The sequence below is a fragment of the Homo sapiens genome, chromosome 2 (assembly GCF_000001405.40).
Source record: "Homo sapiens chromosome 2, GRCh38.p14 Primary Assembly".
In the NCBI taxonomy this organism is placed as follows: Eukaryota; Metazoa; Chordata; class Mammalia; order Primates; family Hominidae; genus Homo; species Homo sapiens.
Genome location: NC_000002.12, coordinates 30,279,847 through 30,401,376, shown reverse-complemented (window position 1 = coordinate 30,401,376; position 121,530 = coordinate 30,279,847). Strand labels below are relative to the sequence as shown.

General features: G+C 45.7%; 2 long non-coding RNA genes across 2 annotated transcripts, besides 15 other annotated features; one reads left to right on the top strand and one right to left on the bottom strand.

The window, feature by feature from the left end:
* Nucleotides 1-51,218: 51,218 nt before the first annotated feature.
* On the bottom strand, nt 51,219-54,731 carry LINC01936 (long intergenic non-protein coding RNA 1936). Its single transcript, NR_122048.1, has 2 exons — nt 54,262-54,731; nt 51,219-51,440 (listed from the first exon to the last, which is right to left on the bottom strand). It is a non-coding gene; the product is annotated as a long intergenic non-protein coding RNA 1936 (long non-coding RNA).
* Nucleotides 63,318-63,557: an enhancer, noted in NCBI's record as "active region_15543". NCBI's record gives its function as "activates an Ori minimal core promoter by ATAC-STARR-seq in GM12878 lymphoblastoid cells {active_cell/tissue: GM12878}" and the evidence as "EXISTENCE:reporter gene assay evidence [ECO:0000049][PMID:35858748]".
* Nucleotides 63,938-64,127: an enhancer, noted in NCBI's record as "active region_15542". NCBI's record gives its function as "activates an Ori minimal core promoter by ATAC-STARR-seq in GM12878 lymphoblastoid cells {active_cell/tissue: GM12878}" and the evidence as "EXISTENCE:reporter gene assay evidence [ECO:0000049][PMID:35858748]".
* Nucleotides 64,988-65,057: an enhancer, noted in NCBI's record as "active region_15541". NCBI's record gives its function as "activates an Ori minimal core promoter by ATAC-STARR-seq in GM12878 lymphoblastoid cells {active_cell/tissue: GM12878}" and the evidence as "EXISTENCE:reporter gene assay evidence [ECO:0000049][PMID:35858748]".
* Nucleotides 65,068-65,127: an enhancer, noted in NCBI's record as "active region_15540". NCBI's record gives its function as "activates an Ori minimal core promoter by ATAC-STARR-seq in GM12878 lymphoblastoid cells {active_cell/tissue: GM12878}" and the evidence as "EXISTENCE:reporter gene assay evidence [ECO:0000049][PMID:35858748]".
* Nucleotides 65,218-65,317: an enhancer, noted in NCBI's record as "active region_15539". NCBI's record gives its function as "activates an Ori minimal core promoter by ATAC-STARR-seq in GM12878 lymphoblastoid cells {active_cell/tissue: GM12878}" and the evidence as "EXISTENCE:reporter gene assay evidence [ECO:0000049][PMID:35858748]".
* Nucleotides 65,338-65,387: an enhancer, noted in NCBI's record as "active region_15538". NCBI's record gives its function as "activates an Ori minimal core promoter by ATAC-STARR-seq in GM12878 lymphoblastoid cells {active_cell/tissue: GM12878}" and the evidence as "EXISTENCE:reporter gene assay evidence [ECO:0000049][PMID:35858748]".
* Nucleotides 97,770-98,450: an enhancer, noted in NCBI's record as "H3K4me1 hESC enhancer chr2:30525793-30526473 (GRCh37/hg19 assembly coordinates)". NCBI's record gives its function as "activates a minimal SCP1, AML or CMV promoter by ChIP-STARR-seq in naive and primed H9 embryonic stem cells {active_cell/tissue: H9 hESC(naive and primed)}" and the evidence as "EXISTENCE:reporter gene assay evidence [ECO:0000049][PMID:30033119]".
* Nucleotides 98,451-99,133: an enhancer, noted in NCBI's record as "H3K27ac-H3K4me1 hESC enhancer chr2:30525110-30525792 (GRCh37/hg19 assembly coordinates)". NCBI's record gives its function as "activates a minimal SCP1, AML or CMV promoter by ChIP-STARR-seq in primed H9 embryonic stem cells {active_cell/tissue: H9 hESC(primed)}" and the evidence as "EXISTENCE:reporter gene assay evidence [ECO:0000049][PMID:30033119]".
* Nucleotides 99,134-99,815: an enhancer, noted in NCBI's record as "OCT4-NANOG-H3K27ac-H3K4me1 hESC enhancer chr2:30524428-30525109 (GRCh37/hg19 assembly coordinates)". NCBI's record gives its function as "activates a minimal SCP1, AML or CMV promoter by ChIP-STARR-seq in primed H9 embryonic stem cells {active_cell/tissue: H9 hESC(primed)}" and the evidence as "EXISTENCE:reporter gene assay evidence [ECO:0000049][PMID:30033119]".
* Nucleotides 99,816-100,498: an enhancer, noted in NCBI's record as "OCT4-NANOG-H3K27ac-H3K4me1 hESC enhancer chr2:30523745-30524427 (GRCh37/hg19 assembly coordinates)". NCBI's record gives its function as "activates a minimal SCP1, AML or CMV promoter by ChIP-STARR-seq in primed H9 embryonic stem cells {active_cell/tissue: H9 hESC(primed)}" and the evidence as "EXISTENCE:reporter gene assay evidence [ECO:0000049][PMID:30033119]".
* LOC102723594 (uncharacterized) lies at nt 100,681-108,342 on the top strand. Its single transcript, XR_427017.4, has 3 exons — nt 100,681-101,100; nt 104,916-105,084; nt 107,547-108,342. It is a non-coding gene; the product is annotated as an uncharacterized LOC102723594 (long non-coding RNA).
* Nucleotides 106,888-107,058: a silencer, noted in NCBI's record as "fragment chr2:30517185-30517355 (GRCh37/hg19 assembly coordinates)". NCBI's record gives its function as "represses an EF-1alpha promoter that drives an FKBP-Casp9 reporter gene in an ReSE screen in phorbol 12-myristate 13-acetate-treated (for megakaryocytic differentiation) K562 erythroleukemia cells {active_cell/tissue: K562(+PMA)}" and the evidence as "EXISTENCE:reporter gene assay evidence [ECO:0000049][PMID:32094911]".
* Nucleotides 107,552-107,601: an enhancer, noted in NCBI's record as "active region_15537". NCBI's record gives its function as "activates an Ori minimal core promoter by ATAC-STARR-seq in GM12878 lymphoblastoid cells {active_cell/tissue: GM12878}" and the evidence as "EXISTENCE:reporter gene assay evidence [ECO:0000049][PMID:35858748]".
* Nucleotides 107,772-107,831: an enhancer, noted in NCBI's record as "active region_15536". NCBI's record gives its function as "activates an Ori minimal core promoter by ATAC-STARR-seq in GM12878 lymphoblastoid cells {active_cell/tissue: GM12878}" and the evidence as "EXISTENCE:reporter gene assay evidence [ECO:0000049][PMID:35858748]".
* Nucleotides 111,815-112,323: an enhancer, noted in NCBI's record as "NANOG hESC enhancer chr2:30511920-30512428 (GRCh37/hg19 assembly coordinates)". NCBI's record gives its function as "activates a minimal SCP1, AML or CMV promoter by ChIP-STARR-seq in naive H9 embryonic stem cells {active_cell/tissue: H9 hESC(naive)}" and the evidence as "EXISTENCE:reporter gene assay evidence [ECO:0000049][PMID:30033119]".
* Nucleotides 113,215-113,264: an enhancer, noted in NCBI's record as "active region_15535". NCBI's record gives its function as "activates an Ori minimal core promoter by ATAC-STARR-seq in GM12878 lymphoblastoid cells {active_cell/tissue: GM12878}" and the evidence as "EXISTENCE:reporter gene assay evidence [ECO:0000049][PMID:35858748]".

Genomic DNA, 121,530 nt, shown 5'->3' with positions numbered 1-121,530 from the left:
GATGTCTACGCGATGCCTCAGTCCAGATTAGCTCTGGAGCTGGGGTACTTGGCTTCAGGCTGGGGCAGTGGAAAGAGCTGGCAGTTGCAATGAGCTGAGGGTGTCTGCCAGCTGGAAGGCCTCTTTTTTGGTCAACATTTAGCTTAGCACTTCAGACATGGTCCAAGCAGCAAGGGGCACAAAGGGACCGCATCTCCACATTGCAGGCCCTGGGCTTTAAGGAAAACCCAAGCGTGGATTGTAGATGTCCCTCTGCATTCTCAATGCTCCTCCCGGGGGTATGCTACACTCAGGAACTTGCTTTAGCTCTGTCCCTTTTCAATATCAGGTACATTTTGCAGGGTGAAAAAAGAACATTTAAAGCAGTCTTGCTTCTCCTCTTCTTGATCTTCCTCTGGAAGTAATCATAACAAAGCCTCATCATAGTTCTAAAATTCAAGGTTTGGCTCAGCTTGGTAAGCCTGGGTTTGACTCGGCCACAAATGTCATCCCCAAACTCAGCTCAGCTGTGGATCCCCACTGAGTTGTTCTTCCCCTCATCTTAATCTCAGCACTCTCTTGTGAAGGCTTTGTGGGAGAGGGGCACTTCTCTGAGTAGGCGCTTCTTGGAAAGCTGGAGCGACTCCATTTTTTCCTGGGGCGTTCTTGTTTCTTCTGTTTGGACAAGAAGAATCTGTCCTTCACTGTCCTCCCTTTCAACGCACCTCCTGACAAAGTAAAGATGGAGGTGACAAATCGTATTTGGGTCACGTTCCTAGGTCTCCTCCTCTTGGCTACCCCTAGGCTAAGGAGTCTGGAAACCGTCAAATGATTCAGAATGAGCTGAATGGGTTCTTCATTCTTCACATTTGATGCCAGGGAGCAGAGCAGTGGCTGATGCAAGAATTGAACACAGCAGGAGTTGAGCTTGAAGAAAAAAAAAAAAAAGATAGGAAGAAACCGGCCATAGCTAAGGACTCCTACAAAAAGTATTTACAAAAAGCACTCAGTGGGAACCCATGCATGGCTGTAGATATTTGGTTGCTGCTGGAGGCCAGGTAGAGCCGGACTCTGCCCACAGCATGTGCTCATTTGATACTTACAGGATTCCCTCTCTGTTCCTAGGACCTATTCCTGTCCAGGGCCGTTGAAAAGGAGTAATGAGGTTGGGCAATTGGGGAAGTTAGGATAGGCTCAGCAACATCTTGGGAGGATGAATAAATGTCACTTAATCACATCCACAGGTGACAAGCAGGCAGCCATGGGGAAAAGGCACTCATAGAACAGTGACTTGTACCATGCTGTTCTTCAGCATCTTCTGCTGGCTGTGCGTGCAGGGTGATGATGGCAGCCTACAGGTATGCCTTCGGGAGCAGGCAGCCTCCTGTCAATGGAGAAGGCTCACTGGGTCACTGTTGACTCCATTTTTCTTCATGAATCCTCCAGGCCTTGCCCCGCTACCCCCCACCTAACATCCCTTCAGTCCACTGATCTTCTCCAGGATCCTGCCTTATTCCACTCCCACCCAGTTTTAAACCTGGGGGACCATTATCTGGTTTCTCTGGGTGTGGGTGCTAAAGTCGGGTGGTCTAGTCTTCCCCCACGCTCCTCCCAGTCAATCTTGAGCATAAACTCTCTGTCTTGTTTTCTTCAGGGTGGCTCCTTTGGATTGTCAAGAGCCTTTTCTTCTGTCAACAAAACGCTCCTTGCATAAATTAAAAAAAAAAAAATTGGTCTTCAAAATTTTTGAATTTGGAATTTGGAAATGAACAAAAAAAATTGACTTTTTTCTCTTTGAAGTACCCTTTGAACAATTTTTAAATTTTGTATAAGTAAAATAACTTGTGGGGGTACAGTGCAGTTTTGAGACCTGGAGATGTTGTGTAGTGGTGAAGCCTCAGCTTTTAGGATAGCCATCACTCAAATTACCTGTAAGTAATTTCTCATCTCTCACCCTGCTCTCATCCTTCCACCCGCCTGAGTGTCCAATGTCTATTGTTTGAACAATCTTAATTCCCCCCACCCCTGCAAATGGCACAGATGTTTTGAAGGCAATAATTAAGACTGAGGAATTGTAAAAAAGAAAAGCACAAACGTTGATATCTCAATATGTGATTATATTTCATTCTCATTGGTTCTTTGTGTGGCCAAATAATTTGGGAGCAGAAAACTGATATCTACAAATAATCTTTCTGTTTTATATATACTTTTATACATATTATATTATTTATAATATATATTATATATAATTTATGGGTTATATTATATATAAATGTATATTATATAATATAATGTATTATAATATATAATTTATATATTATATTATATATATTTTTATATATTATATAATAATGCGATTGAGATTTTTTTATATACCACTCAATTCGCTTGTTTAAAGTGTATGAAACAGTGGTTTTTATCCTCTTCATAGAATTGCCACAGTCTGTCCATACAAGTGGTTCTTTTGGAAAGTAGACACTGGAGCAATGGTGATGGATTTTGTTTTTGTTTTTGTTTTGAATTCTACAAAAAGTCCAATTCACACATGCTAAACTGCCCAGTGTAAAATGGAAAATGGAAGCACCAGGGTGTTTCCAGGGCACCAGCACCACCTTTCCACCTTGTTTAGGGAAGAGAGAGCTTCCGTTCATCAATGAGCCCAGCCCTTGACATAGATTGCATTATGTAATCTTTCTAAGATGATTCACCCTACAGGGAGAATATGATCCTCATTTTTCAGATGAGGTAACTGGGGTGATTCAAAGTCACCCAGCTAGTAAGTGGCAGAGTTGGAGATTTTAATGCAAGGCTGTGTGAATCTGAGGCCATTCCATCCAAAGCTCTTTCTCCTGCCTTAGACTGCCTCTGAGGACAAAATATAGCATGGGAGTGTTTTAGAAAAGTTTCTCTGCTTTCGCTGGCTTGAACTTCTCTGCTATTCTGAGAGCCCCGCAGTGGAAATCTATGCCAGCTGGGTGTTTTCAAAATGTTGTTTGAAATGAATTGTTTGTCTGAGACGGCCATCAGTTGAGACTCCAGGGATATGGAGAAGGCTTTTGTCATGGGCCTCCTCCAAAAGGAGCAGATGACATGGCCTAGTGTCTTGAGCCCAGATCATGAGACTCTGGAGAATGAATTCCTCTAGAGTCATCCTGGTACTGCCTCAGTCCTGGTGACCCAGTAACCTGAGCAGAGGGGCAGTCTCCCAGGATTTGACCCTGGGACATCCTCATCCTGCATGGACCAGAGCCAGGTGGAGACAGGCCTTCCCCCCAGTTAGCCCTCTGCCCTTGACCTCTCTTCTTCTTTTGACTTCTTGAACCCTTTTATGTATTTTCTTATGTCTTCCTACCTCCTTCTTTGGACTTGCTCTTGTTTTTTTTTTTTTTTTTCTGTTCCAATAAAACCCTCACGGCAAAGATTGAAGTGACTGACAATACCTAGTGCTGGTAAGTGGATGGGAAAACAGTCTCATTTATCATTGGTGGGAATTTAAAATGGTGCACCCTACTTGGAAGGCAATTAGTAATATCTGTGAAAAGCTTTTGGACTCAGCCGTTTCAGTTCATGAAATTAATACTATGGAAATACTTGCACAAAGATATATGTACAAAGACCTCTTTTTGAGACAGGGTCTCATCTATTGCCCAGGCTGGAGCTCAGTGGTGCAACCACAACTCACTGCAGCCTCAACCTCCTGGGCTCAAGCAGTCCTCCCACATCAGCCTCCCGAGAGGCTGAGAATACAGGTGTGTGCCATCATTCCTGGCTAATTTTTTATTTTTTGTAGAGATGAGGCTCACTATATTGCCCAGACTGGTCTCAAATAATCCTGTCCTCAAGTGATTCTACTGCCTCAGCCTCAAGCAATCCTCCCACTTCTGCCTCCCAGAGTGCTGAGATTACAGGCAGGAGCCATCGCACCCAGCCTGTGAGAGCTTTCTTTGTAAATCGGAAACCATCTAAACATCCACAGTAAGGAACTAGTTATGTAAACTGGTACATTGATATAAAGATACTTTGCAGCCACGAAAACGGCAGTGCTCTGTATATTTTCATAGAGACAACCAAAGTTATTTATACATAAGCGGTTGAGAATACCATGCACATTATAATAGTTAATATTTATTAGCAACTTACCATGCATCAGGCATTTGTACTTTCATTTGTTGTCTTATTTAATTATCAAAGCAACCATATGAATATTATTATTGTTCCCATTTTCAGACAACTCTTTACAAAAAATTTACAGATCTTGTCCCAATGCTACACAGTTAATTAGTAGCCAAGCCAATATGAGAACATGGATCTGTCTCACTTCTAAGCTTTCCAGTGTAATCACATTTTTGTAGACAATATGATGATAATATGCATGGATGTTAGCACAAGTGTTAAGAAAACAAAAATTTCCTTGGCAAACTGCCGTTTATCCTCCTAGATTCCTTGGGTGTTTACTTTCTCTCCTTCCATTTCAGGCAGAGTCAGTCACCCCCTCTGAGGTGCTTCCAGAGCCTCTTGTGAATATCCCAAATACCCCTCACCAACCTCCATCTTAAACATTAGCTTACGTGTTTGTCACCACTATTATTACGCTCTGTCCTCACCAGCTAGGTCTGGCTTATTTGGTTTTATAACCCCAGTGCCTGGCACAAAATAGATGGCCTCAGAACACTCATTGAAATCCTTAAAGGAGTTTAATACTCATTGAGCCAAGGGTCAGAGGTCAGGTTCAAGGTCAATATATCAGGGCAGATGGCCACTGCTGCTATTCTGGGGAAAGGGCCTGCTGGGCAGACCAGGCAGCTAATCTCAGTTGCTTTTAGCATCACTGGAGCAGAGTTCTGAGCCCCAAAAGAAGCCTTCCGCAGGGCCAGAGCAGACAGACTGGGAAGCTAGTGAACCTAAAGCTTTAGGACCCATGAAGGTCCTGTATTAATCTTGCATTTGTAATTTTGCAAACTTTATGTGAGAGAGGGCTTCCCCAGGCCTGATATGGTGGCTTATTCCTGTAATCTCAGCACTTTGGGAGGCCGAGGCAGGCGGGTCACTTGAGCCCAGGAGTTTGAGACCAGACTGGGCAACATGGCAAAACTCTGTTTCTACAAAACATTCAAAAATAGCCGGTGTGGTGCTGTGCACCTGTAGTCCCAACTACCTGGGAGGCTGATCACCTAAGTCTGGGAGTTCAAGGCTCCAGTGAGCTGTGATCGCACCACTGCACTCCAGCCTGGGTGACAGAGTGAGACCCTATCTCAAAAAATAAAAAAATAAAAAAAAGAGAGGGCTCTCCCATAGGAGGTAAGTTTCAAACTCCACAAAACCTGTGTCACTGCCCCGTCCAGAACTTCTCTATCCCAGTCACAACTTCTCCCTCCTTGTTTCCTAAGGTGATCTTTTCTTAAACGTCCCCTTAAATGTCACGTGTCAGGGTTCTGAGTGTCCCTGTGATCAATCACCTTGTCATCACTTGCACTTCAATGCAAATCAATTGCAAATCAATTGCATTGAACATTGCAAATCAGTGTTCCCCAGGAAGGTAGCTTGAGTGTCTTGGGCCTCTAGGGTGTTGAAATATTTTGGGAAGCCCAGGAGAAGCAGCATATATATCTGTTATCAGACCTCAAGGGTCAACTGAAATGTCAACTGGTGTTGCACCAGGCTGCAATTGAACCTTCTCATGTGGGAACACTAGGCGCTTCGAGCTCATCAGAAGCCTGACTGGCAAATGCATTCATCTGTGATTAATTAGAACACGGAGAAACAATGCCATCTTAATAGGGTCATTAAAAATAAGTCATTTAATTGCTTGGAGACCAAATCTTTCAAAAGCAAATATAGGGGCCCTTGGAAATAAAAATATTGGGGATTCCTCCTATAAACCTTTGCTCTGTAGATTGATTACCCTCTCCAAAAGCAGAGCCGATCCTAAGGCCACAAGGGAGTGGCTCTGAGCACATGAGGTGAGATTCAGTAGAAAACACATCCACTCATAGCAGCTCTGTCCCTCTGGGTTCAGGGCTCCTGGAAGCCTCTCTTGGAGGGAGACAAATGTTTTTCATTTAAGAAGTGATCATTGGCTGGGCGTGGTGGCTCACACCTGTAATCCCAGCACTTTGGGAGGCCGAGGTTGCTGGATCACCTGAGTTCAGGAGTTCAAGACCAGCCTGACCAACATGGCGAAACCCCGTCTCTACTAAAAATACAAAATTAGCCAGGCGTAGTGGCAGGCGCCTGTAATCCCAGCTACTCGGGAGGCTGAGGCAGGAGAATCGCTTGAACCTGGGAGGTGGAGGTTGCAGTCAGCCAAGATTGTGCCATTGCACTCCAGCCTGGGCAACAAGAGCAAAACTCCGTCTCAAAAAAACAAAACAAAACAAAAAAGAAGTGATTATTTAGTGACTCCTGCACAACCTCTTTCTGCAGCCCCTGGACTCTGATTACACAGCCTGCCCCACGAGGTGGGAGGAGAAGCTGGCATGTGGCATGTGGTTTAAACGTAGTTGATCTTTTTGAAAAATCCCACATTTTAGCCAGTCTCTCAGCTCCACATGATCTATTCTCAGAAAATGCTAACCGGCCAGAAGGAAAGAGCAAGAGAAGAAAAGGAAGGAGGCAAAGAGTAAAAGAGGAGAAAGAAAAGAGTGACAATGAAAAGCAAGTAAGAAAAGTGAAGAGAGGAAAGAGAAAGATGGAAGAAGAGCGAGCTGGATGGCAAAAGGGAGAGAGTGTGAGTAGCGACCCTGAAAAACAACAGTCTGTGATGAGATATGGCCATAGTACGAATGGTGTATTTTAGAAACCTTCAGGAAAGAAAAACAGGTACTTTTCCCACAAATGTAATAAAGACTCCTCCTTAGCCCGGGTGTCCTACGCTCCTCCCTGAGTCCCAGCGCAGCATCCCTTCCTTCCCAGAACCCACTTCACCAACATATGCTGTTAGTTTCTGCCACCTAATATGGGGAGTCCTATGAGGTAATGGGTCTTTCAGGATCGTGATGGGATCTTGCAAACCCAAAACAACACATAGTGGGAGAATTGCTCAAGTAATTCCTGACATAGCACCACCTGGGGTAATCACAGGCCAGCTGCTGAACGGCTGTGCCCAAGCACTCAGGGCCAGAGGTAGAGTGGAGCTGCGATTCAAAATAAGGAGGAGCCTCCCAGGCAACGAGAGCGGCAGCAAAGCCCAGCACAGCTTCAGTCCAGGCTCTTGCACTGGCTTTCCTTTGTCTTTCTGGTTTTATTATAAATATACTCATATAAAAATAAGTACCACTCCACTTTTGTATAACACTTTATAATTTAAGCATTTCCCGTGCATTCTATCGTTTGATCCCTTTGCACTTAAAATTGTTTAAAAATTAGCTACATGTTCAATGTTTTTATAATTTTCCTCACTCAACCCACATATTTTCCACAAACATTACTGGTCTATCACTTCCCTATACCTGCAACACATGCAACAACAACAAAGAATCTTTTCACCTTTTTTCTCTGTCTTTTCTAAAGCAGGCTTTCCTCCTCTGGCCAGTTCTCATGACACTGTAATTGCAGGTTTCTGCAATTTTGCTTTCCTGTCTACATCTCCAGGATTGTAATCTTTTGTTCCCTTTTCCACTTACCTCTGACAAAAGGTTTGATCTTTGCACCTGTGGCTTGACTCTTTACCTCCTCTTTCCACATTAGGTTAGCCAACTGTCACCAGGTTCTTTCAGGACCAGAGGACAATTAGAGGCACAAAGATAAAGTGTTGGCTAATCACCTCTGCCTCATGTTCCACTCACTGCAGCTGCTTTTCTGCTCCTCGATATTATCATTATTCTTACTTTGGAGAAAGAGTCTTGCTCTATTGCCCAGGCTGGAGTGTGATGCATGACTTCAGCTCACTGCAACCCCACCTCCTGGGTTCAAGTGATTCTCCTGCCTCAGCCTCCCCAGTAGCTGGGATTACAGGCGTGCACCACCACACTTGGCTAATTTTTGTATTGTTAGTAGAGACAGGGTTTCACCATGTTTAGATTGGTCTTGAACTCCTGACCTCAGGTGATCCATCTTCCTAAGCCTCCCAAAGTGCTGGGATTATAGGCGTGAGCAACCGCGCCCAGCCTATTATTATTATTATTATTTGAGATGGAGTCTCGCTCGGTTACCTAGGCTGGAGTGCGGTGGCATGGTCTTGGCTCACTGCGACCTCTGCCTCCTGGGTTCAAGTGATTCTCTCACCTCAGCCTCCTGAGTAGCTGGGATTGCAGGCATGCACCACCACGCCCGCCCAACTAACTATTTTGTATTTTTAGTAGAGATGGAGTTTCACCATGTTGGCCAGGATGGTCTGAAACTTCTGACCTCAAGTCATCCACCTGCCTCGGCCTCCCAAAGTGCTAGGATTACAGGTGTGAGCTACCATGCCCGGCTCAATATTATGTTGTCTTGAATTCAGCTCTTTAATTATTAGCTGGGAAATCTTAGGGAAGTTATTTAATCTCTTTGAGCTTCAGTTCCCTGATTCCCAGTAAAATCAGGATACTAGTAGATCCGAAAGTAGGCTTGTGGTAAGACTTAAAGAGATAGTGATGCATAGAGACTTGTGCCTGGTATGGGGTGGGTGCCTATCAATGTCAGTTCCTAATCTCTTCAATGCACTTTCACATCTTTCTAACTAACTAGGAACACAGCATTATTGGAAAACCACTTGGCTGTGAAATCACTAGACCTATATAATTCCAGCTTTTGCCTCTTTGGACTAGACCTTCATTCCAGTCTCAAGTAGCACATGCATAAAATGGGGATAATAAACATCTGTATTCACCCACCAAGATGGTTGTAAGGATCAAATGGAAGATGTGTAAAAATGCCTCTGAAATTCAAAGGTGACATTCTGACACAATTCTTAGTGATAAGACATTCTCTGGGACAGTACTGGGTTGACCCTCTTCCTTTTTATTTTCCTTTTGCTTTGTAAGGAGCCTTTTAAGATTTTTGGTAACATTAAAATAAACATATTATAAAATGTATTATCTTAACCTTGTAAGTGTACAGTTCAGTAGTATTAAGTATATCCACATTGTTGTGCAATCTTTGGAACTTTTTCCATCTTGAAAAACTTAAGAGGATTTAAAAACCTCCTTCTCTCTAGAACACCAGCATCTACTGTGTAAGGCTTCACAATATTCCCTTTTGAGATTTCCTTCTTAAGCCCTCTGAGGCAAAGGTGGGTCATTGAGCCTCTATTGAGGCAGCCAGCCCAGGAATATTTTAAAGTTAAATCCTGGAGATGGGCCCATGGGTTTCCCCTGTGCCATCTGGAACCTGTTTTCTCCTCAGTGAAACTCTCCCTTCCTGATACCTTTGCAATGGTAGAGTCAGAATTTGGCTTCCAGCGGTACCTACTTTTCTTTCCACTATACAAGCAAGTCATCACAACCCTAAGATGGCTTAAATGGCTCATGCTGGCCCTCTTTCTGTTCCTTCTTTAGCAGGAAAAAGGGCATCCTCCTGGGGAACAGCCTCTCTCTCAGGCCGAACTCATCCTCCTTTTTGGGGCCATAGCACCACTAGAAGGACCTTGACTATATTCTATAAAAGAAAACCTCTGCCAGCAAATGTTGCTTCAAATGTCTTGTTTTCTCGGATTAATTCTAAATGACCCTTTAAAAATATTTCCTTTCTTTTTAGCTTTTTACTTCTTTCTACCTCTTTTTCGAAGTGAACTCCTGGGCTCTTAGAATACAACTCCTGTTTTGTTAGAGAAACTTTATCACGGGATAGTAACGGCAGATGCTCAGCAATCGAATGATCTGAGCTTGGATTCTGTATGACTTTGGGTAAAGTTACTCTCTGGGCCTCAATTTTCTAATCTTTAGAATAGGTATAAGAATATCAACCATTTTTGCCACGGAGAATTTTTGTGAGGATATAGCAACAAAGAATAAAGGGCAAGGAATTTCCTCCCAGAAAGCAGACCTAGAGCCTGCCTGCCAGATTGGTTGGCTAGGAATTTTACTTTACTGCCAGGGCAGAAACTTCTCTTTTTTTGTGACCAGTAGGATTTGTTAGGTCTGTGGTCCAATGTGCATTTCCCATTTTTTCTTTTTTTTGAGTTGAGTTGGAGTTTTTATGTGGTTTTCTGGTTTCTCTCTCACCTTTGTGTATCAGAGGCATTAGGGCAGGTAAGCTGTCTTTTCAACTTATGGACCATGGTCATGAGAAGCGCATGCAGACCTGAGAGGGAGTTCGCACAGTAGCCAGTGATCCTGGACTTCGGATGGGACAAGACTTTGGTTTTCTTCATCGGTGATGACAGCATGAGAATACACACAGGAATAGGAATGCCCATGGATGCCTAGGAGTCAGAAGAACAACTGTGGGGCAGATAACATTCAATAGCCCATCAATATCCATTCTCCTCTTGTGCCTTTCCAATGCAGATGTGAAAGTACAGTTTTGTTTTGTTTTGAGATGGAGTTTTACTCTTGTTGCCCAAGCTGTAGTGCAATGGCACGATCTTGGCTCACTGCAACTTCTGTCTCCTGGGTTCAAGAGATTCTCCAGCCTCAGCCTCTTGAGTAGCTGGGATTACAGGCGGGCACCACCACACCTGGCTAATTTTTTGTATTTTTAGTAGAGACGGGGTTTCACCATGTGAACCAGGCTGGTCTCGTACTCCTGACCTCAGGTGATCCACCAGCCTTGGCCTTCCAAAGTGCTGGGATTACAGGCGGGAGCCACCGTGCCTGGCCTGTGAAAGTACAGTTCTAGATCTCCCAGCTTCCTGGCTGCTGGGTGTGACTGTGTCATGCAGTTCTGACCAATGAAATGCAGGTGCAAATACCCTGGGGAGTCTTAGCTTCCTGAGTAAAAGCCCAAAGACTTGTAAGGAGACAGTCCTTCACCTCTTCACCTTTTCCCTTCTTCCTGCGTTGAACATGGATGAAAGCTAGAAGTAGAGCAGCCACCTTGCAACCACGAGGCAAAAAGCAAGAAGATGAAAGCCAGCAGGCCACCCCTCCAGGGAGGGAGAGGAAGTCCTGAGTCCACAGTGGGAAGATTTAGCCATGGCTCCCACTGACTGGCTATTTCTCTTCCTGAAATGTGAACCCTCTGTTAGTTTAAGCCATGGTTGGGCTTTCTTTTATTTTGTGGTTGATTGCAATCCTAGCTTGTACAAGAGCAGGCATATTAAAATTTTAAAAATTAGTAAATTCTATCCCCTGAGAATGGGGTCCCCCAAAAGCACTTAGGTGGGTGTGCAAGAGGCGTTGGCTACTTGAGGAGTGAAACTTAGGTGATTCTGGGACTGAAATAGAAAGCAATCTTTTCAACCTGGGGCTGTGAGGTTTAGAAGAGGCTGAGAAGTTTGTCTCTTGTGCAAGAGTTCATTTGAAGACAAGCCACTCCTTGGAAGATGGTTGATGGGACTCTTTGGAGACTCAGCCCAAGACCTGAGTGTAGAACAATGGATCCGCAGAGCAGCACTGAGACTGAACCAACTCCTGAATGTACTTCAGGCAAATTTAACAAGGTGGGGTTGAAATGTATGTAATAGCAGCATACTGACTTCTCACTAGGCTCTGACAGCCACACCCGTTTAAGCCTTAGTTACCCGTTTAAACTTGAAGAGTTTCACAAGCTCTCTCTCTGTCTTTATTTTAGGTTCCATTTGAAAAGGGTCAACTGTCTTTCTCTGCACAAATAGGAAAATTATACTCATATTTTGGTAATTACTGCATTTTGAGTGTTTGAGAATGGGGTTGGATTTATTTTTCCAAAGTTGTTGCTAGTCTTTGTTTTAGGTACCATTTGAAAAGGGTCTATTGTTTTTCTCTGCATAAATAGGAAAATTCATGCTCTGAGGAGAGGCATGGTGCTGCTAATGGCCCTCTCAGGTGAGGAAGTACAGAGAGTTTCACTGAGCTGGAGCAGAGAAGTGAAAACTCAAAAGATGGGAAAGCTGCAGAGATTCTGTGTCCACCTAAGTTTTCACAAGCTCTCCCTCCTCAAGTGATTGATTTCCTTCCCAGCATCCCTGCATTGTTTTAAATTAACACCACTTCACCGTACCAGTTGATCATTGAACCATTTTTTTTTCGTACTTTGCTACATTTGTAGGAAATCATGTGGTCCAGTGGGGTCTAGAGGTCCACTGTGAGGTCTCAGCAGTAAAGTTACAGGACTGAAGAGCGTCGCCCCTTTCATCAGCCTTGTGGCACTGCTCTCTTGAGCAGCGATGTCTGCTGTGACCACCTGCGGTGGCTCTCTGGGAGGAAGACTACCTTTTGGACCTCTCTCCGCTATGTCCCATACTCGTCTTTCTTTTTGTCTTCTGTTATTAATAGCTATTATTGTTTTTCTTGATTAACCTTTGCTTTCTTTACTCATTCCATGAGTAAGGTTTGTGGAGACTTTCCTCTTTGTTCTTTGATTTTTACTATTTCTGCTCCATTTTCTTCACCTTTATAGGGGAAAAGATGCTCTGCATTGATCACTCCTGCAAAAGGGGAGAGCTATTTTTGTTATTTAAAGTCCTTGGCTTGGTGCCTCCTTTTGAGTATTTTTAATGTAGTTTTAACATGTCCTACTTCTTTGTGGCATTTTGAAAGGGGAGAGTCTCCTTTCCCCTTAATGATTCCTATTATGGTTTTAATTTCTTCCTATTTCAGTAGGAATTTGCATATTCCCTATTTGATCTTGCCAAGTTTCCAAGATTTTGAGAATTCCATTTCGATCAGGAAAGAGAATCTTGGTCATCACCCCACTCCCATGAACCATGTGTCTTTGGGTCACTTAGCTCTGTATACCTCAGTTTTTCCACTTACAGCATAAACATACTTTCCCTAAAGGCAAAGTGCTGGATAAGATAATTTCTCAAGCATCTCTACTGCTTTAACACCAGGACTCAATGATCAGAAAAGGGATGGCTTTTGTTTTGTAACAAACCTCTAGTTCATACATATCCTGTGCCTCTTAGTAGCCCATTTCTCTCTCTTCTTTTGGTAAGTTTATGTCACATTATTGGGACTAAAAAAAAGAAAAACAACCTGTGCAGCACTTCACAGTTTCAAATACTTTTCATATGCATTATCTAGATTGGTTCCTTTGCTCACACATGTAACTAGCAAGCCCTGACTCCTGCATCCTTTAAATTTGCCACATAAAATAAGATCATGCTATGCTTCCTGTCTATCACTCCAGTCCATCCCATAACATTGTATCAGGAACTCATTACAAAGTTAACATATGTAGCTTTATCTTTTTCTTTTTAATGGCTATATAATATTCAACTGTATGAATATGTATGTATATATACATATATGTATATTCAACTTTATGGATATGTGTGTATATATACATATATGTATATTCAACTCTATGGATGTGTGTATATATACATATAAGTATATTCAACTTTATAAATATGTATGTATAAATAATATATGTATATGTATGTATATATGTATATACACACATAGAATACATACGTGTATATATATACATATATGTATATTCAGCTTTATGGATATGTGTGTATGTATACATATATGTATATTCAACTTTACATATATACATATTCATAAAGGAGAATATTATATAGCCATTAAAAAGAAAAAGGTAAAACTACATGTGTTAACTTTGCAGTGGGTTCCTGATACAATGTTACAGGAGAAAGTGGAGTGACAGACAGGAAGCATAGCATGATTCATTTATTGATGATTTGTTCTCCTATGTACATATCTATATAAACATTCTCCTATGTAGATATAATCGCTCTCCTATCAATGAGATAATTAGGTTGCTTTCAGTTTTTTCTTATAAATGGTACTGCAATGAACATTCTTGCACATATATATATATATTCATGCAATTATTTCTGTAGCATATTCCCAGAGGTGGTACTGCTGGCTTCTAGGATTTGCTCACTCATAGTTTAATAGCAATGAATCCTAAATCCTTTCATCCATATGTTACTTTTCATTTTTAACACCTGTCCCTCTTCCCTATGACTACTGAATTCCTCTCTCTACCTTTAAAATATGACATTGCTCTAAAATATTTACATTCTTACTTTGATGCAGAAATTCTATTTCTGGAAATTTATCTTATAGATATAATTAAGGATAAGTACAAAGATTAGCTATCTTTATTATTAATATTAAAATAATATAAGCAGTAGTAACATTACTATCATTAAATATTATAGTATTGTGATGACACCATGTAAATCTATAAGTATATATTACTTGATAATATTATTATTCCTTAACAATGTTGTCATTATTACTATGTACCTATTATATTCCAGGCATTGTATAAAGTATTTTAAATATATTATTTTACTTAATTCTAACAATAGGTTTTAGTGTAGGTACTATTATTAAAACCCATTGCCATGGATTAGGAAACAGAGGCTTAAAGAGATTAACTTTCCCGGAGATATACAGTCAATATTTAGGAAACCTGGGGACTGAACTGAGAGACTTTGGCAGCAGAACACACAGGTTTAGCCACTGCACTAACTCCATATATATATGTAAGTATATGTAAGTGAACCCAGTTCCTTCTATGTGCATGGAAGAGTTAGGAGAGCATTTGGAAGATTGTCTTTGGGTTCACAGGTTTTTGAGAATATTTTTAATTATCTTTTGGTCTTATTTCTTCTGATTTTTTTCTATAATGATAACATGTTACTTTTTAATAATAAATTAAAGCAAAGGCTTTTAAAATAATAAGAAGGAGGTCCAATTTGACCAGTGAGTTTTTTTACATATTGCAGAAAGACTTTTTTTTTTTTTTTTTTTTTGAGACGGAGTCTCGCTCTTTCACCCAGGCTGGAGTGCAGTGGCTCGATCTCAGCTCACTGCAAGCTCCACCTCCCGGGTTCACGCCACTCTCCTGCCTCAGCCTACCGAGTAGCTGGGACTACAGGTGCCCACCACCATGCCGGGCTAATTTTTTTGTATTTTTTTAGTAGAGACGGGGTTTCACCATGTTAGCCAGGATGGTCTCGATCTCCTGACCTCATGACCCACCCACCTCGGCCTCCCAAAGTGCTGGGATTACAGGCGTGAGCCACCGAGCCTGGCCTGCAGAAAGACATTTGATTATTGAAATTGTTTTGGATTCTTCCGAAATTTATTTTACATATTTGATATTTTAGCTTGTTTCAGATTTTATCCATAAATTTACATAAAATAATCAGCTTTTGGGGAGAAAGTCATGAATATTTGCAAATTCATTCTTTTACTTTTTCCTGTTTCTCTTTCACCTTTGTTCATCTTCCCACCAACCTCCCACTGCTTTTGAAAATTCACATTCCTTTCTGGACTTTATTGCTATTTATGAGATGTTGGGCTCTGACATACCTTTGGACTATCAGCCCTGTCTCCTGACCCTGCAGAGTTCTATGGAACCCTTTTATTCCCTTGTTAGGAAGTTAATTTTAACAACTTTACATATTTAGCTAGGGCTTTACAGTTTAGAAGTGCTTTCACGTGCATAATCTTATTTGATTTCCCCAAATTTTCCTTTATAGGAAGCAGGGAGAACCCTATTAACCCCATTTTACAGAGGAGAAAACAGAGCTTTACTAAGTTTCCCTTCACCAAGGCTACACAGCTAGCAAGTGCAATGCTGAGTGCAAAACCCAGACCTCTGCATTCCAAGTCCAGTAGTCCTTCCTTCCATTCTCTCATACCACCTCTGAACAGTTATCAAAGGCCACCAGATAGAGAACAACTATTCCCCAGATCCAAAGACTTCTATCTTAAATGGGTGAGCAGGTCCTTTTAATATCCAAAATGGGACCCAGGCAGTGAAACCAGTCAAGGTAGCATTAGGTTAGAAGGCCAGCCTTTTCCCAGACATGGAGCAGGCACAGAGCTATCCGTGGTCCTGAGATCGCCTGCCCTGAGCCCGTGCTGACCACTGCAGCCAGCGCCCATCTGACTTGTTCTTTACTTGTCCACTACTGCATGACTTACTCTTTTGAATCTCACTGACTGTTCTGTCTCATGTGACTTCTCTTTTTTCCTTGGTTATTATTTCAGCGGGTTTCAGGATCAGTGGTGTCTCTTGGTCCAAAGTTAGACGTATGCTCCTAAAAACTTCTCCCTGCATGACTGCCATCCTTAAAGCAAACAGTAAACTCAGCTCCTTGAGAAATAATGACTTTCTCTATTCATCCTCAGCCTTGAAAAATGAAAACCAACCCACGTCCAGTTTTTCTTTCTAGACTTCTGCATAATTATGCACTTGTTCCCTGTGTATCTGGCTTAAGTCCTGCTTTACCAGTACTTTGTTAACATCTTTTTTCCTTCAAGTCTTTTTTTCGCCCTCTTACCTTTGCTTTCTTTGTCTCTTTCCTATTTCTTGGGCTATATTAATACATTATTTCTATTGCCACTTACCTATTTCTGAGGTTTTTTTATTCCAGCAATAGTTAACACATATGTTTCTTAGCTTTGATTTGTCTTAGTTTCTGTGGCTCAGGGTTTCTCAAAGAATGTCTCAGAGTATATACGAATCAAAATCCCTCATGGCATTTAAATTTCTGGATTCCATCTCTGAGCAGTTCTTCTGGCTTTGACTGGGGCCCTTTTCCATCTGATTTCCCTTCTTATGGACTTGGAGACTCCTGTTCCAATGAAGCATTGGCCAGCACATGAGAAAGTGGATCTGAGCTGTGCCTCTCCAAACCCTCACATTATCATTCCTATCAGCATCTATTCCTGCTCCATAGCCCTCTGCTTCCCATGTGGTTTGGGACTGTAGTATGGTTTCCTATCTAGGCCCTCCAGCTCCTCCTACCCTCCTCTTCATCTTCCACCTCAACCCTACTTTTTCTTTATTTCTCTTTTTGGATAGCCTGCTTGAATTTCTCCAGTATTTCCTATAGCTCTAGTATCTAGCTTGAATAGCCCTGGTAGTCCTATAGTATTTTCTTACTTTTCTCTTTTTTCTCATTTCTTGGGGGAAACATGTGCTTTCATCTCAGGAGGTGCCATTTATAAGGTAAAGCTGGTCTAGCTCTTATGATAAAATTGTGGGGAAAGCAAAATATGTATCATAATTTCTTTTTACAGATAAGGAAACTGAGATCTGGAAAACTTAAAGTTCAAGATCACTGACAGAGGTGGCACTACAATCCCGGTCTGAAGACTTTTATATAGCAATTTAGTTCCACAAATACTTCTTGAGTTTCTACTCTATGCAAGGCACTGAATCAGGCACTAGAGAAGCAATATGGAGAAAAACTTCCCTCTGTAGTTTTATGAAGCTTCCAGGAGTCATCAGGAAGTTAAGAGATGCCCAAATAACACAGCACCAGGAGCTGTGTTCAATGCTTCAAGCTCTAATACATTTATATATGAAATATAATGAGATCCAAGAGGAAGGAGGGAATGCCTGAATGCTTTTAACTAAGGGGTAGAGAGAGATGGCACAAAGATGAATTACTGGGCATGTGAAGTTTGAGATGGGCATCAGAAAATGTGTAAAATTTCCAGTGGAAATACACTGTATGTTTGGAGAAAACCCTAGGGATTTCAGGCTTCAGGGCTGAGATATTTGAAAAGTAAGTAGGTTTAGGAAGATAACTTGGGGCCACATCATACAAAGACTTTAATATCAAGCTAATTTGGAGGTGGGTGACATCTAAAACTCTTCTCATTACACACTATTGCCTTCACACATGCGTGGAATAAATGCAGAATCCTAAGTATCACTTTATAAATAATAGCACAAATTCAGGCACAATGGAGAATGCACCAAAATGACAAGACCAGCACAGGAACTCCAGAGCAAGGTGGTGGCAGCACTTCTGAATATCAAATGAGGAATCAACCCTCAGAGTTGCTCTGGAGAGGACAATCCTTTCTCTCATAAAGCTGACATCTTCTACTCAGGGCTTGTATTGGCTTCCCCTGAGTGTTCTACACCTGAAATATAGCATTTACAGCTGCATCTTGAGGTCTTTGTCGTGTCTTTCATGTTGTGGTAACAGTGAATAAAAATTCCCATAAATACTTTAAGCCACTTGGGCAACCAAATGGGGGAGTGTGGAGTAAGGCAACATTTAAATACAAAGCGAAGAACTGACTTTTCTAAAGGATATATTGAGCAGTGTGTGGCTAAAAATAGCCACCTGTTCCAGGTCAGATCCCAAATTGAAGAGCTCTTCAAATACCACATTCAAAAAGCATCTGTCACCAGTAGCCATGGCAACAGCCATCCCTGAACAAATGTGGAGAGATGTTTTTGGAATAGGCTGGGAAAGGAAGTGGCCATGACAGTCTCTGCAGAAGGGGTGAGCCCTTCTGCTCCCTTCCTGGTTGAAGCCTCATCTTTCTTTCCTTTGTCCCAGCCCTTCTAATTTTCTATAGTCATTGGTTCTTGTTTTCTTCAAAGGAGCAGTTTGTAGAGTTCGTTAGTGCCTATTTAACAGGCTGGACAGGGAGAAGAGATGGGAGGCAGGATCGGACATCCCACTGGCACTACAGAGATGGGATGGGAGGCCAGGCTGCTTGAGGGGGTAGGGGAAGGATGGGAACTTCTGAAGAAGGGGGTGGTGTGTGCTGTATTATTTTGCTGTTCTCATGTTTTCCTTGTCAATGATCCTCTTAAAATGTATTTGTCACTTCATGTTGGCAATATTAAATCCTGTACATCTGGGTTTTTTGTTTTGGTTTGTTTTAATTGTTATTTATTCTTTGTAAACTCCTTGAGGGCAGGGAGTCCTCTTCCTGGTTTTCCCCATAGCACTGAGAAACTCCTCCAATCTGTCGTAGTGTTGCTTGCATGACACAGCACCATGGAATCTTCTTAGGGCTCGGAATGCCTACCCAAAAGCTGTATTTAGCCTCCCACCTGTCAACTCCTGGAGTCCCCAATTTCGATAAGTGGTTGAAATGTGTTAAGTAGTTGTGTTGTCCTTGAAGACATTTGTAATCTATGAATGAGATGACTCCAAATTAATGTGCACAATAAGCTCTCTTCAGTGTATGAATAAATGTAAATGAATAAAGATGCTTGTGATGAATTTGGTGATGAGGGCGGTTATGTGAGGATTAAAGAAAAGCCAGAATCTTCTGAGTGTGTTCTCCATATGGTTTAATAAGGAAGACATCTGGCCACTGGAGAAAGAAGACTGAGAGCAGACTTCTTGTCCAGAGAGGGGTCATCTAGATTTTCTAAAGACAAAGTCAAGAATTCTTGGGCATTCTTGAGATCTTCACTAGATGAAATCTGAACACTATCTGGGTTTCTTTAGGAAGAGCTCTTCTTAAGCACATTGTTCTAGATCTTGGCTATTTCCATGGTATTCTCCTCATTTTTCTTGCTTACCTGATGAAGAAATAATCTATGTATTAAGCACCTACACCCATGTGTCCTTCACGGTGCATAAAGTCCTAGGCTTACCAGGGGCATGGGACCATTCGCTCATTCATTCATTCATTCATTCATTCAACAAATCTGTCCTGAAGGCTACTGTGTGCCAGGCATTGTGCTGCGTGCTACATAGTCTCTGTCCCATGGACCTTACATTTGGATAAGAACAGGAAATTTTTATCGTTATAATGGTCCTTGATGATGGTGATGATGATAACCATCCCAGCTACAGCGCAGGCAGTTCTGGTTAGTGCATAAGTGTATTAACTATGTTCTTTATTTTCTGTATTCTTGATGCTCTGGCATGTGGAGCCTTGCTGATCCTGGAGAGACTGTTCCTCCAGAACTAGCTAATTCCTAGATATAGCACACCTTTTATATGCAAACCAACCAATCCAGACCCCATACCTGCCAATGCCTCCTTTATGGAGCTCTCAGTTTGAGCTACTATCCCCGTGCTATAATCACCCCAGTCTTAGGAACCAGGCAACTGGGGGCAGTCCTTCCACCCTGGGACCCCATGGAAACTATTTCAACTAGCCAATCCTAAAGTTGCCTAGCTTGCTTACCCTGCCTCACCCATTCCTTCATGCAAAACTACAATAAAGCAGGCCAGGGGCAGTGGCTCACGCCTGTAATCCCAGCACTTTGGGAGGCCCAGGCGGGCGGATCACGAAGTCAGGAGTTTGAGACCAGCCTGACCAACATGGTGAAACCCAGTCTCTACTAAAAAAAAAAAAAAAAAAAAAAATTAGGCAAGCGTGGTGGTGTGCATCTTTAATCCCAGTTACTTAGGAGGCTGAGGCAAGAGAATCACTTGAACCCAGGAGGCGGAGGTTGCAGTAAGCCGAGATCGTGCCACTGCACTCCAACCTGGTCAACAAAGCAAGACTCTGTCTCAAAAAAAAAAAAAAAAAAGCTACAATAAAGCTCTTGTCCATGCTTTCCCCTCACTTCCTTTGCCTTCTGACCAATGCTGCTGCTTCCTCATGTGACTCTGCATGGCCTCTCATGCCCCTTCCTCTTGGGAACTGTGAGTAACAACATATCTTCTCAATGGCAGTCATCTTCTGATCTGTTGGCCTAGTAATAATAATAATACAGATGCTTCTCAACTTATGATGTGGTTATGTCCCAATAGACCCATTGTAAGTTGAAAATATCATAAATAGAAAATGCATTTAATGCACTTAACCTACTGAACCTCATAGCCTAGCCTAGCCTACCTGAAATGTGCTCAGAACACTTACATCAGCCTACAGTAGGGCAATAACACTGAACCTATTTTATAATAAAGTGGTGAATATCTCATGTAATTTATTGAATACTGTATTGAAAGGGAAAACGAGAATAGTTGGATGGGTACTCAAAGTAGAGTTTCTAATGAAAGTGAATCTCTTTTGTGCCATTGTAAAGTAAAAAAGTTAAGTCAAGTCATTGTAAGTTGGGGAGCATCGGTAATAATGATAACTACATTTTAAAACAATAGGAGCTCAAGCTCTAGAGCCAGATCTCCTGGATTCAAGCTTATCTCCACCATTTACTGGTTATGGAGCATAGCCTTAGTTTTTCATCTCTAAAATAGAAACCACAATATCTAACTCATTGGGCTGTTAGGAGGATTGAATAATATAATTCATATAAAGCACTTAAAGTAACTGCCATAGGTAAATGCTAAATAAATGTGAGATCTCTCTCTTTCTCTCTCTAGGAAACAGAATGTGAGGCCCATGCCTTTTAAAAATTATTTATTTATTTTTTGGAAACAGGGTCTTTCTCTGTCGCTCAGGCTGGAGTGCAGTGGTGTGATCACAGCCCATTGCAGCCTTGACCTCCTGGGCTCAAGAGATCCTCTCATTTCAGCCTCCTAAGTAGATATAACTACAGGTGCTCACCACCATGTCAAGCTAATTTTTAAAAATTTTAAATTTTTCATAGAGATAGGGTCCTGCTTTCTTGCCCAGGCTGGTCTCAAATGCATGGCCTCAAGTGATCCTCCTGAGTTGGCCCCACAAAGTGCTGGGATTATAGGCATAAGCCACCACATCTGGCTGGCCCATGCCTTTTTGAAGCCTATAATCAAATGGAATTTTCTAGAATTTTCTAAGAGTCCTCATATTCATGATCTTATTTTGTACTTATAGCTCTTTGTAGGGTGGTGGCGGGTGGTAACTGTGTTTTATAGACAAGGAAATTGGGACTAAAAGAGTACTAGTTAGAAAATGGAAAAGGCTGGATTGGGATGCAGCTCTCCTGACATTTCATTCTTTCTACCTGGCCTTTCTACTGAGAGGCCAGAAGTGGAGGGGATAAGGATTTGGCAATCAGATAGAACAGGCTTAAAAGCCAGCTCTGCCACTTATTAACCTTGCACACACTAAGAAAAGTTGGAGGTCTCTGAGCTTTCATTTTCTCAACTGCTGAAAAGGAAAATAATTTTTCATACATTACCTAATTGAGGTAAAAAAGGATTTTAATCAAAGCTGATTAGAGTATGGTAAAATAAGCACTCATATAGGGTGAACACTGTCATTTTCTTATGAGGAATATCTCAAATACAGAAAAAGCTTTATGCACAGGGTTGTTCATCACAATACTATCTAAAAAACACAGTTTGGAAAAAACAACATGTTCAATAGCAGGAAAATAGAAAAATAAATTGTAGTATAGTCACACAATCGGGTAATATATAGCCATTAAAAACGACATTTACAAAGTTAATAACACACTGCGTTTACTGTTAGATCAATAAATCATGCCTTGTCTTCCTCTTTGAGTTTGTTTCATTTTAATCAAAGTTACACATGGATTAAAAAGACAAATAGTTCAACAACGCTTGTTAAGAAAAACAACAGTTCCCCTGGTCACCTGTCTCCAGACGCAACAATAGTCTTTAACTCCTTCTGCTGAATATTTGTTTTTTTTTATCTACCTAAAATAATAAGATTTTATTGTTACTTCTTGATTTTTTTGACACCCAGATAAAGGGACCAGAAAGAGGAGGTCTCTGCCTCTGTCCTTTTCTCAATTTTCGTAATGGAGTGAATCGATCAGCAATGCTGGAAGAATCTCTCCCACAGTGTCTGTCCCTAGGAGTGGAACACATATTCTCTCTCCACCATATAAAATGTACAAGGAAGAGAGAAGCATTTTTCTCCTAAGCTTTGAAGCGTATGAAGTAGCATAGGAGAGATGTTTCTGGTCTAATATTGAGTAGGAAAGGTAGCCAATGTGATTTCAATTAGGTTCACGTGGATAAAGGGCCAGGAGGAAACCAGCAACTGCTGTATTAGCAGTGATTCCTAGGAGGTAGATTTATAGGTAATCTTTTACTCCCCACCACCACTTCATATTTCTATAATAATCATTCCGTTCTTTTATCATAGATAAAATATTTAGTTCTAAAAAGCTGATGAAAATCCTATTTACTTTCCACAGTTGTTGTAAGGCCACACCCACAAAGAGTCTACTACGTATCAATTAGGTACCTCAGAGGTGGCAGCTTCCTTTCCTCCTTCAGCCCTGACCATCCTTGTGGCCTCTGCTCCTTGTAGAATGATGATGAGGTGAACATGTGCAGTTGGATCCAGGAGTAAATCATCAGGGTGCTATTGAACTGACATTGGTATTTGATTCTTCAGCAGTGTCACATTAGAGAACCTGCAAGGACATTAGGATCCATGATGAGGGTGGCCAGACCAGAGCTGGGCGCAGCTAACAGGAAATCTCAGCCTCCTACACCCAGGGCCACTCCTATCTACTGATGAGCCAGTCCCACACCGACCCAGCTGGGAAGAAAAAAATGGGTCCTGGGCTGGCGCGGTGGCTCATGCCTATAATCCCAGCACTTTGGGAGGCTGAGGTGGGTGGATCACCTGAGGCCAGGAGTTCAAGACCATCCTGGCCAACATTGTGAAACTCCATCTAACAATACAAAAATTAGCTGGGCGTGGTGGTGCGTGCCTGTAGTCCCAGCTACTCGGGAGGCTGAGGCAGGAGAATTGCTTGAACCTGGGAGGTGGAAGCTGCAGTGAGCCGAGATCGCGCCACTGCACTCCAGCCTGGGCGACAGAGTAAGACTCCGTCTCAAACAAACAAACAAACAAACAAACAAAACAAACCAACGAACAAACAAAACTGGTCCTGGCAGGAGAACTGTGGAGGCAGGTGAAGGGCTGAGGCTTGTGGGGACAGGGATGGCTGAGAGGGGGTTGCACCAGAAGGGGTATGAAAGAAGGTAATACTAAGGAAGCTGAGTCTCCCAGTTTAGGCTCCCCCAGAAGCAAACTCTGAAGCAAGGATTCAAGAGCAAGTAGTTGATTTGGCAAGTGCAGGGGCATGGGGAAGTGGAACAGGGACGGGAAAACCAATAAAGAATTTATACCTGTTGGCCCGGTGTAACTTAGTAGCGCCCTAGGTTATCAAGCAGTTACTCCTGTGTGCAACCGGAGCATAATCGTATGGGGAAGTTCTGAGAAATGACATAAAAGACATACCTCACAGCCATCCCATCTTAGGGGTGCAGTTGCAAGGCTATTTGTATACATATCCCTCTCATCGGTGGGTGAAGGCTGCTCCCAGGAGATGTCAATTCCCTGCCATTAGAGCCTGGTGTGCACTTGGATAGAAAAGCTTTCTGTGGTTTCTCAAACACTCCTCAAGTGAATAGAGGCAGCTCCTGGCAGTTGGAAAACTGGAGGAACACACTGAATTGGTAAGGCCCGAGGGTGGGCCCTGCTACTTACCCACCCCTGGGTTGAGGGTATGGTATCATTTCCCAGCTGGTGGGTCAGTAAAAGTTAGTTATCTTTGTAGAGTGGCCATGTAATTTATTATCAGAACTATGACACTTTTAAAAGGGGTCACTATTAACAATTATGCTGGGACAACAGGTATGAATGGGGATGTTTCCAGGCACGCCATGTGGACGGTCACTCCACCTCTCTGGATACCCTTCCTATCTAGGCCTGTAAACTTCCTCCCTCTTGCTTTTTTGTGTTAACAAGTTCTGTAGTGATTAAAATAACTGAGGAAAAGGGCAGCCAGAGTCGTATCTGTGTGGTTGGATATATGACAAAGACTATGGAAGATATAAGGGATTCATTCATTCATTCATTTGCTCACCCGTCAAACACTAAATAACTACTCTGTTCCAGGCACTGTCCTAGACTTGCAGGCCACTGAGATGCCTAGGGCAGCATCCCTCAAAAGATTCTAGTCAAGCAGATGAGACAGATGTAGAATCCGATAAATTAGAATATAGAACTGAACTGCAATGCAAATGTTTTCCTAAATTATATATGGAACACAATGATAGCACTGAGAAAAGGGAGAGAAAGAAAATGTGTGGTGGGGGACTGTCAGGAAAGACTTTCTGGAGAAGGTGAAATGTGTACTTAGAAGGATTAAAAACAGTTTCTGTAAGAGCAAGAAGTGGAAGAGTTTCTAGGCAGAGGTAATGGTATATATATAGGCAAGGATGAACAAAATGAATATTTAATTGAACACCTACTATGCACCAGCATTGTTCCAGACCATGGGGAATTACTGATGACAAGACTCCTATTTTCAAATAATTGTACACCAATGATCATTGAATGGATAAACTAAATGTAGCATATACATGCTATAAAATATTACTTAATATAAAAAAGAATAAAATGTTGATACCCGCTACAACATGGATGAACCTTGAAAACATTATGCTAAATGAAATAAGCCAGTCACAAAAGAACAATATTGCAAGATTTTATTTGTATGAATTACTGAGAATAGGCAAATTCATAAAGACAGAAAGTAAAAGAGGGGTTACCAGGGGCTGAGGGGAGAAGGGACTGGGGAGTTATTATTTAATGGGTACACAGTTTCTGTTGGGATGATGAAAATGTTCTAGAAATGGATAGTGGTGATGATTGCACAACAATGTGAATGCACTTAATGCCACTGAATTGTACATTTAAAAATGGTTAAAATGGTCAATTTCCTGTCATGTATATTTTACCACAGTTTTTAAAAATTCCTATTTTCATAGAGCCTACATTTTGGAAGAGGAGATAGACAATAAATAAATGAACAGATAATAGACCAAGATAATTCTAGATTATGATAAGTAAAATGAAGGAAAAAGAGGGATAAGATGGAGGGACTAGAGGAGTTTATTTTGGGGTCCTCAACATGTGTTTACCAACAGCAGCTTGGTACCCCTAGAGAATTAAGACTAAGAGAAGAATCTTGGGAGACAGGGCTAGAAAAGTAGTTGGAGGCCAGGATCCACATTATGGAGAATCTTGTATATTAAGATGCTTTGGCTTTATCCTGAGAATCAACGAAGAAAGGCAGTCATGTGGTTAGCTTTGGCCACAGTGCATGGGAAGCATTGGTGGGTGAAGCCAGATGCAGAAACACATGTGTAGGAGGCTGTTTCTGCTATTCTGCTCTGTGGAGGGAGGCCTCAACTTGGATGGTGGCGGAGGAAAAGAGAGGTGGAGAAGTATTCCATGTGTAGAATCAACAAGGCCTGGGAACTGGTCAAATGTGGAAGTTGAGGGGCAGGAAGGAATCCAGGTTTCTGGCTTGGGAGACTGGGTGTGTAGCGATACATCAGCTAAGCTAAGGATCAGAGCTGAAGGAAAAGACGGCGAGTTAAGATTTAACATGTTGAGTTTGAAGGGTTTGGGGAAGCTGTTGCTAGAGGGCTCTGGAATGTGGGATTGACCGGCATCAGGAATATAGATTGTAAAGCCAGTGCAGTGGCTCACGCCTGCAATCCCAGTACTTTGGGAAGCCAAGGTGGGAGGATTGCTTGAGCTCAGGAGTTTAAGACCAGCCTGGGCAACATAGGAAGCCCCCATATCTACCAAAAAAAAAAAAAATTAGCCAAGCATGGTGGTGTGCACCTGCAGTCCCAGCTACTTGGGAGATTGAGGCAGGAGGATCGCTTGAGCCTGGGAGACAGAGGTTGCAATGAGCCAAGATTGTACCACTGCACTCCAGCCTGGGTGACAGAGTGAGACCCTGCTTCTTTCTTTATATATAATGGAATCACATACACTGAAGAAGGGTTAAAAACTACAAGGATAGCTGACAATTTCTCAGATGTGAGTACAGAGTGAGAAGAGGCCAGAATCAGGACCCTGGGATACACCTAGTAGAAAACAATGGAGATGCAGGGGAAAAGAGAAAAATGATCAGCAAGGCAGGTCATCAGGAGGCAGAAATAGTCAACAGGCAATCCCCATTCTATTGAGCAGTCAGGAGGTCCAGAAATTCTTTCCTGGCCCATAAAAGGATAGGCTGAGCCTACTAAGTGCTTCCATGTTGCCAGAACTCCTGGTCCTGGCAATGACCAATCTCCATTGTAATAATTGCCAGGCTAGGACTGTCTTCCCCACTAGGCTGGAGGCTCTGTGAGGACATCCCAGGCTAGTTGCTCTCACCATTGCTTCCCTGGTGCTCCACACAGTACCTGACATGCCATAGAGGCTCAGTGCTCTGGTAGATGAGTGCATACGTGAAAGAATGATTTAGTTAATTATTTTGGGGTGTGTTGGGGTGTGTGTGTGTGGTGTGTGTGGTGTGTATGTAAGGAGGATTTAGGGTATGAGTTACTGGAATTTGCACGGACAGGTAGCAGAGCTCTGTCAGCTGACAGTTCCCCTTGTCCCAGCTTTAACTTTTCTCCCTAGCTTGGGAAATGGCAAAGCTAGCAATACGTCTGTCCCTGTGCTGCTCCGAAGATACTGCGCGTCAACCTGTGGTGTCCCTTGTGGCAGCACGGGCAGCTTCATGCAGAACACGAAGGGGGCCGTTAGCCTGTTCTTTTTCCTGGCCCCACAGAAGTTTTGGACAGGCTGCCAGGGGCTGAGCCCGCGCAGCCCCAGTGCTGAGACAGAGAGAGGCTGTGACAGGAGGTTTTGGGGTGAGCTCACGCTGCCAAACCTGGAGTGGGGCCTCCAGCTCCCCTCTAGCACTATTTGTGTCTTCCTGCCTCCTCCCAAACCACTCATCCCAGCTGGGTCATAAAGAAGAGAACAATATAGCCACATATTTATAGTCTCTGTGAATCATTGGTGACTAATTTTTCCCATTTTGTCACCCCAAATAGTTTTCTCTTTAGGCTTCCAGTGAAGGCACAACACCAACCAATCATTTCCATGAAAATGTACATTTTTATTTTAAAAAATTCCTCTCTTAACACAAAACAGAATGTTCACAAATGCAAACATTTAACTGAACAATGACCAGCTTTCTTTCTTTAAAAGTGACATTTTTATCTGCACCCAGCTCAGGAGTGGCAGAGAACTTTCTCCACTGAATCTCTGGACTAGGAGGACATTCCGAGGCTCTGTGGTCTATCTTCTTCCACCCAGGGTAGATTTAAAAATGAAAAAATAAATAAAAAAATAAAAAAATTAAAAAATTTAAAAAAGGCCGTGTGCAGTAGCTCACACCTGTAATCCTAGCGCTTTGGGAGGCCAAGGTGGGTGGATCACCTGAGGTCAGGAGTTCAAGACCAACCTGGCCAATATGGTGAAACCCTGTCTCTACTAAAAATACAAAAATTAGCCAGGCTTGCTGGTGGGTGCCTGTAATCCTAGCTACTTGGAAGGCTAAGGCAAGAGAATCGCTTAAACCCGGGAGGCGGAGGCTGCAGTGAGCCGAGATCGCGCCACTGCACTCCAGCCTGGGCGACAGAGCAAGACTCTATCTAAAAAAAAAAAAAAAAAAAAAAAATTCCCAGGGTGAAAAGTATCACTGCTATTTTCCTATTTTCCACTGTGTTTGTTGGCTGGATCTCCTTAGCAAAGAAATGGTCTTTCAGCATTTTGGTTACATATCATTATGTTCCATTTAGTAAACTCAGCTTACAAAAAGGAGGCTGGGGCAGCCAGTTTCCAATGCCCCAGTGCCTGTGACATGTTCTCATTTAATACTAATTGCTCCCTGTAAAATTTGGCCTCTTGAATTTTGTTTTTCCATGATCAGCATTCTTTATGTCTCCAACCAAAAGGCTCCATCACTCATGCATAACTCAGATAATTTATTGCATTGCCTCTGAGGAATTTCTTTCTATGGCATGTTTCTAGAAAACTCATTCAACTCCCAAATAAAACAATGGAAGGATGGATGGGATGGGGTCAGGAGAAGGATCTGGAGAGATGTGGGGTAAAAGGAGAAAATATCTAAGGATGGTGTTTAATCAGAAAACAAGATTTTCAGTTAGCATTTCTAAATTGCTGAGAAGCTGGGTATGGTGGCTCACACCTGTAATCCCAGCACTTTGGGAGGCCAAGTCAGGCAGATCACGAGGTCAAGAGATTGAGACCATCCTGGCCAACATGGTGAAACCCTGTCTCTACTAAAAATACAAAAATTAGCTGGGCATGGTGGCGGGTGCCTGTAACCCCAGCTACAGCTGAGGCAGAAGAATCGCTTGATCCCAGGAGGTGGAGGTTGCACTGAGCTGAGATCTTACCACTCCACTCCAGTCTGGGCGACAGAGTGAGACTCCATCTCAAAAAAAAAAAAAAAGAAAAAATTGCTGAGAAATGAATTGACAAAGCTGTTTAGTACAGAAGAGAGTGTTCAGCTTAGAGATGGCCCATGTGTGTGTAAGGAGGTGACAGAAAGTGTGTTGAGAAGGTGCAGCCAGCTAAGTGGTGGGCACAGGCAGGGGGAAGTGGGAGAGAGAGTGGCTGGAAGGAAGGAGAGTCAGGAGGCCATTGGGCATCTGAAGAGCAGACAGGATGGGTTCTGGGAAGCCCTGGTTTCCCCTGACGTGGCTGTGGCCCAACCAAGCTCAAGCCTCACATCCTACACCTTTCCCCGAATTACTCCAGCTAGGACTGGCTGCCTCTCTCAACTCCCATTGCGTGAATGTGTTTGTGCAATAATTTAAGCTGGCAACCCACAGCCATTTGAGGCATGCAATGTCATTTTGCCCTTGAGAGCTCAAACTTGCTACTTTGGGTTTGATTCAGTTTCTTGTTCCCAGAAGCAAATGACTTTTCACCTCTGGATCTCCACCCAAAGCATGTTTGGACCATGGACCCAGGCAGGCTTCGAGGAGCCAGATTTTCCTGCCTGCCAGTTGAGGTTTGCCCGTGCTGATTTTACACATTCCTATTAGTTTTTAATGAGTATTTTGTTTTAGCTATAAAATAGCAACTGCAGAGCCATAAACTTAGAGATCACGTGGTTGGAAGTGCATGCTTTAATTTTCAAAGTATCTCTACATAGAACCAGGTTCCTAAACCTTTATTAACGCCTATCTTTGGTCAACTACTACACAAGAATTAATTGAGTGCTTACTTTATGCAAAGCCCCAAGCTAGATACTGTATTAGTCTGTTTTCACACTGCTGATAAAGACATACCCAAAACTGGGTAATTTATAAAGAAAAAGAGGTTTAGTGGACTCACAGTTTCACGTGGCTGGGGAAGCCTCACAATCACAGTGGAAGGCAAAAGGCACATCTTCCTTGGTGGCAGGGAAGAGAGAATGAGTACCAAATGAAAGGGGTTTCCCCTTATAAAACCATCAGATCTCATGAGACTTATTCACTATCAGGGAACAATATGGGGAAAACCACCCCCATGAGTCAATGATCTCCCACTAGGTCCCTCCCACAACATGTGGGAATTATGGGAGCTATAATTCCAGATGAGATTTGGGTGGGGACACAGGAAAACCATATCAGATGCTATAGAAGGCATGAAAAAAGTCCAACCCTCCTCTCAGGATTCGAGACAGGAAAGGATTGAAGAAGTGAGTACCAACCAGTTGACTACATCAAACCAAATGTACTCTCCCACCTATTGCTGGTACTCTATTGCCTCCCCAGCCTCATTTTTTTTCACCCTGTTGCCCTCTGTGCTCCAACTATCAGAAACTGAGAAGTTTCTAAAGAAAGTTGGGATGGGCCATGAAGAAGAAGACCTTCAAGTCCAGGTGAAGGATTTGTGCTTTGTACTTACTATAGAGCCTTTGGATTATTTGATTTTGTGAGGTTTGTTTTTTTTTTTTTGGACACTAGCAATTCCATATTATTGTCAAAGGCATTTCAGAACCTAGGACTAGCTCTGACCCTTGACTAGCACTTTCCAGAGTCTTTGATATTGGAAGTGTTAACAGATGTGTGATTTTTTTTTTTCCCAGTCAGGCAAAAAAGGGTAGTAGTCTCAAAGGAACCACATAACAAAGATACCAAATACTTGACTTTTGAGGCCCAAGGCCTCAATGCAGGTGTGAGACAGGAGTGATGGGTACCTAGTGGGTACTGTGCTCACTACCTGGGTGACAGATCATTTGTACCCCTAACCTCAGCATCATACAATAAACCCATGTAACAAACCTACACATGGAGTCTGAATCTAAAATAAAAGTTGAATTTGTTTGTTTGTTTGTTTGTTTGTTTTGTTTGTTTGTTTGAGATGGAGTTTCGCTCTTGTTGCCCGGGCTGCAGTACAATGGAGCGATCTTGGCTCACTGCAACCTCCGCCTCCCGGGTTCAAGCGATTCTCCTGCCTCAGCCTCCCGAGTAGCTGGGATTACAGGCATGCGCCACCACGCCTGGCTAATTTTGTATTTTTTTTTAAGTAGAGATGGGGTTTTACCATGTTGTCAGGCTGGTCTCGAACTCCTGAACTCAGGTGATCCACCCGCCTCGGCCTCCCAAAGTGCTGGGATTACAGGTGTGAGCCACCGTGCCTGGCCGAAAGTTGAAATTATTTTGAAAAGATATGATATGTAAAATCTTTATTTAATAGTTCTCCCTGTCCCCTGCCCCACCCCAGATCAATACCCTCTAAGCTGGAGAGGAGCAAGAGAGTTTAGGGAGCTAGATGCATCTTGGGAGGCCTGAGACCTGTTTCCTTTTGGGTCTTGGCGTGGAGGAGATGACAGGACACTCCTACAAGGACGGGGTTCAGGGAGGTGAGGACCATGTGTCACTTCCCTGGGAAAGCCTCGAGTGGTGCTGAGCCTCAGAGGGTCCTCTGGCACCATGGTGTGGAAGCTGCAGAGCAGAAGTAGAATGTGGCATGTCTAGGCAGAGAACCCCTGACCCCCATCCTACCCCTAGCCCTCCTTCTCACCCCAAACATCCAGGTTTACATGGCTCTTCCAGGGGGTGGAAGTGAGCACAGAGAGTAACCTCCAGGAAGCTGCCAGCCTGCAAAGGGGCTTTCAGCAGGAATGGGGGCATGGAGCAGAGAGGACGCTGCCAAAGGGAGCATCTGCCAGGATTGAACAAGGGCAGCCCCTGTAATGGCTTGGAAAAGGGACGTGTTTAAGGACCAGACAGAAACATGCTACATCTCAAAAAAAGAACTCGGGGCAGATTGAGCAGAGACATAGCCTCCCTTTTCCATGGATGCTCCAGATCCCGCCCTTGGCATCAACTCTGGGGAGTGAGTAAGAATGAAAATCTTAAATTTAATAGAATTGAATACTAAAATGATTGAGAAAATGACTTAAGGGACTGTTTTACTTGGAAGTAACTATACTAGTTTTTCTGCATCAGCCAAAATAAGAGCTTGAAATGAAAAATGAGACCAATTACAGAAAAATAAAGAAAATGACCTTGTACCTAGAGGAGCCTTCTGACTAGGGAAATCAAACCTTGCATTGATCAGGGGTTCAGGGGTTCACTACCTACACATGCCACACTCCATTTCTGCTGCCACACCGTGGTGGCCAAGAGGACCCTCTTCCAGCCGGTGCCCCATCCCATCCACTGAAACGTGCTAAACTGTGCTCCTATTTACAGAACTATGAGCCTTGTAAGAAAGCCAGCAACTGGCCAGGTGCAGTGGCTCATGCCTCTAGTCTCAGAACTTTGGGAGGCCAAAGTAGGTGGATCACGAGGTCAGGAGTTCGAGACCAGCCTGGGTAACATGGTGAAACCCTGTCGCTACTAAAAATACAAAAATTAGCAGGGCGTGGTGGCATGCGCCTGTAATCCCAGCTACTCGAGAGGCTGGGACAAGAGAATTGCTTGAACCCTGGAGGTGGAGGTTGCAGTGAGCCGAGATCGCGCCACTGCACTCCAGTCTGGGCGACAGAGCAAGACTCCGTCTTGGATTAAAAAAAAAAAAAAGAAAGCCAGGAATTTGTAGCCTAAAAATAATAAAGCTAAAAGGGACTTTAATGATTGTTTGATCCAACCTCTTCATTTTAACAATGAAGAAACCAGGGCCTGAGAAGGAACATGACTTGCTCAGGGTCCCAACACAATTGAGTGATGGAGCTGAGAGAATCTGGTTCCTCAGGTGTTCTCACCACAACTCTTTTCCCATACCAGCTCCGGTCCCTCCTGGTCCCCTAAGTGCACAAATCTCTCCACGGACCAAGGACTTGGTCTTGCCCCATAGCCACCAATCATTGACAGCCCTCTCTGAGCTCAGGCACAAGCCCAGGCCTCCAGCAGGAGGGCAGCTGTCCAGTCTCCTGGGCTGGACCTGTGATCCAGAGCAGATGGCGCCAAGGACAGGGAGCAGAGGAGCGAGGGACATGACTGGGGAGCTGCCTAGCATGTAGACTTATGGGTGACCCTCCTACAGCATGACCTCTTGGCCCCAGAACAAAGCACTTCTCCAACACGCTATGGATCATGGCTTGTGGGGGACGACATGACACATGCCAAAGATTCTTTCCAAGCCACAATTGCTTTGGAGCCATGGCAGAAAGTCTCTGTCTGCTGGGGCCTGAGAGCTCCCCGCAGGCCATGCTGAAAGGAAGGAAAGTCTCAGACCTCACTGAGTTGGGACCACTGGCTGCCAGGAGACCACCCCAAACATCAGAACCCAAGGGAACAAGAGGTCAAGACTCCCTGCCCTAAAGGCCAACACCAAATTAATGAGCAACTTTCCAAGCAGGTAAGCACCAGTGTTGAGTTTACTCTGTCAGCCCTGAGCCAAGAGTTTTGCTCACTGTTCTCATTTAATCCTCACAATCTAGTAGGCAAGTATTATTATCTTTTTAAAAAGAGATGATACAAATAAAGTTCAGAAGGTTAAGTGACTTGCTAGGGCTACACAGTCTTTAAGGAGAAGACCTAGGATTAGAACCCAAGTGTGTCTCACTCACTGGACACCGTGGCCTTTCAAGAGGGCTCCTTGTGTGTCTTCAGCTGCAGAGTAGCCCTTGGTCATGCTTCAGAGCTTCCGTGAGTCTTTCTCCCAGGAATATCTCTCTTAGTCCTTCCCACCAGAATCTGGGGTGCAGAGGGGGAATAGAAACAGCCCCGCCCATTCCCTTGCAGGTTAGGGATTGAGAGCCAGGACACCTGGGCACTTGCCTTCCCCTCTGCTGACCACATCTCTGAGCAGCCACTTCTTTCTCAAGAAGGCTGTTTTCTGGACAGTAATTGGAACTGGTTCTGAGGATCTGCCACATTCCCTCAGGGCTGTTTTAAGTTATAAGCACAACAGCCCTATATTAGGAACGACACTCACTGAAGGCTGATGTATGAGCAGAGCTTAAAGCAACAAATAAAACCTACAATGGGCCAGGCTCAGTGACTCATGCCTGTAATCTCAGCACTTTGGAAGGCTGAGGCAGGAGGATCGCTTGAGCCCAGGAGGTGGAGGCTGCAGTGAGCCGTGATTGTGCCACTGAAGCCGAGGTGACAGAGGGACACCCTACCTCAAAACAACAACAACAGCAACAAAATCTACAGTAAAGTTAATCCCACATAGGGTTCAATGACAAGCACAATCATGGAGCTATATAGAAATTAGACCTAAACGATGAATAGTCCCTGAACGTGAGTGAGTATACCATTACTTTTGCGTAACTTAGCCAAAATGTCAGTTTCTCTATTCTCATTTGGTGGATTCCTTAGCTACAATCTGTCATCAGGGCTAAAAGTTTTCTTGGGTCACTATAAACAGTTTTATCCTCACTCTACTCCCCAACCCATATACCTACATGCATACTGATTCCCACACATATTAAAGATGGAGGTTTGCACTTCTGCTTGCAGCAGGGACCCTACCAACCCCTACTGTGGTCCAGGCACAAGGTTCCTGGTGTTTTCTCATATGTTCGTTGATGGTTCTAGTTTCTTCTGCACCTACTTACTCTCGCCACACTCTCTCTCTGTCTCTCTCTGTCACACACACACACACACACATGCACATATGCACACTAGCCCAAGCATGCCTTCTTACATGAGCAGAATCCTTGAGACACCCTCTATTTCCCACTCAAGATTCGTGTGCTGGGTGGGCCCCAGGTGCAGGAACTGGGACCCTGAGGCTGTAGAGGGCCTGTTCCCAGGGTCTTCCTCCATGACCCCTTTGGGCCCTCAGCTATGTCTCCTCCTGCTCCTGGCAGGGTTAGGTTGTCTGCCAGTGACTAAGTGGGGCTCAGAGGCCACCAGCCCTTGCTCAGCACTGGCGGCCTGACTCAGAGCAGTGTGTGGTCCCTGCTACATCCTGTTGTGAAGGATGCTGTTCCCTGTTTCAGAGGATCCTGCTCTAATCCCCCGACAGGCTAAGGAAGTCAGTAAAGGGAAACAGCCGTGGGGTTTATAGAAAAGCCCGCCCTGGCCTCCTTCCTGCGTGACGGCTTTCCTGGGCCTCTGTCAGCCCCAAGGAGCTGCGTGTGTTGTTGAGGAGCCATTCTGGTCAATACCGGAGATCAAAGGAAAGGTAATTTCAGCAGCACTAAAAATAGGCCCTGTGGTTATTTCAGAGCTGTTTTGCTAGCAGTGCAGGAGCAAATCTTGGATTTTGCTCAAACTTCCTGTCCATCCCACGGCCTCTTCCTCCGCTATGCTTACTCCTCAGTCTAGTGGTGTTCAGAGGTTTTTGACTATGTATGGCCCATGGTCATTTTCCGTTCCTACTTTGTCCACACATAGAAGCACACACACTGAGAAGTGCCATCAACCATGACTGGCTAGAACGATGTGCAATGCACTCTCTTTTCTATTCTATTTCTTTCTTTTTTTTTTTTTTTGTAAACTCCTTGTTATGATCCACTAAGTGAATTCAATGACCCACTGCTGGGTAGCACCCACAGTTTGAAAAAACATTAATCCATTTATTCTTCCTTTTTTCTTTGCTTTGATGCCATCACTACTCAGTTATGTGGCTTTGAGCCTTTATAGAGACTTTGCGTTTTTCATCCAAAGAAAGAGGTTGGTCAATAGTCTCTGTGTTAGGCTGTTTTCATATTGTTATAAAAGAATACCTGAGACTGGGTTATTTATAAAGAAAAGAGGTTTAATCGGTTCATGGTTCTGCAAGCTTTACAGGAAGCATGGTGCTGGCATCGGCTTGGCTTCCAGAAGCTTACAATCATGGTGGCAGGCAAAGGGGGAGTCGGCACATCACATGGCCAGAGCAGGAGCAAGAGAGAGAGAGGGAGGCACTGTACACTTTTAAACAGCCCCATCTCTAGAGAACTCACTCTGGTGCGAGGACAGCAGCAAGGGGATGGTGCGAAACCGTTCATGAGAAACCCCGCCCCATGATCCAACCACCTTCCACCAGGCCCCACCTCCGATACTGGGGATCACAGTTCACCATGACATTGGGCGGGGACGCACGTACAAGCTAGATCAATCTCTTTGACTCTCAGAAGTTGTGTGGTTCTGGCTCCTTCCTTTAAAAAGAATCACCTGTGGCATTTCCCAGGCCAGCCCAATCTGGGATTGAGAACAAAGGGGAGATTGTTGTCTTCCCTCTACTGGTCTGTCTTTAACATTGTGGTAGAAAGATGAGCTTTAGAGGTGGACGTATAAAACCCCAGCTCCCCACAGATTAGGGAGTTCCTTAACTTCTCAGTGCCTCGGTTTCCTTATGTGTACGGAGGATGACGCTATCTCATAGGGCTGCTGTGGGGGTTAAATATAACAAAGGCAGTGAAACCCTAACCACAATGTTTGGCATGCAGCAAGCGCTTAAATTATAGTGGCTGTTGCTGTTGCTGTAATTATTTAAATGAAAAGAAAAGTCACTCAAAGATTTGTCCAGTTTGAAAAGTCCTTGGTGGTCAAAATACCTGCCTAGTTGCCAACTCTTTCCTTCTTTTACCTCTTCAAAAAGCCATCTTTGCCAAGTGTGACAACCTCCAGTGCCACAGAAAGGCCAGGTAGGATCCCCTGGGCCAGCTGTCTCCACCTGGCTGGCCTGGTCCAGTGGGAATTAGCTAAACCTCTTTGGAACTCACTGGTATTTTCCACCTGTACAACCTCTGGAGGCAGTGAACAGCGCTTATTATAGAGCACTATGTAGCTTCTCCAACAGGATACCTCTTCCTGCACCGTTTCATTCTCTCATCTTGGCTGCCAAGTCAGGAAAAGTTTACCATTCCAGCTTTTCCTTCTCCTCTCTTCCTCTCCCCTGCCCTCTCCTCCCCTCTTCTCTTCCCCCTACTACTACTCTCCTCTCCTCCCGCTTCCCTCCCTTTCCTGCCCCTCCCCTCTTTTCCCCTCCTCTTTCCTCCCCATTTCCTCCTGCTCCTCTCTTCCCACTTCTCCTCCTCTTCTCCTCTCCCATTCATTTGGGGAGGATGTCCTCTTCCCTCTCAGACTTGCTAGACTTCTTTCTGGAGAAACTTTATCAACAGCACCTCCTTCATTTGGAGTGTTAGTTTTTTCAGAGAATTTCTGCTTTGGTTTTCCTTGGTTCCCACGGGGACCCTCTGGTTTGGTAGGGTAGGTAGGATGCTAATTTCACAGATGAGAAAAATGACTTGCTCGGGGTCACTCAGCTATTAGACGTCATAGGCTCGGGGCTTCTCCTGCTGGAGTCGATGGTTTTCCCTGCACACCTGATCTAGCTCACTGCAACCTCCGCCTCCTGGGTTCAAGCGATTCTCCTGCCTCAGCCTCCCGAGTAGCTGGGACTACAGGCATGTGCCACCATGCCTGGCTAATTTTTTTTTTTTTTTGTATTTTTAGTAAAGATGACATTTCACCATGTTGGCCAGGCTGCTCTTGAAGTCCTGACCTGGAGCGACCCACCCGCCTTGACCTCCCAAAGTGCTGGGATTACAGGTGTGAGCCGCTGCACCCACCTTACACCTGTTTATTTAATAAAGTCTTGAGGACAGCCCTTGACCTGAGAAAGGGCTTGTGGCAGCAATTAGACAAGGAACCAGGTAGCTGGGAGAGGGGACAATTGCAGATGATCAAACTTCACTCACAGGTGTAAATTATTTTTGTGGGCTATTACCAAAAATTACGTACAATAAGCATAGAAAAATTGTGACTCATTCTGATCTTCATTATAATTTCTAACCATTGCACTTGTTCATTTACTTATTTTTTTCTTTTTTCCTTACTAAAATATATGCTCCATCTGGGCAAGGGCTATGTTCGCTTTAGTCATCATTGTGTCCCCAACATCTAGCACAGTGTCTGGCACCATAAATATTTGCTGATTGAAAAAAATACTTGTTGGTTACATGACTCAATGTGCCACCTGTGGAGAGACTGGGCTGGTGACCTCTATCTCTATTTATGTGGCTTACTTAATGTATATGTTCTTTGACCTGGATGATATGGATGCCATGTCTTATGCACGCAAAGTGAATGGGAAAAGTGAAGTAATCATATGGGTAGTTCGAGCAGGATGGACCACCCACTCCAACCTCAATTACCTTATTTTAGGTGGAAGTAGTTTAAAACCCGAAGAAAAGGAATAATTACCTACTTTCTCCATTGCACTTTATTCTTGCAGTCCTAGCTGCAGAAGGATGTGGAAATCCTACCCTATTAAGAAAGCAAGACCTACAGCAGACACACAGCAGCCAGGCACGCGCTGTACCTGTAAACACATACACACACGTGCACACATGCAAGTATACATACGCAAGAGTGTGAAGGGGAATAGGAGTTTAAGAGAGTGACAGAAAGCGACATTGAGGAGGCTCATTTTCCATGAGGAGGAATCGTCCATGCCTGGCTTTCTGTAGCACCCAATTTCTTTTCCCTAAGTGTGCATTGCTGGAGCCAGGGAACTTGTTCCTTGACCTTGGCAAACCTGATTCAGCTCTGAGCTGGACCGTCATGGGCAGAAATGACTGGACTGGCAGACATAGTTCTAAAGAAGGTACATTCTTCAAATCTGGATTTAAAAAAAGAACAGAAAAAATCGCAGCCTAAGCCAAGAACTTTGGCTTTGTCATGTCAATAGTATTTAAAGATGTTATTTGGCTGAGCTGTGAGCTCTGCAAATGAAAAAAAACTTAGCCCTCTCTTCTCTCCCTTCTCTCCTCTCCCTGTTAGCTTCAGCTCTATCCCTGGCTCTCCACTGAAGCTTCACTCTTGCACAGAGCCTAAAGGCACCTTGTCTTGGGAAAATCACGTGTACATTTGATACCAACTTAGTCCACAGTCTGTTTTTCTTTCTGCTGTTTGCATCTGAGGAATTTGGAATGTCTCAGTCATCCACTGGTCTCCAGAGCAAAATGGCATTGGGGTGGGGGCAGAGTAGCTTCCTGTCATTTCAAGGAAGAGGAAATGGAGGCCCAAAGAAGGAAGGAAGGAAGAGAAGGAGACACCCAGTACTTCCCGAGTGTCTCCCACATGCTAAGCAACCACTAGCTAGTTGCTTTTGTGATGATATATTTGCGGTTCAGACAGCCCTGTGAGATGGGTACAATTGGTAGAAATATTTTCACTTCACAGATAAGAAAATTGAAGTAGAGAGGGGTTAAGTGATTTACTTAAGGCCACATGTTTAGTAAGTGGCCAGATCTTTTGGATTCCAAAGCTCATGTCCCTTCAACCGTGTAAAGGGAAGTGTTTTGTTCCGAGTTGGTGAGTCACTTGAGGTACATAGCGACCTGTCTTCCCCCTTCATTTGTTCTTGCTTCTGAGCTTTTGCTGACAATGTTCCCTCAGTCTTCTGTCAACATTCTAACCAGCTCTCAGGCCTGGTTCATCTCTTCCTCCTTTGTGAAGCTTTCCTCGAATCCCCAGGCCAGAATCTGTCGCCTCCCTCTGTGTCCTCGTGGCGTGTCTGTTGGTTAACACCTGCACGTTTGTCAGGAGCTGACCTGTGGTATGGTGGCTAGGGGGTGTGGGTGACACTTACCAACGTGGGGGCATTTGGTTCAGCCTGCCACCAGCTTGAGAAGGCACAGAGTGGAGATGAGGCACCGGGGCACAGGGTAAAGGAGAATCTTCTTTACTCCGCTGCTTGCCAGGACATGCCAAACCCAGAGGCTTCAAACCCTGCCTTCCCCTGGATTTGGCTAACCTGAATCCAGCCCACATTACACTCAGATTCCAGGAGAAGGCTTCCTTTATCCTGTTGGGAAGTCAGTGGCGCAGGAAGCATTGGGGGTGGGGGGTGTGGAGCAGGAAATAAGCTTTGAGCTCCCCCAAAGCAGGGTGTAGGTCTGTATCAGAAGTGGTTGTGGGGTGAATGAATAAATAACTCAATGATTCAGTGTTGCTACTCTCAGGAAGCCACCATGCTTGGTCCTGGGTTGAGAGAGCCATGGGGAGAAGACCCTGTAAATGTTACTCCCTGACTCCCCCTGGTTTCAGCCCAGGCATCACTGTGTGACTCAGGCACTGGCAGGTCTTCCAGGACCTTCCTGGGCTGAGTTCAGCTTTTTATTCACTCTGGGCTGTATCTGGGGGTACAGGAAAGCTAAGGCCCTTGTACCCCTGCCTCCTGGCTTGCCCTAGGATGATTCCATATCCTCCTCTTTTCTGCTGCATTCTCCCTGGCGCAATTCTCTAACTTGCTACTAGGATAATATAGAGAGACCAGACAAGCAAGTAGACCTGGGTCTTAGTCCTTCTCTCAACCTGGGTGAGGCCTAACAGCCACAGCAAAGATGTGCCTAAGCTTGGAACCCATGGCTATCCTCAACTATCAGCTAGTCTAATTTGAACCCAGGTAACAAAATGTGAGTGTATGTGATTGTGCATATGTGTGAGTGTATGCCTGTGTGCATCTACACGGGTGATTTCTCAGGCTCGGGGTATCTAGAGACACCTGGTTGTACTTGGACAGACTTGAAGTGCCCTTCATTTTACACATAGGGAAACAGTTTATTTCAGTTCATAGAAGTTGACATCTCCACCTGATACATGGGACATCAAAAATATATGTGTGGCAAACCCCATGGTTGCCGAGGAAGGGGGAGGGTCCCTGCTCATCTGCTCTCCTCCCCTCCACCCATGAGCCCCTCTTCCACCATCCTGTGTTCTAGGCCCCTTCCTCTCCTCGTAGCCTTTATGAGGAACAAACAAACAAAAAAACTCCAGATGGGCCGGGCGCGGTGGCTCATGCCTGTAATCGCAGCACTTTGGGAGGCTGAGGAGGGTGGATCAGCTGAGGTCAGGAGCTCGAGGCCATCCTGGCCAACATGGCGAAACCCTGTCTCTATTAAAAACAGAAAAATTAGCCAGGCATGGTGGCGGGCACCTGTAATCCCAGCTACTCAGGAAGCTGAGGCAGGAGAATCACTTGAACCCGGGAAGTACAGGTTGCAGTGAGCTGAAATTGCACCACTGCACTCCAGCCTGGGGGACAGAGCGAGACTCTGTCTCAAACAACAACAACAACAACAAACCCAGATTATATCATTGAGGATGCAAAGATGCTTTCATTATCTGGAGTCCCCATCTGTCCTTTCCTCCCCTGGCCAGCTCATGGCCCCGCCTTTCCCCGCAGGCCCACGCCTTACTGAACAACTCTGTGCACTTTGTATTTTTCCCCACAAAGCCTTGCAACAACCTTGTGAGGAGGGTATTATTACCCCCGCTTTACAGGTGAGAAGACTGCGGCTCAGAGAAGCCGAATGACTTGTCCACAGCTCTCAGCTGGCCCATAGCAGGAATGGGGTTGGACCTCAGCCTTCCTGCCTCCAAGCGTGTGCTCTGAACTGGCAGGCTGGAGGCTGTTCTGGGGAGGACGCACTGTGTCCCATGACTCTCCAGTCTCCTCGGAGCTGCTGAGCTTCCTGGCAGGAAGCCCATGGCTGCTTCTCTCCCTCTGCCCTCTGTCCACACTCCACAAGCACTCAGCTTCAGCTGATAACCACGGCAGGCGCTTGTGAGAGGGCTCTGACACCACAGGAGCCCTCTGAGGGGCCAGTCTATGGGGGGTGGTGCAGAATCCAGAGCCCCCATCCTCCTGCACCACGGGCACCAGCTTCCATACAAGTGGCCCTGGAGTCCTGACTCCCAGCTGTCAGCACCAGCAATCCTTCTCAGGAGCTAAGCCTTGGCACTTCCCAGGTCTGTAACAGGCCAGATTTCTCTTCCAGAGAAACTTCATCTGTGTCTGAGCCCAGGGCCTTGTTGCCTGGCTAGTGTCTTCATAGCTCAGATTCCTGTAACTATGAAGGGGTTGGTCCTTCCAGCTGCGTTCCATGAGAGAGGTGATGCCTTTTCCATTACATGCCAGGCCCTTGAGTCCTTTTGGCCATTAAAGGACTAGAAGAAGTCCAAAAACTTCTGGTAGTCTCTGAACCAACCCAGGTACTTCAGGTGTCTCCTGAAATGAAGCAGCTTTCCGTCCCAGGCAAAGGTCTGGGTGGGGTCAAAACCTGGGGACAAGGGTCTGGAGCTGGATGGAAAGAAAATAAGGGAATGTCAACAGCAAATGTAGCAGGACCTGGGGAACTGCCCCCAAAGAATCCAGGGGTGTCTGCAACCTACACATATAGGGAGTAACATTTTAAGCAGAGTTACTCTCTAAATTCAGCAAACAAGGAAAGATCACGTATGATCAGACTCACCCTTGACTCTTCCTTCAGAAGGTACCATGTTGAAGACTCTGACAAATTGGCGTTTCCATCAGCTTGGGAACAGATGCTGTGATTTTGGGTGCACATGCAATGGAGTGATTGTCTTACATTTAGGGACCATGTTGTGTGGAAGTGTGTATCACTAAGCACTAGACTCATATTCACACATATTGGGGCCAGGGCTGACTCAGGCAGATGGCTGGCTTCTGGCTCCTGGGGCATATGTTCACTAAACAGAACAGCAGGCTCAGTGGCTCGAATGACTGCACCTAAGCTGGGATCTGTGATCACGTGATATGACTCCACCGTGTTGACGCTCAGCATCTCCATGCCTATGTGCGTCAGGCTGGGCAAAGTAGCGGTGTTGGGACAAACAATATGAAAGAGCTGAGAGGCTGCCTCATGGACTTGTACCTGTGCACATAGGCCACTTTTGGTTTATTTTCAGAAAGTTTCTCTTTTTGAAGTGTTCCTTGTTACTGTCTCCACAACATCACATATGAGGCAGCCAGGGTTGTGACCACTTTCTGGTACAAAACAATGAGGTTTCTCTAGCACAATCATGTTTTAGAGCCTCCACCCTCTCCTGCACTGGAAGTTATCATCGATTAAGGGAGTAATTAATTAAGGGAGTAATTCATCCTACGAACTGGAGGCAGATGTCTTCTCTGTACTGGGGAAAGGTGGAGAAACATGTGAGCCTCTGATGTGACATGCCTGCCAGAGCACCTGGGCGTGGGGGGTGGGGAGGTGGAGAGAAAGGCAGGAGGTGCTTTAGGTGCCCAGGCAATAGCAGGGACAGAGGAGCTGATCAGGTCAAAAACCCTTCCAGTTGGGAAAGTGAAGGGTAGCCCCAGTGCTAAGGAAGCTGCTCTGAAAACAGAAAAGATAAGGAAGAGGGCACTGAATCGTGCCGAGGTTGCAATGATTTGAAAATCTTTCTCCAAATGACAGATTTTCCTTGAAAGTCCATTGAAAAGCATAGGCAACTGGCATTCTGCAAATATTTATACCAGCATTTAAAAATGCATTACTTTTAGGGCCAGGCGCGGTGGCTCATGCCTGTAATCCCAGCACTTTGGGAGGCTGAGGCAGGCGGATCATGAGGTCAGGAGATCGAGACCATCCTGGCTAACATGGTGAAACCCCGTCTCTACTAAAAATACAAAAAATTAGCCGGGCGTGGTGGCAGGTGCCTGTAGTCCCAGCTACTCGGGAGGCTGAGGCAGGAGAATGGTGTGAACCCGGGAGGTAGAGGTTGCAGTGAGCCAAGATTGTGCCACTGCACTCCAGCCTGGGCAACAGAGTGAGACTCCATCTCAAAAAAAAAAAAAAAAAAAGCATTGCTTTTTATGACAAAAGCAGTACAATGGTTCCTATGAAAAAGCTAAATATCAAAGTGATAGATAACGCAGAAAGTGAAAGCCCCTGTAATTCCACCGTACTGAAAAGAAACACGGGTAATAGTTTTGGATATTTAGACTAGGTTTTAGCCAATCATTTATTTATGTAGTGAAGACATATGCAGGAGGGAAGCATGAGTTTTAATTTGCCTTTCAGCTCTCTGGAGATGGAGAGCACCTTGCAAGGGCTCTTTAAAACAAAGCACCTTGTCCACCTGGTGGCTACCTGCATTTCAGGATAGGATGGAGTCGCCCAGCCCTGGGCTCCCTCTCCAGCTCAGTGGCAGCGACCTCATCCTGTGCTCCCCCTGCCCTCCTGTCTCCCATCACTTCTCACCTATGCTTGGTGTGGCATCCGAGATGACAAACGTGAGTCCTGTGATGTTGTGGTATAATAAGAAACATGAGGCCGGGCACGGTGGCTCACGCCTGTAATCCCAGCACTTTGGGAGGCCAAGGCGGGTAGATCGCCTGAGGTCAGGAGTTCGAGACCAGCCTGGCCGACATGAGGAAACCCTGTCTCTACTGAAAATACAAAAATTAGCTGGGCATGGTGGCACACACCTGTAATCCCACCTACTCAGGAGGCTGAGGCAGGAGAATCGCTTGAACTTGGGAGGCAAAGGTTGCAGTGAGCCGAGATCGCGCCATTGCACTCCAGCCTGGGCAACATGAATGAGACTTTGTCTCAAAAAAGAAAAGAAAAGAAAAGGAAAGAAGAAAAGAAAAGAAAAAAGTAACATGGATTTGGTTTCAGCCCCTGATTTCTGATTCTTAAAACCCTGGTAGATAGGGGTGCTAGGAAACTTTTTTGTTCTGTTATTTGGTATTTGACTCCAGTTCCTGACGCAGAGCTCCTAAGACCTCTATAATTTCCTGGATGATAGAAATGTCTGACACAGAGCTCCTAAATCCCTTGGAATTTCCTGGGTGATAGCATCTTCTGTTCTAACGAGATGGCTCGTTAGAACGAGGTGGGTTCCTGGATAGGCTCGGGATGGGGACGGGTTGCCAGGGAAACCACCCATGTGGTTAGAGGGTTGGGACTTTCAGCCCCATCCCCTAACCTCAACAAGGGGACAAGGGCTGAAGGTTGAGCAGATCACCAATGGCCAATGATTTAATCAATCATGTCTACGTAATGAAGTCTCCATAAACACCAAAAATGGCTCAGCTTGGAGAGCTTTTAGATAGCTGGACGGGTCCCTGGAGGGTGACACGCTGGGGAGGGTGTGGAAGCTCCGTGCCCCTTCCCACATGCATGTGCATCTCTTCCCCCAGGCAGTCATCTGCATCTTTTGTAACAATCCTTTATAATAAACTGGTAAACATAAATAAAGTGTTTCCCTGAAATTCTGTGAGCTCCTCTAGCAAATTAATTGAACCCAAGGAGAGGGCCATGGGAACCCCAATTTATAGCCGGTTGGTCAAAAGTACAGGTCACAACCAGGACTTGCGCTTGGCATCTGAAGTTGGGGGCAGTCTTGTGGGGCTGAGCCTTCAACCTGTGGAATCTGACGCTGTCTCCAGGTCTGCTGGGGAATCGCTTGCTTTGTGTGTGGGAAAACAGCCCCCATCATCTGGCATCAGAAGTGTTGTGTTGAGTATTGCATAAGAGTAGGAAATACACTGGTCTTTCCTAACACACAGAGGCCCTTTCCCAGGACTCCTGTGGGCAGGCAACACCCCCAGGGCACCCACCACCTGCCCTGTCCTTATAGCTCAGCAATAGTCCGATCCTAAAGCCCATCCTTCCTCACACTCTCCTCTACTGCCGTGTAGCAGAAAGAGGGCTGGATTTGGGGTGGGGGAAGGGTAGGGAGAAGACTGATGTTTCTTGCCCACTTACACCATCCAAAGAGTTCATGTACATTTAAGTGTTTCATTGTGAGGTTAAATGACGTGCCCAATGTTACACAGCTAGTAAGTGGGAGAGGTGTTTCTGAAACCTGTTCTGGCTGGTGGACAATTAGAAGACCTTGGTGTTCCAGTAACTCACCCTTAGAAAAACAGCTTCACCTCCCTGAGCTCAATGTTCCTATAAAGTGAGAAAGCTGGTTCTCAACTTTGGCTGTGCTTTGGAATCACCAGAGAAGCTTCAAGACACTGAGAACTGGCTCCACCTGGGGCTTCAGACATCATCACTCCAGGATGAAGTTAGCCTCACCTTCTCTGGCTCTGTGCTGTGCAGTGGGTTCAAGGGGGCCCAAACATGGGCAGGCCAGAGTAGGACTGTCCCTTCCAGGAGTATGGATGTTGCGAGTCCCCACTTTCTTTTCTCTCTCTAGATCTGTTTACCCAGACTAAAAAGTTCTCTTGCCCAAGAGGTTGTCAGGGTCCAAAATCTGTGGGTTCACATCTCAGATGACTCACTTAGTGATTACAGGCAGATGGCTTAACCTCTCTGTGCCCCTCTGTTTCCTAACCTATAAAATGAGGATAAAAATAATGCTTGTCTCACAGGACTGTTGGGAGAATGAAATGAGACAATATGAGAAAAGGGCCAAGCACAGCGGCTGGCATTCGGTAAGGCCTTTTCTCCATCTCCTTCCCTACTTCCTTGAAAGGAGCTCCCTCCATCATGGCGGCCCAGTGGAATGATCTCCATTCACTCTGTATCTGTGAGGCCTGGGTTCAAAGGATGACATGGAAGAGTCCTTGATGTCCAAATAAAGGGAAACTAGAGGACAGTCCAGAAGGGAGACAGGTAGAAGCACCAGAGGAGATGAACTCATTTTGGGGGCTGATTAGGGAGTTGCCTCCATGACCCTAACTCTAATCCCAACCCTAATGCTTTTCTCATTCTCACAGGATCTCTCACTGAGATGCCCAGATGCAGAGCTGGCTTTGCAACAAGGAATTGGGCTTGCTCTACCCAACTGCTCAACCATTAGTAGAAGTTGGAGGAGCTGTCTCTTTGAGATCCAGAGAAGTCCCTTAACATGAGAGCCCCAGCCAGGTGGTAGCACTGACTCCATCCCTGTCCCCTTCCAGATGGTCCAGAAAAACTTTCATGACACCTCACTGTCTATTTTTTCTCCCAAGGGCTGTGTTGTGACTCATTGTGCCATTATGTCAGGTCATTATGTTTTGTGACCTGGTGGTTGAGGCTTTCCAAGGCTCAGCCAAGGAGAGGCCAGGCCCCTTTTTTAGGACTCAACCTTAGCACTATCTCTGGGCCCAGTTCTGCCTGCTGTGGCTGCGAGGCTGGAAACACCTACATCTCCAGGGAGGGAGGAGCCCTGAGCACTGTAACCCAATGCATCTGGGGTCCCTTCTTTGCCTCTTTGCCTCGCCACTGGTTAGCTTTGTGATCTCGGGCCAGTGGCTTTACCTATGGAGAAGAGTTCAGCACAAGTTATCCTGTTTGACTCCATCTACCTTTTGTCAGGCTTGATCATAGGGCATGGTTACTTCCTCACAGCTGGAAAGGAAGCTGAGGAGATGAAGGAGGCAAAGTTCTGGGCCTCCAAACTCAGTGTCTTGAAAAGAGCACTGCACACAGGGCCTCACGTGCTGTCCTGGCAAAGCCACCCACTGACTGCCACCTTGGACAAATCGATAACTTCTCTGGACCTCATTTACACAGCTGTGCTAGAAGACAGTTGGTTTAAATCAGTCATTATCAAAAGTGAATTATTTAGTACACTAGTTTTGCAAGCTGCTTCTCAAAAAAAAAAAAAAAGAAGTCTCAAAGGTCAAATAAGTGAGGAATCCTGCAAACTCCACCCCCAATTAGCACATACATATATATATATGTATATATATATACACACACACACACACACATCTATATATAACACATCTATATATAGATATATATACACATCTATATATAACACATCTATATATATAGATAGATATATAGATAGATATACATCTATATATATAACACATCTATATATAGAGAGATATAGATATAGATATATATAGATATATATATATGACATATATATATATGTCAGCTTATTAATGGTTCTGAGAAATCCAGTAACAAAGAAGCCAGTCTGGCTTTGTTTAACTCACTTTTTCCTAAACTCATTTGGCCATTAACCTTTTTTCCTTTTTAATTCCTATTAACATCCTGGCATAGTAGCAACAGAAGAAAAACAGGTGAGAAATGATGCTGTCATCTGGAGCTGGGTCTCTCAAACTTGCAAGTGCATGCAAAACAGCAGGGGATCTTGGTGAAATGCAGATTCTAATTCAGCAGGTCTGGGGTGGGGCCTGAGGGTCTAGATATCTAACAAGCTCCCAGGTGATGCCCGTGATGCCAGTCTAGGGACCACACATCGAATTGCAAAGGGCTGATTCCAAAGGCTTTGTTTGGCTTCAATATTGGAAGTCATGTAGAAATGGTGGCTCAGGGACTCTGAAATCATAAGGACCTGGGTTCGGGCCCTGACTCCACCACTTACCAGCAGTATGACCTTGGACAAGTCATTTTACCTCCCTGACATTAGTTTTCTTATCTGTAAGTTTAGATATTGATCATGTCTGCTCCATGGGATTTTTTGAGAATTAAATAAGACTATGCAAATAAAACACAGTGCAAGACCTAGCCCATGATAGGAGCAAAATATATGCTGGTCATCACTGATGATGAGACACAGTTCAAGCCTCTCCCATCTGTAGGCTGACACCTACAGATGACACCTTTTTCCCTGCCCCCACTGTTACTTGCATCACTGACTGCTGCTCCCAACCCTCCTTCCTCCCCAGTCCCAAGGCCCTGTTGTCTCTGTGTGTGTGACTCTACATGATCTCTCTTCTCAAGCACATTCTGGTAACCTCTCTTGCTTTCAGGGCATCAGAGGAGCTGAGGGATCACGGCTTCTCCTCTGAAGATTATAGACAAACTGTACTAGCAGCCCACTAGTAACAGCACAACCCACTCAAGCAGAAGCTGGGCTAACACAGATAGGTCTTCCCGACCCTGTCCAAAGGGGGTCCTCACTGATGGGTGAAGTGAAGCATCAGGGTTAGCATGAGTCCATCACACTATCCTGGGCATGGGCCCTACTGACTCTCATAGACTTTATTGTATGTCACATGCAGCTACTTGAGAGTATAACTCTCACTGTATTCACCTTTGTGTTCCTCAATAGAGTGTCTGCAATGGAATTGTATTAAAATGTTCACATGATAAAAATAAATCCTTTACGAGCTAGCAAGAACTATATTTGGGCTCAGTTAAACTCCCTGCTTAATTGCAATTATGCTTAAACAATGGATTAGGACTGTATCACTCTGGCTGCCCTTGATCTTGGAAAAGGAAGGAAGAGGGAAGGAGGATCTCCATTTATTGATCACCTCTAGGTGTTTGGCTTTTGATACATATCATCTAAGCCTCTCAGCAACCCCATGTGACAGGTATTCATATTCTTATCAAATTCAGAGAGGCTAAGGAATTTGCCTAAAGACACACAGCTAGTAAGCAGCAGAACTGGGATTAGCGTTTAGGATAATTTGACTTTATTATCACTATAGGCTTTCTCTCTTCCCAATTCTCATGGCAGAAGATGGCTGCTATCGAATTCCAAGTTTTACATGTTATTGAAACACCTGGAAAGAAAATAAGTCTTCTCTCAACTTGACCCTGATCTTGGGTCAAGTTCTACATCAGGACCAATTAATGTGTCCATAGAGACAGTGTCACATTGTGCAAGCATGGCAGCCTCTGATTGGACCATGTGGATGGGAGGCAGGATGTAGGAGAGTGGATTAGTCAATGCCTAGAACAGGATGCTGGGCAGGTCCCTAGTGACTTCCAGTCTACGGCATACCCCTTATTAGGGGGTGGCAACTGGTAAAGAAGACATTAACAGGCAGATGGGGATGAAAACTTCATCTTGATCAGATCCAGGTGCCATGCTGGCTGCCCTCCGGCCCCAGTGCAGGTTGTCACCACGAGCTGCCCCCCTGCAGTGGCCTTTGTTTTCTTTGGCAGCCTCCTCCTTGGAGGGCCGAGGATGGAAATCAATCACATCCTCACCCCTTACCTCTCCTCTCTCTGTCTGGTTGCAGAGGCTGGTGTGTGGAGGGTGTGGTGGCGGATTCCACAGGTGCACACATCTGGGAGCTTCTGGACTCCTAAGTCCTTGCCACACTATGTTACATGCCTTTCCATTTGTTCAGCATGGAAGGAGGTAGGAGAGAGATGACCCATGTCATGGGCCTATGCAAGAGACCATTAAAACCAAGACTTTCTGGAATTTCCATGGAGTTGCAGGGTAAAACGAGGTGAAGTGCGAATTGCTAACTATTCCTCCAGACTCCCAAAAATGACTTTAGAGAGCCTCCCTGACCCTCTTCGCCAAAAAGTCATCCAGAAATGCAAACAGCATTTAAAGCTGACAGCTCCAGCTTGATAATTGTCCTCTACACCATGCAAATGTGAGCACACTTAATTAATAACCCGGGATGCCCTATCTCCACACTCGGAGGGCTCAGTGCCTTTCTCTTGGTCACCACCGCTAGCTGATTTTTAATTATCTTTTGGGACTGTCGCCTCTTGGAATGCTGCAAAGGAAATGCTCACCCCAGCTGGGCCAGGGCCAGGCCTGTTGGAGAACAATGTCCATCCCAGAGTCCATTGTGTTGATCTCTGCTGGAACGATAGCCCTCAGACGGAAGAGGAGCGTTTCACTGCAAACCGAGAGGAGGCTTGGTGCCTTTCCAGCACTTCCGTGGCTGTGGAGCTGACATGACTTAAAATACTGACCTCTTTTTAAACTTTTAAAACTTTGCTTCTGAAAATACTGCCTTGAACAAGGCAACTGGGGTCTTTTATTATGTTTTAATCCAACAATTATGATGATTTCCCCTCTAATTGTAGCAGCTGGTGTTTATTGAGCATCTATTCTGTGCCAGACACTGTGTTTAAAACAATTTTATTTTAATTTTCTTAAAGACGAGTGTGGGGCTGAGCATGGTGGCACACGTCTGTAATCCCAGCACTTTGGGAGGTCGAGGCGGGTGGATCACTCGAGCTCAGGAGTTCTAGACCAGCCTGGGCAATATGGTGAAACCCCATCTCTACAAAAAAATGCAAAAATTAGCTGGGCGTGGTAGCACATGGCTATAGTCCCAGCTACTTTGAAGGCAGAGGTGGGAAAAGTGGTTGAGCCCAGGAGGTCAAGGCTGCAGTGAGCTGAGATCACTCCATTGCACTCCAGCCTGGGTGACAGAGTGAGACCCTCTGTCAAAAAAACAAAAACAAAAACAAAAAACACCAAAAAACCCCAATGTGATACTATAGGCACTGTGTTTTACGTGCATCGCCTCATTCACACCTTGCAGCTGTGTGCAGTACATTTACTGCCCCCATTTTACAGAGGAGGGGACTGAGGCTCAAACATTTATATCCCCCTCCCCTACCTGAAGTCTAAGTGGCAAGCAGAGAGTGCTGGGATTTGAGCTCCGGGAGTCTGATTTCAGAGCCTACCTTTTAGCCATGACCTTCCTCTTCCCTCCTCAGAATTGAGTATATATTCAGTTCTGCCCAAGAACAGGTCCTGGCAAAGCACCCAGAAACCCCAAGCCTTGGTTTATAACTTTTATTTAAATTTTTTTTAAGATAGCTTCTCACTATGTTGCCTAGACTAATCTCGAACTCCTGAGCTCAAGCGATCCGCCCGCTTCGGCCTCCCAAAGTGCTGGGATTACAGGTGCGAGCAACCGTGCCCAGTCCAGTTTATATCTTTTACTCACTCCATCCCAGCAATCTGTGCTCACCTGCTTCTGAAAAATGGAAGAACTGTGTAGGGTCAAGGTGCCATGTTCTTGCCACCACAGTGAGTGTTGAGAGCCAGGGGCTTGGTGGACGAAGACACAATGTCTGCTTCCAGGAATGGACGGCCAAGCTTCTGGGTTTACCGGCTCTTGCAGATTCTCCGGTGAGGCCACTGGATGTTTCAGGAAACACATGGCTCATTCTCTTCTCATCTGGGATGTTGCAAGGAGAGAAGGAGTGAGAAATGGGGCAGGACAGTAGCAAGGCATTCCAGAGGGCTTTCCTGCCTCCTGCTGCTAATGGTTTTTCCATTGCCGTGACTTTGGGCCTGCAATCCTTCCCCTTTACTTGCCTCAGGAACTTTCCTCTCTAGCATTTTTTAAGCCACAAAGCCAACAAGCCCGGATTTTAAAGTAACCCCAGACCAAGCATGGTGGGTTGAACCATGTCCCTCCGAAAGACACGTCCAGGTCCTAACTCCATGTACCTATGAATGTGACTTTATTTGGAAATAGGGTCTTTGCAGATGTAATTAAGGATTAACATTATTCTTAAGATAAGATCCTAAGGATCTCTCAGGTGGGGCCTAAATCTAACAACTGATGTCTTTATTTAAAAAAAAAAAAAAAAAAGTGAGAGGAAGACTTGAGACACACAGGGGAAAGCCTTGTGAAGATAAAGACAGAAATGGAATTTGGCCACCACAGCCAGGTAATGCCAGGAGCCACAGAAGCTGGAACAGGTGAGGAAGGATTCTCCTCTAGAGTCTTTGGAGATAGCATGGCCCTGCTGTCACCCTTTATTTTGGACTTCTAGTCTCTAGAACTGTGAGACAATATATTTCCGTTGTCTTAAGCCAACTCAGTTGGTAGCAATTTATTAAGGCAATCCTAGGACACTAACACACTAAGGCAAGACGTTGTCATCAGCCAGGTCGCTGGGAGCCACTGAAGAGCAGAACCTGCCTTCCATGACATCAATGTGCCCATGGGGATTTGAGGCTGGCCAAGGTGCCAACCTTAGCCCACAGTCATGCCTGGGCTTTTACACTTGTCTGGCGTCTGTACCTTTGGGGACAGTACTGTGTGGAATGACTGGAAACTGTTGCTTGTACCAGCTGACCACAGTCAGAACTGTTCTGGGAAATGATGGCCCATTTGGTAATGGAAAGCAATGTTCTCCTGCCCACTCTCTCCCAACCTCCACACCAGGCACAGCCTGGGCCTCACTTGCTGACTCAGGCAGATGGCTTAACCTCTCTGTGCCTCTCTTTCTAACCTATAAAATGACGATTAAAATAATGCTTGTCTCAAGCACTGTTGGGAGAATGAAATGAGACTGTATGTGCAAAGGGCCAAGCACAGTGCCTGGTACTCGGTAGGGCCCTTTCTCCACTGCCTTTCCTATGTCCTCTAAAGGAGCTTCTTTCAGCGTGGTGGCTTAATGGAATGATTTCCATTCACTCTGTATCTGTGAGGATTCAAAGAATTACACCGAAGAGTCCTTGATGGGAGAGGGTTGGAGCAAAGGCGGGTTGAATTGCTCCATATAAAAGACTAACAGAAACTTCCAAGGGTCCTTGGAAGGTCAAAAGGAAAGAGGTATGATGATGTTGCCTCTTGAGGGATGGTAGAGTCTGGAAGAGGGGAGAAGAGGAGACAGTGTCTGTGGACAACATGGCAGTGGGTGGAACCGGGAGCACTAGAATGGCTGGCAGAGGAGGTCCCTGAGGAGGATTGGCCAAGGAAGCACAGGGCAGTGGTGTGAACTGTTCCCTCTCCTGTACTTCACAGTCATCGGTCATCCCCTGCTCCTACCAAAGGGTAAATGTTGGTTCCGTCAGCTGTCTCGGGTCAGTGCTTCTTTAGGGAGTATGGGGAGAGGGACACATCATGTGTGGGATGAGGCCGCATGGAAAGCAGACGACATCTGCAGGGGACACATCTATGAGGGTGTCTATCACAATTCTCCCAGTCTAAACAAGAAATGAGATTGGGAGACATGTTGCTCTGCAGAATTCCCAGGGGTTGGAACAGGAGGATGAAAAAAGGCTTGAAATTCTGACTGCAAGTGGGAAGAGAGCACCAGGCAGTTGACCCGGACGCTAAAGGAAAAGGTGAGCTCAGCGGCTTGAGGACTTGGTGACAGCCAGGAAGCAGCTCTTGGGGACCCTTTTGACTTAGCTCCTGATTCCCTGCCATGCTGGCGTGGTGCAATGCATTCAACAGATTCTCAATAAATCCCTAAAAATAAATTATGTCTTGCAGGGGCCATAGAGAGCCAGAATACTATGTAATATTATGCATGGGAGGAGCTGGTGCTGCAAACCAAAGTCAAACCATGCACAGGGAGCTTCGAAGGATCTTCTCCCTTTTCAGCCCCTGCTAGCTCAGTGGACTTTATCTCTTTCCTTCTTCCCTAGGCCTTTTCTCCTGAGTAAATTCTCTCCAGTGCCTGATAGCAGTTTGTAAACTTTTTCCCAGATGACTGCTCTCTATAATCTATAATTCTCATCAATTATATATGAAAATATACACCTATATCTAAGGACATATATATATATATTTATATATATAAAATATGTAAATATATTATATATAATGTATATAATTATATAGAGATATATTTTATCTTTCCTCTGTTCCTTTAAAGCAAATCACTCCCACTCCCACTGCCTTTTTTTTTTTTTTTTTTTTTTTTTGAGACAGGGTCCCGCTCTATTGACCAGGCTGGAATGCAGTGGTGCAATCATGCCTCACTGCAGCCTCTGCCTCCCCGGCTGAAGTGATCCTCCCACCTCGCCCTGCCAAGTAGCTGGGACTGCAGGCACGCACCATCACGTCGGGCTAATTTTTGTATTTTTTGTAGAGATGGGGTTTTGCCATGTTGCCCAGGCTGGTCTTGAACCCCTGACCTCAGGTGATCCACCCGCCTCGGCCTCCCAAAGTGTTGGGATTACAGGCGTGAGCCACCGCGCCCCACCTCCATCTTCTACATGAGGATAAGGAAGCTCTGAGAGGTTAAGTGACTTGCCTAAGGTCACTCAGCCAATGAATGGTGGAGCCCAGCACTTAGCTCAAGCCAGGCGGCGTCACCGCTCACTGCAGGCTGTTCCCACGTGGTCAGGCGCAGGGTCTTTCTGCCTCATCACTGAAGTGGGGACTTGAATACGGCTCTTCCTTTTCTTGCATCCTCCATGTGCCCTCCTGGTAAACCAGATCCCCACGGCCTCAGCCGCTCTTCATCGGCCTGACTTGGGCTTCCAGAGCCTGCCCAGCCCACGTGGGGCTGGTTTGGCAAAAACTGGGCTCTAGATTTTGCTTTAGCTGTTTTCTTTTCCACTTCATTGTTTCCGTGGGATGTCTGCCTTCCCAAAATAACACCGGGGCATTCCAGGTAAACTCAACATCCGACGAAAATCCCCATTCAGCGGCAAGTCCGAAGGGTCCTGGTTTTTGCTATTGTTTTCCTCCCTTCCTCTGGCTCAGGCGGGGTAGGCGTCTGGGACAGGTTCCCGGTGGAGCCTGGATGGAGGGGGAAGCAGGAGGAGGAGAGGAGGGGCTTGGCCAGCTCCAGCCAGCCAGCTGATACTCCCGCCCTCTGCGCTAGCACTGGAGGTAGCCCTGAGCTTTCCCTTCTCACTTTGCTGGGGAATGTTCAAAGGCCTGTAGGAAAAGAACTGGGCAGGGTCTTGTGCCCTACTTCACTTTTATCAGAGAAAGAAAATAAAACCAAGGTGGCCCCTAATTCTGCTCTGATTTCTGGAGGCAGCATGGATGATATCATGGAGAAGCACTGGCTTTGGATTAAGCCAGAGCTGGGCTGAATCCTGGCTCTGGTGCTTACCAGCTGTAAGCTGTAGCAGCTGTAAGTCCATAAACAGCTTATGTGTTCCTCTGAGCCTCCATTTCCTCATCAGTAAAATGGGAGTGATAGTGTCCCTATTAGAGCAATAAAGACAGATGAATTCAATGCCCCAAATAGGACCTGCCCCATAATAGGGGCTCAACCCATATAGAATAGTTTTCTCTGTACTTCCTAGGATATGGGAGGAGGGGGAGTTGCTTACTTCTTCTTTGCTTTTTTTTTTTTTTTTTTTTTTTTAAGACAGAGTCTTGCTCTGTCACCCAGGCTGGAGTGCAGTGGTGCGATCTTGGCTCACTGCAACCTCCGCCTCCCCGGGGGTTCAAGTGATTCTCATGCCTCAGCTTCCTGAGTAGCTGGGATTACAGGCATGCAGCGTCACTCCCAGCTCATTTTTTTTGTAATTTTAGTAGAGACATGGTTTCACCATGTTGGCCAGGCTGGTCTCGAACTCCTGACCTCAAATGATCCACCTGCCTCAGCTTCCCAAAGTGCTGGGATTACAGACAGGAGCCACCGCACCTGGCCTTCATTGCTTTTTGATGTCATTATTACCCAAGTGCTGAGAAGGTGCTGTTTAGAGGCCAACTTAGAGAAGTGGAAAAAGCAGAGAGAGTGTCGTCAGACAGGTAGGGCCCATGCCTTACTTGTTTATGTATGTACCCCTAACAGAATTTTGTAAAGCTATCCACTGTCTACCCCCAGCACATTTAAAAAATGAAGTTCAAAAGTTAAGTAGCTGCAAAAACTGTGGTTTCTGGCTTATTGTAAATATTGATATTTAAAACCTACTGTGACTTCACACTTTAAAATGGATCCAGTGGAATGTAACATCGACAATTTGGTAGCCCCTATCATCCATTTTAAAATTTATGAAAAAGCTGATTGGCATTCAGGAATTTTACATCTTTCTTTTTATCTCCTGGAACTCTTATTACTATTCCTACTTCCTTCACAGATTTTTATCCTGACATATTATTTTCTTATGCTTCAGAGTATTTTATTGATCACATTTACATACATGGAAAAAGCCGTTTTTCGTATTTTATACTTTTTTTTTTTGCTCTTGTAGGATTCTCCCCCAAGAGCAGGGGGAATGAAGAACAAAGTCATTAAATGAAAATTGTTATTTTATTTATTTATTTATTTATTTTGAGATGGAGTCTTGTTGTGTCGCCCAGGCTGGAGTGCAGTGGCACGATCTCGGCTCACTGCAACCTCTGCCTCCTGGGTTCACGCCATTCTCCTGCCTCAGCCTCCCGAGTAGCTGGGACCACAGGCGCCCACCACCACACCCGGCTAATTTTTTGTATTTTTAGTAGAGACGGGGTTTCACCGTGTTAGCCAGGATGGTCTCGATCTCCTGACCTCGTGATCCACCCGCCTCGGCTTCCCAAAGTGCTGGGATTACAGGCGTGAGCCACCGCACCCGGCCAAAAATTGTTATTATTCTCACCACCAGTACAAGGATGCAGAGGCCCTGTGAGCTATGGAATTATTCATGGAGTCATTCCCCACGTTGGGTCCCCTTTCTTTTGTAAAACGGAAAAAGCCTTAGTGTGTTAATTCAGTCTTATTCTCAGATAACTCCATTTTAGGGAAGAAGGCCGATGCAAGTTGAGGATCTGGAAATTGGTTTCCTGATTATTATTTTTGCCTAATTACCCTCTGGAATTTGATACATATCCCAGTTAGAGGACACTGAGTTCCCATTTAAAATCCAACTTTACCACTTAATATGGTCAGGTAACCTGAGGCAGGTTTCCAAACCTGTGGGTTTCCACAGAGGATTGCTACTAGAATAAAATGAGGTTATAGATATTATGCTATGAAGTTTAAGTTCCCAATAAATGGTGAATTCTCAGGGGATATGTTTTTCACTATTTAGTATTTATGAGATTAGGGTGTGTATTATTATCAGTGTGTACATTTGATGTGGTAGGGCTTTCCCCCAAATCTGTTTTTGAATTGCAATTGATAACATATAGGGTAAAGACATAGGGTAGTTTGCATCCTTCCAGCCTGCCCGCAATCTGCCTTCTTTTAGGTTTCCAGGCCCATTCTGACCTGGGCTCATGGCTTTGGGAGCTGAAATCTATAGCAAATAGCCAGTGATACCTCTTGAATCCTTTTCCCAGGTTGTAACTGTGGCTCAGAGCTCATCAGCCTGTAAGTGTCATTGGACAATTTTCTCTAGATCCACTCCCCTAACTGCAAGCTCATTGAATTGCATCTGATGTTTGCTTTTCCCTCCGCAGCTTCGTGAAAGTTTCTTGTAGTTTTCTTTGATCTGTATGACAGTTCATTGTCCCGAAGAGCTATGTCATCCTTGGATTTGATGGCTTCACTGTGTACTCCTTTTTATTTGAAAGAAAAAAGAAGCCAACTGAAAAGAGATCTGAGCGCTGATCCCCGTGAGAAAGGACAAAGTCACATCCAAAGAAGCCGTTATGCTGCCTTTGTTCCTGGACTCTACAGAGATCCATATCCAGTGTGAAACATCTCTCTGATCACGTATTAGAAGTCAGCAAATATCATTGAATGCATGAAATGAATCAATCCCATGGAAATTTAGTTTTAAACGAAGCTTTATTGTGAAAGATTTCAAGCATTGGGAAGTAAATTGCTGGGAGCAAGCCCCCCAAAATCTGGCTATAAACCAGCCCCAAAACTGCCCATAAACAAAATCTCTGCAGCACTGTGACATGTTCATAATGGCACTAACGCCCAAGCTGGAAGGTTGTGGGTTTACGGGAATGAGGGCAAGGAACACCTGGCCCGCCCAGGGCGGAAAACCGCTTAAAGGCATTCTTAAGCCACAAACAATAGCATGAGCGATCTGTGTCTTAAGGGCATGTTCCTGCTGCAGTTAATTAGCCCAACCTAGTCCTTTAATTTGGCCCATCCCTTCATTTCCCATAAGGGATACTTTTAGTTAATTTAATATCTATAGAAACAATGCTAGTGACTGGTTTGCTGTTAATAAATATGTGGGTAAATCTCTGTTCAGGGCTCTCAGCTCTGAAGGCTGTGAGACCCCTGATTTCCCACTTCACACCTCTACATTTCTGTGTGTGTGTCTTTAATTCCTCTAGCGCCACTGGGTTAGGGTCTCCCCGACCGAGCTGGTCTCAGCAGTAAATAAACGGTGAAGTGAGTGTCCATGTAGCCATCACTGGTTTCAATAATGGTCGGTTTGTGAGCCATTTTGTTTCATTTACACTTCTCTTCTCCCACCAAGGTCATTTTGAAGCCACTCCTTCACATCATATAGTTTTATCCATAAGCATCTCAGCATGCATTTCTAAAACATAAGGTTCTTTTTAAAAACCTTAAACACAATACCTTATGACACCTTTAAAGTTTAACAATTCCTTAGTATATTCAAACAGTGCACAAATTTTCCCAACTTTCTCTTTATTGTTTTATGATGTGGGAATTCATTTTCAAATATTGGTTTTAGTGGAGAAACTTGTCAAAGACTTTTCAACTATTTTTTTAAGTGTTTCTCAAGTTTTTGTGTGCAAAGCATTCACCTGGGGAGCTTATTAAAATGAAGATTCCTAAACTCCCTAGGCCTAGAAAGAGCCCCAGAAGTTCCCATTTATAACAAGCATCTCCAATGAAGGTGATGTATGTACACTGTGTAACCCTACTCTGAGAAAAACCCCACCCAGGCCTAGAAAAAGCCCCAAAAGTTCCCGTTCATAACAAGCATCTCCAGTGAATGTGATGTATGCAGTGTAACCATACTCTGAGAAATCCCAGTCCACATCCATTAAAACTCCTGTCCTTTTCTTTTCCTTGTCTTGTATTTGACTCCTTGACCCTCACCTCTTGCTGGGCTCCAACCTGTACTGTGATCCAGTTACAATGAATTTCTTTTGGTTCTTTGAATGTGCCATGCTCTCTTCATCTGGCCTTCGTCCAGGCTTTCACCTCTGCCTCGAACATACCCAGGCTCCGTTGTAGCCCTTCACCTCCTCTTCATTTAATTGACCCCTGTTCATCTTTTGGGTCCTGGTATGGTTTGGCTCCGTGTCCCCATCCAAACCTCATCTTGAATTGTAGCTCCCATAGATCCCACATGTTGTAGGAGGGACCTGGTGGGAGATCACTGAATCATGGGGGTGGTTTTCCCCATAGTGTTCTCTGTGGTAGTGAATAAGTCTCACAAGAGCTCATGTTTTGATAAGGGGTTTCCCCTTCCATTTGGCTTTCATTTGCTCTTGCCTGCTGCCATGTAAGACATGCATTTTGCCTTCCACCATGATTGTGAGGCCTCCCCAGCCACGTGGAAGTGTGAGTCCATTAAATCTCTTTTTCTTTATGAATTACCCAGTCTCAGGTATGTCTTTATCAGTAGCATGAAAATGGACAAATACAGGTCCTTGTTCAGCATCCCTTCCTCCCTGCCACCTTCCCTAAACTTCAATTCCAGGTCAGGTGTCCCTCCTACCTGCTCTCCCAGTGCCTCACGTTTCCTGTCATAACACCCATCAAACTCCTTTGCCACTGCATCAGAAGCACTCACTGATCGTGCTCTCCTAGCAGACTGTCAGCTCCCTAAGAGTGGAGCCCTCTTCTGTCTGTTTACTCCTACAATCCCAGCACCCGGTGCCTGCCCTACACATAGCCAGGATTCTGCGAGCCACCACTGAAAATGACACCGAGTTCTGTTGAAAGTTCATTTTAACCATACCAACTAGGGACAATTTTGCTAGCAGAAAATACCCATATTTTATTTGTGTACAGCCTAAAAATCTCAAGCATTAGCACGTATATGCAAAATACAGTCAAACTGGGCCAGGTGTGGTGGCTCACACCTGTAATCCTAGCACTTTGGGAAGCTGAGGTGAGAGGATCGCTTGAGTCCAACAGTTCAAGACCATCCTGGGCAGCATGGCGAAACCCTATCTGTGCAAAAAATACAAAAAAAATTAGCTGGGTGTAGTGGCATGCACCTGTGATCCCAGCTACTAGGGAGGCTGAGGCAGGAGGATCACTTGAGCCTGGGAGGTGGAGGCTGCAGTAATCTGAGATCATGTCACTGAACTCCAGTCTGGGGGACAGAGCAAGATCCTGTCTCCTGTCTCAAAAAAAAAAAAAAAAAAAAAGAAGAAGTTCAGTCAGACTAGTTACAAACACCTATTTCCAGAATGTTTCCTATAACATATGTTTGCTATGTATGTTTTTTTTGTCAGCACTTGCTGATACATATACAACTGTAATTAACAAAAAATTTAAAAGAGCAAATAAATTTCTATCTACTTAGTTCTTTCGTCTTATTGAGAAAAGATAGTCTTTCTCCATGCCTATGTTCAGCTCAAGGAATGCCAGCTGAGTTTTGAGGGAAGTCTTTTCTTCCTCCTCTACGTGGTCATTTACTCATAATGTAGCATACGATCTATTCCTGCCCTGTTCAGTAGGGCAGCCACCAGCCCCAAGTGGCCATTGAGCATTTGAAATGTGGCTAGTACAAAATGAGATGTGCTGTAAATATTAAGTACACAATGGACTTTTTTTTGGAACAAAGTCTTGCTCAGTCACCCAGGCTGGAGTGTAGCAGCATGATGTAGGCTCACTGTAGCCTCAATTTCCCGGGCTGAAGCCATCCTCCCATCTAATCTCAGCCTCCTGAGTAACTGGGACTACAGGTGCACACCACCACGCATAGCTATTTTTTTTTTTTTTTTTTTTTTGTAGAGACAAAGTCTCACTGTGTTACCCAGCCTGCTCTCATACTCCTGGACTCAAGCAATCCTCCCACTTCAACCTCTCAGAGTGCTGGGATTACAGGTGTGAGCCACCATGCCCAGCCCACACTGGATTTTAAGGACTTAGTATGAAAGAATGTCAGCAATCTCATTAAAATGGTTTTTATTGATTTCATGTTGAAATAATAATACTTTGGCTATATTAAGTTAAATAAAAATATTACTAAAATTAATTTCACCAGTCTCTTTTTACTTTTACGTAACTTTTAGAAAATTTAGAACTACATATGAGGCTTGCATTGTTTCCATAGCCAGCACTGATCTATACGGCTACTTGACCTCTCTGTTGCAGTTTTCTCAGCTCTAAAATGGGGATACCAATAATATCTGTTTTACAGGATCATCATAAGGATAAAATGAGTTAATATTTGTAAGGCATTTCGAACAATACCTGACATATGATAAGTACTTTTAAAAATCTTTGTGAAATAAATAGATGGTGCTTAACATTTTTAGCATCTAAACTGGTTGGATAGGCCCAGGTCCCCTACAAAACTGAACTTGAGGCAGAGCTTAGGGGCTAATGTTTTATTGGAGGGTATAATCCCAGGGAAAGCAGGACTGAGGGCAAAGGGGAAGTAAGGCAGGGGAGGAGGGAAGCCATCACATCATAGTTTTTTGTGGAGCTGGCCACAGCTTCCCAAGAAAACACATAGCTGATTGCTTGATCACGTGAGCCATCGAGAGAAGCAGTATGGGACCACTGCATCTTGGCAGAACTGTTGAGGGAAGGAAGGTGAACAATTTATCTGCCAGTTCCTTCCCATCTCCTGCTCACATTGGTTAAGGTTTGCCACTTGTGGAGTTAAGTCCTTTGCACTTTCTGCTTATGTCACTAGGCCCTTTTGGAAAGCCACCAGAGAAGTCAGAGATGCCTAAGTTCAGATGGTTGGACATGGGCTCTGGAGCCACTGAGGCCCCTGACAGGGAAGGCGCCATGGAAGGCTTGATGAAGCCTGGCCCTCATCTGTGGGGCTCAGTCAGCAATGAAAGGTGAGGCCATAGCAGTGGCAGCGAGGTTCATAACCACCGGGAGGTCATCATACCACGGTGGGGCTGCTCCAGCTAGGAATCAGGGCAACAACTGAGCCTAGGGGAAAATGGGGCCAAGCTGAGGAAGGAGGCGTGTCCTATAAGCCCCATATGCCCTGCCTCTCAGATCCTGATCAGATTTGCTTACTGGACCTCGACACTTACATGTCTCACAAGCATCTCAACTTTAGTGTTTCTGAAACTGAAGTTCTGGTTTCCGTATTTGAGTCTATCCCCTGACCTAGCCCCTCTGTTTCCTATCTTCTACAGTTCAGTAAATTCACCCACTTGCTTAAGCCAGAATCCTGAAGGCCATATTTGAGGACTGGCTCTTCCTCTGCCACATGTGATCATCAGCAAGTCCTATGGATGTAATCTCCAAATTGGATCTTCAAGCCATCTGCCTTTCTCTATCTCCACCAGATAGCGGGTCACCAGCATCTCTCCCATGGCTATTACAGTAGATTCCAAGAGGGTCTTCCTGCCTCCTCCCTTTCCTCTCTCCAGTTCTTTCTTTACACAGTAACCAGAGTAATCTTTCACAGTATAAATCAAGTCATGTCTCTTGGCTGCTTTAAAACCCTGCAGTGGCTTTTTACAATAAATCCGAAGTCTTTTCCATGTTCTACAAAGCCTTCCATGACCTCACTCCTGTCTTTTCCACCTCACCTTGAAACCCTCCCCTTCCTCCCTGGCCCGGCTAGCCAGCCTCATTCTTTCCTAACACACAATGCATGCTTTATTGTTTCAGGGCAGGAATTGGCAGAATACTTCCTGCTTCTGTTTTATAAATAAAGTTTTATTGGAACACAGGCATGACAGAGATTGATGGACCATGAAGCCAAAGGTATTTACTATCTGGCCCTGCACCGAATGTTTGCTGAACCCTCTTTTGGGGCCTTTGGCCTTGCCTCTGGCTCTTTTTCCAGTTTGTAGCCCAGTTGATTCCTTGACTTTCAGCTCTCAGCTTACATGTTACCCCTTCAAATGGATCATCCTTGACAACATTGCTTCAGTGGAAGTCCCTCTCTCCAACCCAAAAACACCCTTATTCTCCATCACACACTCTGCTTCTGACCTTTGTAGCATTTTCTCAATTTTAGATTACATATATATTTATTACTTTACCTGTTTACTGTCCATATCCTTCCCTGACAACTCTAAGCTCCACGAGGGTAAGGACTGTGGCTGTTTTGTTCAGTATTGCACTCCTTGCACCTCCAAGTGCCTTCTCTTGCTAATAAACCACCGGAATTCCTGCATCCAGTTGAGGCTTGATCCCTTCAGAGCGGCTCCTACTCTCCCAACCACTCCGCTAGTCTGTATACTGATCCAGCAATTCTCCGCTACTGAGGTGAGGTTGGGCACAGGTGATGCTTCCAGAGAGCAGTTGAGTGTGGAGTCTGAGCCACAGGGTTGCATTTCCTAACAATTCTCAGCCATCTGAGGAGTTGTGACACCACCTCACTGTGTGTTTGATTTTTAAAAAATGATGTTACAGGCCGGGTGTGGTGGCTGACGCCTGTAATCCCAGAATTTTGGGAGGCCGAGGTGGATGAATCACCTGAAGTCAAGAGTTTGAGACCAGCCTGGCCAACTTGGTGAAACCCTGTCTCTACTAAAAATACAAAAATTAGCTGGGCGTGGTGGTGCCTGCCTGTAATCCCAGCTACTCGGAAGACTAAGACAGGAGAATCACTTGAACCGGGAGCCGGAAGTCGCGGTGAGGCAAGATCGCACCACTGCACTCTCCAGCATGGGTGACAGAGTGAGACTCTGACTCAAAAACAAAACAAAACAAAAAAGATGTTACAATTCCCTCACTGTTCCACACATTCTAGAAAATAAAAACTGAGCACAGGGTAGCATGCATTTATCTTTCATTAAAACAACCTGAGAGTTACTTTGGGGAGCAGTAATTCTGGAGGGCTGCCGGGAGGAGGTCCCTCAGCAGCACTTGTAGTTGCCTCCTCTGCAGCCACCTTGAGCCTGTGCCACCTTCCAGGGTCCTGATTCCTTGCTAACTTCCCCAGAGCACGGGCTGGACAGGTGCAGTTGGGGCTGGGAGGCCAGGCAAGCAGCTGCAGCTCAGGGGCACTGAGGGCGCGGGCCTGGAGACCGTTCTTGGGGAACAGGCCGAAAGAAACCAGGGACATGTAAACACATCAGACTGAGACTCAGGCCCCAGAACCATTGCTTTCAGATGTACACAGGCAGTCATGGGGAGGAGATGCAGAACAGGAAGTGGTTTAGAAAGCCACTCTCTCAGCTTTACAGATGAGAAAACTACATCTAGAGAAGGGACCTACCGGGTTAAAATTAGAACGGACAAGAACACAGGTCTCTCACCATTCTCCTAGTGTGTTCTTCTAGGCTGAATCACCCAGGCTGTCCTAAGCTTCTAAGGTGTCCTCCCGGACAGTATCTAGAATGGCTGGGCACAGCTAGGATTTCTCTGGAAAGCTTCATGGAGGGGGCTTGGAAGAGCACTGGACTTGGCCTTGGGTGAAGCTAGGTTTGAACCCTGTCCTCTCAATAGCTGCAAGTCCAGGACTAATGTCCCAAACTGCTTTGAGCCTCAGTTTCACAACCGTAAACTGTGGTAAGAGTCTCTGAATTGCTGGACAGTTTTGAAGATTCAATGAAGTAAGACCCGAGTGTGCCTCAGGAGTTCCAGATACATAGCAGGCATGCAGACATTCAGTCAATATTAGTTGGATTTTGAGTAGCCAAGCTAGCAGAGGAGGGGCCGGAGCAGGAAACCGTGTATCCATGGGGTATGGTGTCTTCTATAGTAATTCCAAATGAGTTCATCAAAGGAAGAGTCCACGACAAATGGCCCTTTTCCATCCCCTCAATCCCAACCTCCCAGAATACCATGTTTCGGGTACTACAAGGATGACGGTTGCATCTCTCCAATGTCTTCAGAGGAATCAGGGTTTATACTCATAACATCTTACATCCTGGGACATAGGTTTCAGTATGACCTATGCTATTGTCTTTGGATACCTGCTTACCAAAGGCATTCCACCCTCTCTAGGCCATTTGATAAATATCCAGCGAAACAATGTTATCATTGTTGGGTGGTTCAGCTCCCCACCCACTCTGGCAACAAAAGGATATCGTTAATGTCCTCTGTGCAACAAAAGGATATCATTTGTCTTAATCTGGGGCATGTGTTCAGAGTCCTTTGAGATCTCAGAGCATTCTTCTTCCCCCAGATCCAGGTTGCCTGACTGTGCTCTGAGAAATTCTGAGTGTTCAACAGAGCCTCTGCTGGTGGGAGAGGGGCCAGAGTGGGTGGGGTGCTGAGCCACCCATCACCCTTCCTTCAGAGAAGTTTCAGTTTTAGCTCTTTGCATATTGGGTATCTTTGTAAGATTATATTTGAACTAAAATTTTTGCAGTTAAAAACCAGTTTGCAAATTGTGCACTGGAGACTGAAACTAATGGCTGCCAGGTTCTGTCCTAGGTGGTTGGCACATGTCATCTTGCCTCATATACTCCTCCTGATAACCATTTGAGTGGGTGTGATTAGCCTTGCTGCCGTGATGAGGAAACAAGCATTCTGAGAAAGGAAGGAATTAGCTTTAGGAGCTAAGAAAAGAAGGATCCCAGGACTGGAACCCAGGCCTGCCTGGCTGGAAGCGACACCTTCAGACCCTGCAGAATACTATCACAGCGTGATGCTAATAACATGGATTTCCAGTTGGAGATCTGGGTTCAAGTTGTGTTTCTGCCTCTTCCTACTTGAATGATCCCTGACTGGACACTGTATGTTATTTGAGCCCTGTTTTCCTCCCTGAAAAAATGGGTATGATAATAATACTAGTCAGAAGATGCACACCCTTACATCACATTCCAGTGATGCTATTTGTGTGGCATCTTGGGGGAGAGACCCCGACTGCCTCCTTCAGAACCCCTCATCCCCAGGCTGAGCTGGCCTGACTGCCAGCAGACTCCTCATTCATAATGATCCCAGTCTTGGGGTTGCTGAACCTGCAAGGGTGAAGTTTCCCTGGGGGCCCAGAAGCCCTTTCTTGCGCTCAGTCTGGGGCTATGGGGCTCAAGATCAAAGTGTGTGCTCTGCTTTCCCTGGGTGAGACACATCCCTTCACCCTGCAGCCTTCTTTAATTAGCTCAGAGCCTTAGAGCAATACCTTTTTTGGGTTCTTATCAGCACTTCCTGATAAAGTAATTAATGGGTTTCTCTTCTCCACTGAGCATCCTGCTGCCCCAGAGGGCTGAGCTGGGAAGGAAGGGGCTAATTAGCTCCTGTGTGATTATCTGGCTAAAGCAACTGCGCCAAGTCTCTGCAAATCTGTATGGAGCCCTCATCCTCCCCTGGGTGAAACTTCAGCTCTCTGTTTATTCCTTTTGCTTGGTGCCAAGTCTGCCCACAAAGTTCAGCCCCTTCCACAGAGAGCCTCTCTTTCTCTTATCACCAACATCTGCAGGTGGCACTGTGGGACCCAGGGTCCTGCCTTGAGCCTTGAAGCCAGTCACCTGGGAGCTCTCAGGGAGGTCCCTGGAAACCTGAGCATTCCAAAGCGAGTCCAGACTTTCCAAGCCTGCCTCTGTGAAAAACACAATGGCAGCAGAGTGTTGTGGAAAGAGCCTTCATCTGAGGCCATAGACTGACTCTAGACTGCCACCTGCCACCAAATAAGCTGTGTGACCTTGCGTAAATGATGCATTCTCTCCAAGTCTCAGTTTCCATAGCTTTTTAAAAAGGGAGTGGGGACAGGGAGTTGGTATATAATCAGGGATGGCAAATGCGTGGTTTTCCCAACTGTGATGAATTTGTCATGACTCTGCACCATGTTGACAGCGATGAAGCCATGTCCAGTTCCAGTGGGGAGACTGGAGATGCTGACCATGATGTCTGTCATTGTTGATGTAGGTGCAAGGCTTCCCATCAGCAGCACTACTGGCATTTGGCAAGGGCTATCTTTGCTGTGTTTGACGGTGCTATACCTCTCAGGTATTAGTACCTTTCAACAGCAATCATTGAAAGGCAAACAAATACTTTGCATGTTTCCAAAGATCCCCTGGGGGCTATGCTATCCTTGGTTGAGAACCTTAGGTAGGCAGATGGTGGTAAGGGTCAGGATTCTTTGGGCTACAAGTGACAAAGACCATACTTAAATTAGTTTAGCTAAAATGGAAATACAGCCATTTATGTAACAGAGAAGCTGAAGGAGAGACTTGGGCTGCCTTTCTCCATCCAACATAGCTAATTAATCTCTCCTTCAGAAGAATCTGCGGTAAGGTAAGTTCTTTTTAGATCCTCTGCCTCCCCAAGCCCTTTCTATCTGGGAGGAAACAACGGAAAAGATGAGCAGCAAGGTCATTCCAAAGGTGGGGGATAGATCACCCCTTTGCTCAGCCTGGCAGGCTAGAACATTAGCAGGGACTTAGGCACAGCCAACTGTGGGTGCCTGCCTGGGACTTTGTTCTAGAGAGGCCACACAAAGACTCTTGGCTCTATCCAAGGTTATTGTTGGTGGCGGTGGTGCTGAAGTTGGGGTTTTGGGGCAGGGTAAGTGTGTCCAGAGGTGATGGGGTCCAGTAGGGCAGTGATGGCTGTAGCAGCCTCCCACGCTGAATTCCTGTGATGAGGACTCGCCTAGGCCTTTGCCACCCTTAGCTTCTACATGTACTTTTTTCTTCGGCCTTCCTGTTTATCCTGTGGGTGGCCCAGGACCTTTCCAATAAATTATTTTCCTGATTAAGTTAACTAGAGCCAGTTTCTATTGCTTGCAACCCAGACCCTCGCTAATATAGTTGGAGTGGGGCATCTGGGTAGGACGAAAAGCCAGTAAGCAGGTCAGTTGCTCCAAAGTCTCGGGGGGCTTCTGGAAGGTGGTTAGGAAGCAAAAGCCAGCAGGACCCAAAGGCCACGGAAGCAATTTTTCTTGGTGATTGTGCTAGTGATCTCACTGAAGACAGGAAATTCCTCCTCACAGAGAAGACTCACTTCTATGTAAGGCTCCGCTTTTGGGGGCTAGTTCCTGGCACCCCTATCTCATGATCTACCTCTTTGCTAAGCTCAGGTCCCAGTGGCAGACAGGATGAGTCTGTGCTGTACTCCCTACCCATCATGCCCCTTTCTTTACCACATGGGATTCAGTGGATAGGTGTCTCCACACTTGTCACTGTCAGTTCTAGAAAACAACATAAAGCAAGTGCCTGAGCTGAACGCACAGCCAGAGCAGGGCCTGGGTCTTTCCCTCCTCCCAGATTAACTCAGACACAGACAAAGAAGGGCTGGGGTTCTTGCTATGAAATCTGTGGGTGGGGAGAGTCCGCTTTGCAGTGGAGTTGATTGTAATAAACTCCCCCTCCTCCTCCAGCAGGAAATGGCCAATGTAAAACCCTAAATGAGGGCCGGAGTCTAGAAGAAACTGTAATAGGAACAATGACAGCATCCTCTGTAGGAGCTGCAAAGAGAACAGACCAGGATGTGAACCTGGTTGTTTTCCTGTGAGATCCTCTGCTACATTGTTTGCCCAAGGTCAAGGCTCTTTGAGTTAGCCTAGTGAATTGTTCACCCCCAGCCTCTCACCTCGCAAGTGCTCAGAGGGTCAAAGCCATGCAGTAGAGATTGGGGGTTGAGACCATGAACTCTGGACTTTGGAGCCAGACTGCCTGAGTCCAAATTCCAACTCTGTCACAAGATGAGTACATGTGGGCAAGTTATTAAATTTCTGTGCCTCCATTTTCTCCCCTGGAATGATAAAAATAGGATACCTACCCCTGAAATTCCTGGGGAAGAATTTCCATTCTTCAATGAGATCACCTCATAAGATTACCGTGAAGAGTGAAAGGGCCTGGCACAGAGCATGATCTTAATAAATGTCAACATCTTAGTGCCCTTGTGTGGTACCTGATCATGGTGGTTCTCCTGACCAGTTGAATAGATGACCCAGTTCTCCAAGGTATTCCTGAATGAGGCCAGGAAGTAAGAATAAAGTCATTATGGTCTGGGAGGACCCAAAGTTTATGTTTGTTCCTTAAAACCAAAGAGATATGGTGCTCAGTGGCCACTGTGGGTGAAGTGGCCCTGAAATCTGTCCTGAAGTCTGTCACCTCAGGAATGCTGTGACAGGCCCATGGGGACATGCATGCACACATGGATACACACACATTCACAAACATGCACACATGCACAGGCACACACACACAGACACATGCACAGGCACACACACGAGCACACATATGGATACAAAAACATGCACACACAGACACACATGCACACAAATGAACATATGCACACATGGACACACAAACATGGGTACGCATGGACACACAGATGCATGCACACATGGACACATGAACACATGCACATGGATGTAAAACACATGCACACACAGACACACAAACACATGCACACACACAGACACACACAAACACATGCACACACATGGACACACAAGCACATGCACACACACGGACACACACAAACACATGCACACACACGGACACACATGGACACAAGCACAGAGACACACGGACACACACAAACACATGCACACACACGGACACACATGGACACAAGCACAGAGACACACATACACACACAAACATGCACACGCATGGTGCATTAGTCCATTCTCATGCTGCTGATAAAGACATACCCGAGACTGGGTAATTTATAAAGAAAAAGAGGTTTGGTGGACTCACAGTTCCACATGGCTGGGGAGGCCTCGCAATCATGGTGGAAGGCAAAGGAGGAGCAAAGACACCTCTTACATGGCGGCAGGAAAGAGAGCGTGTGCAGGGGAACTCCCCTTTATAAAGCCATTAGATCTCATGAGACTTATTCACTATCACGAGAACAGCATGGGAAAGACCCGCCCCCAAGATTCAATTTCCTCCCACCAGGTCCCTCCCATGACATGTGGAAATTATGGGAGCTATAATTCAAGATGAGATTTGGGTGGCAACACAGCCAAACCATATCAGATGGGCACACATGGACATAGACACACTTGAACACATGCATACAGAACATGCACGTACACAGACACACAGGCATGCACACACAGACACGTGCATGTGCACAGACATACATGGAGACACACAAACACACACACGGACACATACACACATAGACATACAAACATGTGCATATGCATAGATGCATGCACACACACGGACACACATGCACACATAGACATACAAACATGTGCATATGCATAGATGCATGCACACACACGGACACACATGCACACATGGGCACATGCATACATAAACACATGTGCACACAGAGACATGTACACATACACAAACACATGACACATTCACACACACAAACACATGCACACACAAGGACACATGCACACATTCACACACAGACATATACACACATTTGGACACACACACATGCTTGCATGGGAACTCACAGCCACATGGATGATGTTCTCAGTCAGCTCAGTCACAGTCACTGAGCGACCTTCTTACATCCCCTTCCTACATCTCCCCTAGCAGTGGGGGATGCCACCTCTGACCTATCTTCCCTGGAATCAGAGTCCTCTAATTACTTTTCTAGCCTACAAACACTTTCAGTGGCCAAGATGGAGACCCTGGAAGAGGAGAAGCAGGCACTTGGTATAAACCAGTGTTCTTAAACTCCCCACACCCAGAAACTCTCTTGTTTTTTCCTTCTCAACTCTCCCCACACAGAATTCAGAAACCCCTGAGCAGCTGACTCCCTCACAGGTCTGGGAGCACATAGCTATGCCGTTGCTCCCATCTTTGTCCTAGGGCCAGAATAAGATCTTTATTGACAGTAACAGTAATAATATTATCATTAATAGTAGCAAATGTTTAGAAGGCATTTACAACATGCTTAATACTGTTCTATATGTTTTTTAATACATATTAACTCTTTTTAATCTTCTTAATTATTTTTTCAGAGACAGGGTCTTTCTCTTTTGCCCAGGCTGGAGTGCAGTGGCACAATCATAGCTCACTGCAGCCTCCAACTCCTGGGTTCAGGCGATCCTCCCACCTCAGCCTCCTGAGCAGCTGAGACTACAGCCACACACAAGTATGCCTAGCTAATTTTTAATTTGTTTTTAGAGACAGGGGTCTTGTTATGTTGCTCAGATGGATCTTGTACTCCTGGCATCTAGCAATCCTCCCGCCTTTGCCTGCCAAAGTGTTGGGATTACAGGTGTGAGCCACTGCAACTGGCCTAATCCTTTTAATAATCTTATGAAGTAAGTATTATAATCATCATCCAATTTTAAAGATGGGGAAGCTGAATCACAAAGGAGGAGTAACTTCCCTGATATGGTTTAGCCATGTCCCTACCCAAATCTCAACTTGAATTGTATCTCCCAGAATTCCCATGTGTTGTGGGAGAGACCTAGGGGGAGGTAGTTGAATCACAGGGGCTGGTCTTTCCTGTGCTATTCTCGTGATAGTGAATAAGTCTCATGAGATCTGATGGTTTTATCAGGGGTTTCCGCTTATGTTTCTTCCACATTTTTCTCTTGCCACCACCATATAAGAAGTGCCTTTTGATGAGTTCATGTCCTTTGCAGGGTCATGGATAAAGCTGGAAGCCATCATTCTCAGCAAACTAACACAGGAACAGAAAACCAAACACTGCATGTTCTCACTCATAAGAGGGAGCTGAACAAGGAGAACACATGGACACAGGGAGGGGAACATCACATACCGGGGCCTGTTGGGGGGTCAGGGGCCAGGGAAGGGATAGCATTAGGAGAAATACCTAATATAGATGATGAATTGATGGGTGCAGTGAATCACCATGGCACGTGTGTACCTATGTAACAAATCTGCATGTTCTGCACATGTATCTCAGAACTTAGAGTACAATAATAATAATATGTATATATACATATATTTGAAAGAAGTGCCTTTTGCCTCCTGCCATGATTCTGAGGCCTCCCCGGCCATGTGGAACTGTAAGTCCAATTAAACCTCTTTTTCTTTCCAGTTTCAGGTGTGTCTTCAGCAGCAGCATGAAAACTGACTAATACATTCCCCAAAGTCACACAATAAGAAGCAGCCAGTCTGGCCCCAAAGGCTGGACTATTAGCCACTACGGTCTACTTCACTATGAGCACTAAAAGGCTTATGGCCCTCCTGACCCCCCAGCATAGGTAGTTCAAAATAAAACCAGAAATAAATCATAAAAGAATGTGAGAAAGTGCCACAGAATTTCGATCCTTTTTCTTGATGACGACCTTAATGCTTAAAAAAAAAAAAAAGCAATCTTTCCAAACATACATTTTATCTTGTATCTCCCCCATTTGGCTGGTGCCCGAAGCATGGGTTGCTCAGCCCAGCAGATAATCCAAGTATTACTTTCTTTTCCCTGTAGCCAGAACAGCCTCTACCTGAAATTTCAAGGTTGACCCAGTCTGCGATTGGTTGCTGCCGTTTGTGGAGCATGTAAGCGCTTCTTGGCTGGAAGGGGAGTGGCTTTGGCCTCAAACCTGTAAATGGCAGGAGACAGCTGCAAAATGTGGGTCTGTGCCCCTCCCTCAGCCATGGAGGACAATCTGTGTCGATTGAGGAGAAATGAAGGAGGCTTCCGTGTGTGTGTGTGTGTGTGTGTGTGTGTGTGTGTGTGTGTGTGTGTGTTGGGAGTGGGGGATTGCCTTAGGGCTCCTTCCTGGTTTCCTTGACCCACTTCCAGTCACAGAAGCAATTTCTGGCTTCCCTTTCATTCTTGGGACGTGAGCTATAGTGTGTTCTTGGTTAATAACTATCACCAAGAGATTGTTTCAAAAAAAAAAACACCCCACTTTTCATTTCTATTATCTCTACGACAAAATACAAACAGAGCTGCAGCCTCTAACTTACTGCCTTTCCTTCACTCAACATGCAGCAAAGACTTGGGAATCCTCCCCTGGCAAGGGCCTATGCTAGGTCAAAAAAATGAATACAATTCACAGCTCCTGTTCTCAGGATGCTCAGAGTTGGAAGGGAGGAGCTATGTGCTTTATTTTCCCATTTCTATCCCCTTCCCCTGTTTCCCACCATGCTGTAGGGTAGGGACAGTATTTTCTCCCTTTCAGAACCTCCCTCTCCCAAACTTACAATGGCCCCATTGTCCTGCCCAAACCCTGGCGTTTCATGGACCTTCCATGGGTGTTTGACGATGAAAGGGCTGGAAGGAAGAGAACCAGAAAGGTTATCTAATCCAGTGGCCCCAAAAGGGCAATGCCATCCCCTGGAAGTGTTTTGAAAAACTGTGGGGGGCCAGGCGTGATGGCTCACAACTGTAATCCCAGCACTTTGGGAGGCTGAAGCAGGTGGATCACCTGAGGTCAGGAGTTCGAGACCAGCCTGGCCAACATGGTGAAACCCCATCTCTACCAAAAATACAAAATATTATCCGGGCGTGGTGGTGGGCACCTGTAATCCCAGCTATTCGGGAGGCTGAGGCAGAAGAATCACTTGAACCCGGGAGGCGGAGGTTGCAGTGAGCCGAGCTTGCACCATTGTACTCCAGCCTGGGCAACAAGAGTGAAACTCTGTCTCAAAAAAAAAAAAAAAAAAACTAAAAGAAAAAAAGAAAAACTGTGGGGCACTTTTGTTTGCTGGTGGGTGAGGCCCATGGATGCTACATGTCCCACCATGCATGGGACAGTCCTGTACAATGAAGAATTGTTCTGTATTTCACCCATCTTTCCAATGTTTCTCCAGACATTCATGTATTGAAAAACTCTGGTTATAATTTTCTGATCTTTTAAGCTCTAACTCCATATTACATAAAACCCCAAAGTATTTTTGCATGGTTTTAATATATATCGAATATTCCATGAATACAACTACTGTAAATATTGAGGAAAAACAGTACTTTATATTTCATTCCATACTTCAGTAAATAACAGTTGTTTATTGTTTAGAAAAATTACGCCACTGATGGGAACCCAACTCAGAGTCGCCAAGAAGACAACACATGGATGGATATCAGCCTGCTTGTGTAACTATTGCTTTCGTGGTGATTTTACATGAAGATCCAACATCTCTCATTGTATCTTTTTTTATGAGACAGAGTCTCATTCTGTCACCCAGGCTGGAGTGCAGTGGCGCAATCTCGGCTCACTGCAACCTCTGCCTCCCAGGTTCAAGTGATTCTTGTTTCTCAGCCTCCTGAGTAGCTGGGATTACAGGTGCGGACCACCACACCTGGCTAATTTTGTATTTTTTAGTAGAGATGGGGTTTTGCCATGTTGGTCAGGCTGGTCTCGAACTCTTGGCCTCAAGTGAGCCACCCGCCTTGGCCTCCGAAAGTGATGGGATTACAGGCATGAGCCGCAACGCTCAGCATCATTGCATCTTTTAGTGTAATGGTGGTTAGACATTTACACACTGAATACATAATATATATTATATATGTATACACACATACATGTATATATAATTTTTTTCTTTATCTGTTTAAATTATTATTAACTCATTATTGCTTTTTAAAATTATATGTGTAAGTAGTTTATATTTTTATAAATTTTGTTTCAGGATAATACGGGGGGATGTTATGAAATATTTGTTATGGAAAGAGGGCATAGGGCCTAAAACCCTGAATCTGAAGCTAGCTCAAAACTTCGTCTTTGGTCTCAATTGTTTTCAATGCATGCAAACATACCTACGTTTTAAAACTTTCAAGATTAAAAGTTTTCACCACTTCCCACAGCAATCCATTCATTAAATTATTGGTGTTGCACTTCCTTGTGGTGTGAATGAATCATCTGTTCAGTCTCCAGCAGAAATGGTGGTGTGTGTGGGACCATGTTAAATCTCAGTTCCTTCTAGAAGTAAGTTTCCTGCCTTGGAAAGGACCTTGGGGCAGTGGGAAGGTGGGTGGTGGGAACGTAGCAGCCAGAACAGAGGAGTGGACGGGGCTGCAGACAGCATGGACTTTAACTACAGGGGCCTGGGTTCTAGGCCCTGTGTGGCCCCCAATCTGTGGATGGCTCTCGGCCGCATGCACAAAATGAGGTGTCTGGACTGAGTCCATCTAGTGCAATCTGTGATTCTGTGACTGGTTCTTTGCTCTGCAATGTGGTTCATGGTAGTCACAGCAGTTAAAGAATTGAGTCAAAGAGTCTAAACTCCAAATCCTAGCTCTTCTACTTAATAACAGGGTGACCTTCAGCAAATAACCTCTTTAAGGCTCAGTGTCCTTGCCTGAAATACAAGGATCAAAAAAAGCACCCACTTAATAGAGCACTGTGTGCATTGAACAAGACAAATGATGCAGTACGTCTGGCACCTTATAAACATGCACGGTACTGTGGCTGTGCCCACCACTGGGGACTCCTGGCTTACTCAGCCAAGGTGCTTCTGTTATGATGTCTGTTGTGATGGGGCATGACAGGTGCCCACATTGATCCCCAGTGGCACTCACACCACAGGTGGCTTGGACTAATCCTATACCAAGCAGCCTGGTCTGATATTTCTGATCTAAGTAGCCAGCAAGCCCTGAACCAAAGCTGAAATCTTCTTACACGCCAGGCCACAGATGCTCACCTAATACTAAGATAAAACATCAGCTTTAAACAAAGGGGCTATGTTGATGGCATTTGCCTACTAAAACAACAGGTTGATATGAGCTCACTGTCTTAGTTTGGGCTGCTATAACAAAGCACCAGTAAATAGCCTGGGTGGCTTATCAACAACAGACATTTATTTTTCAGAGTTGTGGAGGCTGGAAGTCTGAGATCAGGGTGCCAGCATGGTCCTGTTCTGGTGAGGGTTTGTTTCCTGGTTGCAGATGACTAGCTTCTCACTGTGTGCTTACATGACAGAAAGAGCGTGAGAGAACTCTCTGAGGTCTTTCTTTCTTTTTCTTTCTTTCTCTTCTTTCTTCTTTCTCTTCTTTCTTTCTTCTTTCTCTTCTTTCTTTCTCACTCTCCCTTTCTTTCTTTTTCTTTCTTTCCTTTTTTTTTTGACAGAGCCTCACTCTGTCACCCAGGGTGGAGTGCAGTGGCACAGTCTCGGCTCACTGACACCTCTGCTTCCTGGGTTCAAGCAATTCTCCTGCCTCAGCCCCCCGAGTAGCTAGGATTACAGGCACCCGCCACCATACCCGGCTAATTTTTGTATTTTTAGTAGAGATGGGGTTTCTCCATGTTGGCCAGGCTGGTCTCAAACTCCTGACCTCAAGTGACCTGCCCACCTTAGCCTCCCAAAGTGCTGGGATTATAGGCGTGAGCCACCATGCCCAGCCTTGGGTCTCTTTTTTCTTTCTTTTTTTTTTTTGAGACAGAGTTTCGCTCTTGTTGCCCAGGCTGGAGTGCAATGGCGAGATCTTGGCTTACCGCAACCTCCGCCTCCCGGGTTCAAGCGATTCTCCTGCTTCAGCCTCCCGAGTATCTGGCTGGGATTACAGGTGTGCACCACCACGCCCAGCTAATTTTGTATTTTTAGTAGAGATGGGCTTTCTCCATGTTGGTCCTAGGCTGGTCTTGAACTCCTGACCTCAGGTGATCCGCCCGCCTTAGCTTCCCAAAGTGCTGGGATTACAGGTGTGAGCCACCGTGCCCAATCTGGGGTCTCATATTTTATAAGGGTACTAATTCCATTCCCTTGGGTTCCACCTTCATGACCTAATTACCTCCCAAAGTCTCCCCTCCTAATACCATCACCTTGGGGTTAAAATTTCAGCGTGTGAATTTGGAGGGCAGACACAAGCATTCAGTCCATGACACTGTTCATTTATTTAACAAATAGTTTTCTATGCCTACTGTGTACTCAGAGCTGTGCTAGATGCTGGGGGCTCCATAGTGAGAAGAACAAACATCTATGTACAAAGCAGAGTGGTTGCTGCTGTCTTCTGCTTGGCTAGCAAAGACACAAAGAGCTTCACAGTAATATCTGCGTGGCACTTAGGAGTTTTCAAGAAACTTGCCCAACAAACCCTTGAGGAGTCATTATAGCCCACATCACACAGATCAGGAAACTGGGGCTCCAGAAGTTTGTAAGTGGTCCAAGGTCACCTGTGTAACTTGCAAAGGGAAGAATAGAAACTGACACCCAGGCCAGTCTAGCACAGTTCCTACTATGCCACACTGCCTCCCACACTGCACAGCGGTGGTCTGGATGGAACTTAATCTCCATGCCAGTGCTAATAAAAACACACATGGCAAGGTGTGGTGGCTCACGCCTATAATCCTATCACTTTGGGATTGAGGATTGGAGGATTGGAGGCTGAGGGGAGAGGATTGCTTGAGGCCAGGATTTTGAGACCAGTCTGGGCAACAGAGAGACTTAGTTTCTACAAAAAAATAAAAAATTAGCAGGACATGGGAGTATGCACCTGTAGTCCTAGCTACTCTGGAGGGCTGAGGCAGGAGAATCTCGAGCCCAGGAGTTACCACTGTTACCTCGAGGTAACAGTGAGCTATGATGGCACCACTGCACTCCAGCCTGGGCGACAGAGTCGGACCCTGTCTCTAAAAAACCAAACCAAACCAAACCACACACACATGCTCTTCCTGAATCAAATTGAGAGCAGCTTATCCTGGGGGCCCTAACCAAGCTAAATGCTCTTGGGATGGTCGGGATCCTGTGCCTTTGTTCCCCCCGCACCAGGTTGGCTCAGAGGGTATCAGGGAGTGAAGAGCCAGGAGAAACCCCAAGGCTGTGACACCCTCAGGAAGCAGCTGGACCCAGCAGATGTGCAGACCAGCTTAGCTTTGCTCCAGATGGAGGCTCTTTTGTCTCAGTAGCCTCATCAGTGCAACGGGCATGACGCCTTCTCCGCCTGCAGGCAGGGGCTGGGCAGGTTGGCCCTATGTGGTCCCATCTCACTCTGAGAACCTCATGTACAAGGCTGTGACTCAACGTTTTCTTCATGGCTGAGAGGTGCTAATTGGTTCACACGCTGTTTTCCAAGATGTGAGCTGGGAAGGGCTAGCTCTTCTGGCGTATCCCATACCCGAGTATTCTCTAGGGTTCTTCACAATCCTGGGACAGTAAAGAAGGGAAAAGTGGTAGGAAATGCGAGTAAGGCATGGAAATTACAAATCCATTGGCTACCAAAATTACTCAAGCTGAAGAAGGCAGACAACTTTAGGAGATGAAAGCTCTAGGGAATTTTCCCTATCAATCTGGGGCAAGTTTATGTGTCTGTCTGTCCCTGACCGGTGTAGAGAACAAGTCCTGGTGGTTCCATCTTCCCAGGATTGTAGAGGGTAAGTACAAAGACATCGTTACTTCCAACCAAGTGAGGCTAAGACCAGGTCTTAGGAGTCTGAACCCCTCATAACCAGGAACACTTGGACCTCAACTACCATTTGTTCTTACTTATTCCCTTACAGGGATTAAAGGTAAGGCAGCACCTAGAAGACTCGATAGGCAAAAATTGTGTGTGCAGGTGTGTGTGTGTGTGTGTGTGTGTGTTGGGGGGGGGGCTTCCGGAGTGAATGGGTTCTAGGGCACATTTTATCTGGCAAGCTGGGGACTTCCCAAGAATAAACGTCCCCAGCCATGAGCTGGTCAGGCCTGTGCCCTGGGAGAAGAGGGCTGAGGCACACACTCTTTATTAATAGCCCAAGCATCCCAGGACCCTTTTTCCCCAAGCCATTTCCATTTGTGGTTCCAATGGGGTTTTGTTTTTGGTTCTCATGAGTTATTTTCTGCCCTCTGCCCTCTGCCTTCTGCCCTTTTGCTGTGGGTCAGCTGGAGAGCTGAGCAAAGGGCCCGACTGGTGGCATGGCAGTGCTCTGAGAAGAGAGAAGGGCCAGGGGATGGGTGGTGGCTTTTTGCAGAAAGCCCCCATTTTGTGCTTGGTGGGGCCCCCAGGGTTATGGCTGCAGAGAACTGGGACTGATTGGAGCTAACTAAGCATTCAGGGAATATCCAAGTGGAGATGCAGGGGAGGGGCTTTTGGGCAAAGCCAAGGCCTAAGGCTCATCCCCAGGGGAAGGGACAAATGTGGTCCCTCTGCATAAGAAAAACACTCTCAGAAGTCTGCAGCCCAGAATTCCCCACACAGGCTGCTAAGGTTGTCAATGTGGGCTCAGCTGTACCTATTTTCTGTCTTCCTTCTCCCTGGGAGCCAAGGTTTTCAATATTGACAAGAGACTCCATTGCACTGGTTCATTCACAGCATTACAACCAAATATCTTATCAACTTTAGGTCAGTTTTAAGAAAGAGAGAGTATCGGGCTGGGTGCGGTCGCTCACGCCTGTAATCCCAGCACTTTGGGAGGCTGAGGCGAGGGGATTGCCTGAGGTCAGGAGTTCGAGACCAGCCTGGCCAACACAGTGAAACCCTGTCTCTACTAAAAATACAAAAAATTAGCTGGGCGTGGTGGCAGGCACCTATAATCCCAGCTCCTCGGGAGGCTGAGGCAGAAGAATTGCTTGAACCCAGGAGACAGAGGTTGCAGTGAGCTGAGATGGCATCATTGCACTCCAGCCTGGGCAATAAGAGTGTCTCAAAAAAAAGAGTATCTTGTGACTTAATAGCCTTATTATTTGATAAGGGTGGTGAATATGTATTATGCCTGTTCCCCACTACCCCTCAGGGATTTTGGACAAATAAATATATTTAACAAGTGTTTTCTTGCTTTGAAAGAAAGAGTACAGCTGACTGCAGGACCTCCAGGGACAGAGGTATCCGGGGAGTTGGGAATGGGGCATGACATCTAAGAGAAAAGTCAGCCCTAGTTTTTCAAGTTCGGGAGGGATTGATTCACTAGGAGTTGGAGCTTGAAGCTGTGAAAGTGGATGAGATCTTTGAGAAACAAAGCACTGAAAGCACAAAATGTGAGTGAGGATTAAACCTTGAGATCACATTGAGGAGGGAAAGAAGCGGGGGAATGAGTCATGCTTCATTCAACTTGGAATCTCTTGAACTAGCCCAGTGCCTAGAATGCACTTAATAAATGGTGCTGAAAGAAAAAAAGAAGAAAAAAGGAAGGAAGGAAGGGAGGAAAGAAGGAAGGAAACAAAAGCCATTAGAAGGCTGAGGGGACTAGCATTTAAGTTCCACACTGTGTCATGCACTTCAAATGCATTACCAAGCTTAATTCTCCCTACAACTCTGTGAAATGGAAATGATTATTCTCATGCTACCCATGGAGGTAGTGGAGGTCAGATTTGATCCCAGCTTGTGTGACTCCCCTGACCTTTCACCATATTCCCTTTAGGAGAAAAACCGAGTACAGTTTCTGAGAGTGTAAGGGTAGAGAAAATTGATAGTTCAAAGAGGAAGCAAGCGCAAACCAAAATTTGTTCAAGATTGGGGTGACGGGAGCATTTCTTTAGACAAAGTGGATGGCACTCCCAAGATAGGAAGAAATTAAAGATTCTGGGTAGGGTTGGGGGGAGTTGCATTTAAAAGAAAGTATTGCTCAGTTCTACTTCACAGCACTTCCAATTTAATTCTACATTTAAAATATGTGTTTAGTGTCTGCACTTTAGTGAGGAAAGGCAGGGAATGGCATTTCAGGCAGGGGGAGTCACACAGACAAAGGTATGAAGCCCTAAAATGCATGACTTTGTGAACAAATGTGAACCTGAAAGAGCCAATATTTCAAGATGGATCCCCAATGGCTAACTGGGCCTAAATTCAAACAGAGCAAAATGGCTACTGGATAACTAGAGGTCACACACATACTCGGAGTTTCCCCAAAACCCATACCTCTGTTCGATGTGGGGACTGACAAATCTCACCTGAACCAATCAATCAGAGCCCACCTGCCTTGATCAATCGGGGTTTAGCTGTATGGAACAATTAAAATTCAGTCGTACTGACCAGTCAGAACTAAGCGAGTGTCAGTCCTTCATTTGTATAAACGGACCTGATTGGGAACCTGGGTGGGAAATTTGCTGTGAAACCGGAACCCTTCCTTTGTTCTCTGGAATGTACCTTGGTCTTACATGGGCTGCTGCATCTCTCAGGTTTGCCACCTGTTCACTGGAATGAAGTCTCTTTCCTCCAAATTCCTTTTCAGAGAACTCTTGTTCACACCTGTGTATCAGTTAAGATTGTATTTAGCAGGTAGTAGCAGAAAACTCTAACCTAGTGGCTTAAATAAGTAAGGGGCTCATCTTTCTCATTTAACTGGGAGACCAGAAGGAAAGAGCCCAGGGCTGGGAGACTCTTTGTATCCTCTTGCTCTGACATCTTGGATCAAGGCTTTTGTTGTCTTCATCACATGATGGTTGCTGCACCTGCAAACATTATGTCAGAGTTCCAGGCAGGAAGAAGGGGGAAATGATGGACAAAGTTTTGCCCATTTATTTTGGTGGGAAGCCTGTCTCTTGGACTTCTGCCTGCCTCAAACCCATCAGAGTGATGTCACTTGGTACCTTACCTGCAGGGGAGAGTGGGAATTGGGGTATTTCTCTTTTCACCCTTTGCAGCAGAGGAAGGTAATATGGAAGGGGACTGGAATGAGTGTTCATCAAGTCAAGCCATGGGTTCTGCCACAGTATGCATAGAGGAAATGTGAGTGGTCCAGAGTAGACAGAAGACACAAGAAGCAACTGGAAATGGGGCTGGTAGATGGGAACTGAATTGTCAGTGCCACATTGCTACAGGTTTGGCTAAAACCACTTCTAGAAAGCCAGGCCCTGGAAGCTACAGGAAGGCTGTCAGTCCATTAACTATGACTCTGGGTTTGGTTAGTGGCGAAAAGTGTAAGTATATCTTTCCAGAAGGGTGTATAATTCTCAGGAGAATTTCATGGGTGAACATGTTTTCTTTCTTTCCCACCATATTCCTTCTCTTGCCTATCTACCCATTCACTCATGCATCCATTTATCCATCCATGCATCCATCCATCCATCCATTTATCCATCCATCCATCCATCCAACCATCCATCCATCCATCCATCCATCCATTTATCCATCCATGCATCCATCCATCCATCCATCCGTCCATCCATCCATTTATCCGTCCATCCATCCATCCATCCATCCATCCATTTATCCATCCATTCAGCATCTGTTATCTATGTGCCAGATGTATTATCTATGTGCTAAGCTTGTATATCCTCTCTCTGTCTCTCTTTTCCCCCGGCTAGGCTGAGACCTTTTCCAAATGTGGGAGCCTAAGGATGAAGAATTATCTAAGACAGTTGCTATTTCAGTTCAGAGCTGGAAGCTAAAAATGTTCGAATGGAAAAAAAAGTTTAAAAATATGGATGTGTATTTTTCTAAAATCCCATTAAGCTGTCAAGGGCCCTCACTGTGTGTTTCCTTTCCCATCGTTGCTAATCGGCAAGGTATGTGTGTGCCCTAAACAGAGGGGTAGCCAGCCTCCTCCTCCTCCTCCTCTTCTCCCCACCTCTTTCTGCTGCTGCTGGTGCTTGAGTCTTGGGAACCCAGGAGCCAGGCCTCCTGTCCCTGGAGGACCGCTGACTGGAACAGCAGCCTCGCTTCTCCATGGAGGCTGGGATGCCAGTACTACCCTCCTCCAAAATGCATCTAGACTGCCTGGGTTCAAATCCTGCCCTCATCACTGACTAGATGTATAACTTTGAGTGCTTTATTCCTCTGGGTCTCAGCTTCCTCAGGTGTGAAATAGGGATTGCAAACATTACCTACATCTTAGTGTTGCTGTGAGATGAAACGTGCAGAACACATAATGCAGGGCTTGCGTTCATGTTTATCATTGCTCTTCATTCCTTCCCTGAATTTAGAGAGTCTTCGCATAAAAGAACGAGGAGAGAGACCTCAAGGTTTCTTTATCCAATCACATAATTTTAAGATGCGAAAATGAAATAGAAGAAACTTTCTCGTCACTTCCCACTTCATGGGAACATGGCTCCAGTGTCCTTTCCGCAGGAACACAGCTTGGGTCGCTCAGCCTCCTCTCCTGTCAGCCCACCAAACCCTCGCACAAAAAATAATCTATATTTGCATTGTTTAAAAATGTGTCCCTTGGCTGGGCACGGTGGCTCACGCCTGTAATCCCAGCACTTTGGGAGGCTGAGGTGGCCAAATTACCTGAGGTCAGTAGTTAGAAACCAGCCTGACCAACATGGTGAAACCCCATCTCTATTAAAAATGCAAAATTAGCCAGGCATGCTGGTGCACGCCTGTAGTCCCAGCTACTCGGGAGGCTGAGGCAGGAGAATCACTTGAACTCGGGAGGTGGAGGTTGTGGTGAGCCAAGATTGTGCCATTGCACTCCAGCCTGGGTGACAGAGCGAAACTCCGTCTCCAAAAATAAATAAATAAATAAAATGGTGTCCCTTAGTGCTGTCCCATCCTCATGGCCTGTCTTGTTGTGCTAGATATACCCATCCCCGCAGCCACTGCAGACAGAAAGCCAGAGCAAGAACTGCTTAGGAGAGAGATTCTGATGGTGGGGACGAGAGTGGTAAAAGGAGTGGCACTGGGTTCTTGGCTTACATTCAAGGGAGTATCTTTGAACCCTCAAGCCCTGGGATTATGTGATTCTAATATTTATATAAATACAGAGTATCATTTCCAATCAGATGAGAAGTTGAGGATTCAGGTTCTGGGGGTATTACTGTTATTCTCACATACAGATCCGGTATGACTAGGAGTAGCCTTTCCAGAAGGAAGTGCAAGTGTTCCTCAAACATTTCACCAGCCCATGACATCACCTCTGGCCTTTTCTCCGTGTTGGCTGCTTAGAAATCAAGTTGACTAACTGTTGGTGCCTAGAAGGCTATGTGTGCTATGAGGGATCACAAGGCGGGTGCCTCAAGATCCCAGCTTTTGAGAAATTTGCAATGTGCTTGCGGAGATAAGCTATAAACAGGTGAATAGTGAAATGACAGCAGATGTAAATGACGGTTCAGGACATCCCAGCATAGCACAGGATGAGGACCAAATGGACCGTAGTTGCTGTGGAAAGGACACTAGGCTGGGAGACAGGGCTCTGCTCCTGGGACCCCTGACATCTTGCTCTGTTACCTGAGTAATCGTTGACCTCTCTGAGCCTCAATGTCCAAGTCTGTGAAATGAGGGGCTGGCCTGGACCCCTACCTCCCTGTATTCACCCCTCTGGGTCCCCCACTCTTCTTGTTCTATCGATACATCTGGGCCTGGATGCTCACTCCCTACCTCGCCTCTGCTTTTCCTGTTCTGTGGGCTCTGAATATCTGCTCCATAAGTTCATGGCTGGGGCAGGGCTTGTTATGGAAGACCATGACAGGATCAGTGGCAGGACATGTGGTGTGGCCTTTCATCGTACCTCAACCTCTCTACACCAGAACATTCACAGTGGAAATAGGGAAGAGAAAGGGGTCCTGGGGTGAGGGGTGGACACCATATGGGCTGAGAGACTCGGGGTTAGGAGAGTTGAGGACAGGGTCTGCTGAGTGAGTGTGCAGGCCCAGGGCCCAGATTCACTGGGTAAGACACTCAGAGAGCAAGAACAAAAGCACTTTTATTTTGGGGAAATTACTCTCAGAAAAACACTCTGAACTTGAAAACAGCTTGAAACAGCTATCCTCATTTATTTTACAAGAAATGAGTGTTCAAATTCTGGCACTTCACTGTGGGACATTGGAGGTCTGTGAGCAGCGGTGGTGGCTGACTTTTCAGCACAGCTTCCTTGGTGCAGGTCTTCTGGGATGCTTGGACCACATTCCTTATTAATGAAAATCCTATCTATCCATCAGGAAGTTTCAGGCTGCAAGGCCCATAATATCTTACTACTGGTAATGGGTTACGGCATACTGACATTTACTATCATGCTTAACAAGTCTGGAAGCAAGCATTGGTTACAATTGTTTAGTGGCTCATTGATTTCAGCAGGGTATGGACTGCTTCTGTCCTTTCTCTCTTCTACCCTTATGGGAACAAGATGGTGGCCACAGTTCCAAGCACCAACTCGTCACATGAGACACCATGAGCAGAAGTAGGCAGGGGTCAAAGGTCACTTCCCTTCACATCTCTCTTTGATCAGAAGGAATATCTTTCCCAAGCAGAATTCCTTCATGTTTCATTGGCCAGAATGGGACCAGACGCCAACCTTAGACCAATCACTGGCAAAAGCAATTGCTTTGTTGATGTAGATCATGTATTCTTAATGAGGGTGATGTCACCCTCAAGGGGGTGAAAATTGGTTCTTGGGGGCAAAAAAAAAAATCATACTGTGCCAAGTATGGTGGCCCACACCTGTAATCCCAGCCCTTTGGGAGGCTGAGGCAGGCAGATCACCTGAGGTCAGGAGTTCAAGATCAGCCTGGCCAACATGGTGAAACCATGTCTCTACTAAAAATACAAAAATTAGCCAGGCATGGTGGCACGCAGCTGTAATCCCAGCTTCTAGGGAGGCTGAGGCAGGAGAATTTCTTGAGCCTAGGAGGTGGAGGTTGCAGTGAGCCAAGATCATGTCACTGCACTCCAGCTTGGGGGACGCGAGTGAAACTCCATTTCAAAAAAAAATCACATTTTTTATGTATAAAGTACAGATATGCATAAAGTACATAAACATACAGTGTATCTGAAGTATTAAATTTTCATGGGAGGAAGCAATCAGGAAAACATATCTAAAAAGGCTCCTTAAGGGGACGGACTGAGTTAAATCAATTATGATTCATTGCTGGCACCTGGGGACTTTTCTTTTGGCCAGGAAGTCTGGGGAATGATGGCCAAACAGGCAGCAACAATATCTGCCACATCCTGCCTAGAAAGAAACATGCTTTGTGTGAAAATCTGGGTATGTGTGTAGGTGTGAGACTTCAAAGTGTGCTTGATTAAAACGTGTCATCACTGACCTGCTTTCAAAGATGGGTGGGCTGGCCAACTGCATGGTTCAATCTGGGCACAAGCTGAGGACCAGAGGTGAATTTCTGGGGACAAAAATGGGAATTGACAAGGGGCTATAGGAGAAAGAATAAAGGCATCTAGAGGAGATTTGTATTATATAAGGTTGGTTGTGCGGTGAATGACTGTGTTAAGTGACTCAAGTTATTTCTCCCCCTTTGGCTGAGGCTCTAGGTCATCAGCACTACTCCAGTGAACCCTGACCATGCTGCTTAGTGAAAAAGCTGCAGGGATCCATCTTTTTGAGTAGATGGCTAACTCCTGCCAATGTGAGGGATTCAGGGGCACAAGGATGTCTTGCCTTCTTCCATGCCTGAGTCCATCCTGAAATCCTCACACCTTCTTTTTCCTCCGATGGTTTAGTCCTTCTCTTCCATTTATTATACCACTGTGTTTCCAATTCCCATCCTGCTTAATACAACCGGTATTCACCCCTCAGGAGAAGTTGTTTAGCTAACTAAGCATTCTTTGTTGGTAGTTGGGTGAGCTGAGGCAAATGCACTGTTGACCTGGAGTCACTGTGGGATTTCCCACGGTTCTGTATCCACAACCACTTTCACACCCTCTGCTTTGGTTTTCCTGGAGTCTTGTCTTACAGACCTTAAATGCTGCCTGGGTGTTTGCTTTTTTTTTTGGCCTCTCTGGGCTCCTGGGAGGTAGGGACAGGTAGTCTCATACAACCATAGGAACCTGATTTCTGAAGGAGGACAAAGGGATGATGATCTCCTCTGGTACTGGAAACCTGGTGGACCTAAGTTAGTGCTCCCTGCCAGAGATGGATTATAAGTATCCTCACTCCTTGACCTGGTCCCCACAGCCCACATTTACGACTCCTCTGGCTAATTGCACTAAAAATCAAAAGCAGTTATCTCCAGGGAATGGGTGTGTAGGTGATGTTCACTCTCCTCTTCATGCCTTTCTATAGATCAGTGGTTCTCAGCCCTGGCTGTATGATTACATCACCTAGGCAGCTTTTAAGTCAATATTGCTGCCCAGGTAGCCGCCCAGGTCAATGAAATCAGAATCTGTGGAGATGGGACCCAGGTTTCAGGGTTTTTGTAAACTCCTGTGTGACTGTGATGTGCCACCAGCATAGAGAGGCTGTAGGCTGTGTGTGTGTGTATGTGTGTGTGTGTGTGTGTGTGTGTATGGGTGTATTTTTCTCACAGTGAGTATACACTTTTTTTTTTTTTTTTTTTGGTAGAAATAGGGTCTCACTTTGTTGCCCAGGTTGGTTTCAAATTCCTGGCTTCAAGCAATCCTTCCATCTCAGCCTCCCAAAGTGCTGGAATTAAAGGCATGAGCCACCATGCCTGGCCTATTTTTAAGACCTTAAAAGAAAATATAGCAATTCTCAATCTGAAGAGAAAAATTAACCCTATTTCTGTTCAATTCTTTAAAAAATAATTAGCCCCTCTTATTTTTCTGAAACTTGAAAAAAATTTACTAGAAAGGAAAACAGTACATGTGGTGAGAAAGTTTACATTTTAAGGGCTGAGCATGATGAGAAATCAAGTAAGAAATGAAAACAGGCCAGGCGCGGTGGCTCACACCTGTAATCCCAGCACTTTGGGAGGCTGAGACGGGTGGATCATGAGGTCAGGAGATCGAGACCATCCTGGCTAACACGGTGAAACCCCGTCTCTACTAAAGATACATAAAAAATTAGCCGGGCGTGGTGGCAGGCGCCTGTAGTCCCAGCTACTCAGGAGGCTGAGGCAGGAGAATGGCGTGAACCCGGGAGGCGGAGCTTGCAGTGAGCTGAGATCGCGCCACTGCACTCCAGCCTGGGCGAAAGAGTGAGACTTCGTCTCAAAAAAAAAAAAGAGAAAAAAAAAAGAAATGAAAACAAAGTCAAGTCATAATTTTAAATGAATATAATTTATATTTCATTTCTTTAGTGAAGTAACTGTTTTCATGGCATTGTGTTTGTTTGTTTTGTTTTGTTTTGTTTGTTTTGTTTTTTGAGATGGAGTCTTGCTCTGTCGCCCAGGCTGGAGTGCAGTGGCGCGATCTCAGTTCACCGCAACCTCCGCCTCCCAGGTTCAAGCAATTTTCCTGCCTCAGCCTCCCATGCAGCTGGGACCACAGGAACCCACCACCACACACAGCTAATTTTTGTATTTTTAGTAGAGACAGGGTTTCACCATGTTGTCCAGGCTGGTCTTGAACTCCTGACCTCAGGTGATCCACCAGTCTCAGCCTCCCAAAGTGCTGGGATTACAGGCATGACCCACTGCACCTTGCCTGTTTTCATGGCATTTTTGTAAGGAGAAAATGATGGAAAAGAAATTTGAAATGAGTAACAAATCAATTGAATATACAGTTTCTGGTGGGTGCTGACATATGTCCTTGCCATGTACTGATCTTTAAATAGTTTTTTTATTTCTGCACCAACCCATGTGATAGTTGTTTCTGGTGAAAGCTGAGATTATTGTAACTGCATGTTTTGTACCAGATGTGGTTGTAAAAGTAGTGGTTGCTTGGACTGAGGTCATTCAAAGAAGAAAATAGAAAAGTAGAGGGTAAGGAAACATGACTGAAAATAGGTCCCTATGGTGTCATGCTCCTGTGTGCCCTTCCACTTTCCTTGGCTGAGGCCTGTCCTTGGAAGCAGCTGTTGCGAATAGGTAACTTGGACAAGTCAATCAAGGGCTCCCCTACCCAGCTCACTAAGAGCAGACATGGTAATGGTCTTCTTGGTTTGGGACTCACTGTCCCTGGAGGCTGAGGCCATGAGGCTCTAACCCTAGGAAGAGTTGGCAAAGCCCTGAGCCTATGAGCCTCTCAGGGCAGCAGGTGGGTGATTTACAGGGGAGGAGTCCAACCAAGCTTTCCAGTAAGATCAACCTGTGGCTTGATTCAGGACAGCTATGTGTTGGTGACCAACACGACAGTCATAGGTAGGTCTTCATTTCTCTAAAACTTGCTTTTTAATGTTATCATGGGAGGCTGTATTAAAAAAGAACTTACCTAAAAATTGTTTTAAAGATAACAGAGTGAAAAATAATACCTGGCTGTATCAAGGCCCTATCTGGGCCGAGTGTTGCTATATCATATGCAAAGTAGCCCAACAGCTTATGTGCTGAAATGTCAAACATAATTATACAGTGACCTAATTTCACAGTCCTAATCTCCTTAATAATAATAGGATTCCTCACATTCATGTGAAGTGGCAGAGATCTTTCTTGTCAAAGAGATTTAATATATATTCATTAATCCGTATTTTTCTTTCTTATAACTATTCTCATATATTTTCCCAAGAATGTTCTCTCTTAAGGCCCTCAAGGGAAGAAACCATGCTATTGCTGTTTCTCTTCAAGAAGTCTCTAGGGCGGGGTGTGGTGGCCCACGACTGTAATCCCAGCACTTTGGGAGGCCCAGGCAGGCAGATCACCTGAGGTCAGGAGTTCAAGAAACCTTGTCTCTACCAAAAACACAAAAATTAGCCGGGCGTGGTGGTGTGTGCCTGTAATCCCAGCTACTCAGGAGGCTGAGGCAGGAGAATCTATTGAACCCTGGAGGCAGAGGTTGCAGTGAGCCGAGATGGCGCCACTGCACTCCAGCCTGGGTGACAGAGCGAGACTCCGTCTCTAATTAAAAAAAAAAAAAGAAGAAGAAGTCTCTAATATGTTGAACTGCACACAGTTGGTGCCTAATGACTACATGATTGACCAGCCAATGTGATCACCAGATCACCAGCACGTTGCTGCAGCATTCACTGTACTAAATGTCAAAATGACTAGAGTTGAGATTATAGTCAGAGCCAGAAGGATGTTGAGGGACCATCTGGGATGCGATCTAGCCCAGTGCCCTAGTTTTACAGAAACTGAGACACAGAAAGGCCAAGCAACTTGCTAGTAAATATATGTTAAAAAAGGACAATCCAAATATACATTTCACCAGGCTGCTGCCACCTGCTCCACTGTTCCCTGCAGGGACAGAGCCTGGCAGAAAAGTTAACAAGTTTGGATTATTAAACTCCATTTCAGGGGAAAAAAGATGTCTGTGTATTAACTGAAGAAGGGCACGTTGGTTCCTCTGCAACAATTAGGACACTTGGCAACAAAAAGGAGTGTGAGGCTGCCATCATTTTACTTTTTTAAAAATTGGACTAACTAGCTTAGCTATTAGGATGACATCCTCCAGTGTAGGCCCTTTCTATGGGGAGAAAATGAAGACACCCCATTACCAGCTGCCCTCCCAAATGACCCACATAGCATTTCTAGGGTATACCTGACACTTGACCCACCAGAGGCTTCCAGGAACCCAGTGAAAGCAAGCAAGCAGGCCTGCATGGGCTGGGCCAGAGAGGGGCCACCCTGGGTGACAATCATGCTTTCCCTTGGCCCCTTGTCCTTGTTACGTATATCCAGTTCAGAGGGACCTTGGTGTCCCTCTTAGAGGAACCTGGGCAGCATTTTGGATACAACATCCAGAAAGTGAAACCACTGCCTCCATGTGGGTGTACTGTGAGGTGTGATCCCCTCTGTGGAGCTCCTAGGCAGGAGGGCTCCCCTCACCACCCGCTGCCCTGCCACGCCCCCTCCTCCCTCTCATTTTCCTGTGCTCTTTGCAGCAGCCACTTGCTACTCAACAGCTGTGACTTTCTGCCTGCTTTCTGTTCTGCTCGGCTGTGGCTAATTTTACTGCCCCCACCTGCACCCCAGGTCCTTGCTCTGGGGCCTGCCCATCTTTGCCTTTACTCGCCCCAGCCAGCCCACCAGAGCTGATGTTCACAGGCTCCTGCATCCCCTCCCGCCCCTCATGAGAGCTCACCCTGCCAACCCGGAGCAGCAAGCAAGCAAGACTTAAGCAAGATACACTTCTTTTTCTTTTTAAGCCAATTTTTATTGTGATAGAACTCACATTTTTTAAAAAGGGGGCTGAGGTGCTTGGTGCAGTGGCTTATGTCTGTAATCCCAGTATTTTGAGAGGCCAATGCAGGAGGATCACTTGAGCCCAGGAGTTTTAGACCAGCGTGGGAAACAGAGCGAGACTCCCTGTGTACAAAAAATTTAAAAACTAGCTGGGCGTGGTGGCATGTGCCTGTAGTCCTAGCTACGTGGGAGGCTGAGGTAGGAGGATCCCTTGAGCCTAGGAGTTTGAGGCTGCTCCCTGCAGGGCGTGGCCTATTTGGAACAAGACACTCAGTCATTATGTGTTGGGTGGATAAGGAATTGAAATGCCTCTGTATCTCTATTATCAGCAACTTTGAGCCATTTTCAGGGTTGTGTCTCCCTCTAAATATAAGCTGCTGATAACAATTCCTTTTGAATCTGCACATAAGTTTTCTGTATGGTGTCCATATTGTTTCACTCAGCCCTTAGGTGCCTCAAATTTTCATGATCATCTCTAGGTCACCAAGGTAGAAATACTGTGGTCAGTTATTTCAAAGGACATTTCAGAATGTAGTTGGTCATCCTGGGAAGGGTAGTAGACAATAGAGCTTGCAGCTGTGTGTGGTGGTTCATGACTGTAATCCCAGCACTTTCGGAGGCTGAGGCAGGTGGATCACTTAAGGCCAAGAGTTTGAGACCAGCCTGGGCAACATGGTGAAACCCTGTCTCTACAGAAAAACACAAAAATTAGCCAGGCATGGTGGTGCATTCCTGTAGTTCCAGCTACTTGGGAGGCTGAGGTAGGAAGATTGCTTGAGCCTAGGAGGCAGAAGTTGTGAGTGAGCTGAGATCGCGCCACTACACTCCAGCCTGGGCGACAGAGCCAGACCCTGTCTCAAAAAAAGAAACAAAAAAACAGCACAGAGCTTGGCACAGGGATGTGAATACTATGGTGGGCAGGAGTGAAAGCAGGACTCAGACCCAGAAGATAAGATTGTGGAGGTGGGGTCTGGCTGTGGACTGAAGCCAAGGAGGACTCAGAGTGATGGTGTTGGCCTCCTGGGACCAGGAAGCTGGGGACAGAGGCTCAGGCTCAGGCTGAAGTCACAACCAAACACAGAGCTCTAGGACCTAGAACCAGGGCAGCCTGGAAAACCAGGCTGCAGCAGAACAGGAGAGGCAGGAGTCAGACCATGGCCAGAAGGGAGCTGCTGATTCTGAGGCTAACAGAGACCAGGAAGATTCTTCAACTACGGATTTTAAAAAGGCCCTGATGGCCGGAGTTAGTGGCTCATGACTGTAATGCCAGCACTTTGGGAGGCCAAGGTGTGTGGATCGCCTGAGGTCAGGAGTTCGAGACCAGCCTGGCAAACATGCTGAACCCCTGTCCCTACTAAAAATACAAAAATTAGCCGGGTGTGGTGGTGGACGCCTATAATCCCAGCTACCTGGGAGGCTCAGACAGGAGAATCGCTTGAACCAGGAGGTGAAGTTTGCAGTGAGCTGAGATCATGCTACTGCACTTCAGCCTGGGCAACAAAGCAAGACTCCTTCTCAAAAAAAATTAAATAAATAAATAAAAAGGCCCCGAGGACACCTTCTGGGCCAGAACCAAGATCTCCTACTACCGCTGCTTGGACCAGCCACTTGGCTCCTGCAGGAGGGTGGCCAGTCTGGGAAGAAGATTTACAGCTTGCCAAGCAAGCCAAAAGGTTGGGGGGAAGGAAAATGACCAAGAGGGGCCACAGATATTAGGCCACATTTTAGCCTCACTTTCCACAAAATGCCTAGCACAGTTCTTGTCAAATGAAAGGTGTTCATCAAGCGTTCATTCTCCTCCACCCAGAGTTGATGCTGGCCTGGGAGGGCTGACACTGAGTCTGGGGCATCCACTGTCTGCTGGGGTAGTCCCTCCCATACTGCCTCCATAGTACCTTCTCTCACCTTGTCGGGCTTAGGAGGAGAGGTGGTCAGGAGTGGGAGACTGACCTTCACTGGCCTATGGCCTGTCCTATCACCCTGCTCAAGATGGTCCTTAGGAGTGGGGGCATGGCGTGGCTGCCCATCCAAATTGTGTGATTTGAGAGTCAGGAAGGCCAAGGCCCAGATGACCTGCTCCTCCTGGGTGCCATGGATTTGGAAATGGCCCCATTACAGAATCAAGAAAAGCAGGGAGCTGGGTGCGGTGACTTAAACCTGTAATCCTAGCTACTCCAGAGGCTGAAATGGGAGGATAACCTGAGGCCAGGAGTTTGAGACCAGCCTGGGCAACATAGCGAGACTCTCTTTTTAAAAAAATAAAATAAAATAAAATAACCAGGCATGGTGTCACAAGCCTGTGGTCCCAGCTACTCAGGAGGCTGAGGTGGGAGGATCACTTGAGTACAGGAAGTCCAGGCTGCAGAGAGCTATCATCACACCACTGCATTGTAGCCTAGGTGACAGAGCCAGACTTTGTCTCTTAAAAAAGAAAAAAAAGAAAAAAGCAGGGATGCTTATTGCCTATGTCATCCTCTAAAGCAAGGATTTCTATGGCAGCATAGACAGGATATAGGCAAGTTTGCATCGATCTTCAAGTATAGGACACTGAGTGGATTCCAGAAATTATGGTGGCGAGGGAGAGGAAAGTGGGGGTGATGAGGGAAACTGAGATAACGTATCTGAGTCTAAGCTTCTCACTGCCTTGTGGCCCATTTTCCAGGCTCATCTAACTTCACTTCACCTTGGCTCTTCTTCCTGAAAATAGTCATACAGACAGCTAATATTTATTGAGCAATTCAGATGCCTGATCCCACTTAATCTTCACATGGCCCTGTGAAGCGAGTACTGTCATTCCTCCCAGTTTGCAGTTCTTCGTCCTAGGTTTATAGCTGGTAAGTGGCAGAGCTGGGGATAGAACCTTAGAGGTCCTGTCCCATAAGCCTTGCTGATATTCATTCATTCATTCATGTATTCATTCATTCCTGTACCAAACATTTACTGAGTCAGGGATTGTGGCATAAATCTAAAGATAAATAATACAGTTCCTGCCCTCAAGGAACTGACAGGCTAGAGAGAGAAACATCTGCATAAGCAAATATTCACACTACATATGATGAGGACTATCCCAGGGCCTTGAACAAATTATTTGTGTTGTCCCTGATGTGAAACCAACTCTCGGAGGTTGCCCGTCTTTGCCCATTCCCAGTCTCTTTCCACAATCTTTTGTCATCCTTCAAGATGCTGAAGTTTGTGCCTGTGACCTCAACTGATCCCCTCTGCCATGCTTCTCCATGTCCTCTGGGCCTGGATGTCCCCCAGCTCCATGTGGCACTGGACATTGGGTGCCTGGTTTCCTGACAGGCCAGAGTAGGGAAGGGGAAGGGCCCTGAGACAGGCCTGGTAAGCCAGTTCTCCTCACAGCTCTCCCTCTGGCCAACAGCTAGGACTTGGACAAGTCACTTAACATCAGGGGACCTCACTTTCCACTTTTTATAAAAGAAAGTGTAGGGTTAGATGCTACTTAAGGTCTGTTCGACTTTAGGTGTTGTGTGAATGGAGCCCGAATCTCCAGCATGGAGTCAGGGCAGAAGGGGAAGGACGAATGGGGTCCTTTCCTGGAACTTCACATCCAGCCCACCTTTTCCTTCCTCCCTGGCCCTAGGCCTCACCCTTGGAAAGCCTGCTTTCCTCCTGCAGCCATGCCACTGATTTCTAGCAGGTGCCACCCTCACTAGGTGTGCTCAGGACCCTGGGTCCACCCTGGGTCCTAACTCACCAACTCCTGACCTTGAGTGATCTCCAAGGTCTACTTCAGCCCCCACATCTCTGGTCCAAATGACGAATTTGGCCACGAATCACTGTGTTAGTTCGTTCTCATGCTGCTATAAAGAAATAACCAAGACTGGGTAATTTATAAAGAGGTTTAATTGACTCACAGTTCCACGTGGCTGGGGAGGCCTCAGCAAACTTATAGTCATGGCAAAAAGGGAAGCAAACACATCCTTCTCCACATGGCAGCAGGAGAGAGAAGAATGAGAGCCCAGCAAAGGGGGAAGCCCCTTATAAACCATCAGATCTCGTGAGAACTTACTCAGTGTCATGAGAATAGCATGGGGGAAACCGTCCCCATGATTCAATTACCTCCCACTGGGTCCCTCCCATGACATGTGGGTATTATGGGAACTACAATTCAAGATGAGATTTAGGTGGAGACTTAACCAAACCATGTTAGTCACCTATGAAAGCAGAGGAAATTTGAGATTCCTAGCAACTGGCCCAGGCTCAGAGCTACTTGAGTGAGCTGGCCGCTTCCCCGATGTGGGGCCAAGACTTCCTTCCCTGCAAACAGATGATCCCAGGTCATGGAGGGAGGCTTGCTGGCTGCACCAGACCCACGCTCACCCTTGTCCTAGGCCCAGGGTTTATTATTTAAGAGTAGCACCCCAAAGAAGGTGCTGTGGATGCTTTTGCTATAGAAAGGCATTTCAGGCGTGAGTGTTTATGGATCAGATGGTTCTTCTTTCTCTCCTCTTACCCCACATAGACTATAGGGAGAAAACTAATTTCTCACTCTCCCTATAGTTTATGTGGGGTAAGAGGAGAGAAAGAAGAACCATCTGATCCATAAACAAAAATTTGCCCATGCACATACCTCCAGCTCAATATCTTCTCCTGATATGACCTTAGGGTATGGAAACTTACAGAGGGGAAGGGACATGTCTCAGGTAATTTAGCCAACAACAGGCCTGGCATAAATTACGCGCTCATGCCTTCACATGCCAAGGTGGGCTTGCTTCAGACTCACTAGGTGTGCTCAGGCCGCTGGTTCTACCCTGGGTCCTAAAACCTGATTAACAGCCTCGGCTTGCTCTCCCACACCCAGCTCTGGACAGCTGGATGGAGCAGCACCTACTCCCCATCCCACAGCAGAGGAGGATCTGGAGCTGGGATCTTGGTGTGAAATGAAGGGTTCTGCCTGGGGAGGTGGCATCTTAGAGGCTTCCACGCCTGGGCCCTGGGCTTTGCTTCCTTTGTGTTCCTGCCATTTGTTTTAGGTCTGTTCTTATAAATGCCTTTTCTGTCAGTGCAAGGAGCGCACAGATGAGGGCACAGCTGTCTCCTGAGTGTCTAGGCTCCTTCGTCAGCCTCAGTGGGCAACCTTCTTCCCAGAACATCTGCTTCAGAGTCACCCTCCTGGAGAAGGAGCCAGTGCTTACCTTTGTGTTATTCTTAAGCATTTATTGAACATCTGCTATACCCAAAGCTCTATAGCAGCCACCTCTCCTTGTGACATAAAAGTAATTTCCTTCTGTAAATATGGATAATGTGCTTATCAGGGCAGAGGCTGTGGCTGTGAACAAGAGAAAAGTCCCCCACAAGGCAAGACCTTGTCCTCTTAAAGCTTCATTCTAGCAGAATGTGAAACTATGATACAGATAGGAAAATAGTAAATATGAAATGACTAAGTTCTCTATCCTTAAGGAGTCATAATCTAGCTGGGAAAATAAAACATGGTGATTGTGTGAGTCAGGGTTCTGCAGAAAAACAAGATATATATAAAAGATGTCTGGCTGGGTGTGATGGCTCATGCCAGTAATCCCAGCAATTTGGGAGGCTGAGGCAGGAGGATCACTTAGGCTCAGGAGCTCCAGACCAGCCCAGGCAACATAGCCAGACCCTATCTCTGGAAAAAAAAAAAAAAAAAGAAAGAAACAAATAAACAAAAACCCAGGATTTCTATGTAAATTGCCTCATGTAATTATGGAAGCTGAGAAGTCCCATACCTGCCATCTGCAAACTAGGCAGCCAGGAAAACTGGTGGTATCATTCAGTAATTCAGTCTGAGTCTGAAGGCCTGAGAACCAAGAAGTCTGATGTCTGAGGGCAGGAGAAAATAGATGTCCCAGCTCAAGGGGAGAGAGAGAGAGAGAGAGAGAGAGAGAGAGAGAGAGAGAGAGAGAGAGAATTCACCCCTTCTCTGCCTTTTTGTTCTATTGGGGGCCTCAAAGATTGGATGACTTTCACCCACATTAGTAAGAGTGATCTACTCTACTAGTTCTACTGGTTCTTTTTTTTTTTTTTTTTTTGAGACAGAGTCTCATTCTGTTGCCCAGGCTGGAGTGCAGTGGTGTGATCTTGGCTCACTGCAACCTCCGCCTCCTGGGTTCAAGTGATTCTCCAGCCTTAGCCTCCCTAGTAGCTGAGACTACAGGCGTGTGCCACCACATCCGGCTAATTTTTGTATTTTTAGTAGAGACCGGGTTTTACCATGTTGGCCAGGCTGGTCTCAAACTCCTGACCTCAAGTAATTCTCCTGCCTCAGCCTCCCAAAGTGCTGGGATTACAGGCATCTGGACAGTCTACTGATTCAATGCTAATCTCTTCGGGAAACACCCTCATGGATACATGCAAAAATCATGTTTTACCAGCTCTCTGGGCATCCCTGAGCCCAGTCAAGTTGAAGTGTAAAACTAACCATCACAGCCGGGCGCGGTGGCTCACGCCTGTAATCCCAGCACTTTGGGAGGCTGAGGCAGGCAGATCACGAGGTCAGGAGATCGAGACCATCCTGGCTAACACGGTGAAACCGTTTCTATTAAAAATACAAAAAACTAGGCGGGCTTGGTGGTGGGCGCCTGTAGTCCCAGCTACTCAGGAGGCTGAGGCAGGAGAATGGCGTAAACCCTGGAGGCGGAGCTTGCCGTGAGCCAAGATGGCACCACTGCACCCCAGCCTGGGCGACAGAGCAAGACTCTGTCTCAAAAAACAAACAAAGAAAACAAAACAAAAAAACAACCATCACAGTAATCAATCAACAATATTTTATCTAAAAGCCATCATCCGTACCTAGCCAGCAGCCCTTTGTTGCTGGGAAGAACAATGGTCACAGGTTCCATTGTTTGTGGTGACAAGGGGAGATGGGGGAGAGAGCTCTGGCGCTCAGGGTCTGGAGCAGGACCACCAAGATGTGCTTCCAGACTTTGTCACGTGCCGGCTGTGAGGTTCGCACAAACCCCTTGACCCTTCTGGGCTTTGGGCTCTTCATCTGCAAAATGGTTTGTCTCATTTCCTGCACTGGGTTTTTATGAGGACAGATAAGTTAATGTACATGAAAACAGTTGGCAAACTATAAATAGCATCAAAATGTCATTATTATTCTTGAAACGAAAGGTCAGTATTTTAAAATAAAATTTTCCAAGTGTGAGGCTAATTCCCTTTGGATTCCCAGAGACTAGAGAGTTCATACGTGATAAGACAAGCACAAGCAGGTGCATCCATGTCGAAAATACTGGGCCAATTTTTCCACCAGGACCTTCAACCAGACCAGGGTGCATTTTAAGTGGAATTTGCCACCACTTACATGGGGGTGATTTCCAAACGGGTTACTGACATTCAAAATCCATCATGAGAATACTATCCCTTTAGCTTATGCTAGATGGGTTTTGTCACCTCTCACCTGAAAATACCCCACCTCGGTGAGAATGAACATTTTTGGGTGCAAGTTGTGGAAAAGCGATTCATTCATTCAACAGCACCTGGTCAGCACCAGGCTCTGGGAACACAAGGTGGTCAAGACGGCCCGTCCTCCGTGCCGATGGAGCTACTGTCCAGTGCTGACCTGAGACATCGAGCCGGCACTCCAAAAGAGGGAACCAGTCTGTGATAAGGGGCAGTCAGGCAGACATGGATACACCAAGAGGAGCGTCTAACCCAGACGTGAGAAATGCTTCCTGGAAGAAGTGCTGTTCAAGCTGGTAGCTGGAGTGAGTTGGAGTCAGCTGGGAGGGATCGGGTGGGAGTGTGGGCTGGACAAGGGAACAGCTCATGCACAGGTGCTGAGGCGAGAGAGTGGGCAGGAGCGGAAAGAAACCTGGGGCCTGGAGGGTGGAGGGCAGGGCTGGTCCGTGCGGAGATGAGGCTGCAGTGAGGCCGGCCTTGAGGGGTCCCGTGTGCTGTGCTAACCAGTTTGAACTTCCTCCTTAGGGAAGGCAACCCTTCATCCCCATTTTCCAGGGACAGTCGTGGTGTATGTCTGTTGCCTCAGCTTAGTGAGGAAGGGCACTGTCTCCTCTTGCTCTTCAAAGCTGCCTGGGTTGGATGATAAATTATTTGGTCACCTATCTCTATTAGGGCATGGAAGGCAGCAGAGTGAGGCCGTGACTGAGGGGTGGAGAGAGAAATTCAGCTGCTTTATCTGTTTGTTGTAGAGGGGCGTGGGCACAGACAGAAGGGTCTCAAAACATTCATGAGATCATTTCTCCCTCCAAGATAACTATTTCTTTAAAAACCCAAGGAATTGATTGAGGTCTCGGCCTTCAGTTTCTTGTGACCACCATTCACCCTGCCAGTCACCCAAAGAAGTTTGAAGATAGAATGTTTTGCCTCTGGAGATTCCAGTCATGAAGTACCGAGAACCAGGAGATGCCAGGAGGACAGGGTGGGAGAGGAGCAGGCGGCAGGCAGGATCTTCCTTCAGCCCAGGTCGGGGAGGAGAGTAGCAAAAATCAACTAACCTAGTTAGGTGTTACCCAAACCCCAGCTACCAACTCCTGTGGGGTTGGACACTGCCATTCTGGGGGACACTCAGGTCTGTTCTCCTGCCTTCCCGTCCTGGAAATTGGCTGGTGTGCAGTTGCCCTAGGACCCGGGGTCTCCTGGGAGCCCATCTCCCCACACCCTCCTCCCAGGAGATGAGGTCTGATATCACAGGAAATGAGAGTTACTCGGCTTAAATGCTTTTTCCAGCCTAGAGTTGGCATTTCTGCCCTGGTTCTGCCTCTCCCACAGTAATTAACTAATTAATTGCCAACAAGGGGGTGATGCAATTATGACACAATGAGCCTGGCTTTTCAGCCTCCCACCCAGGAGCCCCCACGCTCTCTGAATCAAGAGAAGCCAGCCTGTATTATTAAATAAACAGAATTTCCTCGAACTCCCGCATGGTCACTCAGCTGTGTCTAAGGCCTTAGCCTCACCACCTTCCTTGGTCCCAGAGGCCAGGCTGGGGCTGGGTCAGCTTTGAGAGTGAACACTGGACTCTGGAGAAACCCAATAGCTATTGACCACTGTGTGTCCTTAAGAAGTGCCTCTGGCCCGGGATTAGTCACGGAGGCTCCCTGAACTTGTTTCTTCATCAGTAAACAAACCTAACAAGAGCTGATGCGTTAGTGAACGTAGGGCGCTTTGTAATGCACTGCGATCCTTCTACATATATGCAAACTGAGGCCCAGGGGATTAAGTGCCCTGCCTGGGACCACCAGCAAGCAAGTGGAGCCTGGGTCAGCATCCAGGGTGCCTGGGTCCAGACAGCCTTGCCCACAGTGGCTCACTCTGGCTTGCGGGTACCCTCCTGACAGCAGACCCAGAGAATCTCTACTCCAGCTGCCTGGCTCCCCAAGGTGGAGGGCCAGGAGCTCCAGAAGTCAAAGAGCTGGTGGGAGGCTGGGAAACTTCAGAAGTCACACCTGGGGACACTCAGCCTTTAGGGGGGTTCGTGGTGCTGAGGCCCATCACACGGTCCCAGGAGCTTTGAAAGTCCAAGGGAATTACCCTAGGCGGGGGCCTCAGCCATGGTGGGGTTCCAGCCGGCCCCCAGCTTTGTTTTATTATGTGCCTTAGCAACTGCCTCCCTTGTCAACAAGAAGCCTGGGAGGACTGTTTTGTAAAAGCTCTTCCATCCTAGACTCTTGATACCTCAGCTAGGAATCTTCAGACAGAATAATTGTGAAAGCAGCCTTCAGTCAGAGTTCGCCTCCTAGTCTTATGTTTGGTGATGTGTCCCCAGCTATGCTGCAAGGTCGTCCCAGGACAAGCCTTGAGCCATCGGCTTCTCTGAATCCCCAAAGCACTTAACACAGAACTTCAATGGAGCAGTGGCTCAATTATGCTCAGATTATAAATCACAAACTCTGTTTGCATTACAACCGATTTCTTTCCAAATCTTGTCAATGGAATTTCTAAACATGTTAGCATCACTGTAATGATATGCAAGTGCTATTTGGTTCTCAACATTTTTTATTTGACATTATTTTATCTATTACACACTTCAGTGCATAATCCACATACTTGTCATTGTTAATAGCTGCGCCGGATTCCAGGGTCCCAACATACCATCCTTTGTTTAAGCATTCCCTAATTGTTGGGTATTTGGGTTGCCTCCAATGTTTGAACACTATTAATAGTGCTGCTGGGCCACCTGGTTTTTCTCTCCTTTGCCTGGACATGAGGAGATGGGATGGGATGAGGGAGGGAACATTTTCTCTCCTGCATTCCCAGAAAGGCCTATTCTTCACACTACTTCCCTGGGCTGGGAATAACAGAGGCCAATGTCTGCTGTTCTGTCACAGACAGGCTATTATCTCAGACTGTCATTGGGAGACTTCTTATAAGGCCTGTGGTGCCCCAGGAATAAGAGCAAGGCCCTCAGCTGGCTGCACTCAGGGGCTCTGGACTCAGCAGGGCTTTCATGTTGAGCTGTTTGCTGTGAATTTGGCTTTTCCTGTATGTGGCTCTGTTGAACCATCTCATCAGACAGGCCCTGAGGAGAGACCTGATAATATCTCTCCTGTTCCTAGCAGGTCATTTCAAGGTTACACTGGGAATCCCAGAACTTCTGAGCTGAAAGGTAATCTTTCTGTTTAACTAACCGACCTTTCTATTTCACAGCTGAGGACATTGAGGGCCAGAGAGGGAAAGTAACTTTCCCAAGCTCACTCAGCTGTTTTTGGCAGAGCTGGGCTGGGGCCGGGAGGGCCTCCCACCCCCAGGCAGGCGTTAGTGTCACCTGGCTTCCCCAGGGTAGCATGTTTATGGATTGGAATCCTTCTTGAAGTTAAGATACCAATTCTCCGCAAATTGAACTGTAGATGTAACACAATCCCAAGCCAAGGCACAGCAGGATTCTTTGTGGATACAGGCAAGTGAATTCTAACACTTATATGAGAAGGTAAAGCCAAGGCAATTTTGGGAAAGAACAAATTTGGAGACTCACACTACCTGATACTATCAAGCTACAGTCATGCAAACAGTGTGGTATTGGTGAAAGGATAGACAGAATAAAGAGTCTAGAAATAGACACACACAAATATGGTCAATTGATTTTTGGCAAAGATATATAAAGGGAATTCAATGGAAAAAGGACAGTCTTTTTAATAAATGATGTTGGAGAAATTTGATATCCTATGCAAAAACAATTACCCTTGACCTGTGCCTCACGTTATAGAAAAGTGAATTAAAAATAGATCATGGACCTAGATGTAAAGTATGTAACTATAAAACTCTTAGAAGAAAACAGGAGAAAATCGTTGTAATCTTGACTTAAACAAAGAGTTCTTAGATACGACAACCAAACCATGCTCTATAAAAGAAAAACAATAAATTGGACTTTATCAAAATTAAACACCTTTACTCTTGTGAAAGACATTTTAAAGAGAATGAGAAGAAAAGCTGCAAACTGGGGGGAAATACTTGCAGATCACATATCAGACAACAGACATCTAGACTATAAAAAGAACTCGTAAAAGTAAGATCAGAAACAACCAATTTTTAAAAACTAGGCAAGATTTGAAAAGATGCTTCACCAATTAAGATATAGAAATGGCAAACGAATACATGAAAAGATGCTCATTAGTGATTAAGGAAATGCGAATTGGCCGGGCGTGGTGGCTCACGCCTGTAATCCCAGCACTTTGGGAGGCCGAGGTGGGCGGATCACCTGAGGTTGGGAGTTCGAGACCAGCCTGACTAACATAAAGAAACCTCGTCTCTACTAAAAATACAAAATTAGCCAGGCGTAGTGGTGCGTGCCTGTAATCCCAGCTACTCAGGGGGCTGAGGCAGGAGAATCACTTGAACCCGGGAGGCAGAGGTTGCAGTGAGCCGAGATCGTGCCATTGCACTCCAGCCTGGGCAACAAGAGCGAAACTCCGTCTCAAAAAAAAAAAAAAAAAAAGGAAATGCAAATTAAAACCAGAATGAGATACCATCTCATGCCTATTAGGTTGGCTAAAAATACTGACAATACCAAATGCTCACAAGGATGTGAAGAAACTGGAACTCTCATACATTGGTGGTGGGAATACAAAATGGTACAGCCACACTGGAAAATAGTTTGATTATTTCTTATAAAGTAGAATCTATTTACCATACAACACAGCAATCCCACTTCTAGGTATTTCTACCGGAGAAATGAAAACATTCTCCTACCAAAAACTACACCAATATGCATAGCGGCACTACTCATAAGCTCCAACATGTGAAAACAACCCAAATGTCCCTCATTGGATGAGCGGATAAACGAACTGTGGGACGTTCATACAATGGAAACTACTGTGCAGTAAAGAGGAAAAAACTATTCATACAACGACTTAAATGACTCTCAAATGCATGATGCTAAATGAAAGGCCTGTCACAAATCAGAGCTCACTGCTTCCATCCTCCTTCCCCTTTCTTTAAACTCTAAGTGAAAGAAGCCAGTTTCGAAAGGTTACATACTGTGTAATTCCATTTATATGGCATTCTGAAAATGGCAAAATTACAGGAACAGAAAATAGATCAGTGGTTGCACAGAGCTTGGGATGAAGGAAGGGCCTGAATGCAAAGGCATAGCATGAGGAAATGCTTTGTGATATAGGAATTGTTCTTTATCTTGTTAGTAGTGGTGGTTACATGAATCTGTGCTTGTATTAAAACTCAGAGAGGACTCTACATCCAAAGTGACTTCTATTTTATGTAAGTTAAAAACACAAAAAGCTGACAAAATACTTTTGTATCATTAACTTATCTAAGTCTCCTAACTACCCATTAGTGGATCCACTGGACACTTTGAAGAAGGAATGAATTGTTCATTCATTTATTAATTTAAGAGCTATTTATGGGCCCTTACTATGGGCATTTCTCTAGGTACAGGCGCAAAGAAAAGTTTTGATCTCAGAGAGCTCCCATTCCAGCAGGTAATTCTTCTGAATACTGAGTTTCCCCCACCTGTGAGTTTGTAACTTCCCATCTTGACCCTCTCACTGCAGGAAGCTGCCACCTCCCACTGCAGCTTCCCAGTCACCCGGGGCCTGGGCTGCGTGGCCTGTATGGAGGTCAATGCTTGGGCCCTGGAACGCTGCACCAAGCAGCAGGGGAGATGGGTAGCAGCAGCCTTGCCCTGGGTCTGGTACCCAGACTGCCTGGCCACCCACTGTAGGGGTTGCATTTGGCCTAACCTTTCCAACAGATGAAACAGACCCTCTTGACATGGCTCAAGTTCTCCTACTTGCTGTCAGGACTGTTCTGCTGTGAGCTCTGCTCTTTCTCCAGTGATTAGAATCAACACAAATGGGGATAGGGGTGGAGTAAAGAGGGGAATATATGAGCAAGAGTGGGGAGATGAAGGGCAAGGGAGGTGAGCGTGTAAGCAACAGTATACAACACAAAGTACTGTACACATAAAATACAGGGAGGTGAGTGTGTAAGCCACAGTACACACATGAAATACTGTACACATAAAATACAAGGAGGTGAGTGTGTGAGCAGTGGTACACACGTGAAATACTGTACACATGAAGTACAGGGAGGTGAGTGTGTCAGCAATGGTACGCACATGAAATACTGTACACATGAAATACAAGGAGGTGAGTGTGTGAGCAGTGGTACATACATGAAATACTGTACACACAAAATACAGGCAGGTGAGAGTGTGAGCCACAGTACACACATGAAATACTGTACACACAAAATACAGGAAGGTGTGTGAGCCACAGTACATACATGAAATACTGTACACACGAAATGCAGAGAGATGAGTGTGTGAGCAATGGTACACACATGAAATACTGTACACATGAAATACAGGGAGTGAGTGTGTGAGCCACAGTACACACTTGAAATACTGTACACACAAAATATAGGCAGGTGTGTGAGCCACAGTACATACATTTAATACTGTACACACGAAATACAGGGAGGTGAGTGTGTGAGCCACAGTACACACATGAAATACTGTACACACGAAATATTTTGAGTCCTCTAAACAATGTTATAAAACAGATGTTTCTCCCCTATATCCAGGTGGCATAATGGTGACCTGGGGGATTGCATGGCTTGCCCAATTCCCACAGCTAGGAAAAGGGCTAAATCAGGCTTCTAACTCAAGTCTCTGTGCCCCCAGAGCCTGTGCCCTTCCCCATCCCACCCTGCCTCCAGGCTACAGGAGCCACAGGCCCAAGTTCATGGGCAGGCAGCCAAGCTTCCCCCTTGGAAATGCCCTGGCTTCACCTGGGTGCTCCAGCTCCCAGACAAGACTTAGTGGAGACAGGGTGTTCAGAGTTAGAACCCACAGAGTCTGGGTTCTAACTCACATGGCTTTGGGCAAAGAGCATGTTCCTTCCTTACCTCCCTCTCCAGGAACATCAGAGGGGGTAATTTAAGAGCCTCCCTCCTGTCTTTCCACAGTGTGGTAGGCAATGACCCCGATATCTGCTAAAAGCTGCAAGATGGTCCTGATAAATTTCATTCTGGGTTGGCCCTCAGGCCACCTAACAGAGTGCTTCAGCACACATCCTGGAGGCCCTGACCTTCCTGTATCCAGACCCAGCCTTGACTCTGGATCCACAAAGAATGTGTGAGTATCACGTTGGAGGCTCCTAAGGGGGCCACTGCTAAAGTCCCACTGCAGAGAGGACCAAGGCCAGGAGCACAGTGGGTGAAAGGGAAGGGCCTGGGTGAAAAGACCTCTTCAAGCCCTGCAGGGTGGGCCGGGGGCTCCCAGAGGCAGGCAGGCGTGCTCCTCCAGTCTGTTTCCCCAGTCAGTGAAGCCTCTGGTTGAGCTCATGACATGGCAGCATCTTCTGAGGCCCAGAGGAAACCTGCCTTAACTCTTGGGCAAAGGGATCCTTTCTAGAAGACAGAGGGGGGTTTGAGATAATGATGGTCTCAGGGACAGGGTTTCAGGCACCTAATGTCCTAAGGGAGTCAGAGAATAGGTGGGAATCACTGTCGGGGTTGGGGAGTAGCAAAAGTGACAGTAAGTGTTGACTGTGAAGAGTGATGGGGCTGGGTGACCAGAAGTAGGAAACTGGTTTGGGATATGATGAGCTTTCTCTTCAAATAATCTCATCAATCTTTTATTCTTTAATTCATAGTACCCCCCACGCCCCTGCCTTTTCTCCTTTTCCCCTTTTTGCCTTTGTTAGATGCCCAGGCACGCCACAGTACCAGGCGTTATCAGTACCAGCTCACACTCCTTTCCTTATTTGGAAAGAGGACTCACTTTTTAGCTCACTACAGACACCCCTCCCCCTTCCCCTCCACTTTCTTTTATGTGCCCACCTTATCTAAAAAAATCAAATGTTTAGCCAACCGGGATTAGTTTAGATTGTACGACCTGACCCTGGCCAATAGGGAAAGGGTATAGGGGCAGGACTTGCATCAGGAATAAAGGCTCTTGTGCCCCTTCCTACAGGTGTGCTTTCATGGCGACTGGCCAAGGAGGCACCCCTCTGCGCAGAAGTAAAATTTCTTTGCTAAGAATCCTTTGTTCAAGTGTTCAATTTCCTTAGGATTTTGAGCGTTATTCCTAACACTGGCAGGGATGTATGGTCGGGAAGGAGACATGGGGACCCTGCTGGGGTCTGGGGCCCAGGGGCATTTCTCCACAACTTGAAGGGATTGACCCCAAAAAACCAAGCTCAAGGCACTAAGGGGCTGGAGAACTCATGAGATGGCCCAAACTAAAGGGACACCAGATTGGTCCCCTGGGGCCGGAGGGGCTATGGGGTGAAGGCTTGGTCATGGGAGTCATCTCTAGTGCTTGCCCTAGAACAGAAGATCACAGAGCAGCTTGGATAAAGCTGACTTGGGGTTACAGCCCTAGAACCAGGACGGACCTCATAGCCAGGAGCGGTGGTTCGAGGCCTGCAGAGGCCCAGGGTCCCTGCTGGGGAATGGAGTGAGGGAGTGAGGCAGGGATCTGGGGATGACAGGACACAGCCAGCATTGAGGAATGCCTTGTGTTGTAGGAGCCGGGGAGTGCGACATTGGAGTGGGACATTACTAGCTGTATGGCCTGTACAAGGGCCCACACCTTCCTCCCCTTGTCCAGGTCTCCTATCTATAGAATGGGGGTGAGAAAACCAATCTCTAAAGTTTCTTGCTTGGTTGGGCATGGTGGCTTACACCTGTAATCCCAGCACTTTGGGAGGCCAAGGGGAGAGGATTGCTTGAGCCCAGGGTTTCGAGACCAGCCTGGGCAACAGAGTGAGACCATGTCTCAATAAAAAATAAAAATAAAAAAAGTTTCTTATGAGAATTAAATGACAATAACACACAAAGTGCCTAATACATAGTGGGTGTTGGGAGGAAAAGGGGTCTAATTTGTTCAATTGTCATCTGCCATGGAGGTAGAAGGAAAAGTGTAGGCCAGAGGTTATCAAACTTGGCTGAAAATCACAATCAACTGGGGGGCTTGTCAACCCAGTTTGCCATTGCCCGCCCCTGGAATTTCTGTCTGTAGCTCTGGGTGGGTCCTGAGATCATTTCTAACAAGTTTCTACTGCTGCCGCTGCTGCTGCTGCTGGCCTGAAGACCACATTCTGAGAACCCCTGATGTAAATACGAAGAGGGTCAGCCCACTTTTGAGTGGCGGAAAATTGTGGTTCTACCACTTTCTAGTTCTGGGGCCTTGAACAATTTACTTAACTTCATTGTGGCTTAGTTTCTTCACTTATAAAATAAAGATAATTGTGCCTTGGGATTATCGTAGGGTGTTATAAAGATGAAATGAGTTAACAAATGTGTAAATGGTTTGGAAGAGTATCCGATAAAATGTAAACACTCAAAAATGTTAGCTCTTAGTATATGGTAGGCCCTTGAAAAATACATTATCTCAATTGTCAAAAGATCAGCAGCAGCAGTTAATATTATCATCTCCATTTTACGGCTGAAGAAGTGTAAGCTCAGAAAGATGAGATCTACTATGCAACTAGGGAACCCAGGCTGCCATCTGAACCCAGATCTTCCAGCTCCATAGTTAGGGCTGTTACAAATCAAGTCTCACTGCTTCCTTCCTCTTTTTTTTCCTTTAAGCTCTGAGAGTGGATGATTCGGCCCTTAAGCCTGAGAGGCTGAGAGTGGGTAGGGCTCAGTGCCTGGAGCAGGGAAGAGTGGAGGAGGAAGCTCAGGAGGAAGTTTGCCTGGGAACCTGGCACAAATGTTACTCAGGATGCACAGTGGGGATATTTTCGTGTGTTCAGAGGGCAGATATGCGGATGACTCAACGTTTTGCCCACGTAGTGCCTCTTGTTGCTTGGCTGCCTTAGCTGATTGAAGTCATCAGTGGATAATGTAGCAGGTGCAAATGAATTGGCTACTGATGGTTTATACAACCCTGGAGGACGCCCCTACTCTCGGCCTAATATGGACAGAAAATACAGTTATTGGACTACAGCATCAAAATACTACAGCCCTGTGGACGATGAATCAGAGCATCTCCCTCACCCACAGAGACCACAGTGTTCCACAAGAAGGGAAGATCTGCAGTAGCAATTCCTGCGGCGGGGGGAGGCTTCGTGTCTCCCCGTCCTAATTGCTGTCAGTTGCCCTGCACTGAGTGCTCACGAACAAGGAAGGAGGCACTGCGTGTGGTCATCCCAACTCCTCACAGCTGCTGAAGAGAAAACTCTCATCCATATATGGTGTTCAATGGGTTTATATGTTGATGACTCCCATCATGTATTTGCAGCCCAAATTCTGACTCTTCTGTCCTCTGTCTAGAAGATATATCTATCTATGTGTCCTTTACACTCCCTGGATTCACCATGGCCAAACCTCCTTTGAGATGAAGTCTCAATCTGTTGCCCAGGCTGTAGTGCAGTGGCGGGATCTCGGCTCATTGCAATCTCTGCTTCCCAGGTTCAAGTGATTCTTGTGCCTCAGCCTTCTGAGTAGCTGGGATTGCAGGCATGCGCCACCATGCTGGGCTAATTTTTTTTTTTTTTTTTTTTTTTTGACGTGGAGTCTCACTCCTGTCACCCAGGCTGGAGTGCAATGGTATGATCTCGGCTCACAGCAACCTCCACCTCCTGGGTTCAAGCGATTCTCCTGCCTTAGCCTCCCAAGTAGCTGGGATTACAGGCGCCTGCCACCATGCCTGGCTAATTTTTGTATTTTTAGTAGAGATGGGGTTTCACCATGTTGGCCAGGATGGGAGAACTAACCTCAGGCAATCTGCCCACCTCGGCCTCTCAAAGTGCTGGGATTATAGGTGTGAGCAACCGTGCCCTGCCTAATTTTTGTATTTTTAGTAGAGATGAAGTTTCGCCATGTTGGCCAGGCTGGTCTTGAACTGAGCTCCTGACCTCAAGTGATCCGCCCCCTCTCAGCCTCCCAAAGTGTTAGGATTACAGGTGTGAGCCACCACACCTGGCCCAATGTTCCCTTTACTATCCTCTTCCCTCAAACTTTGCTCTTTCTCTGTCCCCACTGTCTCACTTGGTGGTAGCAGCCACTAAGTACCCAATCCAGAGGCTCTGAGAAGACGCTAGGTGTACCTTTTTTTTTTTTTTGAGACAGCTTCTCACTTTGTCACCCAGGCTGGAGTGCAGTGGTGAAGTCATGGCTCACTGCAGCCTCAATCTCCCGAGCTCTGGTGATCTTCCCACCTTAGTCTCCTGAGTAGCTGGGACTACAAGTGCACACCACCACGCCCAGCTAGTTTGTTGCATTTTTTTGTAGAGACAGGGTCTCACTGTATTGCCCAGGCTGGTCTTGAACTCTTGTGCTCAAGTGATCTGTCCACCTCAGCCTCCCAAAGTGCTGGGATTTCAGTTGTAAGCCACCTGGCCTGAGATTTACTTTTTAATTTTAATTAATAGACTATTTTTCAAGAGCAGTTTTAGGTTTATGAAAAATTGAGAAGATGCTGGGCGTGGTGGCTCACGCCTGTAATCCCAGCACTTTGGGAGGCTGAGGCGGGTGGATCACCTGAGGTCAGGAGTTCGAGACCAGCCTGACCGATATGGTTAAACCCCGTCTCTACTAAAAATACAAAAACTAGCTGGGAGTGGGGACAGGTGCCTGTAGTCCCAGCTACTGGGGAGGCTGAGACAGGAGAATTGCTTGAACCCGGGAGGCAGAGGTTGCAGTGAGCCGAGATCATGCCACTGCACTCCAGCCTGGGCGATAGAGCAAGACTCCATCTCAAAAAAAAAACAAACAAACAAAAATTGAGAAGAAAGTATCAATAGCCATATCCCTCCTCCCCACTAGTTTCCCTTATTATTAACCCCTTGGATGAGTATGGTTCATTTGAGTTTGTTACAATTGATAAACCAATATGGACACATTTTTATTAACTGAAGTCTGTATTTACATTAGGGCTCACTCTTTGTGTTGTACTGTTTGTTTGTTTGTTTGTTTGTTTGTTTGTTTGTTGAGATGGAGTCTCGCTCTGTCTCCCAGGCTGGAGTGCAGTGGCACGATCTTGGCTCACTGCAAAGTCCACCTCCCAGGTTCAAGCAATTCCCCTACCTCAGCCTCCCAAGTAACTTGGATTAGAGGCACCCACCACCACACCTAGCTAATTTTTGTATTTTTAGTAGAAACAGGGTTTTGCCATATTGGCCAGGCTAGTCTCGAACTCCTGACCTCAGGTGATCTGCCCACTTCGGCCTCCCAAAGTGCTGGGATTACAGGTGTGAGCCAACATGCCTGGCCTTGTGTTGTACATTCTACATATAGGTTTTGAGAGACATTCTGTATGTTATTGTAATGGTGGGTATATTTAATGCCAAGTTTGTTCCTAAAGCAGATAGTGGCCTTGTAGTGGGGTACACATAGTGTGTCCCCCGAGAAGAGGAGCACTCAGAACATATTTGTCAGTCCCTTCCATCCTTTCTCCCTCTGCCTCAAGGAACACCTACTACCCCAGGTTTGGTTCCTGGTTGGCCCTGACCCCGGCTTGCCTGTGTCAGATGGGAGCTGCCTGTGGTTTGTAGATTAGCCCTTATCTTAAATGCCAAGCTCCAGGTCTGACCTCACACAGAGCTTTGGGCTGATCTGATGATATTTGGTGAGGAACAGATGCACTTCTTGACTATAAGACCTGTGGTTCAGTCTCAGGTCTCACCCTTTGTCAATTTTATGCACTTATTCATTGACTTAGTTTTTACAGCTGGGGCTCCACGACCAGCCCCAGATGATCACAACAGCTGGGAGGCAGAAGTGACTTGGAACAGCTGAAGTCCTAAAAAAGAGCCTTAGGTCTGATTTCCATTCAGTCGTGTTGGCCTCCCTTGCTAGTTAGCTGAGAGGAAGGAGGACTTTCTTTCTACCCACTCCAACTCTCATAAGGCCCCCAGTGATATCTGTGTTGCTGGAGTGGGATGGGGTGAGAGAGGGAGAGGGAGTAGAAAGAGAAACACAAGAAATTCAGGGATTGAGCCATATTCCTGGTCCTCACATTGGCACTACTGAAGGCCTCTGTTAGCCTTTCAACTCTTGGATGCCTCGATGGTTCACTTTAGAAGGAAAAGGGAATGATTTGGAATGCCTGCACTTGTTGCAGGGTGATTTATCCAGGGAAAAGGAATGCACTGTTCACATTTCTTAGCCTTTTTTTCTTTTAATTGAAGTGATGTGAGCAATTAAAATGTTTCCTTCCAAAAAAAGCCCTTTAAAAATTCTATGAAGGTAGCCAGATTTCAATTATGTTCATTATGACTAGATTTAGATGTGTATTTTGTATAATGTAGAGGCATAGGACATCTATGTCATGAACATTCTAGAACCATCCCCAGAAAAATGCAGTTTCATTAGGCACACACATAACATTTGCATGTATGGATGGGGGTGAGTCTTGGATCTTTTGCAGCCCACCTAGTGATGGCCACTAGGATCACAAACTTTAAGAACAGCTCAGTGACCCTAACTTTCATATTCTGATCCTACATTGTGCTAAGGTGTGTGTGAAGTGACCAAATTTAATAGATAATAAAATTACTAGGCTGTGTGCTGCTATCTGGCCAACGCTTGCTTTGGACATCCTTGACAATACCCTCTACCTTGCCTCTTCAAGGGTTTTAACCTCTCCATGACATTGTCCTCTATGGGAGGGCTCATGCACCCCACCCCGCCCAAGAACTTCCCCTTAACATTTTACAAATGCTGTAGAAAAAATTTTGTGTGGCTGGGCGCCGTGGCTCATGCCTGTAATCCCAGCACTTTGGGAGGCCGAGGCAGGTGGATCACTTGAGGTCAGGAGTTCGAGATCAGCCTGGCCAACATGGTGAATCCCGTCTCTACTAAAAGTACAAACATTAGCTGGGCGTACTTAGCTGGGTGTGGTGGTGCACACCTGTAGTCCCAGCTACTTGGGAGGCTGAGGCAGGAGAATCGCCTGAACCCGGGAGGCAGAGTTGCAGTGAGCTGAGATGGTGCCACCGCACTCCAGCCTGGGCGACAGAGCGAGACTCTGACTCAAAAAAAAGAAAAATGGTGTTTCAGTGTAAACCTATGCATTGTCTACAGCAAAGCTGTCAGGGCTATCAGATTCTACTATGCATTGTCTTTGAGCTATTTTGCAAGGCTCTGTAAATTGGAAGTAACCGATAGATATGTAAATTATGTCTTGTCTGATAGTGATTTAATTGACTTCCTCCCCTTTTGGGAAAAAAAGCAATTTAATCTCCATTTGCAATTCATCTCTACATTCCTTCACTCAGTAAGAATTTGTGTGTTTTTGACTTTTCCTTTGAACTATTGCCTGGTTTCTTGGTATCAGGAGTAAATAAATTCTTCAACGTGTACATTTTTATATTTGTATGTGAATCATAATTTTATTCTTTTTCTGAAAAATAACTTTTAATACTATAGTGTCTCTTTCTAACCCTTTAGGAGACTTTTTTTTAGGCTACCATTTGAATTTTGTTAGACTTCATGCCTCTTCTATCCTCACCAATTACCTCTCTTACCCCCTCCCTAGTCCACCCAATTTATTGCTTCTCCTGGATTCCTCTGTTCTTTTACCCTAGACTTGTGCAAAATCAGGCTTGGACATATCCAGGCACTGCTGGAAACCAAATGTTTTGAGGTTGGTTATGTTGTAAATTTCAGCTTCAGCACTGAAGAAATAGAGCCTGGGCATGTTTTGGTATTTAGGATCATTTAAAAGCTGCCTGTTTGGAGACAGAGACCATAGTTAGCATTTTCCCAGCTTTGGAAGGCAGACTTAGGGCTCGCATTTTTTTCAGATGATTTGTAGGACATTAATTGTGCAAATAATTTAACCCTTTGCTTCAGATTTTTTTCCTTTTAAAACAGAGGAGAGTTTAATCCTGAGGAGGAGCTCTGTTGTCGTCAGTGAATGTTTTGGTTTTTTGTTTTCTAATGGCTTCAATTAAGAACTACAACACACCCTGAGTGTGACTTTGCCAATATATTTAGGCTGGCTTATTTCAGTGTGCATGCATGTGTGAAAGACACACAGAAAATAGAGGAAATGAGAGAACACTCTCAAAACTTGCTAAGTGTATAAACTGTGATATTATGTTCATAATTCCCTTTTTCTTCGGCTGTCAGGTTTGAGCCTCAAACATTTTTTATTCCAAGGGAAACAACAGCCCCTGCAAGTAACCCAAGTTCACGGCTTTCCTGGGCCCTTGGAAGCAGGGGAGGCACTCTTTTACTTGGAAGGGTTAATTGAAGACACTTAAGTTTACTCTTGGTCAAATTCACAACCAGGAGAGCTAGAGAGAGAGGAAGTGAATGAGTCTCACTTGTCAAACTTTCCTTTTTGGTTTTTTTTTTTTTTTTAAACTTAACTCTTTCTTTACCCTGGTGTGGACAAAGTGCACTTTAAACCTAAAGGTTTCATGGTTTCAACGTACACTTGATGAACGTTCTTGGATCTCCTGCTAGAAAACATGTTGGTGCATCAAAGAAAAGGGGAAATGATACCTAGCTTATGAAGGAACACTTTCTTCTGAAAATGGAGATGGAAGATGGGTCACAGATTGAGACTAAACATAGTCTCTATGGGCCTAGAGGAAATTTCTCTGGCTAGCTCAGTGAGAGCTGGGGAGGCCATTTCAACATTTTATGAATGAAATTCTTCATCAACACTGTTTCATTAGAGAGACGGACTTGACCCTGGACTAATATAATTGCAGCACTGGAGATATTAATGTAATTTTGAGGCCTCATGTCACATTATAAAAACACAGTGCTATAAAAGACTCTAATTTGCCAAGCTCTACCAGACACCAGATGGTACACTTACAGAGAGAAATTTTTTCCTTGAACAGAAGGTAGTCTGTGATGTCATAAGCAGGAGAAATCACCAATACTCAGGGTCTTGGACACTGACATTCTTTTGAGCTAGCAGAGAAAAAGGCCCACAGATACCCAAAGGGGCAGTGCTAGGTTATGTGGTCCTGACTTTTCTTCTTCCTGCCATCAGCCCCCTGGTAATGAAAGAGAGACTCACAAAAGGGGGATTAGAAACTCCTGGCAACCCTGTTAATGGCTTCCTGTGGGATCTCATTTCCTCTGAAACCCCCAGAAATGAGGAAACCTCAGCTTATTTCAGACTCACCCTTCTCCATTTTACTTTACCCACATCAAGCACCATTGATTCCAATCCTGATATTTCAGACCCCCACAGTGGCTGCAGCCTGAGCTCCTGCCTTCTTCACTACCTGGGCTGAATAAACAGTGAGCTCTGCCTTAGGTCTCTCTCTGTCCTTCCCATCTCTTCCCTCTATCTTCTTCATGCTGCCAGAGTGGTTTTCTTAAATGCAAATTCTATCATGTCTCTGTCTTGCTTAAAAATCATTGATGGCACCTCGCTGCCTGGACCAGTAATGGGAAAAATTGGCCCTAGATTAAAAGTTGCTTTGACCCAGGTAAAAAGCTTGAAGGCAAGTCTTGAAAAATCAAGTTGTTTCCAAGTAGCTTAATTGAGTCCCAGAATAAAACTCAAAAGCATTTAAAGAAGAAACCTAGCATTCAGCACTAATCTGGCATCCAATAAAAAATTATCAGGCGTCAAAGAACTAGGAAAACAATATAAAGAGGAGAAAAATCAATCAATAGAAATAGATACAGAAATGACACAGGTGAATAGACAAGAACAGTATTTTAAATGAGGTAAATATACTCCATATATTTATGGAGAAGACAGAGGAATGCATGAGCATATTAAAGAGATGGTGGTAGATATTTAAAGGAGAAGACCTAAATCAAACTTGTAGAGATTAAAACAAACAAACAAGAACCTCTAATGTCTGAGATGGAAAAACACACTAGATGGGAATAAGAATGAATTGGACACTGCAGACTGAAGAAAAACAGTAAACAGCATCAGTGAGCTGCAGAACAACTTCAAGCAAGATAATATAACATATAGCTTATATACAATAACATATAATAATTCTTTTTGCAGTCCCCACAAAAAGAATAGAGAGATAGAAGGAAGAAATAATAAGGCCGGGCGCAGTGGATCATGCCTGTAATCCCAGCACTTTAGGAGGCTGAGGTGGGCGGATCACGAGGTCAGGAGATCGAGACCATCCTGGCTAACACAGTAAAACCCCGTCTCTACTAAAAATACAAAAAATTAGCCGGGCGTGATGGTGGGTGCCTGTGGTCCCAGCTACCTGGGAGGCTGAGGCAGGGGAATGTTGTGAACCCGAGACGCAGAGCTTGCAGTGAGCTGAGATAGTGCCACTGTACTCCAGCCTGGGAGACAGAGCGAGACTCTTTCTCAAAAAAAAAAAAAAAAGAAATAATAGCTGAATGCTTTTTTCTAATTTGATAAAAATATTTAGGAAGCTCGATGGGCCCTAAGCACAAGAAACATGAAGAAAACAACACCAGTGTACATAATCAAATTGCTTAAGAACAGAGATAAGGAGGAAAACCTTAAAAACAGCCAGGACACGGGCATGAAGAACAAAGAAAATAACAGCAGACTTATTGTTGGAAACAATGCAATCCAAAAGACAGTTGACCAACTTCTTTAATGAACTGAAAGACAACACCGTGAACCTAGAACTCTATATACAGCAAAATATCTTGCAAAAAAAGGTGAACTAATTATTTTAGACATACAAAAGTTAAAAGAATTGGTCACTAATCCTAAAGAAAGTTAAAGGAGAATCTTTGGACAGAAAGAAAATGAAATCAAATAGAAGTTTTGTTCTACATAAAAGAATGAAAAGACTGTAAATAATAAATATGTGGTAAATATTAAAAACAAATTTATTTTTAACATGTCTTTAAAAGGCAATTGATCATTAAAAACAAAAATAATAACAATGTATTGTGAGGTTTATATGCACAAGTAAAATGGCTAGCAAGAATAACACAAAGGCCAGGAAGGGAGGGTGTAAATGCAAGTATACTGTAAGGTTCTTGTGTTGTAAATGAATTGCCATCCTATATTTTGAAGATGAATTGTGATAAACTGAAGATGTATACTATATACGCTAAAGCAAACATCCCAAACACAAGACAAACAGATATAACTAATAAGCCAATAAAAGAGATAAAATAGAATTATAAAAAATAATTTACCTCAAAAGAGGATGAAGATGAAAAAAACAGGTAACAAAAACAGATGAGACAAATGGCAAACAAAGCGCAAGATAGTAAGTTTAATAATAATCATATCGATAATCACATTACCTTCAAATGGTGTAAATATCCCATTTAAAAGGCAGAGATTGTCAGATTGGAGTTTTTTTAAAAAGGCAAGCTCTATATTCTGTCCGTCAAAAAACAAATTGAGGCCAGGCACAGAGGCTCATGCCTGTAATCCCAGCACTTGGGAAGGCCAAGGTGGATGGATCACATGAGGTCAGGAGTTTGGGACCAGCCCGGCCAACATGGTGAAACCCCATTTCTACCAAAAATACAAAAATTAGCCGATCATGGTTCTGGGCGCCTGTAATCTCAGCTACTCTAGAGGTTAAGGCAGGAGAATCGCTTGAACCCAGGAGGCGGAGGTTGCAGCAAGCTGAGATTGTGCCACTGCACTCCAGTCTGGGTGGCAGAGCGAGACTATGTCTCAAAAAACAAACAAAGAAACAAAAAAACCAAATTGAAATATGAGGACACAAATAGGTTAAAATTAAAAGGATAGGAAAAGATGCTATGGTCACACTAATCAGAAAAGCCTCTCCTCCTACAATGAGGAGTCATAGGAAGGCAGGCAGTTTGGAGGGAAGGGGCAGAGAAAGACGCCAGCAGTGTCCCTCCCACATCATTTCTTGTAATGGAGGCAGAGTCTCCTTCTCAGAACTGCTGCACAGTGGGGCACGGCAGTCCACAACACCCACTGCGAGCCAGTCCTGTGGGGGCAAATGATGGAGAAGGTGGAGTAGACAAGGCATCCTGGTGAAGGTCTGGTTTTGTTTTCGTGTCAGGGAAGGACCGGTTGCTAGGAAGTGCCCACAGGGAGTGCTGTGAATAGAACGACTGGGAAAGGTCAGCACGGCTCCCAAGCCAGGCGGGGAGGTGACTGCTGAGCATGAGAAGGCTGGTGCGTTGGTATTATTTTGTATTCATCAAACCCTTTAGAAATCCTGTTCGGGGCAGAATGCTAGGAAGTGCTGGGTCATCCGGGGGTGTCGATTTTCCTCATGTCCTGGGTGTGACCTCAGGCCTGATGGAGTGTCATTCTGTCTACGTCATTCAAATGAAATCAGTCCTTCTCTCACCAAAGCTTAGCCACACACGCAGAGCCAAAATCGACCTCCCTGGAACTTTCTGCCATGGCTGCCAGCGACTTTTGTGTCAAGGAGGGCCACCATGATTGTGAGGGAGCTTCCCTGGCCCTTGCTGGGGAGTGCATGAGTAGAGTCAGAGCCATGGGGAGGTAGGCAGCCAAGCACCTGAGGGTTGAAGTCCAGGCTGACGGGGGAGGCTTGGACCAAGGAAGCTCCACTGGGCCCAGGCTATCAGGTGGCCCCATGGGAAGTCCTTGCTCTGGGAAGGAACACAAGAGCTAGAACGGTCCATGTTGGGATACAAAGAGCCACAGACCTAGAGTGGCATTTTGAAACGTTTAGTCATTTTAGGCAATGTTTCTCCAGAACTGGATTCCAGAGTCCTACATCAGAGAAGCTGTTCTAAAGCCCCCCACACCTGACGAAACCTAGAACTCTCCATTTAGGTGACTGATGGTGGCTGGAGGGGACCAGGGACACCCTCCCAGATGTAACTGGGGCCGGGGTATATAAGTCAAAGATGAATGAGGCTCCTAGGTGGGGGCCTTATTTCTTTCCTTCTCCCACTGTTTCTTCCAGAAAGGAGCAATTACCCCACCGGGCCCCTGGGCAAGTACCCCAAGAGTGCCTGAGTAGCCCCAGCTCCACCCAGACTACAGTGCCACAGCCACCAACCAGACTGTCTGTCTCGAGCCTCCATTTTCTCACTTCCACCCTCCAGGCAGCTGCAAGGTTAGTGCCCTACAAATCACAGCTCACTCTTATCACAGAACAGAACTCATCATCTTCAGCCTGGAGTTCACCAGCAATCTTTATTTTTCCCCTTCACGTAAATAATGTGCATTCATATCTGTTTCCATATCTGTTTCTCCACTCGCCTGTCTTAGCCTGGGTACCCTGAGGCACAAGCTGGTACGCTACTGCCTTATTAGGGTGTGCAATGCTTGGGAAGTAAAAGCAAAGGAAGAGTGGAGTGGGGCAGGAAGCTGGGAGAGCCCTTATGAGTGTGTGTTACCAGGTAGGCACCATTTACACTGGATAAGCCGATTGCTTGTGATTGCAGGACTGTCTTCTAAGAGGCTGTATGAACCTCTGGGCCTTAGGACAGCCTGGCCAGTGGGGAGGAATGGGACAGAATGTGTCCACTATCTCCTGTCTGCCATTGGTCAAAGCTTTGCTGACCTCACCCTTCAGGGCTCTGCATATGAGGTCCATCAGTGGCGTCTCATACTTCGGAGACTGCAGGTAGCCCCAAGGCAGGAAGGAGAGGTGTGCAGTGTAGGTGTGACCTGAGAGCTTTGTCAGGTCATGCCCCCTGGGAGCTGCCTGAGCTGCTGCTGAGTTGATCACTCAGACACGGCTGGAGCACAACCAGCAGCCAAGGGTCCCAGAGTGGGACTGGGTGGCCCATGAGAGGCATCTCACCTGTAGTGCATGCAGCCGGCTCTCTGCAAACATGTGAAGATGTGTAGGGACAATGAACAGGAATTTAATTTCTTTCAGTGATAGAGCTAGGTTTCCCAACGGGACAATTTCTGTAAAGTTCTTGGCCTGCTACTTACGAAAGGTCAACACGTCAGCCACTATATTACTATTATCATCCATGATGTCAACCTTGCTCCATCTCTGTCACCTGGAAGAGGTGTTTCTTGGTCATCCCCTGGCACTGCATCTAACACATGGCAGGTGGTCTTTTTCCAAAGGCTGTCTCTCTCCCACCCCATTCCACCTATGTCACTCAGGAAGTGGATTTGGTCAAGGAAAGAGAAACTGGGCCTGAGGGCAGGCAGGGTGGGGCTCGGGGAGCGGGCCCTCAGCTGCATTTCCCCAGATGGCTTCCTCCTGCCCTGCCCAGGTCTGCTTCTGCTTCTCTCCACTTGGTCAGCAGACGTGAACCAATGCGGTAGGCCTCCTGCCCAGCTGCTGCAGCCGGGACCTGCTGATGTATAGGGCAAGTCTGAGGGTGTAGGCCCCTCCTCAGGCTGAGCAGCTGGGGAAGGAGAAAGCTGCCAGCTGGGTTAGCGGTCAGCTAGAATCAGGTATGGAAAATGCCAAGAGCTCCTGTCTGGGGGCAGCTGGAGCCTGCCATGAAGCATCTCTTCCACATGGCCTTGGCCCTGCAGCAGACCCTTCTCCTTATTCCATTCTGGCCTTGGTCTCTCCCACTACCCTTAGTCTGGAATGAAGGCCTGCTGGCCTTTGAACAATTTGGTGGTTCCATATTGGAGCCTAAAACCAGGGTCAGGCTCCCCCAGGAAAACAGCTCGACTTGACAGTGATGGGGAGGGTGTCCAGGGCTGAGGCTGCATTCCTTTCTGTCCCCGCACTGCCCCTGGAGCAAAGAGTCCCATGGCCTTCCCCACTCTAGAAGCCCACCCAACAGCCTGCATCAAAAAACTCCTCCAGACCTGTTTTCAGAGGCCCAGTAAAAAAAAAAGCTCTGGTCAGCCTGAGGGGTGCAGCACAAGGACTTTGTGTGTGACCCAAGAGTTTAGCTCGTGTGTTGTGGGGCAATCGTATGTATGTCTAATACTTCAGAGTTACAATGAGATCCCCAATGTCTGGCCTGCTGGCCTTTGAACAATTTGGTGGTTCCATATTGGAGCTTAAAAGCAGGGTCCAGCTCCCCCAGGAAAACAGCTTGACTTGAGAGTGATGGGATCCCCATTGATTCATTTTTTTGTGCATTCGTCCAGTAAATAAGTTATGAACTCTAGAAGAAGGATGATCATGAAGTCCAGCAGCAGCAGGAAGGCAGTTCACAAACAAGTAACTAAAATACCAAGAGAGGAGGCATACTATCAGCTCCCAGAGGAGGAGAGATGAGCTCTGCCTGAGAGAGCCAGGAAGGAATTGTGGAGAAGAGCTTTTTAAACTAGGTCATGAAGGATAAGTAGGAGTTTGACAAGGGGAAACACGGAGAGGCTGTAGACAGGGTTGGTGCATTCCAAGAAGAAGGAAAAATATGCCACGCTGTGGGGTTGGAGGAATGTGTGTGTGTTCATTCTCATTCCATAAAATGTTGTTAAATACCTACTACGTTCCAGGTAATTGGGTTAGGTTAGGTTGCAGGAATGCAGAAAAGAACAAGGCAAACATAATTCTTACCTCTTTCTAGTGGAAAAGGGAAATTAAACAAACAAAAATCACATAGGTAATTGTATATTGACAATAGTCCCATGCCTGTGGAGGGGAAGAAGAAGGAGCTATAGAAGCATGAATGGGGTGAGAGGAGCCCGTTTGATCTGAGGATCAGGAGAGTTATGCCTGAGGAGGAGATAGATGAGCTGCCTCCTGAGGGATGAGTGGGATTAGTCAGGCAAGGCATTCCAGTAAGAGAAAACAGCACGTGGATGGGCCTGATGTAGAAGGGACACAGAGTCCAGAGTATCTGAAAGTAGTTCAGATTCCATAGAGCAGCCAGACTTCCAGGAGGCAGGCAGCGGGGGATGCTGGAGGGCCAGAAGGCTTTGAGCTTTATTCTAAGAGCAAGGGGAGGGATGCAATGAAATTTGCCTTATGAAGAAGACCCCTCTGGCTGTTGCATGGAAAATGGAGTGGAGCGAGAATGGATGTGTTGAGGCCGATTAGAGCAGTGATTCGTAATCTAAGCAGCAAATTAGAATTACCTGGGGAGCTTGTAATAAGGGTGATTGGAGCCCGCTCCCAGAGACTCTGCTTTACTTGGTTTGGGATAAACCTTGGGTATTGGTAATTTTTTAAAGTTCTGCAGGCATTTTTTTTTTTTTTTGAGACGGAGTCTCGCTCTGTCGCCCAGGTTGGAGTGCAGTGGCGCGATCTCGACTCACTGCAAGCTCCGCCTCCCGGGTTCACGCCATTTTCCTGCCTCAGCATCCTGAGTAGCTGGGACTACAGGCACCAGCCACCACGCCCAGCTAATTTTTGTGTGTGTGTATTTTTAGTAGAGACGGGGTTTCACCGTGTTAGCCAGGATGGTCTCGATCTCCTGACCTCGTGATCCGCCTGCCTCGGCCTCCCAAAGTATTGGGATTACAGGTGTGAGCCACTGCGCCCGGCCATCTGCAGGCATCTTAAATGTATATCCAGGGTTGAAAAGCCTTCAGTTAGAAGGACATTGCTTTAAAGAAAAAGAAGGGAAAAAAGGAGAAGGGGTAGGAGAAAAAGGAGGAGGAGAAGAAAAAGAAGAAAAAAGGAAGAGAAAGAGAAAGAGGAGAAGAAGAAGAAGAATGGTGACTTTGCTTTACTACAGGTCATAGAGGATGGTAGCTTGGCCTAAAGAAGTGGTGTTGCAGAAGAAAGCAAATGCTGGATGCTTTTAGGAGCAGAATGGATAGTAGTAACCATGAACTGCCAGATTTTGG